Genomic DNA, 144,179 nt, shown 5'->3' on the forward strand with positions numbered 1-144,179 from the left:
ACACACACACACACACACACACACACACACACACACACACACACACACACACACACTTATATCACACAAACATTAAAAATGTTAACACTCTCACACAGACGCACAAAAACACTTATATATCACACATCACAAATTTTAACACTCACACACTCACATTTCTGTCTCACATGCCCGCACGCAGAAACACACACTCTCACACACAGTAACAAGTCACATGTGTTAACACACAGACTCACACACCACACACAAACATGCACAAACACATTTACAGTACTTGGCACACACAGACTGACACATCCACACATCACACACCTCTCTCCCTCACTCATATTTACCTTCACACACACACATACACACTAATGTACTCAACAAATATTTAAGGCCTAAACTGACATTAGCCCTGTATAGTGTGTCGTGTGCAAGTTGTGCGGGGTAACCCGATGGCTTTTTTGAGGTCTTATGGGTGACTTGGGCTCGTCATCGTTGCTTGCAACTGTATTCTCAATTAAAAATATAAAGCAAATCTCCTAAATTACTCAGGACTGTCCACAACCTCCATGGTTTATTCTCCTCAACATTTGCCTACATATTACCAGTTTGACTTTTATATGACTTTCACGCCTGTTAATTACACTAATTATAGGTCAGTCGCCAGCTCCGCCAGTCATGGTTAATTGATTTGCTAGTTATAGAAGGATGTGTGTTGGTCAAGCAAAATAGCTAAATAAACAAACCAAATTATAATCTGTTGATAATAAATGGGCAGCACGGTGGTTTCAATAGTTAGCACTGTCGCCTTGCACCTCCAGGGTCCGTGCACCTCCAGGCCCTAAGTTTCCTGGAATAGGCTCCAGGCTCCTTGTGAGCCTGCAGACAGGATGAAGCGGTATAGACGATTAATAAGTGATAATAAATGGCCTTTGTGGAAATGGTGTATGAAAGCAATATTACACTCAATGTCCTGCTGTTGTACTGAATATCAACACTTCCTCTTATGTCATATTGCTTAAATGTCAAACTGTTTTGGGCTCCACCACTACATTTTAGGAGAAGCCAGCTTCACGTGTAGTCTTAAAGCACATGTCTGGACTCGTTAAAAGTCTCATCTTTGTTCTTCCTAGCAAATTGAAGTATGTCTTTTCTGATTAGTCTCACGAACAATTGTTTTTTTCTTATGGTCTCAGCTGCTAGTCACAATCCTATAAGTTCTCCTAATATTGCATGTGTTTGTGGATGCTTTTCCTTTCGCTATTCACCATAGCTCTGATTTCTACTGTCAAGAGATGCAATGCCACCAAAGGAGTTGTTGCCAGGTGAAACATACTGTAATCCCTGCAAGTATGATTGCATCAAAGGCTCTTAAGTATTTAAAAAAAATTTTACCCAGGCTGTGCATTACTGTATTTGGGATCAAATACATTTTCTATGACCCCCATTACCTATGTTACAAATTGGATCCATTGCATCATACGCCACACTTTGCTTTCCTTTCTATATATTTAATCCCCACCAGGATGTCTGATGTTATTTTCCTGCTTAATGAGGCGTTGCACTTGTGCTAAGAGATTAACTGATAATAGTGTGAATTCAAACAGATGTGAGTAGCCTTAAGCTTGGAAAAGAAAATCAAAGGGACTGTATCTTTTAAGGTTTCAGTACATCTCTTACCAAAACACTTCCAGTAAAAAGCTGCAAGCCAAACAATGTTCTCTGTCGTGAGGTATTCAGAGCCAGAAAGGAAAAACCTTTAGGCTAAACTGGGACAGATTGAAGGCCTCATTACTGGGACTACAGTTAAGTGTGGCACCTGAGGCTGGATTTGCACCCTTATCGTCCGTGTTGTTCTTTTCGAAAGTTTTCAATCAAGTCTTGACATGCAGGAGAGAAAGAAGGAAAAAAAAAAAACAACAACTATAGACGTTTAAGAGCGGGTGTGCCTGCTAATACGCTATCTAAAGATCATAATCAGTGGAATTTTTCATTTGTGTAATATATAGCAGTTTACAACATGCAAAACCTTATTTGAACTGCTAATTTATGATCAGAAATAATATTGCAATCATTTTACGTCACATAATTATTAGGGCATTGCTGCATGATATGACCACACACAGCATGTGTGAATGTCTTTGTAGGTAAAATTGTATTCTGAACCACTACAAAAAGAATTTAAGATAACAATTATTTTGTACCTGTATTTTGTAAAGATTAAAAAGAATTTGCACATTTACATAGAAATAAGAGCTCATGCTGCACTGCTGAGTTACAGTGATTTTAATGGAGCATGACCCATACATTGATGTTAAACAAATTAAATTAAATTTCATTTCATTTAATATAATTTTTAACACTATTCCTTCAAAAAATAAGGACATGAGTTTGAATTGCCAGCTTTTCCTTTGGTCATGGCCATGGTGAAGGTCATGGAGATTAATGCTGGTAAAATAAATAGGACGTTATGAACCAGGAACAAACATTTTTACACCTAGGGGCAGTTTTACTTACAGTAACCAATTTACCTTCCTACATGCTTCTGTGAGGTGGAAGGAAAAGCAGAGAACTGGAAACCCAGAAAGAAAACTTCTCTCCAGGGAAAAACATCATTTGCAGACTGATATTCTGCAAAAGGTACTGGGATTGGGCTGTTGAGGACTGGAGGAAAGTCATTTTCTCTAATGAATCCCCTTTCTGATTGTTTGGGGCATCCAGAAAAAAAGCTTTCCCGAAGAAGTACTATAAAGGTGAGTGTTATCATCAGTCCTGTGTCACGCCAACAGTAAAGCATCCTGAGGCCATTCATGTATAGAGTTGATTCTCAGCCAAGAGTGTACACTTCAAGCACTGATTATCTAAGAATGGGCTACAGTCAGTCAGGATGTAGCCCAGAAGTTGATTGACAGCATGCCGAGCGAATTGCAGAGGTCTTGAAAAAGAAGGATCAACCCTGCAAATACTGATTCTTAATGTAATTCTCAATAAAGGTCTTTGGCACTTATCAAATTCTTGTAATTACAATTCAGTATACCATAGTAACATCTGACAAAAAGATTCATATTCAGATTGTATATATGCTTTGGTCATTTACTCTCCTTATCGTGAGGATGGAAAAGAGATCATCTGTAATGAATTGGACATATGTTTTTTTATTGGAACCATTATGGCAGACAAGCCAAAGGCATAGGCATTTCTCAGAATTGTGACACAAATAAATGGTGGGATGATCAGCGGACAGTGTTATCTAAAAGGTTTAATCAGATAATGTGAAACAGAACATGTTGTGGTCAAGTCATGATTCAGGACAGACAGTTAACAAGGGTTTGGGATAAACACTGTGTGGGAGGACGATTTTGGTAAGTAACACTGAAAGGTCTTATACAGAGTGACTTGTGACTTGCACTTGATGGTTCAATGACACAAAAATATTTCCAGTTTTAAACTTATATAAAACAACTTTCCTGGATTAAAATATTTAAAAATACGTAGATAATAAATAAAAAAATACATTTTTTGCAATGTTTTTTTTTCAATGTACTGCACAATGATGGATAATATTTTTTGCATGTTTTCCTTGAATCGCAAAGCTGTTAAAAACACAAATTGTGTTAAAACTGTTTGGGTCATTCAAGTGGGAACTTTTGCTTTGTTATGTTATAACTCCACCTCCCACAATTTTGTCGCAATGGTAAAATCAGCCTGCTGCTGTTTTTGTGGTTATTTAAAAATGCAGTTTGATATGAATAATAAGCTTTGATCATGAATTTGTTGTAAGTCAAAACAAAAAGTTTTGGCAGCAAATAAGATCAAGAAAACAAGTGCTGAGTTTTATTACACACAAAAACTTTTCAACTACAAAGATTATTGAAGATCATGAGAAATATTTATAAGCAATTCTTACTAGTTTTAACCTTACCAGTTTACTACATCACCAGCTTTCTACCAGTTTTAATTTCACTTTGGTACATGCCGACAGCTCCCTATTATATGCAGTAGATGTTTAGTATGCACTGTTTAACCAACACCTTCTCACACAGCGTGTGCATCTCATGTCTCTTGTACACACTTTGTATGTGCATATTTTAAGCTTTGTAACATTCTTTCTTTGCTTCACCACAGTCCTTACACTACAGAATCTCACATAACTTTGTTAAATACTGTATGAAATACATGTGATTTGGAACAACATCCAAATCACATGTATACTGTACCTGTCATCATTTACTGCACCGATTAAACATCCTTTTCTTGGCTTAAACATTCTCCAAAAACTCTTTAATCACATTTAAATCATTTGCAGTAGCTGCACCGTTTAACTGGTTGATCAGATGACAGAAAGAAGCAATGAAATTTGATTGCCACGGTGTGACCGTTTTTGCAGACAGCCATGTCTCATGGTTTGCTGAAGCTTGGAATTTTAAAGCTTGCAAAATAACATTTTAAAACATTTACTATTTTGTTATAGACAACCTTGTGTGTCAGAGAATAATAATTTGCTAAAATGAGTAAATATCTGAAAATGGAATTTATTGTGTTCCGCTTTCAACCTGTTCATATATTGTGTTTAAAACTGTTTATTCTATTTTATTTTATTTTATGGAAAGAATTTCCAGAAATTCTGTCACTGGTGGTGACTTGATGTAACAGAAGGTTCTGGGTAGAAGAGTCTATGGCAATTTTAGGTTTAAATACAAACACAGATAAATATATTTAAAGCATAAAAAAACATAGTGTATTTGCTTTGCATTGCTGGCTTGTATAGCAAACAATTTTAGTGAACAATTTCAGACAAAGAACCCATGTTATCCAAAGGCTTAACCAGTATTTTATAAGCTACAGTAGAACTCTGCATTGCTGTGAGCTCCTTAGCATACATCCTACTTTCTTTACATTTCACTTTGCCCCAGGGCGTGATTAATTTACTTTTTGCAACTGGCATACATCATACCTAAGATTTACTCTAAGGATTAACTCCTACGTCTCTCTAAGTGCATCTCAAATAACTGTCTTGTCATTTTTACAGCATTTCAGAGAGAGAGCATCTCTCTCTCTCTCTCTCTCTCTCTCTTTCTCTCTCTCAGGTCTAACACTGTTTTAATAGTATTTTTTTTTTCTGCAGATGTTTTGTATTTTAGATGCGTAATTTGCAAACTCGTGAGTCCATGAACTCATCCTCCTCTGGGATTAGAAGCCATTACAATATACACAAGTGGAAGATTAAATATGAAATGTTTTTTTCAGTTTCAGGTTTATTGAAAAATAAACCTCAGTTATTTGGAAAGTAATTTTACCTACGTAGGAAAATTTTATTTGTATGCCCAAACATACAATGTTCCCATCAAATTCATCTACCTCAATTACTACCTAGTACACTTTACTTAATAACTTTGTATTAAATGTTTTAAAATAAATTGTGTTGAGTAAAGTAAGTGTGTTCCAAACTGTACATTTTTGAGAACGGTTGCAGGTTAAATTTGGAGTCTGGAAAATATGGTGCAGTTAGTGAAATTTCTTACATTTTGTCGAAAATCTGTTTAATATGTCATCCTACTGATCATTCATGGAATTGAGAAATTTAAATCCTAAACACATTTTCATGGTGGTTACTTTGGTTGTCTCATTTTTGCTATCAATCTATGATACTGGTGAATTTATAGGGAAACTCTGGTGACAAAATGAAGCAGAGGGTTAGGAGGTTATGAACAAGGTGAACAGCAGAATTCAAAATGTTCTAGTAGTTATTTAAATACAATTTACACCTAGTTGTTGTTATTTACAGTGGTTGTTATTAGATCAGCAAAAAAAAACTGTAAAGAAAAATAATGCTTATAGAAGACGTTCCATCACATCCATCTGGGAAACTCTGTAGTTCAACTAGAGACCATGGAGGCCAATGGTGACAACTAGAGACTAAATGTGACTATTGTATTTATTCTTATTTGTATGACTGTGACAGGACCTCTGGTCGACACTTACATGATCATTTACACACGACGGACTATTAATTAATTGGCATAATAAATGCCAAGTGTGTCCCATTGAAGAAAACTTGCTGGACCCTTAGGGTGATGGTGCACACGTCCAGCAAGTTTTCTTTAATGGGATGTACTGAACAGTATTGTGAAATTTTAGATGATTGATGTTAATCTAGAAATAAATATCAGAAAAAAACAGTTGAAAAAGGAAAGACGTGTCATTACATTACAACTGTTAAGACTGTACTTGATTCAGTGGAGGAATCTTCTGTGACATAAACAACAAGAACTTCTTCATCTGAGAATGCAATGTTGAGTATTGCATAATTTTTTCTTCTTTTTTTTTTTGACTGTACATTTTGCTAATTGTTTGTTCTGCCAACCTGTAGCCTGGTTGTGATGAAGCACCAGACTCAAGATTGAGTAGTAGATTTTCGTATCGCTTCATCCTGTATGCATGACGAATCTCCACTGCCTGAGTGCAGCATCTGATTAATGAAGCCATGTGAATGTTCTTTATCTATACAGTACATCTTGAATTTACCGTTTAACCTTTGAATAGTGACACGTGATCTGTTTAGATTTGAATCATTGCTTATTACATTATTAAGGTTAGTTATGCAATAATGACTGTATCTGTTTAGAGCTTGAAATACCACATCTGCACCTGTTTCTCTCTGGTTCTTGCCTTAAGTTAGATGTTTTTGTGCTTGGGTGATTCATAGGTCACTGTGTGGGTTAAGAACAAAAATACTCAACTGAAACTGGTCAGGTATAGGGACTGGACTGAAACTAAAAATCTTTACAAAAATGAGAGCGAAAGAAGTCCTTAATGAAGCCTGGAGAACCATCCCTGAGACATTACAGAAAAAAAATACAGGAAAGTCTGGCGCTTTGGAAGCAAAATATGAATGAATGACGGAGACTTAAAACCTTCGCACTATACTGTAAGCCATGTGTGCTGTAGGCATTTTTTTTTTTACCTAAATGATATGCATAGTGCTCTGTAATAACAGTGTTTCAGGATATACAGTATATGATCACATTTGAGAACATAACGATATAATGACTAAATGCTCCTCAAATAGCCTAATCCTGATAAATGTAGATTTAAAACTGATATTAGTTCTTACAATTACACTTAAATAGTAGTGGCCTGAAGTTGTAACACCTGAACCGTAGAGATTTATCAGAGTTTGAACTTTTGCCAGCTCCCACATTCTTAGACTCCATTATGTCTGTGCATTTACTGCTGACCTGCGTGAGTTAGAGAGCTGGAGCAGAGTTGAACTGCGGCATGCTGCAGGCCCATACTGGCTCAACACACACTCTCCGCAGTGGAAAGTTGGCCCCGGGCGTAACAGGAATCCCGATCTACGTGGCTTTCTTTGCTCTCAAGCCTCCGTTGCTGCTGACGGAATGGAAGGACTTTCTTTCCAAGCTGTGCTGTTAAAATAAAGCGTGATCACAGGGCTTTTTTAAACAGCATATTAGGAATTATTTTGTAAAAAAAAAAAAAAACTATTAGCAGCCAGGGAATGCTTAAAGTAAATACAGTATACAGTCTAATCCTTTGCATCCCCTTTGGCTTCTAGATGAATAAAAAAAAAGATCATTATTTTACAATTTTTCTGCAGATAATTATGCATATAGTTGTTGATGTGATGTGGAACTATTTAAAATGGTCAACATGTTTGTTATTAAGTCTTGCGTTAGAAATGAAAAATTCAAACTGGCCCAAAGACTCAAGCAGCTCACTGGGAGCACTTCACGAGAACCATTGTATCATTGCATGTTGGCATTATTAGTATTTACAAATGGCGGCATATGAAGAACAATAACTAATGAAGGTCTGCATAAAGGAGGTTCGAGTCCTGTCTTGGGGTCTGTTTGTATGGAGTGTGTATGTTCTCCCCATGTTTGAGGGGTTTCCTTTAGTTACTCTGGTTTCTGCCCACAGTCCAAAGAGGCATCCAAGAGGCCTGGAATAGGCTCCAGGGCCCGTATTTGCAAAGATATTAAGATATTAAGGTTACAACAAACTTTGCATAAACCAGCCTGCATTCATGATTGTACAATTTCTTTATATACAAACATTATGATTTCACTGTCTATTCTATTATCATATATTCTATTTTCACAAAGAGCACATTTTAAGACCTTTACAGATTTTTTATCAACCAATCTGTAACAAGGACGGACTTACAGTACACGGGATGGTAAGTATAAGGATGAGCAATGTTTATTTTCAGATAGAGAGTTAACAGCATCAAGAGATGCAGTGTTATATACGGTAAAATTTTTTTCAAAAGTTACTTCTGCTGAGTGAATGATGTTGGTTGAGATTTTCTTTCCTGTTCCTTTGTGGAAACAAGAAGGAGTTTTTGCTGGAGATACCTGGGAGCGACGGTAGACACACACCATGGAGCAGCGGAGATGAAGAAGGGAAAAACAGACTTGGAATACTTCTGGGAAACAAAAAGTACAGGTAAGTAGCACGAAAAAGAGCGTTGTGTTTGGCTGGCATCGGAGCCTGACCCGACGGTGACACAATCACAGTCCTTAAATTGCTGCATCATCCCTAGCAACGGGGTAAACCACCCCTGAGGTGTGAGGCACTAAGAAGTTTCCTAAATCACATTTAGTCCAGGACTCTTTTTAAGCTAAAATAGGAGCTCTCTAAGGGAATTCTAAGAAGCTTTGTGAATACAGGCTCTTGTGACCCTGCACAGGATAAGCAGTATAAAGAATAAGTGGGAGAGCAAGTAAGCATAAGAGAGAAGGTAAATAAATACATGATTTTGAGGGAAAATCAATAAAATAATAAAAAAATAATAATAATAATTAACTTTATTTATTATTTTGTAAATAATTTAGAAATATCAAAAGTTAAGCAGGGATTTCTTTCACATCTGTCCTAGTATTCCCTGTTCAGTCTATTTCCAAAAATGTCATTTTTGTTCCAAAATTTTTTCATGGAAAATATTAAGCCTACACATCTTTAAGCTTACACAACTATCATGCCTCTATATTTATGAAAAACAGATTAAGCGGCTTAATACTAAATAGCTTGATACCAAAAAAAAAACTTTCTTACAGCTGGAGAAGCAGATAAAAACACTTCATAATGTTATTGTAGGGGACACCACTTCCAGCGTTTAAAACTCAGTGAATTGGAGAAACAGAGACAAAAACAAAGAGTCAAGAAAAATAACAGAAAAAACAGACCATTTGCTAAAATAATAACAATAAAAAAAAAAACAGAAGACCTGAAAATCTAATATAAAAGAATAAATTTAACTGAAAGATTTCAAAAGATACAAAAGAGGCTGGAGGGAGTAATAGTGTAAAGGCCAAGGGATGCAATACAAATAGCTAAGAAATATTTATATGACTGAGAGGTAAAAATGTAAACCGATCAAACTAACTGATAACACCCAATTTTTCCATTGTTAATACCCTATACCATCCACTATTTGATCATTTATCTATAAAATGGATTTTTAAAAGTTTTACATTATCCAACCAAACATACACAGAAACACGTGCTTTCCCATTACTAAGAGACAATGATACCACAACAAACACGGAGGACTCTGCTTTAAGACTCTGGCACTTGTAACCTTTTTCCTTTTCCATGAGGTAGTCAAGACTAAATTTATGTTCTACAGCCTTCTGCCACAAATTCATTGGCTTATCTTCTAATACAACACTTCTGCAACTGTAAATGCATGTCAGATTTTTCCTTATCTTTGTCCAATATTTACTATTTAAATCAATTTTAATTCACTTATCGTCTATACCACTTTGTCCTGTATACCATCACAGAGCGCGCACACACACACACACACACACACACACACACACACACACACACACACACACACACACACACACCTACTCAAACACCCATTCACACACTAAAGACCATTTAGGAATGCCAAGCAGAAATGAAGATGTTAAAGTTGACAGGAAGAAGAATGAGTCCATCAGAGCGACAAGGATGTGTAATGCTACATCTGTATCATAGCTTTATTTCAAGTTGACTATTTTTAATGTTCCAATTTAATAATTTAATAAATAACGACGTTGAGATCAGGGCACAGTGGGGGCTAAACTGTCATTTCCAGGACTCCTTGTTTTCCTCTAAGCTAAAGTTAGTTCTTTTCATCCAACTCTATTTCAACTTCGAGCTTGAAAGGAACCACCACCATGCTTTACTGTTGGTTGCAGACCCTCATTATTGTACCACTCCACAGCCCTTTCGCAAACAACCTGCCTCTTGCTACAGCCAAATATTTAAAATTTTGACTCTGTCCAAAGCACTCCTGTAATTTTTCTGCACCTTAGTTCCAATGTTTTTGTACATATGAGTTGCTTAGCCTTGTTTTCACTTCTGAAGACCATCTCTTCTGCCAGTTCTTTGATGATCTCTTGGATATCTTTCAGTGTCAAAATGGATGAATGCTTCTGTGAATGATGCAAGAAGAAGTAGCTGCTTATCCCCATTGAAATTTAAAAGTTTTTTTTTTATTTTACTATGTAATAATGTACAATTTGTTTCAAATATAGACTGTATTACCAATTTCATATTCCTAATTACTTTTTACTTACCCTGTACTTAGTTAATCCTCCATCAAACAATGTTTTAATATTAATCAGTGCTACATATGGGTGAAAATGTGAATTTGTGGTTGGTTTTTAAGCAAAGAAGATCAAGACGGGTATGAATCTAGTGTATTATTTTGTATGGAGGCGGAGTGGACACGTTTTCCATGAAGATGTAATCTATTACTAAGGGTTTCCAAGATGTAATATGCATGTTCATTGATTTCCAGTTCATGAGGATAGTTTTCCTGGCAATATTCAGCACCACGAGAAGTAATTTTCTGTTTGCGTTGTTTAAGTTGATTATAGACATGCCATATAGTATAAAGAGGGAGAGGGGCATAAGGAGGTGATACCTCATAACTACAGATAATGATTTATTATCCCAGATTTTGTTTAGTTTTTTTTAAAGGGTTGCATTGCCAGATAGTGTAAAGATAGGTGTTTGGGTTGTTTGGTTTTTAACGAGAACATACTTCTGAAGGGAATCCCATTTTAAACAATTTCTCTCCAGTGAGGTGAAGTCTATGGAGTACGTTATACAGTAAGAGTTGCAGGATGCATTTTTTTTATAAAGTTAATGTTTTTACCAGTTTGTAACCAGAAAGCAGCTTCAAGCGTAAAGCCTGATTCACAACAAGCACATGGTATGGTATTAGCAAATTGTAATATCATTCTGTATATGTTGAGAAAGAAATATTTATTAACTCCAAAGTTGAGAGGAAAGGTATGGGTTACTGGTCTGATTGCAGATTTTTGGTTGGATAAATGATCTAATTCCCCACATCAAGTGGGGATATGCGGTCAGATTATTGTGAAAGATGTGTTGAAGTTAAAGGGATTCTCTTTTGTGCCAATCTGCTGAAGTTCAGTGGTTTCTTGTCAACTGCGACATCTGGGTTATTCCAAATAGGGGTGTATTTGGATTGTGCAAAAAGGGGTGTTTGTGATTTGCTAAAATTTCCACCAGGCTTTCAGAGATGTTGCTATTGTTGGTGTTGGGAAACAGGGGTGTTTTTTGTGATTGTCTGGTTTATTGAAGCTGATTGGCCAGACAGTAGTGGTGGAAATGTGGTCCTCCTTGTGTTTTAAATTTCTATAGTTTGGTCAATTTAATTCTTGGGACTTTGTTTTTTCAGTGAAACTTGGTACTCGTTGAGCCCAGAGATTAAAACCATGTGCGTGTGTGTTCTTTAGCAAGCACTGGAGATCATTGTCTATTGTTTTGAGTAGTGGAATGAAGTCGAGTCCAAACAGTTCTGACAGCCTGGGGGAAACACTGATACCTAAATACAGTATGTAACATGATTGGTGCATAAAGGGATGGATGGTGTACTGTATGAGCTGTTACATCCCAGCTGTTTGTGTGTAATGGAAGAATGGAAGATTTATTTTATTTGATTGAACATACATAAATACTACAAGATGAATTTAAATAAGTTTACTTGTTTTTTTTTTGTTTTTTTTTTAAAGATACAGTAGTATATAATTCGAAATGTGAGTAATACAGTAATAAATCAGCTGTGTAAGAATGATTTTGTGGTGTATGCTTAGTGTTTGAACTTATTTAAAATGGGTGTTTGGATTAATGTTTGCTGGAAATAGTTTAATGGAAATGGTTAATAGTAAGGAGGAAAGTGGGCATCCTTTTAAAGAAATTTGGGTCCGGTTGATAAGTGACTCCCCAAAGCCAAACCTCTCTAATGTGGAAAACAGAACCCAAGCAAAATTTTTCTGCATTGAGCGTGACTAAAATGTTTTTTTTTTTTCTTGTTGAATTGAAGAACAGTACATTAAGTTAAACCATCTGCATGTGATGTGAGCATACCTTTTAATGAAACCAGTTTGGTCAGGTGGATTATAGATTAAAAGATTAAAGAGTTGGGACACTAGCTTGAAGGTAATGTTGGGTCTTTATTGGGTTTGAGGAGGAGTGAGATTGTGGTGGTGTTCATGTGAGCTGGGAATTTTTACATGTGTTTTAAATGACTTATCACCCTTAAGAAGAATAGTGATGAGATGGTCCAGAAATGTTCGTAGAACAGCAGAAAAACCATCAGGACCTGGTGTTTTGTTATTGTGAGTTTTAGATCAATGGGAATCAGTTTTAGATTAGTGGCATCAGTGGAAAGTTCATGCTGTGTTATTTGGTGATTCCATGTCCATGTTCCATGATGTTCACTGAGTTGTGGTAGGATAATACTGTTAAAGAATAAATTGATGTCTTTTTAAATTCGGATGTATTTCTGATCAATATAATTTACTGTAAAAAAAAATTGCTTTTTTTTTCCCCTTTTGAAATTGGTTGGCTTCCCTGCGGAGTCCTTAATAACCATGTTATTAAATGTTTTTTTTTTTTACATTAACAATGTTTATTTCTCTTGATTGCCTTTGAGTATCTTGCCAAGTATTTATGATCCAGCCTGTAAAAACTCAACTAAAGTAATAATTTTTTAATCACCATTTTCTACATAAAATCATTTTATATCCAATTTTATGAAAAAATCAGGGAAACACAAAACATTAATTGTTATGAAGGAGGTTTTCTTGTCGTAACCTATGTATCAGGAATCAGAAGTATATTTACTGATTCTTTCATTCAGTTTAAATGTATATTATTTTAATTTGATCTTTATTTCTTCTGTTGGGTTATCTATATAGCTGCTTTTGAATTTCTTTTTTCTAGCTATGCTTCTTGTTCCTTTTCCTTCTTTCTTTATTTGTAAATGGAAAATGACAAAATTTTTCCTCTTAGTACTGCTTTCCCTGTTTCCCACAGAAGAGACGGAGATGACTCGAAAAGTCATTCATTGTTAGAAATCATGCCAATTCTCTTCTAATATGAAAGGGCGCCATCTGGTATTGAGTTTGTGTGAATTGATTGTGTTCCATTTGGTTGTTACGGGAGCATAGTTGCTAATGATTAGTGAATAGATCTTTGAGACTTGATATAATGGAATTGCTGGTGAGAAAAAAAGTAAATTTGGGAACATGAGTGGTGGACTGATAGAATTTTTTTTTTTTTTAGCATTTCAGTAGTTGCCGATCATGGGCAACACAAAAATCAGATTTTTTTTTAACTATTTGGGCAAATTGCCATATTGCTTGAACTCATTGATTTCTTAATTACTGGACTGAGACCTATAATAAAGGCTCCTGCTATTATAAATTGAATGTTAGACAAGTCTACAATGGAGGAGCAAAATGGTTTGGAGAAAAAAAAAGTGCTTGAGATTACCATCTGTAATTGGGCTATTGTTAAATGAAATGTTCATGATAATGTCCTTCTGGGTCTCTAAGTATGGCGTTCTGAACGCATGAGATATCTACCCAAATTTACAAAACAATAGGTTATAAAACTTACATTTAGCATGTTTGATTTGAATGACACCAATAAAAATAAATAAATAGATTAAAAAAATAATGATAATAATTTATCTTGTTTGGTATTTAGATAAAAAAAACAGCATGAATGAAGAAGATAATGATGATCTTGAAATGCATTGCGGTTTAGGAAAAATTTTGCAGTTAAGTGTGTGTGTGTCATTAATAATTTGCCACGTACTACATTATGCCAGCAGTGAAATCTCGTGGGTTCTTGAATTTCTTAAACTTAACTGTTTCATTGTCAAGCTAATGATACACTGTCAGAAAAAAGGGTACGGTTGGGGTGCGTTTGTGACACTTAGGGTACAAATTGTGAAGTTGTACCCTCAATGGTTCATAGTCGCACCTTAGGGTACTTATATGTACCATTTAGGGGTGAAAAGGGTACAAATATGTTTTCAACTGTCTGAGGGTCCATTATTGGACCATTTAATCCCCAAATAAAGGTACAATCACTTGTGTGACAAAAGGAGTAGGCCAAAGTGTATAAAACAGTCACCTCAAATAGATTAAACAGAGAAGATAATCATTTTCATGGGTTGGTTATTTGGAAAAGATGCATAAAATAACCAAATATATTTATGAGCTCACATCTTCACTGAGTAGTTCTGAACAGTACACAAGCACATGACATTTTGATTATGCAGATCATCAAGATAATAACTTTTAAACATAAATCACATGCATTAAAGGCTGCATTTTTAATTGTAATTCTAAACTGATATGAGAGCTGTTTTAAGTTTTGCTTTTAGAGTTAAACAAATACATGTACTAATCTTTATTAGCAAAATCACAATGTATTTTACATTTTGTTTATTTAACATTACATGGTGAACTACTTTGCCTCAAAGTTTAAGTACGCATTTTCGCAGCCACTCTCCTTTAAATTTTTGTCGTCCAATTGAACCCCGCGCGGTGCATTTTATGCGCGCGAAGAAGTTGAGATTGTGCACGACGGTTATTCGACATCATGGCTGACTCACTGCTGATGCTGTCGACAGAGGATCTTTTTCAAAAATTGAAAGAAGCTGGAGTAAACGTCACTGAAGACGAAGCAAAGAAATTCAGAGGTAAGTTTTGCTTTAAGAACTGTGAAAAACCGTTGATTCAAGTTCACTTGACATTGCGTCTGTAGGCTTAACGTTACCTGGCGCGTGAGGGAAACCTTTCTTCAAAAACACTGTCTCCTAATTAGCCTGAAATACTATAATTTACGGATATAATCCGTGTTGATTAATATCAGTTTTATTTGCTATAGCGTTACGTTCTAAACATAAGAATAATTTGTCCTGTCACATCGAGGAGTTACGTCACGTCGGCATTGAGCCCTTTCAAGAGCAACAAGTGAAATGTGTTTAACGTTACCGTTATTTATCAAAACTGGTAAACTCGTGAGATAAGTTCTACGAGCTGCTTAATTAAATAATTTTGCTTCTAATCGGTTATTCTCAGGGGGAAAAATGCAGTTCTCTGTTAGTGTGTTAAGTGTACATATTGGTACCTTTCAGCTTTTGTACCTAAGGGTACTACCCAAATGACAGTTTTGTACTTTTTTCTGAGTGTAACATTATGCCAGAGGTTCTCAACTCTGGTTGGCGAGATGCATTTTCCTGCAGAGTTTAGCTCCTACCTTGATCAAGCTCACCTGCCTGTAACTTTTTAGTGATCCTAAAGACCTTAATTAACTTGTTCAGCTCCATATCCATATAATAACATTTAGACTGAAGAAAGACATAAACATCTTGGATGACAAGGGGGCAAGTACATCATCTGTAAATTTTAGTTCTAGAAGTGAACTTCTACTTTTTAAAAATATGTCTATAAAAATACTAGTCTAATGTACAGTAAAACATTTTCAAACCCAAAGTAGAAAAATAATAAATTTAAATAATAATAATTATTATAAATTAATAATTTAATTTAAGACACCACACTGTAACATGCAAGTGTATAACAGTGGAGACAATAGTCCAAATTTTAGTTATTGCCCACTCCTACTCTGATCAGCAGTTTATGGACCTTACTGAGCCTAACTATTTAAAATTTTAAATTAATGAATAAGATACAGGCTATTTATAATATAAAATGTTTGAAAAGTACTTAATTTATTTATTTTTACAATAGATTCTGACTTTCGTGCAGCACTGATCCTGCTGCCCCACATCTTTAAAGAGAAAGCTGAGAGCTTAATCACCTTGGGAGAGGTATGGAACTATTTGTTAAACTCTCACTTTGTAATAATCTGCTACAGGTCTGGTTATGTAATTGTGACAGATGTTGCGTTGTTTAGATGTTTAGATAGATATTTAACATTTTCTTTTCTTCTCACAGTGTGATGCTGATAATCCATACCCAACCATAAAGTTGGTAGAAACTGACTGGAAAATGGCTTTCTCCAAGAGGGTTCAAGTCCTTGTCAAAGCAGATGGTGTGGAGGTGTACAGGGGAATAGGAGATGAAGAAGGGATACTTGCAGCCTTTAGTGCTCACTATGTTTTCAACTTGGCTTATCTACCCTACATGAAGAATACACTGACCTTCCTGCAGCATGCCATAGCAAAGATTATTGAGGTGGGTGGCAAGCCCCTTCCAATAACTGTCAGCCGAGTACTTAATATCCTGTGCTAAATATGCCACAACCATATCGATGCACAAGGTGTAAAAGAAAAACCTTCACCTTAATGAAATTAGTTCAACATGTTGGTCTGGTTCACAACCATGATTAAATACATTTTAAATATCAACACTGTATGGTTTCTGTGCGGCAAGTGTTTAATACAATTGTTGTATGATTCGCACTTTCATGCTTGCACAGTTAAAGTTGACTTTGAATGGAGTGTAATAAAACCAGGGCAAGAGATGGACTTTCAGGCCCTTGATACGTAATTTGCTGATAATAAATTGTTTGTGATACTCAAGAATGTTTAAAAGATTCAAATGAAATGTGTAGTACTGTGTTTATGATCAAATGTTTTAAGGGTATAAAGTTACAATTAATGTGTAATGTGTACAAAAGATTGCTTTGTGAATTTACTTAACATGAGATCTAGTGCTGTTTTAAAAAAGTGAAATTACTATTCTTAATGTTACATGTTTTAATACAGGTTTTAAAAAGTTAATGTTTTTTTAAAAGGTTTTTTAATTTTTAAAAAGAGTATTAAAATTTTTTTCAATATGCATCCTTTTGACACATTGTGATAGAGATTAAAACATTAATCGTATGAAAAATGTGAGAATGTATTGAATGTTCAATAAATGTCATGAATAGCATTCTGGCCTTATTTAATATGTTGTATGGAGTACAGATTTGCCATCACAAGGTACAGAAGGCTTGTCACTGGGGCAGTACCCTAAAAGGACACATTTGCACTTTTTTTAAAGGTACACTGTGGTACCATAGCACTATAAGGTACAATTAAGTCAGCAGGAGGTACATATTTGCCTTTAAAAGGTACATACTGCAAGGGTACAGATATGTACCCATATAAAAGGGTACAACAGGTGTACCCTTGAGGGTACTGCCCCAGTGACAAGCCATTGTACCCCTGAAGGTACAAATTTTGCACATTTTTTTTTAACAGTGTAGACATACAGTAAGATAGCATCCTCCCATCTACACAACAATATGTACTGGGATAAATTAACAACCTACTACTGTATATTTATAGTATGTCCAACTCGAAACAAATGAACTCAATTTTATTAATTAAATTAATACCCAGAGGATTGGTGTATACGGATTCTAAGAATTTCAATGTGTAATGTCATGACTAGTAGTCACTGGTTATGTTTACACCTGGAATCAAAATAATTTCGGATGCAAAATAGAAGTCAAAAACGTTGGCCCTAATATTACGAAAGTTTTGCTGTTAGAATAGTTACAAAACTAGATTCCGCATGTCGTCCCTTATGGTAAGGTTATGCGGTAAACTTATGCCTCTGATGTTATATTGTTGTGAAATCTGAGGATATAGTTCAGATCACATAAACAAAAATCATTCAAGTTACTCCAGCTTTGCCTGCCCCTGAAAAACCAGAATATGTAAAGCACACATGACAAACATCTTAAGAAACAAAATCCCTACTATGGCACAGGACCTCCATAACATTTCAACAGTATAAACCTGAACGTGTAATACAAAGTCCATAAAAGTCTCAAAACTCGCATTGCATGTTTTGCTTATGTTGTAGAATTAATGCAACCTATATTTTAACGTAATGACACTCATAAAAACACAATAAAACCCTTTATATTCCAGAGGGTCATTCCAAAATCCCATAGGAATTCTCTATAAAAGGATGCATGCACTGTACGTTTTGTTCAGGATGCATTCTGTAATGCATTTTAGCTCACCTGCTCCATTTGGGATGTGATTAAGACATTCTTTTACTATATTTTGCACATTTATATACTGTAGCATTTCACAACACAATTCACTGGTGTGTCATTTTTTTTGACTCATGATTTAGAGTACGCGCTGACATACACTGCAGCTTTGCATGCTTTACAAGTAAACTGAACTTTCATTGCGAGTTCAAGAATGTGAGGGAAAATAACTTGTCCCCTTTTAACCAGCTGTGCTGGACATGTCTTGACTATTTATCAGCGTCTTTGGAGCCTTTTTTATGAGTAGTACCTAGTTGACAAATACTGTTTCTGTGAAAGGCTTTAAGAAGCTACGCATTTGTTTACTTGTAAGAAATGCATTTGCTTTTAACAAAAAATATCGAAATAAACTGTTTTCCAGCTGATTTGCTAATAATTCAATACGCAATCAATAATCAGCTGTTGGAGAGTGAGCCAGACTTGTCTTGTGTGTGGCTGAAAGTGAGGAAAATGTGGTAGTCTTCACTTAACTAAAAACTCTGTCCAATAAGTAGTCTGAGTATTTTCCAACCTTCTGCGTATACAATAATACTGTAGCATTGAAAGATCTTACATTTAACTTTATCTTTATCAAGTTTTCAAAGCACTCTCAAAGCATGTCTGTTAATGCTTCAACTGAAATATGTATCCATCAGCTGCCTTTTTTTAAACCTCAAAGTCAGTTTATTTCTCTCCTCCTTATTCAAACGTGCTGTTTCAGTGTCTATGTAAATAGGTTACTGCTGAGCTACGCCCGCTGTCAGGGCAACAACCCAGGGGATAGAAATGTTTCCTATTAGAAAAGTTTATTTGTTGAATAGGTTTCAGGTAAGGAAATTTCTTGTGATGAAATTTTTCACTAATGACATTTCCGTGATAAACATTTACAAACGTTTATAGCATGAGACTCTTTTGAATTGTCCAACTGTTGGACAACACTTACACTTGCAGTCAAAAGTTTGATTAAAAACTAATTCCATGGTCTTCCCTGATTTTTTATTTCTTTTTACATTGTAAAACAATGCTGAAGACAATATATGCTACAATCCCACTGCAGTCCCCATGCAGTAATTCCCATGAGCATTTCAGCAAGTGGAATGCCAGATTTTTAAAAATTGACAGATAACTTGCCAAAGAGATCGTTCTGTCTGTAAACTGTCCTTCACCAACCCCAATTGAACATTACAGAAACTCATCTGGGAGTTATTGCCACATCCTCTGTGCAATCCTGACCTTTCTCCAAGCCATTTCTACATGTTCGAGCCATTAAAGGAGTTCCTGGGAGGCCAGTGTTTTAGACATGAAGAAGGCAGTTTAGACATGTCTCTGGCTTATTGAGAAAACTTTCTACTTTGATGGTATCCAAGCACTAGTGAAACACTGGGATAAGTGCATTATTGACTCAGACTCAAATCAAAACAAATCAAAGCCTCCTCTTTGTTTTACTATTGTCTTTGTCTAAAACAGTGGCAGTAGTTGGGCTCTGGGACTGGGAGTCAGAAAGCTGACTTCATCACAGTTTTAGCTTTTCATTACACTCTCCACACTCCGCCACGAACTGAGACCCGGATAACTTCACATAACTGGGATACACTGGCTTCCCTGTTTAGGCTTTCTCTTATACTCGCCAATAAGTTCCCAGTGGTGATGGTACAGATTTGCTTTTCTCTCATACAGTATGTTGTGCCTCAACCTCTTCAACAGTCTCAGGTCACAATCTCATCTTTTTGACGTCCATGCAATTGCAGTTTTTCCTTTGATCAACCTTCTATTGATCAGATACCCCCCTCCTGAAACTCTAGGGGACTTTCTTGAAAATATAAACATGCTCCTTAGCATATTCCTTATAGACGTCACTTCAACATATTTAACAAGCTCCAGTTCTTTCTCTTGTACATTCCTCCTCCCTAATATTCAACAGCTGCAGGAAATGTCCATCAGTAGCCCCTCTCCAGCTGTAGACATACGCAAACCTATTCCATGACCACCAGCTTGCCTGCTGAAAACTTTGTGCCACTTGCTGGGCTTCCTGCGGCTCACCCTGCTACTGCTGCTACTGTGTCCCAATTATTTATCCAGGTTTACCCCAATCATACTTGTGTACAAACACTTTTTACTTGGAACACTCTGAAATAAACCAGTAAAGAAATTGGCCCTAAAATGACCCCCTGAATTCCCTCATATGTAACAACACCTGACGATTTTTCGCGAGAAATTTCCTGAAGTTGTGAAATGATTCCTGCTGTGGGAATTGGTGTTAAAAAAGAACTCTGCATAATTCTAAAAGTTAAATGATTAGCTATGCATTTATTGTGCATAACCTCTTCGTGGTACATTATGAGCTTTTACAACGTGGGTGGATCATGTTTTGCACAGATGAATGAAACAGAAGATACTGTAAATCTGAAGCTATCATTGTAGACAGCATAATCCTCTTTGGGCATGGGAGTGTCTGGATTTGTAGGATGTCTGGAAAATTTGTGCATTATTTGAGGAAAGTTCTTGTGATAGCCGTGTTACTCAGACAAGTTTTGAAGGACCCTTGATGAATGTTTATCCAGAGATTTGCCGATTCTGCCATTCCTGTTAAGCATCTGTTTGACTCTGCATTATTGCACTTTCCCTCTTGGATAGCACACTTGTAATGTGTATGACTAAGCGCAGAGACACATTCATTGAGCTTTGATGAATTTGCCAACAGCTGCACTAGCGTGCGAATATTGCATTTTTTAGACGATAATCAACAGATTATCTGTGTCTGCTTCATAATTAATCTCATGTTTATCTTGTAATTTGTACATATTCAATACTTGGATTCATTATTCTGTTTTTTTTTTTTCTTAAAATTTTCGCCCTAGTGTTTAGTATCCTATAGTTCTATATATTATATATAATGTGTGTGTGTGTGTGTGTGTGTGTGTGTGTATGCGTGTGTGTGTGTGTTTTTTTTATAATTATTTCAACATTGTATATCAACATTGAAGAAATCCAGACTATAAAAGAATATATATGAAATTATGTAGTAAACTAAAAAAATTAAACAACCGAGAATATGTTTTATTTTTTAGATTGTCCACACTGTAAAAAGTAATAAGTTGACTTCACTTAAAGCTGTGGAAACTGATTGCCTCAAAATTGTCATGCAAATTAGGTCATCATTTAGACTTGATACTGTTTACTACAACTTTGTAGAGTTAACACATGTATTTGTAAAGGTTACTGCAAACTCCAGTACAGGTTTCCCAACACAGTTCTCTTTAAAATTGTCTTCTAATAAAACTATTCTAAAAACAACTTCAACATTAAGTAAACTTGAAATTTTTTAAAACGTCCTTTTAAATATTGATATTTTCCTTTTACAACAATTATCAGAGTGAACAATTTTCTTTCGAGTTCTCTGAAAGACAGCTCTATGTACTCAAACTCAACTGATTTAAAGGTTAACTCAGGGGTAGTTCAGTGGTTAAGGCATTGGATTACAATTCGGAAGATCCCAGGTTTAAACCCCACAACCACCGAGTTGCCACTGTTGGGCCCTTGAGCAAGGCCCTTGACCCTCAACTGCTCAGATGTGTAATGAGATAAAAAAAAAAAAATTAAGTCGCTCTGGATAAAAGTGTCTGGTAAATGTTAACTAATGTTTAACCATGGAAGAAAAAAAAAAAACATTATCATGTATTCCTGTATCAGGTGCTTTTTTTATTATTATTTTTTTGTCATTGGATTTTTTTATTTTAGTGACTTGTGGCCAAGAGACAAAATCACTCTCTGTATTATATCAAAATTCCTTTTTAGAGGATAAATCAGTCCAAAGAGCAGACAGATTGCTTGTGGAAGATTTTATACTCCATTGCAAGCAGAGACAATAAATCAAATTGAAGGCCAGATATATAAATTAAAACCTACTCTAAAACTGATAATTTGATATTTAAAAAGTTATCAAAATACCTAACTGTACTTTTTTTTTTTTTACCTTTTTAACTGTTGCCCTTTATTCTTCCTGCCCTTCTAAATTTCTGTCTATTATTCCTGTTTATTGTTCTTCTTACTATTGTTTTTTTCTTTCTTTATGTGATATAAAATGTGTTTTCTTACTATCTTTTTTTCCTAATTTATCTTCATTTACTTTTTTTTTTTTTACTCCTTTTTTTTTCAGTTTACTGGCTGAAAATCAAAACTGTTTAAATAAGAATCACATCACAGATGAAACTACTTACAAAATAGGTCTTGTAAAAATTGTTGGTGTCCTCTCTGAGAAGAAATGGTAGTCCATGAAGATTGTTTGTCTGTTTGTTTGACATTGATGTTGGATTACTTCAAAGTTAGGAAAAACTATTATTTATTAGCACTCATGAAACTAACACAACACAGAGCAAAGAACAACAATGTGATGTGTGACTGAGGAGTGAATTTGTCCAGTTCTTAAAAGAAGTTCTTGCCAGATATGTGACTAATTTCTGTAAGAATCTAAAAATATATTTTTTAAGTGACAAACTGACATTAAGCAATTGCTTTTTACTTAAACGTGCACGTATGAATGAAACATTATTCTGAAAAATGGTTAAAGGGATAATTTACTCAAACTATAGTAGGAACTACTTGAGTGAATGACAATAAAAAATTTTGGGCGAAGTATTTCTTTAATGATTATAAAACCAATACAGACAGATACAAAAAACAAGCAAAACTTAATTCAGGCATCATGTTGTTCATTCCCGTGCAGATCAAACGTTCTAGTAAGAATGTTCATGAAGGTGTGTGAAACTGGTTCTCATGAGGACCGTCTCAGGAAAGGACACCCCAGAGCTGCCTCTGCTGCAGAGGAGAATAAGTTTATTAAAATGACCAGCCTCAGAAACCACTGATTTTACAGCACCTCAGATTAGAGGACGAAAAAATACTTCTTGAAATTTAAGCAGCGGACATATTTTAACATCCACTGTTCGGACGAGACTGCATGAGTCAGGGCTTCATGGGTCTACAGTAACTACCATGTATTCACTTGATGTGGACAGACTAAACAGATGGTCCCTGAACGTGTGGTTCCTACTGTAAAACATGAAGAAGGAAGTATGATGGTGTGGGAGTTGCTTTGCTGGTGACACTCTTGGTGACTTAATTGAAATTGGGGGCTCACTTAACCCATCTAGTTGTCTAGTTGTTTTATGATGTCATCCCATGTAGTTTGAACTTAGTGAGATAGATTTTCAATAATAATGACCTCAAACACAGCTCTAGGTTATGTAAGTCTTATTTGTCCTAAAGGAAAGTGATGAATGCTGCATTAAATGTCCCGGCATCTCCAATCAACTGACCTAAATCCAATTGAGAAGTTCTGAGATCAGATGGAAGGGAGAGTAAAGAAGAAGCAGCCAACAAGTACTCAACACCTCTGGGAACTGCTTCAATATTGTTGGGAAACCATTCCAGGTGACAACCTCATGAGGCTGACTGAGAGAATGCCAAGTGTGTGCAAAACTGTCATCAAAGCAAAAGGTGACTAGTTTGTAAAATAGAAAATATTTTAAAAATATTCTTTGTTACTTTACTTGTGTTAAATACTGGAGAAGAGAGGGTTAAGACCCCTGAAATCTGAAATCCCTTATAAGAAACTAAACCTGATGATCTAAAAAAAATATATATGTGAAATGCTTCCTGCAATGGGAATTGGTCTCCGCAGAGTTATTGAAATTTGAATGATTAAATATGCATTTATTGTGCAGAATGTCTTTGTCATACTTATTTAGCAGTTATTATAAATTATAGGGTATCATTGTGGACAGGACAATCCTCTTTGGGCATCTGGATTTGTAAGAGGTCTGGAAAGTATTAATTGAACTTTAATGAATTTGGTCAAGGGCACAACAGTAACTCATTGGTGAAGCTGGGGCTAGAACCACCAGCCTTCTGATCAGTAGCTCAGAGCCTTAACTTGCTAAGCTACCACTCCCCTTATTATAGTCGTGGGGGCCTGGAGCATTATTTCAGGAGACTTGGGGCACGAGGCAGGGTACACCTGGACAGGATGGAGGGTACACCTGGACAATCCATCACAGGGCACACACATACACACACATACAGGCACTCACTATAGGCAATTTGGGAACACATTATTTTAATCTGCTTTTCTTTGGACTGTGGGATTAAACCAGAGTACCCAGCATGGGAAAAACCTGCAATCTCAATGCACACAGACACCATGCAATCGAACCTGGTTGAGAATCAACCTGAAGTCCGGAGCTGGTAACTTTTAATTCTGGTAATGTGTTAAATAATCACAAAAATGTATTTTTTTGAAAAAAGTTTTGAAATTTAGAAATTCCAAGTGCGTCAAGAAGTGCACTATAAAGGTTAAACGCTGGATTAGATTTGATTGTAGACTTACTTTTTCTGAACATAGATCTCTGTATTCCAAACCCACATGTCAATATAAGGTTATTTTTAAAAATTGTTATTACTTCAAATTCAAATTTTGTCACATACACAGTCATACACAGTACAATACGCAGTGAAATGCTTATTCGACTGCCAGTGACCTTAAAAAATAATAAAAGCTCATACATACTGTAAGAAATAAATATGAATAAAAGAAATACAGTAAAAATAAAATTAACTAGTAAAATATGCTGTACAAAGTAAAATATACTGTGATAAAAGAAATACGTTAAAAAATAAGATTAACTAGTGAAATGTACTGTACAAAGTAAAATATACTTTACAAATAAAAACAAAATATCAATATAGGAACAAAATATCAATATAACAAATATAGAAATATTGGGAAAAAAAAGAAATAGAAATTTGTCAAAAACTGAAATTTTGAATTTTTAAAATGGCTGGGGTGGGCAAATATGCATAAAAAGTACTTTAGGTTTCTGCTTCAAAAAATTACAAAAGATTTTAAGTAATCTATTTTTTACTCTCTTTTCATTTGACATTTGTATTGATACATTAACCGGGCATTCATTGAAATTGGACATTGCATACATACTGTACACTGAAATCATTGATCTGTAGTAATGCTAGGCATTCTCTTAAAGATGCACACACACACACACACACACACACACACACACACACACACACACACACACACACTGTTATTTCAGAGTATGGTCATAGTTTCAGTGTAACCAATAAACTGTAGTTTAAAACAGGTGTTCATCTTTGATAGAAGGTTTCAAGGGAATCTCTTAGGCAAAAAAACAAATTTTTTTTCTGCCTTTACACAATGGAGTATCCCTTAAATTCATTTACCCGTCATCTGACATGATGATATCCAAATCTTGCTTCCATTTGTTTCATATTGTGGGATCTGTGTTTAATGCATCAATTGATTCATAGACATTAGAGGAGAGCCATCTCGGACTGTCTGAAAGTTTAGGACAGGACAAAGTGCTCAGGGAACCGGGTAAACTCGTTCTGTATGTTCTGTCTCAAAAGAGGTGGAAGTTGGAGGGATGGAATTTATCTGACCAACTGAGCAAAAGAGGAAAACATTGCCTTCCTATAAAGTCATGAGACTAGTGTCGATGGTGCAAATTAAGTTGATAATGTGGAGGAGTCAAGAATCAGAGTCTTGGATCCATACATTAATGGCATTTGAAATAGCTGGGGTTTTAAGATGATTTGAGAGCAGATCAATGAGTGGAGCTACTGTAATAAACTTAGTAGAATTAGTTCCAAGTAAAGCATTGTTTATTGTGAAAGGCTGGATTTAATCACTTTAGCCAATTTGTTCAACAGCCTTTATAAGGAGTTTTTACAAGCATTCCAGGAGTGACAGCTGTTCACATCAACACTAAACAAGAAATTTAGAATATTTTAGGACTAAATGATTATTTACAATATGATGACATTGTGGCATATTGACTAGCACCCCCACCTCCAGGGTTGAGGGTTTGATTCCTGCTCTAGGTACTCCGCTTTCCTCCCAAAGAACTTAACCACTGCTCTAGATTTTAATATCTCAACCACAGATAAAAATGTTTTGTTTCTTCCGAACCATGATGTACACAACCTGTACACAACCTGTACACAACCTCTTTGCAATCTAATTGTTGATCAAATTCAGCAATGTGGGAAGGGCTTCCTACTTAAAAGTAATGTCATATTTTAAACAAGTTATAATATTGATAGGATTGCCATTTTTGTTAAGGTGATATAGGACATTTGGAACCCCTTTATGAAATCATACTTGCATTTGTCCTATAATCTCAAGGTTTCACATGTTTGGAGAGTTTGCATGTTCTCTCCATGCTTGTTGGGTTTCCTCTAGGCACTCTATTTTCCTTTCACAATTCAAAGACTTCAGATTAGAATAATTGATATTTCCAAAATCCTTCATAGTGTAAGTGAGGGTGTGCTTGTGTGCCTCGCGTTATGTCCACTGGGATAGACTCCAGGCTTCCTGCGACTCCATACAGGATAAGCAGTAAAGAGAATGAGTGATTGAGTGTAAGAAAAGACTTGGCTATAGATTCCTCTGCATAGACAAAATCCTCTGTAGTCAATTTGTAACATGACAATTTCCATAATTGGTGTTAAAGATAGCTGAAATAAAAGTGGCAGGGTTGGAAATGTGAAGGTGGAGGTCATCTGCATACAGAGAGAGTTTATAGCCCAAATTGAGTAAATTTCTCTTCTGAACTATGAAGCCAGATACCCTGGGGCGCTAAAGAATGAGCAAATTATAAAGGTGAAGAAAGACCAGTCCTGTCTTGTTCTGCAGTGCAGTGGAGAAAACACTGACTGTATTCTGTTAGTCCAGATGTACTGTATGTAAAATTATATATTCAGGAAACAAAATTAGAACTAAAAAACAAATTTCTTAACATATAAAAATAAAATACTACCATTCTACCTTGTCAACAACCATTTCAGCAGCTACAGATGGCACCACGCTTGCTCTGGAGAGATTAAGTGTCACTGCCTGATATTAACATCGAGATAAGATCATAACATCAGTATTTAAGAGCGTGATCTTCATGTAGCTGCTACATTTTTCCTTTGTTAGTAGTATGGAATTTGATATATCCAGTATTGATGGGGATAGAGAACTTTCATGAAAATCACTGTTGCATAAACTGACAGTGAGGCCAGGGGAGTAGAAAACATTTTATGAAACATCACGAATCCTGCATGTCTCATTCATTTTCTGGGATTCTGGGATTTGATTCTTGGATATGATATTTAATTAAGAGGATTTGGGCCATCATATGCATGTGGAGAATATTCATCTGTGTTAAGTTTTAAGTGAAAGGTCAAGTTTATCTCATTCAGGTCTGAAACCACATCGCCTGACACTGATTGGAGTCTAGGGATTAGTCTAAGTCATTGAGGCTGTCCGGTGAGGCAGAGATTTTCCTGTTTTGTTCATAAAAGCACTGCTTGATAATTGAGATTTGTTCTGTTTGTATTTTACAAGTTGATCTGGTATGCATGTTCCAAATGGAGTTACAGTATAATAAGGGGAAGCTGAATACTGGCTAGCTTTCTCAGAAATGTTATTGATTCTGCCTTCTGCATCCAGTAGACACACACTCACTCTCACGCACTCATGATCTATACCGCTTTATCCTGTATTCAGGGTCGCGGAGACCTGGAGCCTATTCCAGGAGGCTTAGAGAATGAGGCAGGGTACACCCTGGTCAGGGTGCCAATCCATCGCAGAGCCCACACACATACACACTCACATACCCATTCACACATTACGGGCAATTTGGGAACACCAATTAGCCTAACCTGCATATCTTTGGACTGTGGGAGGAAACCAGAGTACCTGGAGGAAACCCACCAAAAATGGGGAGAACATGCTAACTCCATGCACACAGAGATGGGAATCGCACCTGGCCTTGACTATGAATTATCGCTGAGGTGTCATAAGTTTTGAATGTGATTTGATGATTATGGTATATTTGGACAATATTATGATACTCAAAGAAATTAATGTGTATGTGCATAGGGTGGTGTGATACCTTGCTAGGTTGCGATGGTGTCTATTTGGGCAATGCACAACCACTGTATCGAAAGTAAAGTAAAATGTGCATAACTTTTTTCCCCCTAACTGACATGGGTTATTGAAATTGTTGTTTTAGCTCATTTCAAGGCCATTATAGAGGATTTTTTAAAATGACTGGATTCTCCCTGCATCAAATTCAAAACAGATGTCACATCTGTCTAGTGTCAAAAGTGCAATAAAATCCATAATTACTTCAACCTGATATATTCTTTATAGACACAAACTAATCAGTAACTCTTAAGCATTCTGTCATGTTGTTTCTCTGGACTTTTGTGAGTGAGGAATTTTATCCAACCTGACCTGTACAGTTTGCAGTAACATAAAGAGTAATAAAGTAACACCTAAGGTAATCTTTGTAGCAGACCTAATCTTAACCCTAGCCTCAGCGCCCCCACTTTTTGTACTTGCCTTTTTGTTGGCCCCAAAAATCCTTACATAATCCTCATCACCCAAGGCGAACAAAAACTCTCCTGCCATGACATGTCAGTACAGGAAATCCCATAATGCCAAGCAGGAGGTGATGCGTACAATCCACCCCACAAGACACACAATGTATGTGTGTGTGTGTGTGGGTGTGTGTGGGTGTGTGTGTGGGTGGGGGTGTGTGTGTGGTGGGTGAGTATTTATCTGTGTATATTTGGAAAGCGGGTTAGGCTTTGTAAGAATGAACACAGACAGAAGATGGCCAGCTGCACGGAAACAGAACTAATACTTATCTGTGTTACTTTTGCTTCTGAGTTTTATGCTGGCATTATGTATCCTAATTATTAATTCTATTCATTTATCTAATCCATAAATAGGATTTTACACATGTTACAGTACATACAGTAGTTACCTTAAAGAGGGAGGACAGCGGTCATAAAAAGGTGTGTGTGTGTGTGTGTGTGTGTATATATATATATATATATATATATATATATATATATATATATATATATACACACACACACACTTGGTGAGACACAGTGTAGTGCTTTTTGGGAACTATCACAGCAGTGTGATTTGGCAAAGCGACCTCACATCACCTCACACCTGGATGGGAAGACAGCTTAAATAATAGGCTGTTCTTCTTTTTTTTAACCCATGCTCTTTCCTACCCCGAAACAAAATCCTTTTTTTTTTTTTTTACTTAATCGCATTCACATGTCATGCTGAATACAAACAAACTGATTCAGTGTGTTTGCAGGAGTGTTTACTAAGCGCCGCTCAGTTTGTGTACATTCATGGATAAAGTGATTCACTATTATGAACAATGGGTCGTTGCCCTTAAATTGTATACATGCTGATGAACTAAAGGAGTTTTATCTCAAACAGGTTACCTCCATACCTACAGTATCTGAAATAATTTCTTTGAAGTTTAAATAACTGATTGATTGGAAAACAAATCAATAAACAAAGTCAAAGACAAACATGGACTAGCCAGTCAGAGCAAAGTAACTGCATCTTATAAAATAAGGACTAGGCAAGATCTCCGTGTTTAAATGTTTGCGTAAAGTAGGAACCACCTTTCCAAGCTCAGTCTTACATGCAGATTTTATGTTTGTAAGAATGTCGTGCACAATTTAGGTAGTGCTATCAAAATTTACAACAAACTTCATGACTACTTTTTTTTTTTATTTAGGAAGAATTTTTATTCCAAAAACATTTATAAAAACCTAATTGAATTAATAATAAACAAGCTCCAGTTTTTTTTTACTGCAGTTTACTTTTTCTCATTAGTGTCTCCTTGAAAAAGAAGGTAGAGCAGGAAAAAAAAGTTTGATACCATCTAGTATGTCTGTCAGTGTCATCATTAAATATACTTTTATTTTATGGGGTTTGAAGTGAGCATGCACGCACTCTCTCTCTCTCACACACACACACACACACACTATAGTTTTATTGTTAAAATGATTGATTAAATACAAACTGTGATCATACATGTTACTCAGTTTGTTTTGAGTACACCTAAACCCAAAGTCTATGTACAGATCACTGTACCATGCTCAAGGCCAGTGGCATCATTTAACATCATAAATCAGAAAGTACAGTATTGTTTTTTTTAACTGATTGTTTATTTGCCAAGTAAAAAATGTTCTGTAAAATCTTGTAATTTAAAAAAGTTTTTACTCTCATGACTGTTCTGTCATTCTGTACAATCAAAAGTTTGACTAGAACACCATTTGTGTCTTATTTCAGACACATTATAATAAATGTCACTTCCATAACACTAGTTTTTATTAATGATATATTCTACTTCTAAATATTTTATTTGATGGTCTTTTTGCAGTAAATTATCTGTTTTATTAATTTTTTTAAATGCTTATTAATTTTTTAGATTTGTCCATGTTGCCCTCAAGAGATTACGCCCATGTTCCCATGTAGCTGGATATTTTTTTTTTTAATGGGGATTCTTCTCTCCGTTTAATTCAGATGCGAACACAGTTTTGGATCAGAAAAAAAAAACCTTCCAAAGTGAAGATTTTCCAAAACTTTGTTTTCAGTGGTGTTGTGTGGACGGGGGAAACAGAGATTTTGGCTTCACCTTCGGCTTCTGATTGGCCCCCTGTTGTTTAGGGATGATCCTGACAGCACTGAACAGGCCACTTTGCATTTTCATGCGGACAAAGATATTTTTAACACATAGATCATGTGAACAGAATTATACAAAAAAAAAAAAAAAAAAGAAGTTGACCATCAAGACATGGTCTACAAGATTCACAAAGTGACTCATTGCTTGTCCTGATTGTGTCTCAACTGTAAGACTTTCTCGAGCCAATGTGAGTGCAAACATCACATCCATAACACTGAAAATTGGCATAAAAAACACATTTGCTCTCATTTTGTTAGAAGGGTTTGCGCACTTAACTATACAAAATAAATGGATATAGTTTGGCTTCTTCTCTTCTCCTTTCACAGGTTCACCTTGTTCGTGTTCTCGATCATCATCTGCACCTGTCTCTCATGTGTTTCTTAATAAATAGTCTAATCATGGCTCAATTTTTCAAGGTAGAAATACCCCTTTGTGTCTACCCAATGGTTTCCATCTGCTTGGCTGTGTTTTAACCATTTATTTAACACAATTAATATGGAATTTTAATTTGTTTTCCTTTTCATGCTTTGTTTCTAAAACTCGAGCTGATTAGCTTCACGTTCCACAGCAGAGCAATTTCTCCATAATTTCTCCATATTGTGATCTCTTTCTAAAAATAGCTAAAGAAATAGACTATGAATTTATTTGCAAAATTATAATTAAGAAATGATATTATCCATGAAATGTGAAATGTCAGCTTCAGCATGCCCTAATGCTGTTTAATTTCATTGAAGATGAATTCAGATAATCATTAGCATATAATTTGATAGTCAGACCCAATAAAGTGCTGAATATGACCTTTTGTTTGAGTGTTTAAAGAGAAAAATGCAAATGTTTATTTTTGTAGTGTCCTAAAGACATAGATCACAAACAATAAAAATATTAAAAATTATCCAAAATTTTTTTTTTTTTTTTTTTTTTTTAAGTTTAGAATTATAAAAAGGTTTTATTTTTTGATTGTCTTTATTTTTTCACATTACAATGAAATTTGTTAAACACCTTTTCAATCAGGATTCTAACAAGTGTCTCTTTTAAACTTGACTTAGCAAATGTGTGTCTTTTGAAAAATCAAGGAAGAAAGTAGTTTATCAAAGGCACAGATTGAAAGATTCCCACTAGATCATTTAAAGTACAGTATAATAAAATATTTAATACCAGGTATGTATATATTTTTGTGTTCTTAAATCTGACTTTCTAGGTCTTTTATTTCCTTAATGCATGTAAGATTTGGTGACATTGCATTTGTGTGGAACAGCCGCCTTTAAGTGATGCACATGTTATACACCCCATGTGTGTGGTCGTATTTCTCAACAACATCGCACTGACAGCCAAAAACCCAAAACGACAAAATGAATCAGAGTGCACAGTTCACACAGTACGACAGGACTTCTCACTTTCTAAGTCATGAGATATGCGTAAACAAACCACTGCAGTTTTTTTTTCTTCCTTTCTTTTAAAAACTGCCAAGCTATTCGGTGATGAAGCGCTTAAAGACTTCTGCAGTTGGTGGCTACAAGTACAAGAGGTTTTTGTTTTGACAGTGAGATTAACACAGTATGTGTGCACATCAGTAAATACACACACGTTCTTGTCATAAAAATAGAAAGTACTTTTTCCATTTAGCTTCATGTTGTTTCATGAATGTTTCTATGTGTCTTCAATATGTCCCCTCCTCCATTTAACATCTAGCCAAAAATGTCCTTTGGTTACGCTCAAAGTGATTTTTTTATGGACAAGTAGGAATACTGTGGATAGTAATAAATGGTTGTTGTTGAAGAAAAATTCCATCCTCTACCACACGTGCATATTAATCCTTATAATTACCATGACCATCAGAGTTATGTAATGACCAAGATTTACAATGATTTTGTTTAAATCTCGTTCAACACCACATATGCAGTGTTTTACTTTTGGTCAAACAAACTGGGCAAAATGGGACTGAAGACACCTACTGGGAATATCTTCACAACCCATTAAAGCCCCATATAAACAAAATGATTTGCACAAACCTGTTCATTATTGAATTCAGGTGTTTCAATCAGGTCCCTTATCTCAGTAAAGGGGATCTTAATGCTTTAGTATACCAAGACATCTTGGACAACGCTATGCTTTCAAAATGTGGCAAACAATTTGGGGATGTCCCCTCCTCTTTTCCAGCATTACTGTGTCCCAGTGCACAAAGCAAGGACTATAATACATTGCCTGAACCCTATCAAACCCTATCACTTTTTGGATGAACTGGAACGGAGATTGGGAGCCAGGTCTTTTTATCCAACATCAGTGTCTGACCTCATAAACACTCCAAAATCTTGTTGACAGCCTTCCAAGAAGAGTGGAAGCTGTTGGAGTTGCAAATGGAGGACTGACTCCAAATTGAAGAGTTTGTATTTGGATTCAATCTCATTGCAGGTTTGGCTAAATACTTTTGTCCATATAGCATAGCACTATATACTATATTTCTTCATTATACAGATGACCGGAGGAGCTCTATAGACGATCTGATGGCTGATCTGCATGCCCACTGGGGTCCCTACATTACCCTCAGAGCAATTTAGAGACCTGCTTATATTTTTTTATGTCTACATGACAACATTAAAAAAGTAGTGCAGCGATGCTTCACTTTAGTGTACAGATAAGGCTGTGGGAGATCTGGACGAACAGCGATGCTTCATTTAGTTTGTCCAGATCTCTCACCTCCTTATCTGTACACATCAGCTGCCAAATCGTATCCAGTAGGGATTTTTGGTTGTCAAAATATTGTGTCAATGTTAGTTTTCCACTTTACTGATGTTGAGAGAGTGTTAGAATTTACCTTTGTGCTACTTTATTAAAATGACTTTGGACAACACTGCCTATACGTAGATTTACAAATGACCCCAATGTACAATGTTACAAATGCGACTTCAAAGGAACAGCATTTATGGTCACATGTTATGCTACAGTAGTTATGCTTATGACTTTATTTGACAACTGAAATACTTTTCTTTAACATTTAATATTGCTAAGAGTGGCTTTTTTTTATTTTCTTTTGGCAAGTACTTATTGTCTACAATATGTGAAGGGTGTTCAACTCATCCTTATTATTCTGTAATTCTGATTTTACAGAATATTGGAACCGAGTTATGAGATTTAAAAATTTATTATTTACTCTATATAATCCCCTGCTACACTTAGGCACTTATCCCAGCATTTTACTAGTGCTTGGATACCATAAAAGTAGAATGTTTTTTTTTTTCAGTTCGCCACTGCCTGCTTCAAGTCTGAAACACTGGCCTCCCAGGAACTCCTTTAATGGCCCAAACATGTGGAAATGGAGCAAAGTCAGGACTGTGCTGGATGTGACAATAACGTCCAGTCGAGTTCCTGTAATGTGCAAGTGGTGGTGGTGAATTAATGTTTGTACAGTTCCCACAGACAGAAGTTGTTTTTTCCACATTGGCTCGTTCAAATGTTGTCTCACCACTAAACAGTGCTCGATAGCTTCTGTAAATGTCAATCACTTTTACACCTTCATTCACAAGTAAGTCCAAGTTTGACTTGAATATATACAACAGTGTTTTTTAAACAGCAACTGCCACAAAACAACTCCTTTAAGTCAAAACATATTAAACAACCAGAATTTACTGAACCATTAAATCAGAAAGCAGCTGGAAGAGAAAAACTGCTCAATGTCTAAAATCTGTTCTGTGTAACTGAACATTATGAAGTTTGGATGTTGTCTGAGTACCATATTATAGAACGGTAATTTTGGAACTACTAATCATTTCATGAAAAGACTTTCGAAAAATAAATGAAGAAAAATTTAATATTTTTGTTCAATGAAATAAATTAAAGAAATGGTGGTTACACCACAAAAGAGAAATAACCAATATGAAGCGCTTGCATTCAACCCAATTTGTTTGAAACTTGGATCATTGATGTGTATGCCTGGATAAATGTTATAATATAAAGGTAGAAATTCTGTTGTTCTGAAGGTATTGTCCTGATTTTGTGTTTTAAGTGAAGAACAAAAACTAGAGGAAAACGGTAACCCAACGTTGGAGTTCCTAGGGTTACCCTAACATCTCAGTGACATTAAACTCCATCTCATAGATCGTTAACTACGTGAGCTGAATCTCTGCTGTATCGTAGCTGCTTTGATTTCTCATTTATATACCATTAAACCTGAATGAGAAACAAAGCTCTGACAGCAAACCCGGTCAGATACACGGTATCCCTGTCGTTGTTGTGGTTGTTAGTCTTTCGGCTGCTCCTGTCAAAGAACATCGATCCGCACGCAATTCTGGCACACCGGATGCCCTTCCTGACGCAACCCTTTCCATTTTACAACCTAGAGCCTTAGCCACCTGAGCTACCACTCCCTATATAAAGTATCCCTCTTTTTTATTCTCTTCACACATCATTGTAACCACCTCCCATGATGCTACACAGTTACCAGTAACTGTTTGCATGAACAATTTGAATTCAGCTCCAAATAAATTAGCGCCAATTCACAAATCACATCAGAAGTATTTTAATAAAAACTAACATTTATGTGTTTTTCTTTAAATGCCCCATTAGTAAGCTCGCCTCAAATGTGATGCACATAAAGATAATAACCTGCTGCTTTTAAAACAATGATTATGTTCAGCTACAGTTCCATAGTATATTACTCGGTATGTAGTGCCAAATAATAAAAAAAAGACCTTTTTAATTTGAGTATTATTATAGCAGTCTCATAATTCTTGTTTATCAGTTCACTGGTTCATTGCAAAAGTAGTTAGATCTGGCATAAAGTTCTTCTAAACGCTCTTAAAAACATAACAATAAACGCTAATGATATCCATATGATTATTATTATCATTAGTATAATACATCAAAGATACCCAAGCCCTGCAATTTTACGTTTCATTTTTATTGCATTTTAAAAAAAAATGCTACTAAACCAAAACTTAAAAAATGAACAGTTTTAAAGGTGTAAAATTACCCAACATACACAGACATCTGATATAAATTAAAGATAAATAATAAAAAAAGGATTTTTGTCTTTTAATATAATAACAAAATATATAGTTCTTAACATTCAGCTATAATAACTTGCTGTAACAAGAAGCATCTGTTCTCCTCTATAAGATCAAAATGACAAATGTCTGTGGATTCATACCGCATTAATGCATTCAAGACAGGCAAAGTATTCTTCCAAAGGAAAAACCAATGTCCTTCCAAGTAAGGATGAGCAAAACATACTCCAGAATACATGCTGTTATGAAAACTAACTTCCTTGTTTGGAGGTAGTTATTTAAAAAACAAAAAAAAGTCTGCTGTTAAATTTGGCACAAATAGAGCTTCTTATTTCGATGTACTGCAAATGAAAATGATTGTCTTTATGCAAAGCTGCCAATGCTTTGTGTGTCAACACAAAAAGGGATTTGTCACATTTGCCCTAGACAAGATCTTCAAAGGAACAGCATAAACAAGTCTTAGCTCAGATGCTAAATAAAAACCCCAGAGATGGATTCTATGACTTTTTAAAAAAAACATGTAATTAGTTGGTCAGCTCATCATGATGGTTATTAAATGAGAGCTCATGACCAACTAAACAGGAGCTTATCAGATTTTTAAAAGTCATCACAGCAATTAATCTAGGGTTATAAAAGTAATCTAGGTGTAAAAAAAAAAGATATATGGTTTTCTTATCTTTTGATCTCTGGTTTGCAACCTTTTAATAACCATGATGAGCGCATGATGATCTACAAAGCCCTGGCATCTCATTCAGGGTGTTTCCTGCCCTTGCACTCACTGTTCCCAGGAAATCCCCTGGCTATAATAATCCCTTAACAGGTTAGAAGCCTTTGGTTCTGATTTTTAAGGCACATTGGGCAATACATAATTAGTATAATTCATTTATAGTATAATTCTTATATGGCCAGGTTGCCTCATTGTATGCCTGATTGAGAGTGAAGGACCTTGCTCAAGAACCCTAAGGCTCAAACCAGGGACCCTCCGATCGGCAGTCCAGCAGGCTATCCCTGCGTCATATTTCTCTATATATCTTAAAATATACTGTATATAAATATCTTAAATTTAAACATTTCGGATATACATCATGTACAATTTCAAGTGACGTACTAATGATCCAATGATCCCTGGAAATGATGCCAATCCATCACAGGACACCATGCATAAACACATTTATACACTCACTTACATTCATCCCTAGGGGTAGTTTGGCATAGGCAGTCTACCAGCATGCATGTAGTTAGAGACAGGAGGATTCCGGAGAACTCTGGGGAAAAGAAAAAAAAACCTGCAAAGACAAGGTGCGAGTATGCAAAAACCTACACACTTTTACCCGAGGTCAGAATTGAATGATTGAACCTGTATTCTTTGAGTTGGCAAAGCTACCCCACTGTATTACCTTGCTGTCTACAACTAATAATTAGTTCAGGATGTTTTTTTTTTCTTTTTTTTTATGAACAACTAAAATAAATTTATGCTATTATGTAAGCATATTTTCATAGAAATCATACCAGCTTATTATTTTTCAGATCTTTTCTATATATTAAAGGCATGATACTTGTAAAAAAAAAATCAGGTACATTATTTTTATATAATTGTAGCAAAACACCATAAGCAATTTATCTAATCAAATCAGGTTGAACTTGGATATAATTTCACATCATATTTTCCTAAGGTTCTATTACCTGATGATAGAAATATAGCCCTAAAACAATCGCATGTGAATGTCATTTTTCCTCCGAGATTTTTTAGTTTTCTAACATTTATTATTCGATGAGTGTTGATCGAATGCATCATCATGCACATCTTGAGCTTCAGGACATACTTCCTGTCTTAGCAGGTTGTCAATGTGTAGAGGTCCCGAGATTAACCCATTAGGACATGTAAATCTGCTCTGATGATTTACATGGCTGTCCATTTGGCCAATCATTTAGAGACTTGGACCATGAAAGTGCGTGTCACTTCTTCAAGCAGAAATGCCTTGTCGATGAGAAAGTTCTGACTATTTAAAGCTTAAAGGAAGCTTATGGTAACTCGAATGACTACTCTTTAGAGTCATGATGAACAGAAAATAATCTTGGAAAAAACAAAATGCACCAAACCTTGAAGAACAAGGTCTACATCAGCAGAAGGTCACTCCTGTTAGCTAAGAAGCAGAATCTGAGGCTCGATGAGTGCAGTGCACAGGCTCGTCGAAACTCAGCAGTTGAAGATGGGAAAAGCATCTGGTCTTTTTTCCAATTTTCAGTTGTGCTATTTGTCACATTTTGCGTTCCTGTTTGGTGCCTAAATGGAAGGATAAACTGATGTATCGAGCCAGGAGAGGGGACAATGGATTGACAAATTGATGGATTGATTGATACATGACATGAAAAATAAATTGTTGAATTTTTTAATTAATGGACCTTAGACTACATAGAGCCTCTTTAAGGAAGAGAACAGATGGAACAACTTAATTGATTTGCTTCGAGTGGTTTAACACAAATTAATGATGTTTTTCCAACTCAATTTAACAAATTAGATCAACAAAAGGATTTGCTTGTTTTTATATTAGCAGTTTGAATTACTTACTCACTCATCATCTATATTGTTTTATCCTGTATTCAGGGTCACGGGGGCCCTGAATCCTATCCCAGAAGACACAGGGCACAAGGCGGTGTACAACCTGGACAGGGTGCCAATTTATCGCAGGGCACACACATACACAGTCAGTCTAATCTGCAGTGCTAACCACTATACTCCCAGTTTGAATTTCTCCAAATTATAAAAAAAAAAATTGAATTTTGAATTGTTTCCTCTTAATTATTTACACAAAAGCCCAATATTGCTAATTTACAAGATGCATGTATTTAGAAAAATTAACCTTTGCAGTGATATTTATATCTAATTTACGCTTGTCTACTCACTTTTTATCCTTTTGTCAGTACCGCTTGGGGCCTGTCGCCTATCCCTGGAGACTTGGGGTACCCTAGGTAAACCAATCCAGCACAGGGCACACACACATACACATGCTCAAACGCTCATTCACAAACTATGGACAATTTGGGAAGGCCAATTAGTCTAATCTGGACTGTAGGAGGACACAGAAGTACCTGGTGGAAACCGACCAAGCACAGGGAGAACCTGTAAAGCTAATGCATACAGCCCTAAGGGCAGAAATCAACCCTAGAACCTGAATGTACAAGGCAACAGTGCTAACTGCTAAACCACCGTGCTGTGCAACATTTGTCTAATTAAATTAAAATACTTTCTTGGCAATTCTAAATTGGTTGAAAAATTCCTTCTCAAATCTGACTTCATTATTTATTTACAGTTCCCAGAGTAATGTGTAAAGGTACATCAACTCCCAAATGCCCATAAAGGACAAATGAACTTTAGAAGTAGGTGGGTCTAGCATCACCTGCATGTTTTCACCAATTTCCCATTAACTTAAGGACCAAATTACTACACAGTTATTCTTTACAGATTTTTTGAGAAAAAAAAAATGTCAGGAATTTCCTGTTAGATCTGTCTCAGCCACGTGGCAGGGATGAGAGAATCATCTTTTGGCTCCGGCTCCTGTTGAAGAGAAAATAATTGTCATGAGTTACTCAAGACCAGATGGCTGACTTATTCCCTATAATCATAATGCAGATCAAACTGAGAAGACAGATGTTAGGCAGAACAATTTTTTTTTCTGTTGTCAGAAAACACTGATAAACAATACCAAGACTCTTACATCATTCATGTAAATAATCAATAGATGTTTTTCGGCTCAGAGACCCAACAGGATTACATATCTCATAAGTATGTTCCAGGAAGAAAAAAAGCTCTTGTTGTGCTGAAAATAACGCACAGTAGAAACCAACAAACAACATGAAGATATATTACTGCTGGGGTTTCCTGAATGAAGCTTGATGTGGCTGTATTAAGTGTTGGAGATCTAACAGTGATTGGTTAAATTTCTTTTATCCATTGATTCATCTTCTATTGTGCTTGTCTTGTACAGGCTCACAGTGGCCTAGAGGCTATTCTAGGAGACCTTAGGCAGGGTACATCCTGGACAGGGTGGCAGTCCATTACAGGAAACCCAGAGCCTGAATTGAACCCTCAACCTCGGAGGTGCGAGGCTCAGTGCTAACCACTGTGCCTCCTAGGGTGGGTTTCATTATTTTGTTTTTCTATTTTCCATATGATTTTTATTATCAAGGTAAATAAATTTGCATGGAAAAATAATTATATAGAAAACATGCTCCATGGATGCCAAATCATGAAATACCACACACTCTGACCCTGGGTTCTTTACAATCTGGAATATGCAATTCACTACACTTAAAACAGAATACACTGATCATCCATAAAATTACAAAGTAAAACATTTTGCAGAGTGTTGTTTAGGTTCCCTTTGTGCTGCCTGAAGAGTTCCGGCCCTTTGGGTCAGGACCCCACAAGACATCTGGGGGGTGGGCTGTGATGGCAGGTACAAGGACAGTGGCAGTGGATGCTTTGGGTGCTGTGAGTTGTGGGTTGTGGGCTAGGGCCTCAATGGATCGGACCTGTTTGTCCATGGATGTTTGATGACATTGGGATCTGGGGAAAATGGAGGCCGGCAGTCTTGGGCTTCTTCGTCTGCTGCAAGTTTACTAGCATATATTTGATAATAAATTTTAACGTTTAAATGGTTGTTATTGCTTATATACAGTATTATTATATAGGTTATATTGGATTGTGACAATTTAAGAAAAGCTGTTTTAACTTACTGTAAATAAACACTTTTTTACAACAGCAGCAACCTTGGTGATCCTTCAACCATTTCCAAAGGTGTCGGGACAAAAAAAGATCAGAAAGATAAACTGTCAAATCAAAGACATGGAAAAGCTATAATTTGTTGTAAGTACTGTAGAAATAAAAAGCACAGGCACCAAATGGCCCATTATGGAACCAGAGCCGGCGGTTATCGTTTGGCTAAAGCGCTTCCAGAAGTTTGATACAATGAATTTAGAATAATTACTTCTGTAATTTTGAGCACTGGTGGTTTGTACACGACTTCAGAAGTGTAATAAAGTCTGTAACCATTCTTGCTTACTGAAAATGAGCACCAGCTGTATTGTGTCTGAGCGACCAAAACCCAGAAAAGGTCTAAATAAGCAAATGATGAATAAAGTGCAAGCAAAGAAAGAAAAAAAGACGTTAGTCAGCAGAATGTAGTTCATTATCCATGAATGGGAGTGATTAACCACCCGTGGTATTAAATTTACAATCAGCTTCATTCGTTTACTTTTACGAATGAGAACTCTGATGTGAAATTTATTTAGAGCGCGGTGCTGGTAAATGAGGCGGCAGTAATTCCTGGTGTTTTTACCCAGAAGTTGTTAGAAAATTAGAAGTGTAGAAAGCTAACATAATCATGTCCTCACTCTTCACTTTTAGCCTTTTTGAATATCCAGGTTTATAAATATGCATGTCGGAAATACCCCAAAACCTACATGTGCCCACCCCCTTCCTCCTGATGCACAGTGTCCAAAAACGGTGGTGTCTTTCTTTGATTGTTTAGTACTTTGTGTTCATTTGCTTATTTATACTGTGATTTTTTTCTCTTTTTGCAAAGTCTGGTTGATTGTCCCTTTTGAAACTTGTTTGTTTTTGTTTTTTTCTCATGGTTTAATCGGTGTCTGTTTGGATGACTCACATTACTCATCTTACCCACTTGTGCTTTGACCCCAATTTGGGCCTAAGTGAACCCTGATTTGCTCTCAATAAAGTTTATAGAGAACAGGCCATTAGCACTTTCTTCTGCATCTGTTTATACATGAGCAACCTCCCGAAATCATGGGTTGGCTGGATTCCCTTGTGAGTCACCTCTTCACAGGAAGCACATACCGGATTTTATGATCCCTCACTGATAGCTGCCATGCAAAAAACAAAACTAGCATGAATAGGAATCAAGTTAAACTTGAGTAAACCCCCTAAAGAAAAAGGAATAAAGCAAGATATTGGCCTACAGCAACTATCACCAGCTTTATTGGTAAACTATCCAACATTACAAGCCACATCTGTAATCATGAAGCTAGTGCAGCTGTTCATAGGAGGTAAACTCTAACCACAAAAGCCATAGGTTAAATCCCAAACCACTCATTACTGGGGATGTGGTGTACTACATATGTTGTAAAGGCTAATAGTTTACTGCACCTCTGTTTAACAAGTGGAGAATTTGGTCTTTTGGAATCAAGCCAAAAAGGAAGCTTTTGTATTCATCAACTTACTCATGATCTCACAAATTATTAGTGTGATGAGTTGCATGAATACTGCCACGATTGACTTTTATTTTATGGTAAATAATAGTGTATACGGTCTCCTAAATGCAAAAGGAAAAACCATTGTAACAGTATATGCTTCATCCTGCTCATGGTCACGATGGCTCCAGAGCATGTTTCAGGAACCCTGGAAGTAAAGTTGGAATACAGTAACTTTAGATTCTGTCTTGATTTAGGGAGGTACCGTGGGAGGAGAACACACAAGAAGGCCTCCAACACATCACTGCAGGGGTTTATTAAATATGCAGAAGAATGGTAAAGAATAAATACACAACAGGGATGATGAAGACAGACCCAGGAAGATGATGCTAAAGATATTGCTTCTGCTATCACTAAGGCAAATGCTTATGCTAAGGCTAATGTTATACACACTTGGAGCAAATTGTTGGGACCCTTAATTAAAGGAATAAAAACCCACAATGTTTACTAAAATTACTTGAAACTGATATATGTAATGATAAATAAAATTAACTAAAAATAGGTTCAAAATCAGACATTTTCAATTGTGGTTCAAAAAAAGAATTTTAATAAAACTGGCCTAAACAAAAAAACTTGGTCTCAGTTGCAGGTCATGGGTCCTTCAACAGAATAAAGACTCAAAACACAAATCTAAACCAGCCAAGAATGGTTAAGGACAAAACAGTGGACTATTCTGAAGTGGCCTTCTGTGAGCGGACATCTGTGGCTCCCCTTTAAACCTGGGACAGCTGGAGCAGTTTGCTTTTAAGAATTGCTTCAAAAGATTGTGCAACAAAATATTAATTTAAGGATACCATAATTTTTATCCAGGCCAGTTACATTAGTTTTTATTTTAAATGTTTCTGTCGACCCACAATATAAAAGCAACTGTCAGTAAATTCACATTTAAAATTTAAATTTTTCAGTAAAAAGTTATTTCAATGACCACTGTGTTTTTTTACTTTTTAAATTAAAACCGTCTTCATATACAGTCTTGTGCAAAGGTAAATTAAGATTGAATTAAAGATTGAAAGTGCCTAAAGGCTCAATTTAAAAACTGGATGTTTATGTAACAACCTCAGCAGCGCCCTTATTTCCACTCTCGTCTATTCCAAGCATCACCAATATACTAAGCGTCAGCCTAATCACCTGTTATCATCTGCACCTATTTTTCACTGGTTTATGTCTCGAGTATGCTTAAATGATTTATTGGTCACTGTGTGGCTTAACAGACAAAAAGCATTCTTCTAATAAAAGTCCTTCAGGAAGCCTGGAGAACTATTCCTCAAGACTACATTAAAAATATAAGAAAGTCAGGCTCATTGGAAGCAAAATATGAAGAAATTGTGGATAGCACATGCATAGTATGTTTACCTACAGTTTACAAAGGTAAAATGTGGAGCTACTGGACAATATACATAAAGAATGGAAAGATAGAAAGGATCGTAGTTTAGGCCTCCTCTGGATGGGAGTCTTAAACTACAGTACTATTGAACAACCTAAACTTTTACCAAAACTACAGTACTACCCATCATTAACTCACACAGCATGTCACAACACAAAGTAATCTCCACCAGACAATTAAAATGGTCACACCTGATAGTGGCTGCTACTATAGTGGCTGTTATCAGACACAACCATGGATATTTGTTGAATGTCTTTGCCTAGTGGCTGATCAAAAGCGAGCAAAGCTTGTCAACTTCAATAATTACCAGCAGCTCAACGCCTAACTGTGCCAAAGAATAAAAACCGAGGGGAAACCTTACTGGAAATAAGGTGCTGAAGAGCTTAAAGATGCAGCATTTGCGCATGAGTATTATATGCTCTACTGACCCATGATTGAGTAGAAAGACCGAATCAACCAATGACAACATCAGGAAAGCAGATGGGACATTCGTGCGATCAGCAACCAAACACCTTCATCACTGGAAAAAATCCTTCAATGAACTGTATAACCATGAACCACAGCAAGGACCACCATCTGAACCACAGCTGATTAAACTGCCACAAGCAACAATGCGTGATGCAGAGCCCACCATCGATGAAGACAGGATGGCAATAAGATCACTGAAAAAATGGAAAATGCCTGGAGCAGATCAAATCACGGTTTATCTATCCTCATTTGGCAGTCAGAAGACATTCCATCTTTCTGGAAATGTGCCATCAGCATGCTGATTCATAAGACGGGAGACAACAAGATATGCAAGATCTATCGCGGAATCAGCCTTAAATAAATTGTTGGCAAGAGCTTCATGACAATCATTCAATCACGGCTCCAAAGACACCATGAGCAGACCAGCCGTGAAGAACAAGCAGGATTTCGACTAAGTGGGACCTGTTGCAACCAAGAAGAAACACATTTGGTGTGGTGTTATTGCCTCATGGATTTTAAGGCAGCATTTATCTGCATACATTGGCTGGTTGAGAAAACTCTTGAGAAAGAACACAAAAAACATAGTGAAACTCATCCAAACAACATACAAGCAGCTGCATCCGGATTCAAATTTAATCTGATGATTTTCCTGTTAAGACTACTGTCTGTCAAGAGGATGTTCTCTCTCCAATGCTCTTCAACAGTATTAAGATATTCCAAATGCAATGCCTAGGTCAGATCCCAAGAGTCACCATCTGTAACTGGTTTTTGCAATAAAGTCATTAGGGACACCAAATAATGGTCAAAGACCAAATCCAACTACAAAAGTTATGATGGTTTGGTCATGTTTGAATGCGTGCTGACTACCATGCAGTCTTCTACGGAAATATTGATCTACCCCGTGAAAAAACCAGTGAGTTGCAGTGAAATTCAAGGCAAACATGGCTAAAGCAAGAAGACCAGAAGAACCGACGAGGAATGTCACCACTGATCACCGAGAATGGAAGTGGTTAATGAATGTACTGTCCACAACATCCAAGCTCCAGTATCAGCCTGAGAGACAAGCCCAATACTCCAGGTTCTAGCTAAGGACCAAAAAACCCTCATTCAGCAAAATTACCAGTGTTGAATTAACACAGCATTTATTCTTTATAACACTATAATGCCAAACCTATTCCTGCGCTGCCTTCACATACATTTGAACTTGAGTAACATCCAGTGCAATCCAACTTATATCTCAATTTCTTCTACACCAGAACTGTTGGAATTGGTGTGGGGTTGTTTTTCAGGAGTTGGGCTCGGCCCCTTATTTACTAGTGAAAGGGACTTTTAATCTTTTAGCATACCAAGATATTTTAAATAATTTCATGTTCTCAACTTGGCCCCTTTCTGTTCCAACATTACTGTGCCTTATTGCATAAAGCCAAAGGTCCATAAACACATAAATAAGCAAGTTTGGTGAGGAAGAACTTGATTGGCCTGCACAGAGACCCGACCTTAACCCGATAGAACACCTTTGTGAGGAATTATTGCAGAGACTGCAAGTCAGGCCAATATCTGGTGTCAGGCCAATATACCCCTCTCGTCCAATATCAGTGTCTGACATCACAAATGCGCTCCTGGAAGAATGGTCAAAAATTTCCATAAACATACTCCTAAACCTTGTGAAAGCCTTCCCAGAAGAGTTAAAGCTGTTATAGTTGCAAAGGGTGGGCCAACATCATATTAATAATAATAGTAAACAATAATTCATTTTATTTATAATAAACCCTATGGATTAATAATTGGATGTAACTCAAGTTCATACAGTATGCTAGTAAAGGCAGGCATGTGAATACTTTTGGCAAATATGTGGCAATATACTGTAGTGTAGGTCGAGTGTTAAATCAACACTGGAGATTTAACTGTGCTGCTTAATTTTTATGAATGTTTGAACCCTACAGCATGGTCTCATCAAAAGCATCCACATAGGAACAAGTATTACAGTGTACTGTAGCTCCATGGCAGAAATATTCTCTTACAGTGCCAAGAGTTTTGCAGCTTCTTGTTGTTTTCCTTCAAGATATTGCGATGTTGTAATGCTTTTATCACCCAGTGAGTGATAAAAACGAAATGATCATCATAAACATCATCATCATCATTTCGCCTAGAGCCACGCTTACTTTCAACGCAGGCTGTCAATTTAGTAGGGAAAGATAAACATGGCAGGGATTTCAGATAAATAAAAAAGTCATAACATGGTCACACAATAGATGTGTATAAATAACTCCATATTATTTATTTATTAATTATAAATAAATATTTTTGCTTGTTCATCTGTTAAGTTTTTATTAATCACACGTTCCATTCATTAAATGTTTACGGGAACGACTGCAGTGAGTTCCAAGCCACCTCGGCCAGTATCATTACTCATTCATTTATACACCTTTAATCACTAGAGTGACAAGTTCTAGCTAGACTTAAACAATTATCATAGATTCAGAAAGAAATGTTTACATCTTTTAATAATGGAGAATGTTAATGTCCTCACAAATAACCGATCACATTTAAAATTATGTGCAAAAGTAATAATCACACACCATCATCTATAATAATCTATCATTTTTACTCTAATATAATATTTTAACAGTATTTCTGTAATTTTCTAATTTTCTCAAAACATGCAGCAAAATGTTGACCGACAAGATAAAAGTATAACATATACAGTATCCTGCCGAAACTAGATACCTTATCACCCAAAGAACAGACCCATGGTAGTGGCATCTAATTAATCATCTAATGCCATCTAATCATCTAATCAATCTGTTTTTATCAATATTGCCATCTAATCAATATGTTTTCCCCCTAAAGCATGTTAAGTGTGTTTTTCCCTTAAAGCATTTGTTTTCAATTAAATTGTGTTATCATTAAATTTATATAAATTAAAGAAAGGTTTTGTCTGTACACGCTCTTTCAATGATATCTTAATTTTTTATAAATTGGAGGACAAACGGTGGATGAATCTTGCATGGTACACTAGAATATAAGCTGCGATTTTTGAATCACCCGCTGGACAGCATTTGACGAAACCTTTGCAGTACATAGATATCTGCCTGAAGTTAAACATAAATAACAGTGCTGAAGTGGTATAAGTGAATTTTAGATATAAACCTAATATTTATCCGATGTACTTTGTCGTTTTCTCATCTGTGATTCACTCTCTGATCAATGAACACTAAGTGTATTTGCTTGATGATGAAGGCAAGAAATACTGTAATTTACTAAACCAAAGATTTTTTTTGTATTAATAAGTTAGACAGAGAGTTCTGTACTGAAAGTTAGGCAGACATGTACATGGGCTTTAACCTGAAATAATAATATCACTATTACCTTAAAGCTGATCAGATTATTTTTAGCTTTAAACATTTAACTATTTCTACGATCTCTTTACTCTCCAACGACGGGTACTTATACTAGTGTTCTATACACCTCCAAACAAAAGGAAGACTTTAAGTCTTCGAATGAAAAATTAAAAGCAAGGAGTCTTTTTTTATCAAAATTTTGCAAACTTTTATTTTTTAAAAAGAAACAAATATTGAACATGAGCACCATAAAATCTTTGGCCATGCAGAAGTAAACCTCAACCCAATAAAACCTGGATTCATGTTCCATCTCGGTTTTAGGAGTTAACAATACGCTCAGATATATTCTCTGAAACAGATTCACTTTCAGAACAAACTAAATACAATTTGACATTCTTCTTTCCTTTAAAACGTGTTAAAATAATAAAAAAAGAAAACTAAAAATAAAGAAAACACACAGATTTGTGTAAATCGCACATCCTGGCTTTGACATTTTTTGTTCACTGGACTAAGTGAATTTTCAGTTTGTTCCAAATGTAACATTGCACAAAATAAAAAATGATAAAAACAAACACCAAAAAAAAAAAAAAACTATTTAAAAAGATATGTACATACACAGGGACAATTTAATAGTGAATTTCCCTCTCTGGATTAACAAAGCAACAAAATCTGACTGCCAATATAATTTTGTTTGTCTTTGGTTTAAACCAAGGTTTAATCGGACTCATCCAAAAGTATCTTATTAAGAGAGGTCACCTTTTTTCTTTTAAAACAAAAGTGATTTGCTTAAAACCCTGATTACTTTGAAAGATTGAAGGGTCCATTTTTTCCCCCCGTCTTACTTAGTCTTGGGCTGGCTGGTCATCCTGGTTCTCCTCCGGGATCCAGCTGAAAAACACAGATAGAGGATAAACCTGTGCATTAACGTTACTCTGTGAAGACCCATTGTGGTTTGTATGTTATTAATGTGAAGTTTATGTCTCAACTTCCCACTCAAACAATTGCAATCAATGAAATCTTTAGCTGTGGTTCTGCCTAACAATCAAACTACACATATGAATTAATTTTTTTGTTCATGTTGTTTTTTTTTCTTCAGATTTTGCCTTTATTCGATTGTTCTTAATACTGTATCATGTTTAAGGATTTGACATCATGATTTAAGTCAATTGGGAAATATTCACTGGCCAGGCGTGGTCATGTGGGCATGTGGTCATATTTAACTCATTTTATTTTTAAAAAGGAATTTACATTTACAGAATTTTTTTAAAGGGGTAAAAACTACATTTGTAAAAAAAATAAAAATAAAAAATCAATTTATGTAAAAAGAAATCTATGTGATCAATAACCTACAGTACAACCTTGACCACATTTTCTAAACATTCATATCTCATTGATCTCCTTACCTGGTACACGCCTTCCTGGCACTCTTTTTCCCTCTGTAAATAAATTAATAAATCCAATATTAAGTCTTGACTCATAATGCATTCTGTATCAAAAATGTCAGTGCAGTTTAGAAGAATCTCACCATGAATGGTTTGGGTCAATTTCTCTGCATCTGCATCCAAATTAATGAACTCTGTCTGTGGTCCTGTATAGGAATAAATTAGAAATTGTAAATAATGGATAAACATTTTTGCAGGTTTTTAAAAGTCTAGGGGACTGGGGGGAAAAAAACTAAGAAAAGAAAGAAGAGAAAAATCTTGGTACACGGCACTGGGTCTTTTTTAAAGTTTAAAATCCCGATATAAATCAAGACCTTCACCAGGATTTCAATTCATAGGTATTTCAAGATCATGCTAGTTGTACCATCATTTAACACTTTTTTTTTACTTTTTTTTTTTTTAAAAGCCAAACAAATTCTGATCATTATTTTTTGTTGTAATGCCTATGAATTGTACACCAGATAGAGTTATAGGAGAAGAGCTAAAGAAAAATACAGAATTGTTAATCCTTTAAAGTCCCAGCTTATTATTCATGGGTTAAATTTATAGTACGCTATTTAATCCCACTCGAAATTTGGTAACTGCAGTAAAGCTAAGGAAAGTATGTAGTTATGAGAGGCAACATTGTAAATCTGCAAGCTGGGATTTTAAGAGGTTGTTGGTAAAGATTTTATAAGAGGAAACCAGTATTAAGAATAGCTTGAAAATGTTCTAGCTCGAGCTCCACTACAAGCATGCATTAGAGAAGGTTTGCGCAGGACTTCGCACTACCATTGTGCTCCATATCGGCAATGCTGCTGAATAAGATCTCAGGACCTGTTGGTGCAGAACATTTGAGCATGGTTATTTGCTTCCATTTTCCCAAAGCACCGCAGAAGCCCTCAATGCTGATGTAGCGAAAGTATAAACTCTTGCTTAATCTTGGTTGACCAAAGTAATTTTTTTCTCATCTACAGTTTCAGTGGTTTTATAGAACCATATAAACAATTTATAAAAGGTGGGATTATAGATTTAGCAATCAGTTACTCCAAATCTATAACCTGATTATACTGTACTACACATTATATGATTTAATATTCATTTATTCATTCATTCATTCATTCATTCATTTAACTACTGTTTAATTCTGATCAGAATAAACCAATCATCAGTAAATGAAAACAATAATACAAACAAATTCAGCTTGATCAGAAGTAATGGCACCCTACTGCATAAAAGTTTCAAGAGTTAGTATATCTACATGTGGATGACAAGCTGCAACGACAGAGCTGCATTAGTGGAAGATTTGTCCCGTCATATGTAGGAGGCACTTTAACAGTTTAGACAACATTTTGCCATTTTTAACTGTCTGTAAACTTTATCTTTTATGCAGATTTGTGAGTGTCAGTGATTGCCAAACAGCTGTGCCATTAACACGCTTTTAAAAAATGACAATTGATTAATTTGGCAAAAAAAATTATCTAATAAAAATGAAATTTTACCTTCAATAACTCTTGTGACTTTGGTAATAGATGGCGCCCCTTCAATCACCCTTGTAACCTTGGTAATGCTTGGTTCACCTTCGATGACCCTTGTAACCTTGGTGATACTTGGTTCACCTCCGATGACCCTTGTAACCTTGGTGAGGCTTGGTTCACCTTCAATGACCCTTGTAACCTTGGTAAGACTTGGTTCACCTCCAATGACCCTTGTAACCTTGGTGAGGCTTGGTTCACCTTCGATGACCCTTGTAACCTTGGTTAGGCTCGGCTCTCCATGGATGACTCGAGTTACTTTTGTGATTTCAGGACCTGCAAAGGAATGTGTATAAGTGACAAAAAAAAGAACTTGTCTTCTAACACATACTTCACTGTAATGCATGCTTCAGTGTTGACCACCAGCGTTCAATACCTGTGATGATTTTCCCTGAAAAAGAATAAAAATAAAGCATGTTCAATAAACACTTACTAACAAACATATTAACAAAGAGTTTAAATATAATGTTTCAAGTAATGAAATTTGAAATGTGTTTAAAAGAACTTACTCATAAATGTCAGTGGAATCTCCTGAAATCTGTAGCCTGGTTGATACTATGAATAAAAGAAAATTTTATATGCTGGAGTGATCTATCATAGACATTTCATACATGATTTAGAAATCATCAGCTCAATTATCAGAACAGTGATTTAATAAGAAAGCTTTTAGCTAATACCCACCTCACATGTTCAATCACAATATTGCTTCATAAAGTCATGTCATGCATGTAACTAAATAACTCAACATTTATACAAGAATGTATAAAATACTTCAAGATATTAGTATTTCACCAAACCTGTTAATTATTCAATTCAACTGTTTTAATCAGGCCTCTTATCCCCAGTGAAGGCCAATCTTAATGCTTCAGCATACCAAGACATCTTGGACAATGCTACGTTTTCAATTTTGTGGCAACAGTTTGGGGAAAACCATTTCCTATTCCAACATGACTGTGTCCCATTGCACAAACCACGGACTATAAAGACATGGTTTGATGAGTTTGGTGTGAAAGAACCAAAGAAGAGACTGGCCCGCACACAGAGCCCTGACCTCGACCCCATCCAGCACCTTTGGGATGAACTGGGCTGGAGACTCACTGGAATGCGAGCCAGGCCTTCTCATCCAACATCAGTACCTGACCTCATAAATGCTCTACAGACTCAATGGGCACGAATTCCCACAAAATACTCCAAAATTTAGTGGACAGCCTTCCAAGAAGAGTGGAAACTGTTATAGCTGCAAAAAGGGGACCAACTCCATATTGAAGTGTATGTACAGTATTTGCATTCAGTGTCATTGCAAGTTTGGCCAAATACTTTTGTACATATAGTGTATGAAAATTATATATTTCAATATTATATAATATGTTACAGTAAAAGTTCATGAACATTGTATTAAAATATCAGATTTGTACTGTATTTATACAAGGAATAAAGTATACTGTATATAGCCATTCCTGATGGCATGAAGTTTACTGTATTTTTGGAAGGAGTCTCCAGTGTTAGCATTTTGTAACAGTCAGAGCTAAAACTGAAACTTTAGGGGGGTGCTCTGACTCTAAGATGGTCTCTAAACCTTTGTAGGTTTTCACTAATGTAATAAGTTTGGATTTTTTGCATCAATAGAGACAGGGAGTTGTCTATTGCTGTTATTCCTGAGTGATAAAAGAAAAAATGACCAGATTTACAGACATTCCACAACATTAACATCATGTTTAAATAATCTTTGGAACACTGCTGTGGTGAAGGAGGAATAATAAAATTTAGTAGTTCAACTTCAGATTGATGACAGTTGGACCATATCTCACCATGCTTTTGGATGATTTATTTTTCCAACACTACAACCTAAATGCATTTTATTGCTTTTTATCGCAACAGACTTATATGAGACTTTTAAACATATGAATTCTGTTACCTGGATTTGGAAGTACGTGATGAACCTTCTCAGGAGTGAGAGTAAGTCCTGGCTTCCAACAGGAACATCTGTAAAGAGATTTGAAAATAAAATGAGGTGTAGTTGATGCTCGAAAGCTGCTGGAGCCTTTCTGTTTGTTTAAATGCTATTGTATTAAGATTTATGCATGGGGTGCGTGTACTGTTGCAGTCTATACCTTCAGGGAACAGAAGGCTCTTGGTGACGTGAATGACTCCATTTGAAGCCATGAGATCGGCAGAGGGAATCTGCACAGAGTTCACCTTCATGCCGTCCTTTTCCTGAAAGGAAGTATATATAAGTATATTTTAACTTTTAAGAGTTAAAAGCGGTTAAATCAAAATAAATTTAAACTTAAAAAAAAAGTCACAATTTTTAAATGACCTTTACCAGCTCACTTTACCAGTTCGTAAATATTTGAAGAGTTTCATTGTTTAAACTAGTGAGCCTTTATGCCTTGGTAAAAGGTTCCAACCTCATTATTCATGCCTATCAAACCTAAAAAAGGGATTAAAGGCTTTGCAAGTAGAAACAGTAGTCTACTGTAGTGTGCTGGGTGAAGTGGTTTTGGCATGCAAGGTCAAGCAATCCTCATCCACCCATAAAACACACCAACCTGTTAAACTTTTGAACCTCATTCATTGAAAATAAATCTATTCATTTGCTTTCCGTAAGGCCTGCAAAGGCAGTGATTTAAAATCTGTTTGACATTTGATATAATAGAGGGCTGTGGAACCAGTAAGCATGCTCAGAGTGTTTTTTAATACTTACAAGCAATACTTTGAGTTTACTGCCCTGGAGAGATTTGAGCAGATTGGTGACTCCGGCCTCCATGCCCCCACCGATGATGACGCCTTTGCTGAAGTGGTACAGCAGGATGGCTCTGAGGGCATTGGGATCGCCTGATTACAGAAAGGAGAGATGATAAGTATGTACAGTATATACCCTATCCTGAAGCATCTTTAGGTCAATCACTGAGAAGCACTGGAGTAAAGACAAGATGCAAGGGAGAGAGAGACCTACTCTTCAGAAGGCTGATGTCTCTCTCACTGAGTCCAGCAAGAGCCTCATCGCTTGGGGCAAACAGGGTGAAATCTCCCTCCTGCTTCAGTAAATCAGTCAGACCAGCTGCCTCAATCAGCGACAAAAAGATCCTGCAACCATAAAATCATCAATTTTAGGCATAGACGTCAATTCTCACTATTTATATTGTACTAACAGGCTTTTTTTTTAAATAACAATTATTTTAATAGATGTTATTTGAAACATCCAGTTTTAAAACTGTACAGCTCCCCCTAGTGCGACCATTAAAGACGCACCCGCCCAGAGTGATTTCTAAAATATATTCCCAATTGGAACTTTCTGGATTAACTGACAACATGACTGATGGCAAGTGTAGGCACCTCGTTTTCTCACATCATTTTTCCTCTGCCATTTTCACAGCCTGGGGCTCTATATACTGTGCTGTATACCAGTGATCTGACTCTTAGAAGATATTTTACTAAACCTGTCAATGGAAGAAGAACTGAAACAACTGACTGACATTAAACCCACTGGCCATGTCTTTAAAATATGAAACTTCTTGCACCACCTGCCATTTCTCACTGAGGTCATGTTTTTTTTTCTTCTGCTTCTTGAAAAGGAGAAGATGGATTGCCTGATGGATGTGCATACCAGGCATAATTTTGGACATGTCTGTTCATAAAATAGTTTTTTTTTTTTCTTTTTTATAGTACTATTTTAGAATCAACACTTTGTAACAGACTTGGCATCTCCTTAACCCACTTCACGAGGAGCTCCATTGAGGAAAGACTGACATTCTTCTAAAAATAAAGGCTTCAAAATTCACGTTTGAAATTGATTTAAAAAAAAAAAAAAATCTCTAATTTTACCAGTAACTGGTCTATTGTGTTAAAGGGAAATGTTAGATAAATTAAGATTCCATGCTAAGATATATATTTTATTTTAATAGAGTATATTTATTATTTCTTAGTTTCTAAATTAAGGTGTTAAAATATGTTGAACATAGTAATAATATATATATATATATATATATATATATATATATTTTATTTTATTTTTTTTTTTTCGCTCGGTGATGAAAAGTTTAAGCTCAAGTGTTTCTTAAATCCTCACGAAAATGAGTCGAGACTTGATTTAAAATATAAACATTAAAAAGGGGAGTTGCATTTTCTTTCTTTTTCTCAGCCTTTTCAAAAGTAAGTTCAATGCGGTGTGTGCACATTTCTTAGGATTATTAGTAGGTCACAATTTACATCCATTATCCACTCCATAATTACCCTCCAACCTCAGCAATATACACTAATCACAAGAGAAATCTTGTTCTTAACAGATACAATCTGTATTTTAAATTTAGTTTCTAATTCCTTGGACATAATTTGTTTCTTGAACCAGCTGTCCATGATTTTTCAACTACGTAGTCCAATAAAAGGCCACCCATGCATTTTCCATTTCCATCCTTGTACCAAGTCTAGCCTTGTTTAGCATAAAACGATTACCAGTGTTGCCATGGCTGTGTATTAAAAAAAAAAAAAACCTTTTCTGTTAGTGTGTCCAATCATTACAATGTAAATTCTAACTGAATAAAACACAGCATTGAATACATATTGCTCTTACCTGAAGCCGCCATGTTTTTTCAGCAATTGGAACATGTTGGATTCAGGTGGAGAGATCAGAATTTTCATGAGATGAAGAGCACCATTGAGTCCCTCTTTGCTTCCTCGAATCAAGCAGGAGTTCTCAATGCAGACAGCCTTTTAGGACACATAGGACATTTTAAAACTTTTTAACTGTAATATTGGCACTGGAATATCTGGCACATCTCTGGAATTTCTGTAATGCATTTAATATTATGCTATTTTTTATCATGCTTGTTTTGGTTGGCATTATTCCATTACTGAAGTTAATTTGTAATTGCAGATTAAATTGCAATTTATAATGACTTTAACTGTTTAATGAACTGTGGAATGAACATAAATCAGAATAAGCAAGTATGCTGACATGGAACATGCATGAGTTTGTTTCTGCAACCACTAATTGCATCGATTAATTACCCACAACCATCCAATGTAACCTCTCTTAAAACAAACAAAAGAAAGTAAGAGGCTTTCATTATTTCTTTCTCTGCTACTGTGCTGTGGTTCCTGCAGCTATAGAGACTTACTGTGCGGTAGAGGAACACCCGGAGGAACTTTCCTCCCAGAGTCTCCAGACGTTGGCCATTAAACAGCTGACTTAACACAATCTTGTTCTTTAGGATGTGGTTTTCCAGGATGACCCTCAGGAGACTCTGGTCCATGGACATGACCTCATCTGTGGCAAACATCAGCAATAAGAAGGACTAAGGTTAAGGAAATGTATGTCTCTGTATTGTGACAGTTTCATTTATGGCTTATTCAAATTAGTAATAATTTCGGTTTCTAAAAAAAAAAAAAATTAAATCAAAGTAGCAAGTGCACCATTTTTATGATTTAATTAGAAATAAATCTTTTTTTTTTTTTAAAACAAGGTAATCTAACCAATAACACACTTTTCTCTTTTATATGATATTCTTAATTGTGCATTATGATTTTCAGTTAAAATAAACTTAGTTGCCATGGAAACAGACACTATGTTTCTGACCTTTATCATCATATGGCGAGTTTAAATTTCACTGGCTAAAACTGTTTCCCATCTCATCCAGGAACAGTTCTTTATCCTACAAAAACTACAATAAATATAGCACTAAAATATATTTTACCTCTTCCACTTATTTTTCCATTTATTTATTTATTTATTTATTTATTTATTTATTATTTCTATTTATTGCTGCTTCCGGCTGCTTCATCTTTCTAAACTATCCACTTCATCAATAAAAATATAATACCCTTTGTGCACAAACAACAACTTTTCCACATACTCATAATAATTAATCCTGTACATTTATGAAGAAGAGTAAAAGTGGCCCCTTGGCTGTACCACTTGGGTGGTCTATGTGTTTGTGTTAAGAAAGGATGCAGTGAGTTCTAATATCTCACTATACATAACAAAATTTGTCATACTGGAAAGAGGCGGTTTTGTTTACTACAACATGTACACATCCGGATATAAATTCACAGTATGGAAAAGTTCTGACCCCTGCTTGTTTATTCACATTTTGCTTCCAAGGAGCCAGATTTTCTAGTTTTTAATGCCGTTTTAAGGAGTAGTTCTCCAGGCTTCCTGAAAGATTTTTGTCTCTCATTTTTAGTCCAGTCACAGAGCCTGTGATGCTGGATGACTGGAACAGACAAGAGGGGAAATAAGGTTGCTGCTGATGTTGTTACATAAACAACCGATTGTTAAATTGTATAATGTTCGCTCTTTGGCTCCTGTCACAGTAAAACATTTGTTCGCCTTTCTTAATTTCATTTTTAACATTTCATTTAATTTTGTATGAAGAAATAAGAGATTGCTCAAGATTTTTGCATAGTATTATACAATTGATAGAAGGCAGATCGTTATTTTTTTCTGCCACTTCATCACTATAAATCTCTTTAACAACATAAAACATCTATGGTAACGGAGCAATGTTTTTCCAAATCCATGCAGAAACAAATTTAACACACTCAAAGTTACATGAGCAACAGTAATGTGAGTAAAAATCGCGTGTGCCAAGAAAGAGAAAGTGAGATTGAATGAGAACATTAAACCAATAATTCTGTTAGAAAAGACAGATTCAAATCCTGCCAGAAGTGACTGTGACATCAGGAATTAATTTAGAGTAATATACCATTGAAGGCTACGTTGAGGGGAGCCAGCAGTGTGTACTCGGCCTTCGGTTTCATGGCCGCTGAGAGACCCAATTCTGATATCATATCACCAAAGGTGGCCTGTGACGAGCCAACGAGTTCCATCACCTGCTTAGCTTGTAGGAGAAAGTGACAGGTAGCATGTTTAGTATATAGTTTATTATACATTAACTTGTTTATTTTGCGATTATTTAAATAGTTAAAAATATATATTTATAACCAGATGCATAAAATGCCACTAACCTGAGTCTGGCATGAGCACCTTGTCGATCAGATGGATAACTCCATTACTGGTGACGATGTCCTTCTTGAGTACCATCTTGACACCATTAACAGTGAGGCTGTCTCCATCACAGCCAATTTCGATGTTGCTGCCCTCCAAAGTCTCATATGCGGTGCCACTCATAATGGCCTCTGAGCACTGCATGGAGTTTAAGAGGTGGTAATTGACCAGGGCTGTGGAAGAGAACAGACATGTGTTTGGGAACTCTGGTAGCTTTACTACTGAAGAACTGAAATCTTATATTCGAGTCACTTATATAATCTAATTACTAGTAAAATTAGGGATGTAAATGAATACAAATGGCATTCATCATGTGAATGAACAAATCATGAACTTAAAGAATATAGCTGAGGATGAAAAACTGTCTGAATGACACACAAATACTGACAGTGCTGACATTCTGCATTCATTAGATTTATTTGTAAGGACTATTTGCCACTCCCACTTTGTGTTTTGACTTCATCAATTCCAAATACACCCCTACTGGATATTGAACTTTAGTTGGTCATTTGTGTTTAAAAATGCAGAATTATGGATTGTTCTTATTGTTTTTATCTCTCCTGTAATATTTCCTTTCGGCTACCAACTCATTATGACGTATTTCAAACAGTGCCAGGTAGAGAACGCACCAAGTACTAAACCAGAGTCTCCCTAAAAGCCCTTGGACCCTGTGAGAATAGGCCTGCCAACAATTCTGGACCATTTGTCTTCAAGTGGAGGACACTTTCAAATGGCTGTCGAGGGACTGATGTGAGACTTTTTAAAATGTAAAAACCTAGACATTGCCAAGTTTTGATGGATAGTAAAACCGGCAGCTGTTTCCTGTTTCACAGCGCTTGGCACTGTGTAAAGATTGCGTTGCTCACTTTGCATTGTTTGATCCTTCTCTAAGCTTACATTGGAGCTATGTTGGGGGAAATAATGTACAGCCCTTGGGCTTGAACATTTCTTTGGACGCTCGCCCATTTCGAAGGCAATGTACCAAGGGAGAATATTTTTTTTTTACATGATTACCAGCTAAAGAAATAATCCTGAAGTCCAGGGCAAATAAGTAACGGTACTGTATATGAACATATTTTTCACCAAGGTGCTTGAATTAAAACAATAATTTAATCTAATCGTCACTGCAGTCTTAAATGTGGTTTGGCTGCTGTTCGCCAAATGCCTGCTCAGTACAGCTCAGTGTCACCATCTGTTTTGGATGGATGGGATGAAGAAAGATTATTGATGTACTGTAATAGCACTTCGGTTCACTCGGATCAGCAAACATGTCCCGTGGGAGTCATCACATTGTTTTCCTTGAACTTGTACTTCATTAAAAGGAAATGAAGTATCACATTGAGCGAAAGCTGCCACAACATTTTGTCTTTAGTTCTCTGACCTTTGTTTGGGAAATTATTTCCAAGGATGTTAAAAGACTTGAGACCTGGGTCACTAATTTACCTTGGAGGGCACCTTTGTTACCCATGAGCCTGTCCAATACTCCTTTCTCCAAGTCAGAGAAGGCATCATTGGTGGGAGCAAACAGAGTGAAATGTCCTGGCCTGCCCAATTTCTCCAACAGACCAGCATTGGAAACCGCAGTCTGAAACGAGCACAAAGACAAATTATATTTATTCCATTATACTCCTTTAGAAAAAAAAAGGAGAATCCCTTCTGACAGGTTTCATCAGTCTTTAATTGAATAGCTGAAGAAATTGTTAAGCAGTTTATTGTAAATGTTGTATGTACAGTAGAACATTGAGTGCATCTAAAGAACCCTTCTTTTTGAAGAGTGTATACAGTATATATATATATGTTTCTCCTGATTGGTATGAACAAACAGTCACTTACATTCAGAGAGGATAGATCATCGTCAACATCAAGCACATCCCGAATGGTGTTGCCCACAGCAGAGATAACACGATCGATGACATGGACCACTCCATTGGTGGCAATCTGGTTCCCATAAATTATCCTGGCACAGTTGACAGTGACCACCTGAACGAAAGAAGTGAAATACAGCGAATCATATGCCATGTACAGTGAGCAAATTGATTAATCTACTTAGTCACATCATTAAAAATGTTTAAACAACTCTGAGAAACACCTACCCCATTGGGATAGTGGTTGATGTGGAGAGTAAGGTCATTGTACATAGACTTGATGGTGAGTCCATCCTTCAGATCTTTGGTGAGGAAGCGTTTGTTAGCCATGTGGTAGTGCAGAGCATTGTACAACTCGATGTTGACATTGCTCACCAAAGCAGTCCTCATTTCCTGGAGAGCAAAATTGAAATAACTGTTAAGGAATCATACTAATATGAGTTCTTGTTTGTTGTTTTTGCTTTATGTGACTCTGCTTATCAGGAGATAGTAATGGTATAGTCATATTCTAGAAATATACCGAATCCAGAAGATCCCAAGCATCATTACTGGGGGCAAAGAAGGTGAAAGATCCTGGTCCTTCAATTTCCGCTTTAAGTTTAGACATTTCCGAGTACTGCTGTGTGGTGACTGCATCCACCAGGCCAAGTGTGCTGTACACAGTGTCAATGGCCAAAACTGTGGAAGAAAATTGATGTATAATATTATATCACAGTAACAGTTAATATTTCTTTAATGAAATGTCTTTGACAATTTCTTCATGAAACTTTTTTGGCGAGTTTCATGTATTTCATGGAAATATTGAAATCCTACAGAGTGCACTAATGCTTATGCATTATCTGGTTATCATTTCATGTTTATCATTTCATTTCACCAGCATGTCCTAAAGTGAATTATTTATCTTCAACCACAGAAATGTACGCTTCCATTGGATGATGGAGAGTATCTGCATGACAAGTTAGTATTTCTTCTATACAGTATAAACACTCACTCTTACTTATTCTCCATGCTGTAAATCCTGTAAAGGGTCATGGAAGGCCTACTAGAGTCTACTTACCTGCAGGACAGCCCTGCCTACCCTGCAGTCTCGTGTATCCTGGACAGCACTCATACACAACAGTACTACAAAAGAAGAAGAAAAGCAACTTACAGAAGTATAGAGTAACATACATCATGTAAGGGCAAAAGGCCCAGAATTGTGTTTAGGACAGTCTCTATTATTTAGGTGATTAATTTTTTTGGATGAGTTGGTATGTATCATGTTTCTAAATATATTATATAATTATATAACTATGACATGTGGCTTTGTGGTTTCAGCAAGTATGCCAAGCTAGCCTTTTATGCCCACAAGGAAAGTTATAGGGAAAATTTTAATAAAAATATAATATCATTCTTGCATAGAATTAGACTTCTGTAATGGTTTACACTGTATGATAGCATATAATCATATGATTCAACAATATATTACACATACAGTATAACATAATATATAAAAATAAAAATAAGGATAACAATACTTATGATAATAATAATAACACCCTATATAAAATATATTTATTATATTATTATATTAACCTTTATACAGGGTCACAAGGTCTTTGGGCAAGAGGTTGGATACCGTGCTAACCACTACGCCACCGTGACACCTCTACTTAAGCTACTTATTTAATTAAAAAGCATTATGCCATAGTACAAAGAAGAAACACACACACACACACACACACACACACACCAATAAATGTATTGGGAATATTAATAATCATTTAAAAATGATCAGACCACTTCATATAAACACTTATATATTTTTCTTTGTTAAATAACATGAATATTTATTTAATAATTCTTGTTTTTTAATTAGCCTTGAATTATTTTGAGGGTCCACTATATGAGTCCTTGTGAATGAGTTGTTACTCTGGAACATGTGAGAGCAAGTACATTAACAGAAACCTCTGGCATTTGTTACAGACGGAACTGTTCATGCCTTAGTTATAGTAAATTATTCCCTACGTTCCGATATAAGAGCTGCCTCGTAACTTTGCAGGAAGTAGTGTGTGTGTGTGTGTGTGTGTGTGTGTGTGTGTGTGTGCTCGTGCATGCATGGGAGAAGGAGGTGAAGGTTAGTAGGCTGCAGTTCTGGAAAGCCCCCACATCTGTAAATGGTTCCACATGTTTTCTCAGCCTGGCTGTTGATACACCTGGCTAGACGAAAGCATGCTCATCAACCTGAAAAAAACCTCCACTGATTGGCCTGTATCTAAGAGACAAAATGCAAGCCAAGGGTGCTTTCCTGAACAAAACCAATAATGAGCTGAGAAAAAGAAGAAAATTAGTGAGAAGTTCAAAGAGGACCCAGAGGCAGCAGACGGGAAATGAGCCAGTTTTTTTTTTTTTTTTTTAAATCCGGGAACAAGAGCACTGAGGTCGTGGCAGAGTACCAGCCTTCACTGTGGCAAGAGCTTTGATGCACAGAGTTCAGGAAGGAAGGAAAGAGGCAAAGGGATGAGATCACTGCAGTATCTGTTACGCTTCTAGGCGACTAGCCAAAAGAAAACAAGATTGTTTTAAACATCTCTCCCGTGCAAGGAGGAAGGCCAAAATCTGTTGTTTGGTAACATGAAGGATTCATGCCACAGCTACAGTTAAAAGTTTCCTAATGTATTTTATTAGATTTTTTTATTATTTTTATCCAGTAATGGAACAAGCGGTTATTCCTTATTTAATCATGGAAAACATTAAAGCAAATAATCTCCAGTTCGTATCAAATTTAGATGGTTTGGGTGTATTTTCTTGACTCATTGGAACCCACACTGTAATCCAGAGCTAGATGTATTAACTGTTTAAGAAGTGGAAGAAGCCTCGGTAAGAAGTTGGTTGGGGAACATTGCAGCACACAAAGGAAAATCTAAATACAAAATGTTTTAAAATTGAAAAAAAAAAAAATTTAGACATGGTCTTTTACTCCTTAATTTTTCAACAAACCCTTGTAGAACCTTGAAAAAAAAAATCCTGGATAAACTAATCAAATGTATTTATTTATTTATTTATTAATGTTTTGTTCACCCAGAAATTTAAAATCTAGCTAACCCTCTGTTGGACCTCGTGGCAGGAAGGTTTAATAGTTATTTAATGTTTCGTTTGATAGATAAGCGTTCACAGAATCCTAGAATCCTTTGTTGGAAAACAGTACTAAGGTTTTACATGGAACCTCAACTAAGTGGTTTTCAACTCTACTTCCTTTTAGTGTTTTCTGACCTTATTTAACTAATAACCTAATTAACAGTCTTGTCTCAATTAACATGGGTAAGGTAAAAAAAATATAAAGGATAAGGGTCCTTCAAAAATAACATTGAGAACCATTGCCTTAAAGGATACCCTGAGAGGGACAATCAAAGAACCCTTGAGGCATTCATTTTTAAAAAAAGATTTTGAGTGATGACCAAGATTCCTAACAGAGTGTACATTTTATCCTAAACATTTTAAAAGGTACTTTAAAGAGTTGAAGGATCTTGCTTTATAAACTCTCTACGAAATGTTTTACATTTCTTCACATGGATTTATCCGGCAGGGCAAAATGTTCTAATAGCGGTTACCAGTTGAAGTGGTGGAGAGGATTTTCTTCCAAATGTAGTAAAATAAGTTCCTTTAGTATTCTTTAAATAGGAAAAAAAGATATGTTGCAGGGTTCTACATTTATCCTATAAGTTAAGGTAAATGAATGACTTTTAAAGTGCTAAGTGGAATGTTTGTTTAAGTTCTCACCTTAAAATCTTTTCATTAAGATTCAACTAATTCGCTTTAAAATATAAGAAGAATATAATCAGCTTGATCAAATATGTTAAATTAGGGATGGAACTAATCTACAGGAACAAGAACCGTCTAGGGGATCCTGTCGCATTGCAAAAGCTAGCTGGAAGATGGACAGACCCAGTGTTGTGCACATAAGGAGAATATTCCTAATCGGCTCACGGACACAGATGTGGTTATTTTCCCTGTTAAAGGAGGAGTTGCTGAGTCTACAGAAAAAGACCAGCCTACAAGCTGTAGAACATCTGAAGCCGATGAGAACGTCTGGCCTGGCGGAGATCCATGTTTGAGGAGAGGCGCCGAGGCAAGACCAATAGCGCTGGGGGTGCGGGGGAGGGGGTGAAGTCACGGGTCTTTGTGGCCAGTTTGCTTTATAGCACGTGAGGCTGTCTTTCAGTAACCCATAACTCCCTCCACACACACACACACTCTTTTCCAACCATGGAAAAAGAAATGAAAACCAGAAGCATCCCGGACTCACCATGACCCAACATTTGTGGGCCGAAAAAATCCAGAACCAATCAGAAAATGACATGACGACTGGAACTTCGGTTTGCAATAATGGATTTGACCATGCATTTGATTTTCATCATTGCACAGTCGGTGTTTTCGTTTTTGGAGAGTTTGCCAATTAGCCGCATCAGCTTTCTCAGCTGTATTAGAGATGCTTCTCAAGCAACACCTACTCAGCTTCTTGAAGCCAACAATAATGTTAAATTCAACTCTAGCATCCAGATGTGTGCTTTGCCTATGGGCGGGAATTTAAGGTGAGCTGTTTAAACATAACTCCAGTGCTCCAAGCCAGTCGTGTGGTTTGTTTCAATCATTATATTCAAGTACTGTTCTCGTTACACATCACTTAAATCTAATTAAGACAAACACACAATTTAAAAATTAAATGATATTTCCTTTTTGTTGTTATTGTTGTTTAAAGTTTTGGTTCTTACTATTCATCAGGTCGTTAGGGTCATGAATACAACGTTTGCACACATGTACTGTAGTTCAATGAATGTTACAAGTGTGCGAAAATGACTAGTCTGCTGCAACCTTTAACCTCTGACCCCTGGGAAGTCCCAGCAGACACATTTAACAAGCACTAGGAGTTATAAAACGACCCACTTACGCTTTCTTTCCACAGATGGTTCCTTGGTACCAGTTACGGCAAGTACTGAAGTACTTCTTCTTGGTTCCCAACACATGCTGGAGTGCACACACGTTCGGACTGACACCAAGGAAATAAATAAATATTAAGTCAAACCGAAATAATGGATATACAGTGATATAGATGATGTCATGTTTTAACTTTGTAAGATACAGTGTTAAAATTATAGGAAATAAACAGCAACTGAATTCAGAACATTAAAATAAATAATAAATAAATAAATAATCTGTAGAAATTAACATTACTGTGTAAAACTAATTAAAATAAGTGCAAAATTATAAAGACAAATAAATGCAACTTATTCATGAACGTGCATGAAAACATAAAGCAACAACTTTGATTAAAACAAATTAACCATTCTGTGAAAATCACTGCATATATCTGATTATGGATATGTTTTTTTTTTTTTTATTTAAAAAAAAAACATAAAGTTTACAATAAATAAAAATATCATCTTACCCTTCTTTCTTTGCCCTTATGCGGCTGTGGCTTAATATTTTATCATATGCAGAGGAATCTACCTGGTCAAAGGTAGAAAGCGCAAAGAGCGCAAAGGCAGCTGCAAAGAGGAGCTTCATCCTGACACCTCCTTCAGAGGGAGCTCAGAGAGAAAAGTGCTTTCTGCAAGGAGAGGACACGCTTATATATGCTGGCTCACAGTGACTCCACCAGCCTCCCCTGTTCACCAGAGAGCCTTTTTCAGCTCACACTTACCTATGTCTTTAGAATATGTTGTGCCCTGAGGAGAGGGCTGACAAGAATGAACACAGGGTGGAGATTGTCACAACTTTTGATATGTTTTATCCAAGAAACTTTGTGCCTCGGGGAAGTAATGTTTTTCTTTTTTCTCTCATGTTAAGATGTTAAGATAAACTATATTTTAAACAAAACTAAATGAGATTAACATGCATAAAAACAACCACACACACAAAAAAAAAAACTTAGGTTTTTTTTGTGCAAGATTTGGACATCTTTTCATCCGAAGCCCCTTGGAAATGATTACTCATAATTAAAGAGGTTGATGTTCCTTCCAAGAAATGCAAATGGATATTCATAATAACATACTACGAGCTGTTTGTGTTCCATCAGTCTTTTTGTGGCCACTGCAAGAGTGTTTCTCTCGATCTGCCAGCTTGGCACTGTTTTCTTCGACACTGTCCATTTTTGCCAAGAAAATCAATGATTTTTTTTTTTTTTTTTGTGTGGAGGGGTTGTTTTCCCAAGTAAAAAGATATATGTTTGGTACTGTGTTTAAAACACTCCATGCAAGTTTAGAGCAGAAACGGAGTGAGTAAGTGCAAAGCTGCAGAGGTTGGGAACAAATCCTTGCATATGATAATAAAAAAAAATCTGCTTCCCAGATGTCAACATGTGATGGAGAGAGGAACTTAAAATCAGCTTGGATACTGAGATGCATGAGGATGAAGTGTTGTCGGTGAACTGAAAGGCTTAAACTTGCGGCTCCCTCTTGTGGCAAAGTTTTGGTAAGGGTTCAAGCCAGGAGCATCAGCGATGAGGTGAAGGATGACAAAAAAAAACAAAAAAAAACATGGTGATTAATTTAGGCAGTAAAACTGTCCATGCATGAAAAGTTATTTTAATTTTTTTATGAACTCTTTAAAGGTTTGTAACTGTAATTCTCTTGTTCGTTCCACATGAGGGCACATGCATCTTTTTGTATATGTTAAACTAATTATTTATTATATTCATTATTAATTTATTTTCAAATGCAAATGTTTATTTTTCACATATGATAGTTTAATGGTTACATTTTTTGATTTTATTAGTTTTATTTGTTTTCTTAAATAAATTATAAAGTGCATCATTTTTTTTTACATTAAACTTTTCACAAGATTTTTCTTTTCATATTTTTTTAATTATCTTATTCTTATTATTTTCTTCGTCTTCTTCTTATTATTATTATTATTATTGTTGTTGTTGTTGTTGTTTTAGATTTTTGGTAAGGAATTTGATAACCAAAATGAATTCCATTTTATGTTCTTGGTGTAAAATATAAAACCCTGTAATAAATCTATTACATATACAATGTACACTTACCCCAGTTTTTCACTAGTGCTTGGATACTATCAAGGTAGAAGGTTTTCTCATTACACCAGAGCCATAAGCAGACTGCCTACTTCACATCTGAAACCCTGGCCTCCCAGGAACCCCTTTAATGGACCACATATGTGGATACTTTGCTTGATATCTTCTGTAAATGTCAATCAGTTTTATGCCTCCATTCACAGTAAATTATATCACAAGGTTTAGCTTGAATGCCCCTCATATAAAGTGTGTACAGTATGTGTTGTTACCAAATTTTACTTGGGTATGTTGTTTTACCCAAGTTAACCTTTGGAGGAATGTCGCCAAGAAAAAAGTGCAGCTGTTTAAAGAATCATCATAAGAGAGAAAGTGTCTGACTTACACTTAAATCATAGGCTTAGGGAAATTGACACTGAATGTTTGTGGTTATGTGTCCCTTAGAAATGTATGCATATTTGAACACAAATGCACAGTACTTATCTTCATCTTCATCTATTCTTTTACCTTTGATTTTAGTCCATGTTGGGCAGAGTCCATAAAGGTCTAGGTAGTAAATATCTAAGTGAGATCTGCTAGATAAATTTAAGATCTTACAAAAGTTTGTAGTTTGACATGGATGAAAAACACACAAAGAACAAATGGAAGTAGGCTATAAATCCTGAAGTGTGTATTAAAAAAAGACACTGCATACAGTATGTTCTACTGCATAATGTTTTCAATCATACTTTTCCTGGCTGAACTGTGTGCAAAACTCAGAATGTGGATTTCTGAAACACTGTAAAAGGAGCATTGAACGTGGTACAGGTGCTCAACGTCTTCTTAGGAAAGCTTTGACATTCATGGCATCACAAATTCACGTCAAAAGAGGCTCATGCTCCAAACTGAGAATTTTATATGATGCTGATGAAGTGGTTTTAGTGGAAAATTTGTCAGAACTGGACTAGAAAATAACTGGACCACGAAAGAATTTGAAGAGCTAAAAATCTATGTTAAAGCTATGGATATGTTCTATATTGTTGAAAATACTAATTTCCATCACGAAAAAAAATTAATGTCTGACTATCTGATTATGGAATATCTGTTCGGATCTTTTGGGGACACTTGGCTAGTCAAAATTTCTGAAGAATTCTGAAGAAAGTTCTGAACAACTGCTAGATAAAGTTAAGATCTTACAAGAGTTTGTAGTTCGACAACACACAGAGAAAAAATGGAAGCATAAATCACAGTTTAAATTTTCTAAAGGACAGGGTGGAATCGTTCAAACCTTCTGAAAGAAAAGATGTTTCAAAATTAGACTATTTTCAGATACTTTCAGAAGGAGAGAACGAGATTGGTTGAACTTCCCGAAGGCAGGATTAGTAGAAATTCCAAAAAAAGAAGGTCGGATCAGTCGAACGTTCTGAAGAAAAGGGGGTGTGATTGTAGAGTTTCTGAGGAAGCAAGTGTGACTGCTCAGAATTCTGTCACGAATGGGCATGATTGGCTATTGGTCATTGGTGAGTTTTTTTGGGGGGTGGGGCAGCTGGAATTATAAAGAGTTCCTTCAGGAACATTCAAAGAATTGAGTGAGCTTGTTCGGAAGCGGTTGCTCAGAAATTCTTTGGATGTGAGTGGGATTAGTAAAACTTTATAAATGAGAATGGTTAAACTGTTTGATGGAGTATGTTCTGAATTTAAGTTAAGTTTTTTTTTACTTTAGGTTAAGCCTTTATAAGTCACATATACATTATTGCACAGTAAAATAATTCTTCAAATATCCCAGCATAACTGTCAGAGTCAGAGTGCAGGGTCAGCCATGATACAGCGCCCCTGGAGCAGATAGGATTAAGGGCCTTGCTCAAGGGCCCAACAGTGGCAACCTGGTGGAGCTGGGGCTCAAACCGACGACGTTCCGATCAGTAACTCAGAACCTTAACACACTGAAATAAATAGGGTTGTTTAAACTTTTTGAGGCAGTTGGCATGATTGGTCCAACTTTCTAAAAGAATGATCGGGCTTGTTTTAAATTTCTTTAGGAGCAGACTGAATTGGACATGTGTGGGATTGGTCAAATGATTTGAAAAGTTGGAAAGATGTGTCAAACTTTAAAAATGAGTTGTGGAAATGGTCAAAATTCTTTGTGGAGCCAGCAAGATTGGTCAGATTTTCTGAGGAAGCATGTGGGATAAGTCAATTATTTGCAAGAAGGGTCAAGATTCTTTCTTAGAATTTCTTTCAGAGTAAGCAAGTGAGGGGGTCTACATCAATAATTCCCATTTGGCATTCCATCCCTCCGTTACAGGAAAGCCCTATTTTTACAGCTTCCACCAGGTGGTAGTAAATCTATAGATTTAGAGCAAGCTGCACCATAGAGTAATGTACTGTATAGCTTATGTAAGTGGTAGAAAAAGCATATAATGTGTTTTCCAACTTGATAAAAAAAAAAATCAACAATAATAACAAAAACAGTGCAGTGCCTCCTTTTATAGTCTTAACAGTGTAAGTGTGTGGCACAATCTCTGCTTCTAGGTTCTTTTTTTTTTTTTTTTTTTTTTTGAAAGTACCAAAAAGTTTTAATAAAATACGCTTACAGGTTGTAGGCAGAATATAAATCACCTCAACTGGATAATTATTTAGAGTAACAAAGTGGTATGTGAAAACATCCTCACCTCAAATGTCACTGCAAAACCACATGTTTAAGCATGAAGATAAACTGTATAACATCTGGAGTACCTGCACGTTATTCATCCTAAAAAGGCAACAAGAGCTAAACTAACCCTGTTAAAACCTAGATCTTGGGGACTGTAAAAGGACCGCTACCAAATATGGATCTTTAGTATGTCTACAGTCTCACAGTAAGAGTCGAGATGTGTGTGTAAAACATGATCAGACATTAGACTGGAAAAAACAAATTAAAATATAATCACAAACCCATTTCTTGATCATATGATGCAATGTTTATTAGTTTTTATTGAGTATAATATGTAATGCATAACATACTAAACCCAGGTATAGTTCATAATGCTAAATGGATCGGTGTAGACTAACTTTCAGGTGTTATACAGTGCTACAGTTGCTTAGAGAATATGAGCATGATAATATAAGGGCACAAAAGATGAGCTTGATATATTCAGTGTAGATTAAATTAAATGCACGATTTTACACCGAGGCCTGTATTCAGAGTTAAGCCCATGTAGTGAGGATTTAATACTAAACCTGTGCACATCTGTACTCAGTCCTCAGTACATAGCTTCATTTCACTTGCATATAGCTATTCAAATCAACTTGTGCTGTTTGCATTAAAAGTTATAACTGCAATAAGGGCCGAAAGCTACATTGACTTTAAACAGCATTATATTCAATATAATGTAAAACTGCTTTTAAGAAATACACAATTATATGAATTATCCAAAATTATAAGAGCAGCTGCAACACTTTATTCAAAACCTTTCCAACGTTTTGGTGTTGTGTGCTTTACTGGACATCTAGTTCAACATGTAAGCTATTCATATTTTCTATATTATTCATTTATTAATTAAATATCTATGCCGCTTTATTCTGTGTACAGGGGTGTGTGGAGCCTGAATTCTATCCCAGAAGAATTAGGGCACGAGTTGGGGTACACTATGGTCAGGGTGCCAATCCATTACGGTACACACATAACGGGCAATTTGGAAACTCCAATTAAAACTAATCTGCATGGCTTTGGACTGCGGGAGGAAATCGGAATATCCGGAGGAAACCTGCCAAGCACGAACATGCAAACTCCATGCACACAGACCTAAGGCTGGAATCAAACCCTGATCCTGATGGTACAAGGCATTTCTCTTATTATTATTATTATTATTATTATTATTATTATTAATATTAAAATCTCTCAAATCTTGTTGTTCTTTTGGATGCTCTCCATCATAAGGAGGTCTCCACAGTGAATTGCCAGGTCTGCACAATACTAAATAAACCCAGCACTATGGCTACATTCAAATTTCCAGCTTAAAGTGACTTAATTCCAATTTTTTACTTTAAGGTGATATTGACCTTATTTTTGGAGGCTGTTTTTCGGGGTCACTTCCATATGTGGTTCTAGATAGGATATATACCTGACATTTGGTCATGTAACTTTAATGAGAATAGGTAAATCAGAAATACATGAGTTTAAGGTGCTTGGTGACGTTAGTCAGCACTGAGAGAGCAGGGACTTCATGGCAGTGCTAGCAACAGCTGATAAAACATCTAAAGCGAGGCGAGGCGTCTGGCTTTCTTCCTTCTTCTGCACCTCAACAAATACATCCAGCTAAGTGCTTGCAGTCCTCCAGAGCAAAATGCGTCCATTGTTTGAAATGAATGAGTGGTGACATAAACTCATGACATATTTTAACCCAGATGGGACGATCCAAAAATGTATCGACGAGAGCATGTGTGCCGTTTCAGGGGATAGATGCATCCACATTAGAGTCAGATAAAAGTCTGACTTTAAATGAAAATTATGAATGTGAATGTGACTAAAATAATCAGAATTGGACTGTAATGTGTACATTGTCTAAGATTGGCCTGCAACCCCAGTGGCCGGGTGTGGGGCATTGACTGGGACTCCACATGGCAGACAAGAAGCCTATTACACTGGGTGGGAACCAAATAGAGAATTTAAAACAAATTAGCAAAGATGGCAAACAAACATAATTATCCTAACTAGGACATGACAGTTAGGAACAGTCAACCTGAATGGATTCACAATTTGCTTGGCGGTCTGGGAAAATTGAGTTCCTGTTTCACTAATTTACTGTGACATTATACATACATACGTACATATAAAATGTGTACACAGTACATACTGATTACTGGGAAACTATCACATTTACTCTTTATGTTTATTTCTACTTCTTTATCTTCTTTATTTTTATTGTCTCTTTCTGTTCCACCGCAGTATATTTCAAAACCCATGATATCGCTTTTATCAGTTTTAAAGTGAAAGGAGTAGTCAAGAAACAACAGAAAAAAAAAATTTGCCTTAAAAGCTTGGCACAAGAACACCTGGCAACTTTCTCTGCGGTAATCTTTTAAAGTCAACTCTGAATACAGCTTTAAATATGCATTGACGTTGTTTAGTCTACATGGTTTATACATTGTATAAAGGTTACGGTGCAAAAAAAAAAAAAAAGCAGGTAGGTGGAGAACAAGTGGCTGTGATGAGCCAGTCTTAGGTGATGCTAAGCTGCATAATGTTACATAAGAAATGGTTAAAATTTTGTTTTCAAATGTTATTGCCTGAAAACATCTGCATCTGAATTTTTGGCAATGTTTACCCAGTCAACTATTCAAATGCTAGGAAGATGAAAAAATAAAATAATAATGACAGGAATAAAAAAAGGGGTTCTTTTATGTTTGTACATGCTAAAAAAAAGCATGAACAATAAGGCTTAATGAAAAGTACAGGGTATTGTTCCTGGATCAGGCAGCCTGCTTTAAATTTGCATGATTTACAAGCATTTTCTCACGAAGATGCACAGCATGTAATAGCATGGTGTTGGCCCTGAATTGTTGGATATTCACTCTTCATTCGTGTATATAGAACTGCTGAAGAAATAAATGCCACAGGCTTTGGCCTTTCCCTGAGACTTTAGATCAGAAGCACATCTATTTTCAGACGTATGCCAGTTCCACCTCATGGCCCGACTGTACCTCGGCATGCCTCGGCCCACCAGCATGAGAAGGGCCCTGATTCTGACCTTAAAAGGTGATCTCGCTCATCATCTCGCTCACATTATGTGTCTGTCGGTGAAGGAGAGCGGCTCTGATCTCCGGTCTCAGATGGAACTGGCTCTCGTTCCGCTCCTTCCTCAGACTTAGACACATTTCCATCATCTATAGGTCTCTGAGTCAGGGACTGTTCACATTTGTCCTCCTCTGTACAGTCAAATTGCTCAATCTCTGATTCCCAGTCTTCAAATACCGCATAGATGTTTGTGTTGGAACAGTGATTTGTCTTTCGCTTAGAGTTTTGGAACATACCGAAGTCAGTGGAAATGTCACTCCTGTGCTTCGCTTTGGAAGATGTTTCAGGCAAGGACATGACCGAGCCGTTGAGGAGGCTGCTCCGAGGATCCAGCACAGGTTCAGAGCTTACCTCGCATGGAACTGGCTTGATTTTGAACTGGTGTAAACAGCCCGGATGTGAAGATGCTGATGTTCCTGAAAGCATTTTGCGTCCACGCAGAGACATTCGACTGCCCTTTAGCATTCCCAGAACCTCAAAGCGGAAACTGGAGATATCCTGCTTCAACTCCTGCAGAGGAAACAAAGATTGAGTTGTGATCATTATGGGGCGGGTTTAATTTTTCTTAGTGATTTATCTTACTGAGCCCCTTAGGGGACATATGAAAAAAATATATTTTAGTCTAAACCATGTATAATTAACTTATCTATAAATAATGAAAATAATTATCGAGATAATCATAAAGGACTAATGCAAACCTGTGTGAGTTTGCAAAAAGCTTGTGTGAAGTTAACAACGTCTGTCTTCTGTATTATTATTGGTTACATGAATTATTCTTATTCTTTAATATTTATCATTAATTATGATGTTAATGTTTATTAATTTTTATTCATTATTATAAAAAATAGAGGATGAAAGAAGAACTTACTGTAAATTACCTCTATTAGTGATTATCTTTATTATTTGTAAAGATCTGGAAGTATATGTTGTTGCCAGATCTTGCAATACTGTCCCCTTAGTGGTTTAGTATTTTCCACAAGTGCTTATACTCACAAACAAATTTCCCATAGGAAATAATGTAAATGCAGATAATCTGTTTCAGCCACCCTGACATATAACCAGTATCACCTACTGTACTTCCAACACCATAATCATATTAGTACATTATAAAAAAAAACAATCAAAACATTTAGAAAAGATACAGTAATGAAGTGAAATATAAAAACAAATAAACATTAAACCTCACTTAATTTATGATTCCTCTTTAAAGGAATCTTTAAAGAATTCCTCTCCATTTAAAAACTGAAAGCGGCTCCCTTTTCCTCCTGCTACCGTCCTACATAGTTAACATTCTTGGGACTCATAGTGCTACGTCTTCACTTACTTCACTCGTTTGTATGCCAAAACTAATTTCTTGCAAAATTTCAGTTCTTAAAGCAAAAACTCCCAAATTTAAATCACTTTATGCTTTTTATTGAAGATCGCTCCTAAAAAGCGTTATTTTACTACCTTGAAGTTTTCTTCGGTGAGCCCCTCTTCTTTCTTGGCATCTCTGATCATAGCTGCTACATACCTCTTCACCAGGTTTCTCAGAACTTCCTGTTGAAATAACGACAGAAAAGCCAACAAAAAAAGTCATCCACTTCCAGATCAATATCAACAGCTACTGTTCTAATAGAAATGGTTTTAACGAACCTGATATTGGTGACTCAGTCGTACTTTTTCAGCAGCCCTCCTCTAAACGAAAATAAAAACTTGTAGTTATTTGCGCACATGTTTTCCATCTCTTATGGTGTGAAAATTGAATGGTGTAGTCTTTATTAGAAGGTGTTTCATCACTCCTGACAGGAACTGACAACTGGTTATTTACAAGCAGCTCGCACCCGCAGTTTTCTCATAAAGAGGAGTCACAGTCTAGCTGTCCAACCATTTTTCAGTTTGAAACATCTGATTAAACCCTGATTTGCCTGGCGTTTGTCATTTTTCGAACATACAAATGTGGATATGCAAATACAAGAACTCTGTTCATATATTACTTATTTTCCTCTGCATCCAATTACGATACCAGGATTATGATACAAATTATAAATAATGTAATAATAATGTTTTTTTTAAATCTCTAGAGTAAATATTCAGCTTACCCCCAACGCTCCAAACGTTTCTGTACTCCTCAACTTCCTTCCGAAAATATGAATTTTAACCCAGTTAATGAGGTACCACACGGATTTGGGGCTGGGGATAATGTTGAAAGGTGGTGGCAGTGTACCTCCTTCTTCGAAGTAGCTCATCCACAACTTAGTCCTGGCAAATTTCCACTCAATGTCAGCATGATCCTATAGCAAATAAGGACTTTGGTAAATCATCCTGGCGAACAGTCATCCTGTTCGAACTCAGCTCATTCAATAGAAGCAGGCAATAAGTCAAGGCAATAAAATGCATCTTGAGATAGGGCTTGCAATAGGACTTACTGCAATGTGCTGATACGAGTTGTTCATCATGGCGATGAGCATGTTGAGAAGCACCACCAGGGAGATGATGTTATACGTGCCAAACATTGTGGCTCCTACGAATTCTGTGAACTTGTGGTCAGGTTCAACGTTGGTCACGTACAAACTGATGAGACCGAAGATGGACCAGAACAAAGACTGCAATGTTTCAAACAACCTATAAGCAGAGAAATGAGTTAGAAGCAACCAACTCTGTAACTCTTTATTTTAAGGAACACATGATGTTTATAATTGTTTGGTAAAGTGTAATTTCTACCTCACCATCGTAGCCCCGTTGGAGGTGAGGTATGGTGGAGAGTGGCTATCTGGGCACTGGAGATTCTGTGATATGAAGCCTTTAATAAATATTCATGGATCATATCACTGTCTGCTAAGTAGTAATTCATATGTGGGAATTTCAACCACATCAGGCCCTTACGCAAAGAAAATATATTTCTCTATCAGAGTTGGGTATAATGCGTTACCGTGTAATTGCCTATGCAGGGAGCCTATGGAGTGAGCCTATGCAGGGAGCCTATGGAGTGAGCGAGGAGTGAAAACAGGTTGAGCCGCACGCCCATCAGAGACGCATGCCGTGACAGATGTTAATATTACTCGTTGCTACACTAACTGATACTAACTAATAATTAATTAGTTAAAAAAGATATTCATATTTAAAAATATATTCACAATATACAGAATAATATATTGTATTAATAGAAGACAATATCTTGAAAAATACATAAGGAATTGCTGCTTTTCATAATTTGATAAATATATTAAAATATATTAAATTATATTCCATTTGTTTATATATTTTTTACAATATGCTTATATGTTAATTTAGTTCGAGCAAAATGGACTTTATAGGCATTAATCAGAGCACGCCGACAAAGTAAAAGTGTGTGTATAATTCTTAAATATGCATAAAGCTTTAATAATGTTTTAATAGAACAATTATAAGTATAAATATAATGTTTTTTGTCTTTATTGCGCTATATATATATATATATATATATATGTAGTATATCCATACATGGTCCATTCATATATTGCAAAATATTAATAAATATAAGCACTAGTTTGTTACATATGTAAATGTATTATTTAATATATTGCATTAGATTTTACAATATATCGCCAATTTTTTTTTTATCTGTAAGGAAGCATATACTTTATACTAAACCATGATTCAATGAGACAACAGCTTAATGCATTATTAATCTAAATCTGACTTGTCATCAATAAGCCATGTAAAAGTCAGATTTGGACTTGATTTAGAACATGTAACTCTTAATGTGTTCCTTAAAATAAAGTGTTACCACCAACTTTAATTTATGCATTTGTTATTTTTGAGTTACAAACAGATAGATAGACGAACGTTGAAAAAGCATTGTTCTGATCTTTGCAGCGGATGCCCGTGCAGGTATGGTTTGTAGTCTCGTAGTAGAAATAGAGCTGGTTGAGTCCGTTGGCGAATGCCACAAGCACTAGGCAGTAGATGAAAAGGAACTTGAGGATGTCTAACAGCATTCGGCCCAGTGAGATCTGCAGCGGGCCTAGGTGGGAATTGGCGGTAAAGAGAGAGATGAGGCGTAGAGAGCTGAAGATGTTAGCGATGGCGAACACAGCCTCGGCCACCAGCGTGGGGTGCCACATTTCCCAATCGTCCCTGGACCTTGAGCCCTCATTGCACTGTCATGGGACAGAAAGGCTCGTGAATAGTATTATCATTTCTACCATTATTAGTATTAGTAATAAAGAAAGAAAGTAAATAGGTTATAATTGATTATATTCCTCACTCTTAAAATTTACTTTGGAAACATTGCTTGAGTATAAATATTTATAAGTTTTCAGTATACCGGAAATGTCATAAATATATATTATTATTATTATTATTATTATTATTATTATTATTATCAAAAGTACTACTCTAGTATCATCAGTATTAGTATAAATATATTATATTTAATATGATATAAATATCAATATCAGTTCTGACGCATACCTTATACAAACATTAGTTAATGTAATGCAGTTCCTCATTATTTGGTTATTAGATTTGTTCTGCAATGTAATTATTTTGTTATTGTTAATGTTGAGGATTGCCCATTGGTTACACCAACCAATAAGTTAAATATTATCAGTTAAGGGAACTGTGATGTAAATTGTTCCCAATGTAAAATCTGTGCTCCAATGTTTGCTTCACATACAGCAGTTTAAATTTGGCCAAAAGCAGTCCTGTTGACTGTTCTGGTCTATTTCATGCAGACTAAGCTGTGGTCGCGTCCTGGCATCTCGATTCTAATGAGCTCATGGCCGTATGTGGGCCAGATGAATGTGGTAAGTTTTGGGCCTCCACTGGGTCATCACTTATTCGCTATCTGGGTCACTAGCCTGCCAAGCGTTGACTCTGATTATTGTAACACAACATACCTTTATATATGCGACTAACTTCAGTGAAATGGTGGCCAAGTAAAGAGAGTTCATAACAAAATCCATAAGGTTCCACCAGTCGTGGATGTAATCCTGTAATCCACCGTCCCACATCTGTTTGATTTCTGTCCATATGAAACCTATTAGAAGAGCCAAAAGATTTACTGAATTAGAACCTGAACCCCTTTTAAAGACATTTTTATATAATAAGGCTTAAAACAACAAGATAAAGGGTTTTTATCTTGGGTGCGAGATACATGACAGTGTCAAAAGTATAACCTGAAGTTGATGAACTGTCAGATCCAGGGTTATAATGCAATGACTTATAAAAATTTACACAAGAGAAAAATTAAGCCTTAGGGATATTTTTTTTTTGTAAAAGTACTACAAATAAAAAAAAAATTAAAGGTTGATCCATTGTAGCGTATAAAATATGTGTGACAGAAATGGATTAAGAATTTATGAAAATAAAGGGAACTAATGAAATGATGGAACTGTTTTGTCTTTACTGTATTTATTGCTTTTATTTATGTAATTTGTATTCTTTTACAATTACCATGAATGCATTATTATTACAATTAAAAGGAAAATGTATATGTAAAAAAATGAAAAAATTGTGGCAATAAATTATGCAAAGAAATGTTTTCAGTAAATCCATGCTTCTATTATTATTTAAGAATTATTAACACTTCTCAAATAGCTTCCTGACAGCTTTACCTATGAGAAGTTCTATAAGAAAACTACTTATACTTATTGAAAACGATTCATCTTAAAATTAATTTTAAGCTAAACTTATTTATACTTATTTATTTTGTGACATACATAATAACAGCAATAATTGAAAATGATTTCATGTTGATTTAAAAAATACAACAACAGTGCTCTTTTATTTGTTTATGACCACAGTTAATATTTAAAAAAACAAAACAACAGTTAATTCTTGTTTTTCCTTAAATTTTATTGGCTAGAACTTATTCTCTCACCAAGTTGTTTCTTTTTATTTATTTTCGTAAGTAGAGGTAGAAGGTAGCACTTAAGGCGGTAGTACCAGCCACCTGCTGACTATTATACTACTGTATGGAACAGTGATTTTGCCACTCTGTAAAACACTCTTCAAATCAAATTCAAATTTTATTTGTCACGTACACAGTCATACACAGTACGATATGCAGTGAAATGCTTTTTCGACTACCAGTGACCTTAAAATAAAATAAAAGCTTAAACATAAGAAATAGATATGAATAAAGTTAACTGGTAAAATATACTGTACAAGTAAAAATAAAGATATATTGCAGTAAAATAAATATGCTAGAAAAATGAAATTACCTAGTAAAATATACTGTGCAAAGTAAAATAAAATAAAAATATACTGTACAAATGAGAACTGTACAAATAATACCTTTTAAAGGCTACAGTGAGCTCATACAAGCTCAGTACTTTTAATTAGTTAAAAACTTTAACTTTTAAATTTAAAGTTAAGTACTTTTGTACATTTTCTTACGTTTTTTTTCTACAATACCTGTACTTTTACTCAAGGACAGAATTTGTGTCCACCACTGCTTGTCAATGTTATTTATAAACCACAAAACTCTCCTAGCTGAAAAATCTAACAAAAAAATGTGCAAAAAAAATAGAAAAGTAAAAAAAAAAAAATTTTCATCTAAATGAGATTATGCCTGCTTTGGTCGTTCTAGATAATAAGGATAAAGCCTTACCTATAATCCATGGGAGGATCATCCACTCGACAGGGGTGGGCTTGGGACCTTGGTGGTCAGTATCCAGAGGAACGATGTGCCGCGAGGCCAGCAGGAGGAGGAAGAGGAAGGTCAGGTAAGATGCCGTATGACAGATGAACTTGAAGAACGGCTTGCGGATGAAGAGGCCGATACGGCTTTTGGGCGCCACCAGGTAGCAGATGGTGAAGAGGGGGAAGAGAAGACCGATGAAGATGCATGTGATGAATTTGCCAGCCCAGTGGCGCCTTCTCCAGCCGGGGAACTCATCGTACCATCGTGAAGCAAGGAGCTGCTGACAGTTCGGCTGAGCCACAAACTGATCAACACACAAGGAGAAGAAATGGGTAGCGTACTGATTTACATGTACACTCCATGATTTACTGCTGTGGTAAGGATGGAGAAGCACTTTAACCGGCAGTAACTCTGTAACTATAAAGTGTAGGTTTACCTCAAGGGTAACTAAGGTATCTTAGGGTTCTAGTTGGAGGGTTTTAGAATAATAGACTTGTTCTTTTTTATGGCTGCATGGTATTACAGATTGATAAAAAAAAATTGTCAAATTCATGAATTATAGAATTATACATTATTTCTTCCTTATTTACACCATAACATTAAACTGCACAACATTAAGCCCGATATCGTGCAACATTTTTTAGGCATAACAGCAGTTAAGCTATAATATGCCTGTGATTCATGTTGTCCATGTTAAATTCAACATCAAATTTAATTTGCTGCATACACAACCATACACGTAAGACGCCCCTGACCTTGTCTCTGGGTAAAGAATGGCTTGACACAAAGGAATGTGACACTTTGCATATATCGGTATGACGGAAGCAGTATGATTGAAACAAGGAGTATGAAATATTGAAAGATGTGTCAGTAGGAGTGTGATTGTCCATGCACAATGCATCTTTGCTAAATATGCATACTGTTAAGCTTCAAATTATAGAGTCTTGGCACAAGCTGGTGTCTGGGCTGAAGAGCTGCCTTCAGCTAAACAATTGACATGAATGCATGTGACTAGATAATGAAGAATCTGCTACAGAAACCAAACTGAGACTTCAGATGCTTAGAGAACTGAAAGTTGCTGATATCAAGTTATTTTTAATGTATTTATTAGCTATTCTATATTGTACAACAGACACTACTAGTCCACTAATATGATTGATCAAGTGGAGTTCCAAGAGTGCTTATATAGGAAAAACTTACATGTGATTGTAATGTAAATTTTCACTTCCTAGCTTGAAATGATTGCTAGAGTAGTTTTAGATGGATAGAATATTAACCCTGAAGAACATTCCAAATGTCCAGAAAAAATAAGGACAGTGATTACGCACTGTAGGGCTCATGTATAGTCAGTTGATATGAGTCACAAACAGTTGCAATGTAAACCAAAAGAATATTTACATGTTTATAGTAAGTGTGTGTATGTTTATATAAAAATCTAAATGAAAGTATGGGTCACTGGTACCAATATGGTAAAATAAGATTTAAAAAGAATAATAAGATAAAGGAAATAAATAGCAGGAATATAATATAAAATGAAATGCAGTACACTCATTGATATGTACTGTAATTCTACGAGGGTGAATCAAAAATTATCCGCACGCTGGCTGCAGAACTTATTTTAATTACCTTTTAGAAAAGACAAGTACTTATTTTTTTGATATAATGTCCTTGGTTTTTAATACACATTGTCCATCTGTCAACAAGCTTTCAGGGGGCCAAACAGGTGAAAGTCAGATGGAGAAAAATCGGGACTATAGGGAGGATGCTTTAACACCTCCAAAAGCAGAGACTTGACAGAAGTGTGCGGATGTGCATCTTCATGCAAGATCATGACGCCCTTGGTTATCTCGAAGTTTAGACTTCAGATCTTTAATAAGCGTCTCACTGTAACGAGCACCGTTAATTGTTGAGCCTTTTTCCTGCTAATGTTCCATTACCGGACCTTGAGAATCCCAGAAAACTGTAAGCACTGACAAATTTTCCATGTGATAGTTTATTTTTTATTAAACTTTTTGTGTTTAAGTACCAGTCAAGTCCTCCGGGGACAGTAGCCTTGAACAGAAAGCGCTGATAGGACAGTGCGGCAGATGTTTTAATATAACCAGAGTGCGGATATTTTTTGACTCACCCTTGTATTAATGACTAAATGTAAAGTGCAAATAATAACTGTGCAAAAACTGCAGTAAAAGTGACTGGGTCTATTGGCAAACTGTGTAAACCAGGTACTGTAGCTTTAGACACCTAAAGCTAAAGGATGAGAGAGTTATGTGGGTAGCACTGGGATGTACAGTATGTCACAGAGCCTTAAGCCTAGAACTCCTAATCCGTGTCCCCATGCCTCTGTTTTGAGGTGTTGAAAAGTTGAATTACCCTGAGGACAAAGGATTTTCTGTCTGTTAGTTAAGCAGCTTCGTGACAGAAGTCTTCCACTAAACACACACTTGATGACATCAACAGCAACTACGGCAGAGGATTCTTTTCAGGAATACCACTTCTGACTTAAACTAAAAAAGCTTATTAGATGACAATAAAAAGGACAATGTGGTTCAATTCTACCAGAAACATTATTAACCAAAAATTAGTCACCCTACGCCTTCAAGCCTACACTAGTTTGCATTATAAGCACCTACTTGCCTTGTAGAATACTACTTTATTTTATTACTGTACTGCCGTTATTACACATTGTTGACGAGAAAGGAGTTTTTCGAAAAAGTTCAAAGGTTAAAGCTAAAAATACGCTGATCAGCTTTAATGTAATCAATGATATTATTATTTCAGGTTGAAGCGCAAGTACATGTATATAAAACCTTGGATTGCGAGCATAATACATTCTTAAAATGTATTTGTAATCCAAAGTACTCATAAACAGGGAATTCCCCCATAATAAATAACAGAACCTCAGATGATTCATTCCACAATTTTTTTTTTTTAACTAATTAGCCTAACTGAATCTCTTTGGGCTGTGGGAGGAAACCGGAGGAAACCCACCAAGCATGGGGAGAACATGCAAACTCCATGCACACAGAGATGGGAATCGAGTCGAAACCAAACCCGGACCTGGAGGTGCAAAGCGACAGTGCTAACCACTACACCATAGTGCAAAAATTAACTAATCCTAGTAAAAATAATCAGTTTAACTTTTGTAATTAATATCTATTTGTGCAGGTGTGTGTTAACATTGAGCAGGTAGCTTATTAGTAGCTTATTTAAAAGTAGATTTTTAAACCCTGGCACATAAACAGTGGTGTCAAACGTATTTACATTTATTACTTGATTTGAAGTATAGATACTAGGGTTTAAAAAGACTTTAAAAGTTGAATTATCAACTCAAGCTTTTTACTCAAGTAAAATTACTGGTTTCAAAACTACTTAAAGTATAGAAGTAAAAGTAACGTAAGGGGGAAAAAAGCATTAAGGATAAAAGCTTAGGCTGTGCCACGGGCCTATATACTGCACTAACACCTCATAAAAAAAAAGAAAAATGTGTTGTTTTTTTTGTTGTATTTTTTAATGGCCATAGTGATTTTGGATACTGTATATGGCAATTAAAAAAGAATGCATTTTAGTACAATGCAAATACATTAAAGAACCATATATGTGTACTACTGAGCATTAACATGTTTTATGGAGAAGAAGATATGAGAACTACAGTAGTTGCCTATAAGTATTGTAATGGTGCAAAAAGTCAAACTTCAGAGGCATGTCATCAGTAACCTTTATTGGAATGTACAGTAAATGTTCATCCAAGCTTAGCTGCAAAAATTAGTATACCCAGGGCAGGCTTAATAACAATTACCCTTGTATGGTTGTCTACAATAAACATTAGTGCTGTCAGAATTAATGATTAATCCAAGTGATTAATAAAAAAAAAAAAAAAGGATTTTATCACTTATCACAGGACTTATCACAACCTTATCAACCGAAAATGCTATTTTATTTAAACGTCCTTGCTGGAGTGTGTGACGTGACGTGACGTCATGTGCAGGTGCGATGGATCGTGTACCAACCAATAGGGTGTCGGAAAATGGTATGTTTATACTTCTCATCCAACCACAATCAAATACGCTCCATCCGGATGGCGTGATTTATTTGGATGTTTTTTTTTTTTGTTGTTGTTTTTTGAATGACAAGCTAAATAAAATAGGAGTAATAAGGCTATTTTTGTAGAAAGTGGGAGTAGAAAGTACAGATAATTGCATGAAAATGTAAGGAGTGGAAGTAAAAAGTCGGCTGAAAAATAATTACTCCAGTAAAGTATAGGTACCCAAAATTTCTACTTATTTGTACTTCGTTACTTGACATCTCTGCACATAAATGTTCATAACATGAACTGTTCATAGCATTTTGATTTCACTTACTGTACAGTGCAGGTTAAACTTTAGGCAGATATCTAAGTACTGCAAAAGTTTCATTAAATTCTGTCCATCCAGTTTCGGGTGATGCTGTGACATATTCTGTCACATATACCTTCTTACACCTTCACTTCTACTCAACCTTTTGATTTTAGCGCATAACACTGGACTCTCAGTCTGGGTATTTTACACGCCCTGGTCTCAGACTGCGGCAGATATGTTTGCTCTGGCGACCCCTGTTTTATCTCATAGTTGCGCTCCCACATTGCTGCTTTTTCTTAGCACCACATTTTTTTAACATATTCATTCAAGACAAACTGGCTTTAATCTTTCCACAGAAAGAGTAAGCATACATTGATCTGTCCATTCATCTTTGAAGGTCCAATTTTCATAGTCTACTTGCCTTTTTTTGGAGTAAGCCTGCTGTGTTGCACGTTTGTTTGTGTTTCATGATGATTTTCATGGCTTGGAGGTGCATTATGGTCGTTTCTGTGTCTTCTGCATGTCTATACATGAAAAACTTGTGTTCATTGGCTTTGTTGAGTGACTATATTTGTCCAAAAATCTCTAAACGCTGTGACGTAACCAGACACATTCATGCTCATAACTTCACTTCTACTTAACATTTTGATTTTATTCATGGTGCAGATTTAACTTCAGGCACATGCAGAACTACTGCCAATGTTTCATTAAATTCTGTCTAGCCAGTTTTGTGACAGACAGACAGACATCAAATTTTCTGAGACTGGCTTCGGCTCCTCCAATGAAAAGTAATGATATCATTGAAAGAGTAATTTCTGACCCATGAAACCATTCCTTTATTCATATAGATTTCATTAGTTCAGAAACTCAGCTGGCCTGCATCAGGACTGGAATCCACCAGTTGAAGAACCCTGATCTTGTTTATCACTTTTATCAGCCACAGATATGATATCCAATTGAAACCAAGGAGGCAGAGCTGTTGTCTATTTGGTCAGAATAAAATAAATAAATAAAAACAGAAGCTGCTCATTATTAACTCGCGTTACACAAGACTTTTACCTGGAATCTTGTGATAAAATTGTTTTTTCGCTCTCAAACATGAGTGTTCAGGAACAGCGTGGCCGTATGCATAATAATGTTAGATAAGACTAGTGATGAAGTGGTAATGGACTGGTAGGCAGGAGGTCTGTCTGTCTGCTTCAATTCTGCACTGATTCATTTTGCCCTTCCACCCCGCCGTGCCTCTGCGATTACGGCTGACATTCTGCTTTAGCCGCCTTGCCCTCTTACTTCCATCATCAAATGCCATTTTAAAGGAGCGAGCATTTAACATGCACTTCTAAAATAGAAATTGTTGTTTTGTTTGTTTTTTTTCTTTTTCTGAAGTTGGCTTCATCTTTGAAAAAAGAAATGTAAAGATCTCCTCCACCTCTTCCTCTTTTTATATCACTTCCCCCTTGAGATTCGTCTCTACTCATTAACTAAGCTGCTGCTCAGCAGGAGAAGTGAATTGAGCCCTAAATAAATTACATCGAATGATTCCTCGTTAGACCCGAGCCAGTTCTTCTCTGGGTAATGGGGTCAAACCTAACATGCTTTTAAGTGTTCTGTATCAGTTCTGATTACCGCACGGTGACGTTGGCCTGGTCTCATGAGTCGGACTCAGAAATAAACACTTCCTTACGTCACCTCAGCCACTTCCTCTAAAAGAGACGGCACAGATTTTTTTTTCCATTTAAATTTTTTGATAAGTGCTAGTTAAAATGACGCCATTATATCATTGTTTAGGTACGGTTGTTTATGACTGCGTAATGGATTTGCAGCATGAAAGTTTGATAAGGATCAGAAAATTCTAATTATAAGCTCCTTTTCAGCCAAGAGCTCTTTGAAACCATTCGACAAATCCTTTGTGCTTAATTTATGCAGCTGGATAAGAATGAATTGATTCGCAAATCATTTGCTAGAGCTTTTAAACAATAACTGTGGTATTCGTGGAAATCTGGTTAGTTGGAGAAAAGCATTCATTTCGTATAAAACCCTCTGAGTTTGTGTAAATTCATGTACAGTACAATCACTTACTGGAATCATACAGTACAAGTGTCACAATGAAGTGCAGTTTTATATACGGATGATGGTGACGAGTTTTAATCACTTTGTTAAATATTTCCATTATTGCACCAAAGATACAGTAGAACTTCTATGTTTTATATTTATGATTCGAAAGAAACAGTAATCCATAATAAAAGACAACTTAGACAAGTCAGTGAATTAGATCAAAAGTAATAGCACAAAGAATGAACAAAGAATGAATCAGCAGATGTGTTTACTGTACATGAACGCTTATATTCCACTAATAATTGGAATAATAATCCAGTCAGAATAAAAATGCATCATAGAACCACCTCAGTTGAAACCGACCTGACCCGACCCAACCAAAATTAACTTTCAAATAAAAATTGAGGGTTGGTGTCAACCATTGACAGTCTGTTCAATAAATAAATATTAGTCATAGAAACACTTCCAATCATTTCTCTTTTGCTGGAATATATATATTATTTTTCCGCATGTTTTCTGACACATGAAAGGAAAAAAAAACTTGTTAATTGCTTGCCTGATAAGTAAACTCTGGACAATCTGGAGAACAACTCTCTTGTACCAGGCTTTGCTTCGGACTTTAAACCACTGGGTCTTTGGCAGAGGAAAGACTGATTGTCTCACATTTTACATGTGAAAAAGCAACTAACTTCCTTTAATATATTTCTGGCAGATTAAACACTTCAACCTCAAGCAAAACCTTTTCGTCCAAGACAATATTGTATATTTTGTCTATTCTGATTAAATGCTTTGATCTTGTAAACGCACATCTTATTGGATCAGTGTGTATGTAAACTGTTAAGTTGGAATCTCTATTTAGAATAATTTCCATCTGATTGAAGAAATTTTGCATTGAGTTAAATTTAACTAGTGCATGTATGTATATGGGAGTCAATGTGCTGCAATGGCTGAGCTGTATTACTAGAAGATTTAGCAAACTTTCAACACACACACACACACACACACACATACATATATATATATATATATATATATATATATATATATATATATATATATATATATACACACACACACATGTACTGTATGCACATATGCATACATGCATACATGCATACTGTAAGTCTTCTAGCTAAGAGGCATGTTTTTTCTATAATCTGTTAAATATACTATAAACCAACCAACCAACAAACAAACAAACCCTAAAGTATCTTTAAGGTAACTATCAAAATCATATTATTATATTATATTATTTAAACCTACTAGTGAGTAATTTTTTTTTTCAGATTTTTGATGGTGATGGTTTAAAAGTGCTTTCACATGGACTCGGGCCCAAACTGGACCACACTTCGTGGTCGGGCCCAAACTGGACCACACGCCTCGTGTAGTGACTTGAATTTGAACTTGAACTTGACCCAAAGTTCTCTATGTTTAATTAATCTGAGCTCTCCACACTGTGCCTGGGCACGGATCAGTGAACCATGCTTGAGTCTACAGAAAGTCTGGAGCATAGTACGGTGTACTCTGGCATGGCGCAAAGCATATATGAAGGTCAACCATATCAGATCACAGAAGTGGATTTCTGTTTACAGTGTGAAATTATCAGTGCCATTTGTGTCCTTTGAAATCCTAAGTTTGTAAAGTTTTGTAAAGTACAAAAGCATGGCAGAACATAGGTGTTGAATTATTTTTCTGAAATATCACTAATATAAGACATATTGACCCTTCTTGTTCTTTTCTTTCTCTTTGTGTTTATTTGTTATTCACAAAAAAAAAATAGGTGGATACTGCTACATTCTGAGAACATACTCGAGTAAGTGTACCGAAGTATGGACGATAATAATAATGTGAAAGCTGACCAGTGGTAGAGGGGGAGGGGGAGGGGTTGTGGTAGAAGTTTAGAAATCAACTTTATATTATATACAGTATAAGGTAAGAAATCCACTAAGAAGGAAGAAGTCTACTGCTCATTGCTCCGTAAATGGGCACTAAATAGTGCTTAGAGATCTTTTTTTTTATTGATTTGGCGAAAAATAAACTTCACTTCCCATAAAAAAAAAACATGCAATAATATGTGGGAAAACAGCATTCACAATTAAAGACTGTAAACATTCTTTTTCGTAGCTAAAAAGTCTATGGAATACCTTTAGTTCATATACTGACGTATAAGTTTTTAAAAATAAAAAATAGCTTATATATATATATATATATATATGCTGTATATACTGTATATGGTCATATATATAATTTATAAACTTTTTAAAAATATATATATTTTGTATGATCACATATATATATGATCAGTAGCGGGTGCTACACGCAGTTCTGCCAGGTCACATGGGGGTGGTACGATCATCCAGTCTCTGCTTCAACTGGTCCCAGACGTGCTCTATGGGGTTCACGTCAGGAGACATTGACGGCCATACCATATGAGGCACTCCAACTTCCTGAAGTCGAGCTGTGACAATTCTGCCACGATGTGGTGGAGCATTATTATCCATGAACAGAAAGTTGGGGGTGTGCTGGCAGAATTGGGGGGTGATGATGGGTTCTATGATGTCTCTAAGGTAAGAACGTGCAGTGCCTGAGCCATGTACAATAACCAAATCTGTTTTGTGCTGACTGGTGATGCCTGCCCAGACTGTTGCACCTCTTCCACCAAAGCAAACCCTGGGGATCATGGTGACCTCAGATGATGGAGGCCACTGTGCTTATTGGGACCTTCAAAGCAGCAGAAATGTTTCTGTAACCTTCCCTAGATTTGTGCCTCGAGACAATCCTGTCTCGGAGGTCTACAGACAAGTCCTTTGACTTCATGCTTGTTTATATAGACAGGTGTGTGCCTTTTCAAATCATGTCCAATCAACTGAATTTACCAGAAGGGGACTCCTATTAAGCTGTAGAAACATCTCAAGGATGATCAGGGGAAACAGGATAATCAGGGGAAACAGGATGCACCTGAGCTCAATTTTGCAAAGGCTGTGAATACTTATGTACATGTGCTTTCTCAATTTTTTATTTTTATAAATCTCAAGTAAACTTTTTTCATGTTGTCATTATGGGGTGTTGTGTGTAGAATTCAGAGAAAAAAAATATTTAATCAATTTTTGAATAACCCTGTGACATAACAAAATGTGGAAACAGTGATGCGCTATGAATACTTTCCGGATGCACTGTACATACAGTTATGATAATTCCTAAAATCAGCCCCTTTTTGTTGATTGAGCATTCTGCATGTACAGTATTTGACTTTTACTGTCTTTGCCTTTTAGTTTTGGCTTATATTAAATATAAATCTAGAGAAACATTTCATAAAGGATTTTGTTTCAAGTTTCAATGTTTCAAGTCATTCTAAATGAGTCACTATGGTGAATGAATCAGTACTGATCACTAAATCTTTTTTTTCTGCTGGGATTCTCAATTGAAATAGACAAAAACTGAAAAGTGTAAATATGTACTGTATATGTATAGTATGTGTGTGTACTACTGTGAATGTGTCTGTTTGTTGCATCTCGCACTGTGCGGTTCTGTCCTTAGACAGGAATAACATCTTCTGCTGACGCAATTTTATAAAACCCTGATTTCATGCAACATCCGTTAGGCTCCAACAAGCGAGGACGATTTTGTTTGGATCCCATATCTGTTTGTCCATCTGCCCATTCAAATACGGAATATATTACCGAGTCAGTTACAATCTTGAGAGCTACAGTAACAGGCCGAGCATAAAATCTACAGCATTCACTCCATAGCGTGTGTACAAAATGCATAGACGTGTCAATAATATCATGATAGTGACTGGATCCAAAAAAATGATCTCCTTTTAATCTAATAGGAGTTGCAAAATCTTATTTAAGGCAGCATCATTAGGGCTGCTAATCTCAGAATCTAATTAACACTTGGAGTGGGAGATGGGTTCTACAAAGCCCGATGAAACTGAGCTCTACAAGTCCAAGAACATTTCTCAAGTGAATAACAATTACGATAATAAGATCAATGCTAATACAGAGAATGAGACTGTGTGACTTTAACGAGTGATAAAGGCTTTATCATCTCAATTTCCTGTGTCTGTATACAGAATTTAATTCATTTACATCCATTTCTGGTAACATTTACAGCACATCAGTGTCAAAACAACATTGGATGATGTCTATTAAACTACAGATTTAGTGTTTATAGGTTTATTATTATTATTTGCTAAAACTGCTTTTAACATTACAAGCGAGTCTACAATTAAAACAGTGAACGTCTTAATAGAGAGAATATCTGATTTGAATATCTGTCTTGAAAAACGTATAGTTTCATGTAGTTTAAGCTCCTTCATATTCTTAAGTTTGCACACTGATTGGACTGCTGACTTTTACAGTACATCATTCGCAGTTGGTCACAAACCTACAGATAAAACATCGATTTTGTCTTCCTATAACCATAGGAGGCTGTAACCTCTTGGGATTCCAGTGTTGGGTTAATACAGTGTAACTTGCTTTTGGTAAAATTTATGCTGCTGTTCATTTTCACAAAAGTCTCAAGGCCGCCACCTACGAAGCCAAAGCAATATTGATCCACCGCCATGTTTAACCTTCAGATGTCAGAGCTTTTCATTGTGTAGAGTTTCTAATTATGCTGATGAGATATGGGTATCATCTGACCATGAAACACTGTTGTGGACAAGCCGGAGATTTTATGTGTTGTTTCCGAGAAAGGAAGACTGTTATGCAACTTTAACAACATATCTCTATGGATTTGAACTAAAAAAAGGAAAACTCAAGTACTACACTGACTTTATCACAACATCATCTATGGCACAACAACAAAGAGCTAAGATGAAATACCAGACAGTGATAAAGGTCCATCTGATCCACAGTGCCGTTGCCCTGATAGAAAATGCATCATTACTGCAAGATTGTTTGGGAATCACACTGATCGACTGAATCCATTTCAAGGTTAATGGATAAAGATGATGCCATTACAACAGCTGCTTTTCACTGCCTCTTCCTTTGAATCTATTCTTTTAAACACATGTTCACAACATTTGAACCAACTTAGGATGTACGGGAGAATTTGTGGGACACTTCTGCTTGGAAAAACAAATTCAGTGCAATGCTGATGTAAAAAGAAATGAGCATGACACGCTCCTTCCTGCAAAAATTCTTCCTTCCAAAATTAACTGGACATTTATGGACACTATGGACACATTCATGCACACCTACACTTACATATTTATCTTTTCATTTCTGGACCATTGCACAAAACACTTGAATAAGACACTTTTTATGCATCCCTGCACACTCCCAGTCATTTTTTCAATTTTTTCTTCTATATTTTGTTATATTGTTAATGCCCTTATTTGTACAGTATATTTTATTTTTATTCTAGTTAAGTAGATTTTTTATCGTATCTCTTTTTATTCATATTTATTTCTTATCTACTGTATAAGCTTTTACTTTTTATACAGGTCACTGGCGGTCGTATAAGCATTTCCCTGCATATCGTACCGTATATGACTTTGAATGTGACAAATAAAATTTGAATTTTGAAATTTGAATTTAAAAAACACTAGTGTATGTATGAAATCTAATCACCAATGGTCACTGAAGGTGCTTCCAGAATGAAGGTGTAAATGGCTTCTTAATCCACTGGTGTTGAGACCATTTAAGATACAAATTAGTTTAATACCAGTTAGGTATAATCAGAAAAGAACACATTATTCCATAACATTAGTAAAAAAAAAAAAAAACATGAAAAAAGCATGAGCGACAAAACATAATTTTATATATAAGTTCTTTTACATATCAGGTTATGAAGACAGATTTTTGGTATTATTTTGCAAAACACTATAAATCCACTTCTCACAGGTTTGTCTAAAAGCATAAATCTGACTGCAATTATTGTGCCCAAATACAGTATATATGCATTTAGTAGAAATAATAGGTTGGTTGTATGTATGTTTTAATAAAAAATATTGAAAAGTCATGCTTTGATTGGTTGTGTTTGTCAAACTGGCAACAAATTAGAACAAGGAAACGTTTTGAGATTTGTGAGATTTGTGAAGTCCCTGTTTATAACTAAGATATTTAAAGATTATGAAAACCATAAAAAAGCAAAAATGTGTATACAGTAGCTTACAATGTATTATTATTATTGATGACACGGACATGGACTATGAACTTTCGTTTCCTTGACTCCAAAAATTCCATTAAACACATTTAAACCATTTACAGCAGCCCTAGATTTCCCAGCAGGAGGTTTTCACTGATCATGCAACAGAAACCAGTGAAATTATCTTTTTTTTTTTTTTTTCATTGCATTTTGTCAGATCGAAGTGCTGCAGTCTCAAAGAAAATAGTTTGGTTATAATTTACTTTGTCTTCTTGGAGAAAAAATATTCCAGATAGAGATGTCTGAAAAATGTAATAATATAGAGCCATTATTAATTTAAGAATACAGCTTATTGTATGATCACCTATACTGTAGGACTAAAGAGTGATAAAAAAATCTTGACATTATTTGCTTTAGTAACTTATTTAAATAAAATGAGGGGTTTGCTTTACAATATCTAACGATAATTAGTTTGGTGATTTACAGTATATACCATATGTCAGCACAGTAACCAGCTAAAATGCATGTGTAGTTCCCCAGAAAGCCCTGTTTATTCCGTTACTAAGAACACTATCTGAGCTGTCCTATTTTTAGCCACCTTTGCCTCTTGCACCAGAGTTCCTTCCATGCGTGTTGACAATTTTAAGTTTGGCATTTTTAAAACATTCACATGGGCAATACTACCTTGGAGCTCATTGGGTTGAATTTGCAACTAGGATATGCCTCAGCATTGCACATCTGGATTTATTTATTTATTTATTTATTTATTTACCATTCTTACAATACTTTAAGATTGTTAGTGAATATTGTATTGTAATATTTCAGTGTGGTTGTGATTTAGGTTGAGGATACACTACACATTCTTAAAAAATGACTGTATACACTAACCAACAGGCTTCTGCAGATTTGACATCATATGACATCATAACCAAATTGGATACACTAAATGACGAGGGATCATAGACTACAGGACTACTAAGTCACTTAAACTGAGGCCAAATGAATGCACCAAGTTCTCGGACAAAATGAAAGCAAGAGTACAGTTTAAAGAAGAAGAATAAGAAAGAAACAAACATGGATCCAAGCTAGGCAGCAGCAGTGTCCCCATCTGTTTATCTGTTCGCCATTTTTAATTTTCTTCTATTTCTTGTATTTTGCTCATGGTCCCACCACCCTCTATATTCATTGGCTATTAAGACTGCACGCTCCCCACTTAGGTTGGTGACCACTGCATTCAAAGTCTGTACCCCATACACTCACGCCAACTGGCAGAAACTTTTGCTGACTGATGCGGACAACTTTCACTTCCCCAAGAATCAGAAGTCAATGATAAGAAAGAAATCTTGGTGCATATTCAGAGAGATTCTGGCCATCTCAAACATAGTGGCGCTAAGGTTCATGGCTCAGTCCATTAGAGTTCTTACATAGCAAACCATGTCTTTATTGGTACTTTGTGTATACTGTGTTTTTGTTTTTTTGTTTATTGACTGTTCTCTTCATTTTAGCATCATGTATTATTTTTTCCAAAATCTTAACATAATCCTGATTAAACTAGATTCAGTTCCATATTGTAACACTAAGGCAAGAGCGTTAATACTTGAGCAATTTATCATAAGTACATAATGTTCATATTTTTATTTAGATTATGTATTCATTCCAGTGTGTGCAATTGGGCTGGAGTGACTTTGTATTATATTTACTGTACAGTTAAGGTTAGACATGGTAATTTCGAATAGTAGATGTTCTATTCACAATAACAGCAACAGCACAACACCAACAAAAGACAATAATTAATATAAAACAATAAAAATACAGTTTCTGTTAAGCTCTATAAAGGGTTCAGCATTATCAACTCAATGGTCCAAAATGTGGCACTGAGAGTAATGCAGCACAAATGGATTTTATCATTTCCTATATTGGGCAGTAGTGTAGCTTCTGGCAATTCCATTGCTGATTCATAATGTGATAACGTGAGAGGGTGTGTCCTCATGCGGAAACGAGGAAAAATTACTATCCTGGCTTCAGGGTCATTTCTGCACTGCTTCACAGCTACATTTATAGTCGATTACCACCTGACAGTGATTTAAAAAGCTTACATCATATAACTCCAAAGGTCCTACAGTATAATGCCTTGTGCGTTAACGCTATTGATTGTTGTGTCAAAAATAATTTCAGGCAGGACTGTCATTGCATTTTGCCCTGAAAATGAAATGATGAATTTTTCATTCAAGCCTATTTATTTCTCATAGATGTTGATGTGGCAAATATTTGGTTACTGAGAGGAGCTACTGTATAGGAGTTTAATGCTTTATCATTGGGTCATAGTGCAAAAATGCTTGTTTTAGTAATTTTACAAGATGTTTTTCTTGGAGACCAGACAGAAAACATGGCTGTTCTTAGGTGGTGTAAAATCTGACTTCATGTTATTTTGCTTTTTAATAATAATAATAATAATAATAATAATAATATTTGATTAAAATGATTGAGAACATTTTCTCTGATTTTTATCTATTAATTTATTTATGTATTTATTCATATTCTTTCAATTTAATGAATATACATAAATTAATTTGTGGGATTGACACCCCATCCTTGTGCCTAAAGTCCTCTGGGGTAGACTGCAGGTGCCCCCCTCCCCCCACCTCTGTAAGTTGTATAGAAAATGGATAAATGAGTGCATGAATGGATGTATGTGGCTATTGTGACTTTAAATGAAGATAACATTACTCCTTTTATTTTTCAAAGCTAAAGTCGTTTAGGTGTTTAAGTCCCACCATTTTTTCTTAAAGTCCTTAAGTAAACCACCATCTTTATTCAATGGGGCATTGGTTCAGTGGTTTATTCTTTACTTCTACCTGCACCCTAAAGTGGCATTTCACCAGCAGAGCATACGGCTTATTCCAGGGATCATCAATTCCCGGCCTAGTTTGTTGATTTTTTGCTTCAAGACAAACCGTAGAAAGGCACTGGAGATAATGAGCCCTGACCTGGAAGAAAGTTAAAAACTTCTGCAGTGTATATATATATATATATATATATATATATATATATATATATATATTTTTTTTTTTTTTTTTTTTTTTCATATAATATAATATAATATAATATATTTTTGTAACAAAACTAACATTTACCGTATTTATATTAATTATTAAATATAATATATTATATAATATATATTACTGAACTGTTTTACTGCTTCACTAAAACTATTCATATTTACTCACTTTATTACATGCCATTAGATTTGCTTTTTGGGTGTGCGGGGAGGGGTTGTTGGGTGTTACAGTATTTAATTATTTAGTTAGATTTTTTTTATTTATTTAGTATTACTATTTTATTGGGGGGGAGCAGTGTTGGCTATACTTGGTTTAATGCCTTTATTCATTAGAAATTTTACACCTCTCATATATTGTTTTATTATTCTATAGTATAACTATATATCTATTATATTTATTAAAATTAAATCCATGATTAACCATCATAACATATAATATTGTAAAGAGATAACAGCTGCATACCTTTATCTTTTTTCTACTTTTCTTTCCTTTTTTTCTTAAATGTGGTCCTAATGGCTTTGATTTATTTATTTATTTATTTGTATGTTTGTTTATTCGAATTTGACAAGCATCAGGAAATTACACACTCTCAATTAAGAGCCAAGACAAAATCATTTTTCCTCGGGTGTGTGTAGATGGTTATATTATTCTTAGCAATTCCACACAGAATAGAAGAATGAATATGCCCGTGAAACTGTGCAGTACACTACATTATATACTCAGAGTATTATGAATGATCTGTGGTTTAATGCATTGCTGTATAAAGTTAGATGCGTGTTTTTTGTTTTTTTTTTCGTCCCTGCTTCCCCTGCAGGCGCCGTGAGGTGATCATTACCAGCCCGTTCCTTCCCCATGTCGTATTTCTAAGTGAGACACTTTTCCAGTAAGTCTTCTGCCTTGCTCACAAACTATAGTGGTACTTCCACATACGAACACCATGGGAATTTGCACCTTGATTGAAATTTTGCAAAAAAAATTGGGTTAGCATTTTTGGCATATGACCGAAAGAAACAAGCTAAACCAAAACCCAGCTATGTACCTCCAGGAGCCTTTTATATCTTGTTTGCATTTTGTGCAAGATTTAGTAAAGACATAGAACCATGAACCAAGAATATTATCAAAGATAATTGTATTCATTTTCAAAGATGTCTATTTTATCATATATTACTTCATGTACATGTCTTTTCTAAATATTTTAATTGTTTTTATGTGCAAAAATATGATTATATTGTTGAAAATTATCTGCATGTTGGATTATCTGCATTTTAATTATTTCCTACGGAAAAATATAATCTTAGTATGAAATTTTGCCTTAAGAACTCACCTCCAGAACTGATTAAATTCTTATGCCGAGGGATAAATAATCAACCCATGCATTGACATGAAAAAATGCGATGTGCAAATAGGCGATAGAAAACTGATTGTGATTATCATTTTAAACCTGGGCATTTACCCCCCAAATACACATGCTCAATGCTGCCTCTGGCTCAATACTGCCCTGGGTTGTGAGTCCTAACTGAAGAGAAGCACACTCTGCGTTCTCTGTTTCAGTAGAGATCATGCCAGACAGGCTGAGGTAGAGGATGGTTTCCTTATATGCAACTGTTCCTGCCTCAGACAAATCACCCTGTCTTAGTAGTCGAACCTGTAATATTTATCACTGTAGAATTCTTAAAACTATGGAGCACAGAGCGGTTAGTTTTTAAAATACGGGATGATTCCATATTTTACAGGATGGATGAACATTAACCTTAACAAATCTTTTACGAAGCATTAAATCTGCCATGGGAAAAATCATTGTTGCAAAAAGCGCAATTAGCTAAATTTAAAAGTCAGTCAATATTTTTACTTATTTATTACACAAGAGTACATTTTATAGTACTTTAAGGTGAAGTGCATTTTGTATTTTCACTGTTTTGTTCTTTCTTTCTTTATGCCATGGGGCTGCAGGCCACACAACAGGTCTTATAAAGAGAGTGAGGTTGGATATAAAGCCCTGCCCACTAAGAAAAGTGATTGGATCACTTAGCTCAAAAAGATACACACACAATCTACCTATTTATCTATATTTAAAAATAAATATATTTTAGGCATATGATTCTGACTATGATTTGCGGGCATCCGGGAGCTGCTGTCAATATACAGGAGACTCTTGGAACTTCCGGAAGTAGTGGGATACCTGTACCTTCTTAGGTAATAGGTTTTTTTATTATGAAAAAGTATTTATTTATTATTTTACGCACACACACTGAGACCGAGTATGAGAGACGATTACCTACAATTTCACCGCACCATTGGCTCAGTTGTGATCACATGACGCTCGGCAGATAAATTGCTGAAAAAAAAATAAAAACTGAAAAAAAATAATAACAAAATTTTGCTCGTCTTGCAAAATGCTCGCAGACCAAGTTACATGCAAACAAAAAATATTTTTGTTTGGTTACAGTACAATTATCTGGCTTCACTGGAAACTAACTGGTTTTCCTCTGTTGAGAGGGTGGGAGAGTAGAAGGGCAGTAGTTAGTGTTGATAAAATGACTGACAATAGGGCGCACGTAAACATGAACAAGCTTTACAGCCCATAATGCAATTTTTTTAAATAGATTTCCTTAACTACATAATACACTTGTGCTCATGTTGTTGCTTAAGCCGTGTTGTTTTGTTTTTATCATATTCCACATACTGTAAGTACTAGGTCATTCGGTATACTGTAATAAGGAATTTAAAAAAAGATTACTGCTTCCGTTATACAGATGATAGACAGAGAAAAAAAAATCATCATAGTTCCTTAAACAGTTGAACAATATAATCTATATAAAGGTGGGTTATAAAATCTAAAATAAAACTGAAAAAAGGCTTCAAAAATGATGTAAAAGAGGAAATAAAGTAGCGTCTATGAAAGCCTCTGATACGTCCTGGATGGATTCAGACCTACAGCGAGGTCACTTTTCATAGCAATAAATCATACAGCAATAACTCAGAACAAAATAAAGAGAACAACTTTCCATTATGTGACCCTCTATATCTAAGCCAATTTAAGACCACACTGTTGATGAAGAAAATTTCTGTGTGCATTACTCACACTTTCCCATTGCTTTATATATATTCATATTGCTTTTTTTTTTTTTGCGGTTTGAAAAAGCTGCAAGAGATTGTGCTTTTATTATACTGGTACTTTATATAGGGCATATAGTCACAGACCAAATCACGGACACTATATATCTGCATTACATTAAGAAAAAAAAAAAAGGTTAAAATGACCTCTGATAGGAAATATTCCTTTGCAGAATTCTACACAGATCATTTAGCAGTTTCCTCAGAGGGTGACTTAATGGTCACTTTCTTACTGTAAAGTTATTAGACATTCGAGTCATTTGGAATTGATTCGTTTTACTACCTGGAGACATCTGAACTGGACTTACGAACATTCAAGTTACAAATTTCCGCAGATATGAACAGATCACGGTTCTACGAACATTTGTAGATGCAAACAAATCACGAAATTATCACACATTTACTGTACAAAAAACTAGTGCAGCAGATACTAATATTTACAATTATATAAAATATTTTCAGTGTGTAATATAATATAAGTATAATGTCCAAAGTCCGGGATATTGTATGTGTGTGCGTGTGAGGGTTCAGGAGAAATTAGTCGGCCTCACTGGTTTTCATCGATCAGTCCGGAAGCACGATTATAGAAAATGGTTGTATGGAAAGCTGTCCTTATGGTGAATAATTCTAATTTCAGAAAACCGAGGCGCTAATAAAAAGCAGCAATGCAAAGCGCCACTATGAGATAAAACACGGGTCGTTAGAGCAAACCAATCTGCAGTGGTTCGAGGTGACCAGACTCCTTTTACAGTCATTTACAACCCAGTCGCGTGCAAACGAAGATTCACTAAAGACTGAATAAAGATTGTTGTTTGTATTCAAATGTACAAGGAAATATACTGAGCCATCAAAGTTCAAACTGTCCGCATGTTTATCATACTGTAGTTACAGTACTAAAAAACTGGCAATGAATATTATGAAAATGCTACGGATCTCATTTTACATAGACGAACAGTACATTATATTGAGATCTGAATCCCAACAGAAACATAAAAAATCAGCTTAAAGAAAATGTTGTTCATCAGACCTTCTTAAAGTTCAACGCGCCTTACCTCTTTCTGTCGATATTTGATGGCCAGTTTAAGCCGAGCTAAGTCATTATTGCCCTCCTCATCCAAGAGGCTAAGATCGTCACGGAAGTTGAGGATAAGCTCCAGTTCACGTGAGGAACGTGTCTGGTCCAGCAGGTCCTTTGCAAAGCGATTACACTGATAAGACAGCTCCTCGTATTCTGTCTTGAACTCGTTCTCCACCTTGCTAAGCTCTTGGAGCTCCCAGCTGAGCTGGAAGGCGGTCAGGAAGGGGTCCTCGCTAGACAGTGCGATGAGTGACGGACTTGCCAGGGCCCTGTAGATGTTAAGGCGTGAGCGTGAGTGTCGGAGACTGTCCACATCTGAGCTGGATATGCACTCGGAACAGTTGCAGCGCACCTCATGAGGCTGAGGCACTGACACACCTTTCTGCACCAGCATCTTAATAATTTCATAATTGTTTGTGTGGGCAGCGAGGATGATGGGAGTAATGTCGGGGGTGAACTCCGAGAACTGTTTGTCCAGCAGGATAGGTGGAACCTGGTTGGAAATGAGAAAGACATGCATTATATGAAACAAAGGGAGAATGAAACTGGTCATTTTATACATACAAGGTCTGTCTGGAAAAGTCCAGCCATTGTTAATATAACAAGAATGTTTTGTGCGACATTGATGTAACCTGGCAGCCACGGAGAGTGGAATAGAATGTGCATGCATGAACAATGACAACTTCACTGTACTAGTCACTAGGGCGCTAGACAGCGCTAAGTGAGCATGGGTACTGTGCGGCTGTCACGTTTAAAATGACTGAGCAAGTAGAGCAACAAATCTGCATAAAAGTTTGCGTTTAGGTTTAGTATTTCTCCGCGGAAACAATTTGGAAGGCTTTTGGGGACAAAGCAACGAATTCAGAATCTGTTGAAAGTAAGACACATTCTGGAAGGCCCGCAAGAAGCAGAACAACTGAGAATGTTTAACATGTATATACAGTACCTGTAGCGCTATAGCTTACGGGTTGCAATCAACAAAGATCAGCTGTAGTTCCTAATATGAACATTTTGTAGAATAGAAGACGATTCCGCAGAAGATGAACTTTTTAAGATGAATTACTGTTGAAATTCAAATTAATCTGATTTCTTTACAGTAAAGAAACATGCTACACTCATAACCTAATGCGAAATATACTTCGAAGTTGTTTTTAGACATTGAACTGCGTCTCCAATGTGCAGATACTCAAAAAAGAAGAAAAAAACCCTGTTTTTTTGTTTCCTTTTTCCATTTTTGCATTGAATAGTGCTTAAATACATCAGTTAGATTTTCCCCCTAATGTGACCCCTTATAAGAGTTCAGTTCAGTTCCGAAAGTCCAATAAACATTTTCTAGGTACTCGGGTATTAACACAACATATACGATATAAATCTAAGTTGCTCCATGATCTTGTCCTTGTTCTTTAGAATCGTGCCAATAGTTGAATGATTCATGTGAAAAGAACAAGCAATGTCTGGGATCTTTTCACCTCGCTTCATTCTCTTTTAATCATTTTCACTTTTATCTTCACGCATGTTCATATCTTCAAAAGTTTGTAACTCTAATGTCATATGTAGGGGACTTACTGCATTATTTTTGGCCACCTTTATAATGTTAAACTCAATGTTTGATTCATGCTAGGATCTAGCTAGCTGGAAGACAAGCATTTCATAAAGTATGTTCTAAAGATCATCACAATAAACCAGATTTTATAAATATTTTTTATTGATCCAGATGATTTAAGCAAAACCACCAAGAAGTCTATAAAATGGTGGTGGAGCTCACACACCCACACACTTAAAACACAAATGAGGTCTGCAGTGAGCTAGTAAAGTTAAAAAGTACATGGATTTTAAATATTACTGCACCCTCCAGCGTGAGCTATCCATCCTTTCTATCCTGAAGGTTTCCCAGAAAAAATGTCATAAATATGCACACAACGTGGTTTGGAATGCTTCTCAGAAAAGTTAAAGGTTTGCAGGCCAATCTTTAGAAGCATGACATTGACACAAAGTCATGCTGAAGTGCTCTCACTTAGCTACACTTTGAAGTGATGGAGCCTGAATATGAGAACAAGTTTCTAAGATATCACACTCAGCCATTGAAGGGAAGTAACAGTTGAGCCAAACCCTGTCATTTAAACCATATTCCGAAAAAGTGTAATAATATTGGTAGTTCTGGATAGTGGAAAGCCATGCATGTCCATGTGTACAATAGAGCATAGCTGTCCCTGCTTTTCACATGGAAAGATTGGCTAATGCTGTCTCGCCACTCCATTAGAAATATACTAGTCAATCACAAACATCATCACTGGCTGTTCATGATACTTGAAATGAAACAATCTCTAAAAGATGCATTGGCTGTTTTATTGCTTCTTGGAGAAAGGTCTGACCCTCTACATTGATAGTTATGGAAAGCAGAATCTCAGTGGTAACGGCTCAGAGCTACTACTCAGAAGGTTATGAGTTCAAATCCCAGTATATACAGTACATACTGTACATGCATGTGTATACTGTCACAAATTGTGAGTCACTCTGGATAGACGCATCAGCCAATTGAACAAATGTTACGTGATGGCACAGACCCAGCCAGTAAGTGGGGTTGACACTGAATAAATTGGCCGAAAGTTCGAACAGGGAGCGCAAGCCCTGCTAAAACATTCTAGAAACAGTACAATAAGCATTCTGTAGAAGTCTGAAAAATTGGCTCCATTCTCTAAGATACAGTAATATATTGAGGGCGTATTCATCTACAAAGTCCGCAGAAGCAGTGCAGAATGTGACGCCATGCACCAGGTTTTTAGATTAAATGAACCAGTTTTCTGTGTTTGACAAGGATTTATGGATTTTAAATAAACTTTGAATGAGTAAGAAAGGCATTTTTGCCTTCCTACAGTATACATAAAATTCTGAATTTAAAATATTAAAAAATTCAAGTAATCATTGCTAAAAAAGTAATAGACAAGGGTAAAGCAAAGGTGATGGAGTTCAATAAACCTATCAGAACAGAACACCTGGAAACAAAAATGAAGAAGACTGATAAACAGAATAGGTTGGGGAGTATAAGGGGAGAAATGTTATTAATCCAGGTGCTTGGCAAAACCCCCAAGAGTGCACGACTCGACTGTGAATTTGAGAGACAAGTGGTGATTAGAGTACGGGAGTGATGAGCAAATCTCTCCTGCAATATCCATCCAAAACGCCTAAGCTTTGCAACTCCCAGAGAGGACAAGCTAGCAGAGAAAAGTTACACAAGATAAGGATGACTCTTTCCAGAGCGTGCCGGGAAATCCAGAACGATCCACAGACCAGGTCTAAAACCAAGTACTTTTCGAGGTTGGATGGTAGTGGCATTGTAATGACAGTGACATGTAGGCCAACAAATATGTGATATTTAAAATGAAATAACTGAGCAAACAATTATCCACCAGGGAATGACATTTTATTTTTATTTTACCTGGTTTTACCTTAACAATGGATAAGAAACTTAAAAACAATGAAAAAATTACTTTGAATAAACTTTGAAATGTATGGTAACATTTTGCGTTGTTGCTACATCAACGGAGCAACAATAGAACAGAGTGCTCACAACGACCTCTTCAAGCCTGTGCTTTGACCACGGTAGGTGCATGCCACATTGTCGAGGACCGCCATAAGTTTATATTACGTTCTTCTGATGCTTAAAACATTAATTTTCTAGATAAGGGCATCTTCCAAAAGAAAATGATTGACCAACACGTGTTTAAAATTTTACTAGTTTCCTTTTTTAAAGTCATTAAGGGTTCTACTGTAGTATTGGCTACCTTACGTTGGAGCTGCCACATTTTTTTCTGGACATGTTCAAAAACAAAAGTCAAAAGAAAACGTAGTTGAAGCAAAACATAGGACAAATAAAATAAGGTTGTAGTAACAACAGGTTTGACCATCTGTTTGACCATTTAATGGCATACTGCAAGCATGGTGAAATAGGAAAGACTGGATGGTGCTTTGATTGAAATGTCATTGGGACGTCACTGTGTTGTTGCGACATCAATGGAGTTCTCACAATGACCTCTTTAGGCTTATGCAATGAGCATGGTAGGTCTATGCCATGTTTTAGAACGCCACATTACATTCATCTGGCACACATGCAACAGGTTATCAGTGCATCTCTAGGTCACATTTAGTGACTCTAGTATAAATTCTGGATCCAATTCATCACTTTGTATTGCAGAACATCAAAAGCACCATGGTATTTACAGTATTCTAAGCGCCAGCAGCAATGATAGTGTAATAAGAACATCATTAGTGTCTAGTAAGCGTGTGGTGCAATCAACTAGGACTTACTGTAGATTTAAGTAAATTAGTGACAACTAATAGACGCATTAAGAACCTGACAGGGACAGGGACGTGGCTGTGAAGTTGTACAAACTTTATAAACATTACATTTACATTAGAAATATACATTTTTCCATTTTGACACTATTCCCGGTATGTTCTTCAAACTTTTTTGAATGCAGTGGGAACTTGATCATGATCTTCATTGGGCCCTACATGACATAAAGTTAATGGATTTTAAGCAAGGAGGAATTTTCCAGAAAATTAAAGTCCATGTGATGCAAGACAAACAAAAATAACGTTATGCAGATTGTCCACACTAAACTGATTAAGTACTGTTAGTTACTGGGAAGTACTGTTACTACTTGGGTGAGAAGCAGATCCAAATCCCGCACGCTATTTAGTTAGTTTAGTTACAATATACACGGCCTTTTAATGGAAATTATTGCAAAATGTAGAAATAGTAAAGGGATCAATAGTTTACAGGTGTGTAGTCAGTGTTTACCAGCATGAAAGTTTGTTGTTGGATTGATGGTTAGGTCAAGAAATACTGTATGTAACCTAAATTCACAGCCACATAATGAAACATTACTTCACACCTGACAATGAGTACATTAATCAGTATCTGCACACTACTAAAAAAAAATGGAAGGAAAAAACCCCTCCTCCCATCTACCGATTCGCCTGTTTGTGATTTATAGACATGTTAATGATGGTGATTTGCATATCAAAAGGTCACAAGAATAGCAGTGGGATAGGGATCCGATTGAGACACAGAGCTAGAGAACCACAGTCTGCATCACATCTGCAGTCTTTCGAAATCGCCAGCGGTTCGGTGGTCCTCCCTTCCTTCCTGTCGTTTTTATAAGAATCACCCACTCGGCTCTCGTCTAACCTCCAGAGGAGTCAAACCCAATCAGCTGTGAATGATAATGGCAGGAATTAAGCTCGGAAAAACAATGCTTCCGGACCTGCTGTACATCCCTGATGCATTCCGCTTTCGTTTCATCTTTTAATCTGAGGCTTGAGAGTGCACTGAGAGATACTCGGTAAAGAAACGGACACATTTGGTACTTCAGATACCAGATAGTGTTGGAGGTCACTGGCAAATTGTACTAACTGACAGAAAAGATCATAGTGCTTTTGGGGTTATATGTCAAAAGACATAATTACAGCATTTGAGAGTTCTTAAAGTCACCACACAGCCCAAACATTTACTTAAATATATTTACAGCACTATAGAATATTAATATTTAAACAATAATCCTCTATCTGGAAACAGAAAAAGAAATCAACAGCACAGTTTTGTTTAATAGCAAAAATAAGCGAATTTCCATAAGCAAAAGGTTCGGCTTTGGAGCGATAGGAAAAGGTCATATGGCCTGACCCTACAACAGAGTCATGAGTGCATCAGGGTAAGAAAGGAAGCGTCCTGTCCTTAATAAAGTAACATTATGTGGCAATAAAATTAAGTCAGCTGATGACCTGAAGGTACTGAATATCACATCTGATCTGATACGATGATCAAAGTATTCTAAAAAATACAGATTTTCTGAGATGTGCAAATTTGTATTTATCTGAAGTGTAGAATCTGCCAGACTTATGATAGAAGAAGAAGAAGAAGAAGCTTTATCTGCAATGTTGACATTTGGTTAGGCTTCTTATCTTTTATGCTGATTCTTGTCTTTTGTGTTATGATTGGTTACAAAAACTCAGTCTGATCTATGATTGGTTGAATGCTTTACCACATGAAAACATGCGAGCCAGTCAGTGCCCCTTCCTCAGCCCAGTAGATGGAAGTCTGGAGTAAAGGCAGGTGTGAGAGAGCTGTTTGCTATCATGGAGAAAACACTCACAGAAAGTATGTATTTCTTCTAACAAGAGAGACCCCATGAGCTCAACTGTTTACATGACTATTTGACATGATATGTTTACATATTTAATGGATTATTAAAAGTTGATATACCACCCCTTTAATTCTGATAATTCATTCTGATCAGACTGGATCAGGTCAAACGGATCCAACATACTGCAGGTGTTTATATGATGCATTTTTATTCCAATTGGACTATTAGCAAAATATTTGGTCCATTTAAATGCATGCAAACATTGTGTAAAACATTTACATATTTTCCATTTCTGACATTTACAACATCTTTACCGAGAGATTCTTATTTATAAATTTAGACAGATTAAGGGCCCTGCTCGGTGCCTCAGCATGCAGAGCCTGGCACCTCTGCAATTTGTGGGGAAATTTAAAATAAATGGACACCTGCAAAGTTTTCTTTTCATTAACTTTAACATGCTGAGAACTGTTTTAAACTAAGAAAAAACTAAAAACTAACTTTTTTTCTCATGAGGTTACATGTTGGAAAATTTATGATTTAATTAACAGTCCTATGAAACACCTGCCATCATGAATTCCCAGAGGTTCTAGAACCTCTGATTGAAGACTGTTATGACATGTTTGGTAAACCTCAACTGCATGCATACAGAAACTTATTAATGAAGATTTTACTGCATAATTAAATATCTGATTAAATATCATTTAAAACAAAACATTACAATTATGACCAGGTGTCATTACTAACTTTTATTAAACACCTGCATGGCATTTAAAACTTAATAATATTTTTGAAATTGTTACACTAATTTTAAGTAGTTTTAATCAATAGAACACTTTTTCAGAAAAAAAAAAATACACCAACAGAAACATGACAAGGTAGCCTCCAATTTTGGTCTGGAAGGTGTAATAACATCACCTGTCCTTAAAATTTAATTATGTGCCTGAGTTGAATGTAACCAGATATTATTTTAAACCCTCTTTTTCCTGATTGTGCAAATCTTACATAATAATCTCTTTATTATAGCAGTTTCTTACTGTGTATTCGAATACAAACTGTGTAAAAGCCTATCCTACTACAAAATTTCGCCAATGTTGTACCAGGTGAACTAACATTCCTAATGACCTTAGGCATGCTCATGGCTTTTATATGCTACACTGTAAAGTGACATAACATAGCAGTAACTATTGTGTATACTACTACTGGTATGATGAAATATGTTCAGTTAAAGCGTTGATTAATCTGGTTACATTGACTGCACTGGTGTGGGACAGAAAGTGGTAATGTTTACGCATTACACTAATGTTCCATCATGGTACAGACCTTGAGTGGCCCTTAGGGTTTCATTTGTTAGTTTTAATGGGGATTATATGTTACACAATATCCTCAATTAGTGGTTATTAGTGTAGTTTATTAAGCTATCGCATGTTGTGTAATATATTATTTCCTCATTAAAAGGAGGGACTACAAGTTAATTAATTCATATGAGATGTTGTGTAGCCTACTACAATACCCTTTCAGAAATAAAGGTACCAGCGTGGGCTTTATCATGTCTCTATCAACAATATGTTGGTGTCTATTGTATAGTGGTACAGGTTTTGGACTTTTAGAATACAAGGCAGCCTACGAGCCTGAATCCACAGGCAAGCATTAATCAAATGCTGTAAAGTTCAACAGCAGTGTTTCTGGCTGTCTTGCAAATGAGTTTTGTTCAATCTTTTATTCTAGTGTTTGGATAAGTGCAGGAAGAGTGCATTTTAGCATCTTAATGCTTCAATGATAATAATAATAAGAAGAGGTAAAAGTTTAAATGTAAAAAGTGCATTGTTTATTGATAGACTGCTATCTACACTCTTAGAAATCAGGGTACTAAAATAAGCAATGCTACAATATTATTATTATTATTATTATTAAGTTTAAAAGCTAAAGAGTACTGTTTATTGAGACACTGCTATATACATTCCTAAAAATCAAGGTAATAAAATGAACAATGCTTTAATAATAATAATAATAATAATAAGTTAAAAAGTAAAGGAGTATTGTTTATTGGCACACTGCCAGCTACACTAAGAAATCAAGGTACTAAAATGAGCAATGCTCCAATATTATTATTATTATTATTATTATTATTATTATTATTATTATTATGTTTAAAAATAAAGGAGTACTGTTTATAGAGAGACTGCTATATACATTCTCAGAAATCAAGGTAAAAAAATTAACAATGTGCCAATAATAATAATAATAATAATAATAATAATAATAATAATAATAAGTTTAAAAGTTAAGGAGTATTGTTCATTGGCACACTGCCAGCTACACTCTCAGAAATCAAGGTACTTAAATGAGCAGTGCTTCAATATTATTATTATTATTATTATTATGTTTAATATGTCTACTATTACTAATATATATATATATATATATATATATATATATATATGTATATATATATATATAATATTATGTCTACTACTATCACTACTACTACTACTAATATTAATAATAATAAGTTTAAAAGTAAAGGAGTATTGTTTATTAGCACACTGCCAGCTACACTCTCACAAATCAAGGTATTATAATGAGCAATGTTCCAAAAAAAAAAAAAAAAAAAAAAGTTTAAAAGTAAATCAGTCAGGTGAGTTGAAGTGGAGCTCCTGACCTGTTTCTCTCCGCTGGGTTTCTTGTGGTTGAGCAGCAGCTCCACGGCTCCCACCACCTCCTTGCGGATGGCGTGGAGCAGCGCGTCCCCGACATGCACGTCGTGCGCCAGCAGGAGCTCCACCATCTCCAGGTTCTCGTTCTCGATGGCGATGAGCAGCGCGGTTCGCCCCAGCGGGTCCACGCAGTTCACGTTGATCTTGAAGTAGATCTCGGCCTCGCGCAGCGCGCGCTTCACGCTGCCGTAGTCGCCCTTCTCCACGGCGCTCAGGTACGCCTTCTCCTCCGCCGACAGCTCGGGCTCGGCGCGCACCACGCGCAACCGGATGCGGTCGCGGCGCGACGCGGACCCGCTGCCTCCGCCGCCGCGGCCGGTCCCCCCGCCGCCGCCGCCGTAGTAGAGCTGCGCCATCGCACCCGGTCAGCTCGGTATCCTGAGCATTTGAGAGGCGCACAGGATTAGAAAGAGGAGGAGGAGGAGGAAAAGGAGAAGTGGTGGTGGTGGTGGAGCTCTGCTCATATAAACACCCGATTAGTGGAGCTGAAAACGCAGACGCGCGTAACAGCCACCCGTTCGGTTTAAACGCACTTACGCAGAGTGGAGACTTGTTGGCGCATCGTGTCTCATCGTGTCAGAATGATGGCAAAAAAAAAGCAAAAAAATTCAAACTCTAAGAAGATCATAATAAACCCTGATAAATTAATCCAACATCAAACATTACTCTGTAAAAGTGTTAAATTAAATTAATGAGTTAAAAGGCTACTACCATGCGTGACCTCGGAAAAGCCAATTATACACAAGGACCAAAATTGCCATGGAAACGCGTCTCAGTGGCTGTGTTTAAATAAACATAAAAGGGTGTATCTATCAGGCAGCAGGGTGGATTAGTGGTCCAGGGTCAGGGGTGTGATTTCTGCCTCTGGGTCTGTGTGCGTGGAGTTTGCATGTTCTCCCCCGGGCTTGGCGGGTTTCCTCCAAGTGCTCCGGTTTCCTCCCGCAGTCCAAAGCCATGCAGATTAGGCTAATTGGTGTTTACAGATTGCCTGTAGTCTGTGAATTGTTAATGAGCACGTAAGTGTGTGTGTGTTTGTCCATGTGGTTGATTGGTACCTCGTCTAGTCTCCTTCTCTAGCCTCCTCTAGTCTCCTGGGATAGGCTCCAGGTCCCCAAAGACCCTCTATATAGGTTCAGCGCTATAGACGCTGAGTGAGTGAGTGAGTGAATGAGTAATGTACAGTAATTAGCCTACTGTAGTTAATAAAACGTCCTATCAAGCATACACCTTATGAACACACTAATTAATTTTAATTTATTTCACTGCTTCCACAAAATGCCCATACTCACAGGGAGAAAATGTACTTTCCTGTACCATATCAATGTGGTTCAACCATTAACCACTATATTTATTTTATTTTTTTCCTACCTGGAAAGGTGAAAAAAATTGTTATACTTAAATCAGTATTGCTTCATATCTGTATCTATATCTGTGCATTGGTCAAAACTTGCTCTTTCAATGATATCTTTATGTTTCATACATTGGAGGACCCAAAACCAGTCTCAGAAAATTGTTTGTCTGTCTGTTTCTGTCCAGCCAGATTTTGTTACAGCATCACGCGAAACTGGCTGTGCAGATTTTATTGAAACTTTGCCAGTCATTCTGTATTTGCCTGAAGTTACACCTGCACCATAAATAAAATCAAAATGTTAAGGTGAAGTTAATATGAGCAGTTATATGTCAAAACTTGTCACATGTCAAACTGTGTAAAAAGTCAATTTTAACACACTGGAGACAATTTTAAGGCAAAACTTTATCCAAGCTTCTTTTTCGACTTCTCAGTTGTGATTCACTCTCCGGTTACCGAACAGGGAGTGTATTTGACTGATGACAAAAGAAGTACAACTTAACATAAACAAGGCGTAAGATACTCAAGCTTATGACATTTTATTTCTTTCTGTTAATAAGTTAGACAGAGAGTTCTTACTGATTACATTAAAACAAATCAGGTTATTTTTAGCTTTGATCTTTTCCCTTTAACAGAGCTAAGAGGCAAAATAAAAACCTGTTCCAGCACAAAAATGATTAAAGTGAGCCCCATGAAGACATGAGGTACTGTATTAACCCCACTGAACACCTTTGCATGACCTGAGGCACCAGCTGCACCCCAGGTTTCCTCACCCAACATTAGTGCCTGACTTTGCCTGTAGTATAGTACTGTATATATCACATCTGATAAAAAATTAACCATGTGTATTACACATTGAAAATAAAATAAAATCTGATGAATGGTATGTGAAAATGAAAAAAAAATATTACATGCAAACCATGTGATTTTTCACAGGTGATGTTCTGTAAGGGTTTTGGCATCAGACACTGTGTAAAAATGCAGACGTTACAAAACTGAGTAACCTGATTGGATGAGAAGCATTCTGGTCAAACTCCAAAGCTGCAGTTAATATAAGGCTTACATTATTTTTTTAAATTTCAGCACTTTAGGCTGACGGGTAGAATATATCAACTCAAACAAACCAGAAAAGTGGAAGAACATGACCTTCTATGCTTCAGTTGGACAATAATGATGCTATGTCAGTGTTTCCAATGGGTCATCTCTCTGTTTTTTTTTTCTTTCTTCTAGATATGGATTGATCGATTGTAGAGTTATAATGGCAGAAACCATTATACTGTTTTTTTATTTATTTACTATTGATGTCCAATTGTGTAAATCAACTTTAGTCCAAACCACAATAACTCAAAAACCTGTACATTTTTAAAATCTGGACAATGTGTGTGTAAAGTTCTGGAAAAGAAAGTCTTATGGCTCTAAAGAATAAACGAAAAGCATATTATGCACATATAAATAATGCTTCTAAATAAGTCCATTTCCTAAGACCATGACACCATGCTTACATAACAGAGGCTAGAATTTTATCGTCTGTAACTTGCCATGCAGTCTGATATATTTCTAGGTAATCAAGTTGTGCTATAATCAAATTGGAAAGTTCATTACTGGAACAGCCTGGCTGACTTACATTAGACCTATGTCAGTGTTTAGGGCTGAATGGAAGCAGTGTTCCTTAGCCCTAATTTAAGCACTAAAACACATCCATGTTTAGTTTATTGTGCCATACAGTATATGCTGCCAAACAGTATAGTCAACGTTTCTGCTTTTGGAAAACCTGTCAATGTGGCCTTAACATTTTTCAAACATGCTTAATCATTGTGTTTATTGAAATTAATCAAAGTGGGTTCCACATAGACCTAATATTAAGTAAGGACAATATGTAAGATTTTTAAATTTATCCAATGAGCCATGGATGGACAGGACAATAACTTTAACGAATGTACTTATCAAAGATTAGAATGGGGGGAAGGGGGGGGGGGGATCAGGACACATCTCAGTGTCTCCTGGTGCCAGACGTTCTTGTCCGATTTCAAAACCGTCTGGTTTGCACACATCAAACTCTCTAGAGCTTTTATACAGAACGATACACCACACAAAACATCTGGTAATTGACAGTTCTGTGGGTGGAAATGTGGTGTTGGTCAGAGAGGTCGGACTGCTTTAAGCTGACAGTAAGTAACATGATCACACTTTAAAACCATGGTAAGCAGAAAAGTTCAACAAAACAGGCAACATGCAAAACTTTAAATCGGACGAGCTACAGTACAGCAGAAAAGGACTACATCAGGAGCTGGTCAGAAGATCAGCGATCCTGGGCAGCTGAAAATTAGAAATCAATTACCTGCTTAGTTTCGGTTCATGCATGGCTAACTGCATGAGTGGGTATGTGTTTATTTTAAAGTGTCTGATGAGTGTATACACTTGCTCGAATGAATAATTGAGATGAATGAATAAAAACATATTCATTCTCAATTCTGCTCATACACAATGACATCATCAAGATCACAAATGTCTGTTTTGTATCTGCTAATAATTTCTTTAAAAAGAAGGAAAAAAAGACTGAATGCTAGTCACTTTTTACTTTGACCATTGGATTGAGAATTCAGCAGCACTGTGATATAGGAATCGTTAACAGAATGCACTTTACAGTAAATGGTGTGATAACATGTTGAACAGTGTATTGAGAATACCAATGTTGTCGTTTGTTTTGTGATGACATGCATTATACAAAGGTTAGGTATTTTTTTAAATGACTAATAATAAAATGCAAAACATTTTGCCCAGTATTGTGTAGGTTCCCCTTGTGCCACCCGGGTAGCTCTGGTCCCTTTGGCCATGACTCCACAGGACTGCTGTGGTGTCTGGTACCAGGACTTTAGCATCTGATCCTGTGGGTGCTGTGGGGCTTCAACGGATCAAATTTGTTTGTCTGGCATACCACAAGGGTGCTCAGTCAGATTGGGATCTGGAGAGTTTGTTGGCTGGGTCAGCAGTCTTCACCTGCTTGGCCCAGTACACAACAAGCTGTGGTACACTGGGTGGGACGTTTATAATTTGTGATGCATTTACTTTTCTGAATTGAGCTGGTTCTTGGTCCTTGTGGGCATGCGTGAGCCTTGGGTGCCCATGATCCTTTCACCAGTTTACTGGTACAAAATGGTACATCATTGTTTTTATCCTTTTTTTTTTTTTGGTTGATGGTTTTAATTTTATGGCTGATTTAGATTTCGAGGTAAAAATAACACAAATGGGTGTCTGATGTTCATTACTCTACAACAGCTTGTCATCACAGCTTGTATTCTTCTTATACCATTTTAACTTACTGTACCAATGCTTACAATTATCTATTTGTTAAAAAATATGTCCTATGTCTTAAACTTAGTGAAACATTCACAAATCAAGTTACTTCCTATAATTGTACAGTTATTTGTTTGTCTTTTCTGTGCCAATAAGGATGTGATGTTACAGAGAAACATCATTTTCAGCATTGAAGAGGACAGCACACTGGCATTCATTAAAATTTTATATTAAAAAAAAAATTATACCAATAGCATAATAATAATGGTACAGTTTACCCAAGTTTCCAAATTATTTATTTTTTAGTATTTACTGTATTTTGTCAGAATGTTATAGGGCTATTAAAGGATGCTGTAGGTAAGCGCGCTGGCTTCTTTCCTCTGAATGTTTTTCCTGCTAATGAATGAGTTCCTCTTCATTGATTTTTTTTTTCCTAAGGTACAACACTACAGCAAAAAATAGAAGCAGGGCATCCATCAGGATCAGGAGCAGCACATGTCGCTGTTGCTGTTGTTGTCAGTGTTGCTGGCTCATTGAGCATGCTGTAAGGACAAGGAGCAACCGTGTCAAGATGTCAAGGCTTCTCTTATAGATCTGTTTCAAGTGTTTTTTTTTTTTGTTTTGTTTGTTTTGTTTTTTCATCCATTCTGTTTTTAATTGCTTCTACAAGTAAAATTTGGGCAATTTACAATTTGGTTTGTCATTGCTGCAATTTCGTTCTATTGCAAAGTCTTTAAAAGTATACCATGTATCTTCTCAGATTTCACAGTAAGAAGCAAGAGAAAGAAGAACACACGTCACTCCCGTGCTACAAACGCGGCTGACTCATGAAATTACACCAAGCAATTGTTACTGCTTGAGGAATGCACAATTACAGCTTCAGAAACTCGAATAACGACTTAAATTGCTTTAGCATCAATGCAGAGGGTGATGTGTAGGCACATTAGAAAAGTCTTAATTTGCATAGAAAATGCTGAATGAATTAAAACATCCAGCTAGATGTGGCAAAATGCTTTGAATATCTTCTGTTGCCTAGACTACTCTTGTTCTTGGTATAAGGAACAATTTTTCTCGAAACGAACAGGTGGCAGCTGTAGAAAACGACACTAGTGCTGGAGCCTCAGGTGTAAGAGTTTATTTTTTTCATGATCTGTCCTGATCAAAGAGAAGAGACCATATAAAATTGTGCTTTAAGAGCATTTGACGGATGGTTGATTCTCTATTAAATTCATTCGTTCATTCTTTTATCTTCGGCGCTGCTTCATCCTGGTCATGGGGACTGTGGATCTGCAGTGCATTCTGGGAAAACATGGTATGATGTGCAAACACATTTATATAGCAAAGCAAGGTGGATCGGCATAGAAAAGTCATCTACGGGTTAAGAAAGCACAAGGGAACTGGAGTACTTGAAGTAAATCTGCATGGACACAAAGAAAACATGCAATAATAATAATAAATTGCTTCTATACAAAAAAAAACTCAATAACTGCTCAATTCTGTATCACTTCATCTCTATGATATGCAACCTGGCTTCACAATTATAAATGTGTACCAATTCATATAACTAGCTAGCATTCATTATGGGTTAATCTACTGTATGCTTACAATGGCAAGTGATGAAGTGGCAAGTGACTATTCATCTCCTAATTAGTGTATGTGCGAAACATGCATCTGCTATTTCTGGAAAGCTGCATGTGGATCGAGATTTTTCAGTTCTATGCAAATTGAGCGTAACGTGCTATGAGACAAAACAGAGTGTTCAGCAAGATGAAGGTTGGAGCCTGGAGGTTTTGATGTCAGCTGCCACTTTTTGTTCTAATGCGCTCTTTTAGTTTATAGACACACACACACACACACACATGCACACAGGATGCTGGGCTTTGGTTTTGCTCTCTCACTCTCTCTTGTTTGCTCATCCTGCTCATTGTTTCTTGGCTAAGTGCAACAGACAGACACTAATTAGACCCGTTCTCATCAGGTGTGCATTCCTTTCCATTCATATGACTCTTGCTTCATTACAAAGCGATCCTTGATCACAACCCTGCCACAACAATGTTGGCTTGGTTGATCCCTCTGCAAAATCCAGTAAATCATTTGGTCTGACGTTTATGCAGTTCCGCACTTAAAAGATTTGTTCCTATTATCATGCATATGATTTGCAACATGCATGGGGCAAGGTTGCTCAATGGTTAAGGCATTGGGCTACAGTCTGGAAGATCCCAGGTTTAAACTCTACCAAGTGTTAGGCTCTTGAGCAAGGCCTTCAACCCTCAAATGTATGATGAGGGTGAAGTTTAAAAAACAATTCGATCTGGAAAAAGGTGTCTATAATGCTTAATCCTGTAAACAGGGTTGTGGGGGGCCTATCCCAGGAAGTTTAGGGCATGAGGCAGGGTACATCTTAGATAGGGTATTTTGAGAACTTCAATTAGCCTAATCTGCATGTCTTTGAACCGTATGCGGAACGAGGAGAACATCCAAACTCCACGCACACAGAGGCGGGAATCGAACCTGGACAGGAATCGAACTTAGACCCTATACGTGCAAGGCGACAATGCTAACCACTAAGCCACCGTGCCACCTCTGCCAAATTCTTTTAATGTCAAAAGCTTATATATCATTATTATATATTATCCTCTCATATTAACTTCTAATTCAATGTGTATAGTAGCAATAGTTAAGCTTGGGAGGAAGTAGCAGAGATTATTGGTGTCCCTTGTGAGTGTATACAGCTAGTTTAGTTAGTTTGCTTTGTTAATCTGTCTAAAGACATGTAAATCAGTGCATGGTTTTAACTTAGAGTAATGATTTATTTCCAATTTGTATTTCCATCATGTCTCTGGTAGCTTTGCTTTAATTAAGGAGCGCAGCCAGACATTTGTTTCTTTAGTCTTCCAGTAAAGTCATAGTGCTGATCTAACATTAGCTCAGGTGTTTGTTTCCATTATTAGGTATTTTCTTTCTTTAATAAATGTTTATGTTTATCATATCGATTGTATATGTATACGGACGAAAAGAATCTATGCATTAGTAGTGTTCTTGCATACACTGATCAGCCATAACATTAACCCCACCACCAGGTGAATTGAATAACATTGATTTTACTGTACATGGATCATGAGACCCAAGGCCAATATACACCCATGCGGACCAAAGGCCAGCCCTCCCAGACTGATCTCACAGAAAAGCACAATGTACTGAAAAGAACAAAGCAGAATGTAGCACAATGTGGCGAAAAAATCTCAGTGCTGGCCATGAAAGAAACGCATCAGAACACCCAGTGCATTAAACCCTACTGTGACTGAGGCTTAGCAGGAAAAGACTTCAAGGTTGTTGACCGGGCCTCCAAACTCCCCAGATCCCTATCTAATCAAGCATCCATCCATGGAATGTGCCAGACAAATTAAATTCAGATAAGTTCTATTTAAATTATACAGCATTTTTAACTCATATAGCACTTTTAAATTTATAGTATCAACAACTTTGAGAGGAACCAGGTTTATAACTTAAGTTATATGGAGTTCACTTCCATTATTAAAGGCTCAGGAATAAAACTGTGGGACTCTCAGTCCTAAACCTATCCGATTCATAGAGTCCCATCCCACAATCCACAGCACCCACTGTTAATGTCTCTGTGCCAGACCCCAGCATACCAATGGACGTCTTGTGGAGTCATACCCTGAGAGGTTAGATCTGCCCAGGTGGCACAAGGGGAACCAAACACCTAAAGGAGGTGGTTAATGTCAATGGTTAAAAGTTATGGCTAATTGGTGTAGTGTATATAATTAACTGTGCTAATATTAATTTTGGAGACATATTTATTTTCATTAATCTGTGTTTAATCGCTTTTAAAACCTTTCGGCCACTGCACAGTGCATACATAAACAAAATTCTCATGAGATCAGAACGATGATTCTCGTTTTTGAAGAACCCTCACAAGCTTCTGTGAAAAGCTGAATCAGTTTGTCTTATGTGTGCACGTCCCATCTGGAGAGTTTTACACACAAATGCCACTTGCAGAAAAGCAGGTCTAGTCACTGTTAGTTTGCGCTGTGTGTCCCTGCTCCTGTTATGACTCTCTGTAAAGAACAGCTTGGGCTCTGAAGAAGCATGTGCTTGTTGTTTGCCCGAGCTGAACCGCATGGCAGCAGTACAAGTGAAATACATGAAACTGTGAGGCTGCGATGCTACCCACTGTGCCATTGTGCTGCGTCTGTTCATTTTGATTCATGTCACTCTATTCATTTTTACGTGTTAACAGTATTGTCAGAAAGCAGCTTTTTCGCAAATCCCTAACGGACAAAACGAAAGACGCAAAAGATGACACAAAGGTAAAAATCTTGAGAGGAACCAGATTCTATCCTGATGTATAACGTGCGACGTGTAAATCGGCTAATAATCCTTAACGACCAGCTTCCTGTGTTGTTTGCAGATGTGATTTTGTGGTCTGACTCGTGTTCTCATCTTTCAGCCACCAGCTTCTGCAGTCATGGATCATTATGACGTAAAGTACTAGAGGAGGCTACTGCGTTGTCAAATGTGGTTGGGAAAATATATCTCTGACCTTTTAAAGTGGCTTATAAATGTTTGAATAACATCCTGGATGCTATACACTGATCCAGCTGTTTATTAGGGCAAATATCTAATCAGCCGAGGTCTGAGTATTTATGAAACTAATGATCTACTGGAATTTCACACATAACCATCTCTAGGTTTACAGATAATGATCTAAAAAAGAAAAATATTGAGTGGCCAGTAGTTTGTGGGTGTGTTTGCACTTGTAGGTTGGAAGAGGGTTGAGTCCTCAGCAATATCACTTCTCCTTAAGGCCAAGGAACATTGGTGTGAAGTGATTTTAGTTTGGCTTGTAAGATTAGCAATAATCTGGTCTGGTGTGTGTTTGGTCACAATATTAAATGGGAGAACTAACTTGTGCCCTACGATGGATTGGCACCCTGTCCAGGGTGTACCCTACCTCGTGCCCTAAGTTGCCTGGGCTAGGCTCCAGGCCACCCTGCAACCCTGTATACAAAGGTATAAACGGATGATGATGATGATGATGATGATGATTATTATTATTTGAGCATTGGAGGGCACTGGTGGTAGGTGTTTCCCCTGCCATGCGGAAGGCCCGGGTCCAATTACCGGCAAGTGTCCAAACCTCAGCTAGTGCCGGTCCCAAGCCTGGATAAAATGGAAGGGGTTGCATCAGGAAGGGCATCTGGCCTAAAACCTGTGGCAAGCTTGTATAAAATTATTAAGCGTGCACACAAACACACTCAACAGACTGCTAGGCAACAACATTCTGGGTTGCTGTTAGTTTACAGATTCTATAATCATGCCAAGTAGGAAGATTATGAAAGGCAAAACAAACTAAATCCCTGCTAGTCCATTTATAGCAACATGCCCTAAGGATTAGCTTTTATATTTTGACTAATTGCTTTGTTACTATAGCGTAGTAGCACACACTCCGACCCACAGTTGTGTCAACGTGTAGCCTGAGTGTGTGTGTGTGTGTGTGTGTTCTTTGTATAAATCTGTCAGATCTCAGTCCTGCAGCTCTTTTAATCACAGTTAGCTTATTAAGCAGCTGGATGGAATTCAGCCCCCTTTGGAAATTGGGTGAAATCTTTAGTAAATGAGGATATTTAAATGCAAAATGGAATATTGATTTAATTCCCATCAGGATCAAATGAAAATGGAAAAGGATATGAGTATCCAGTGAAAAATTATCGATCGATTTTTGGAAGGAGGATGTGTATAATTTCCCTAGACTAGTTTTGTTAAATGTGTAACGTTTCATTTCTGTTCCATCTCCAAAGCACATCTCCAAAGCTCCAAAGTACTTACAGTATCTTACTGTACAGGGGGGGAAGGAAAATGAACATGAAGGTGAATATTATTATCAGAGAACTATTTTTTGTTGTTCGATTTATACTATCATGATTTCCCCTGTTGGATCTTCATGAGCTTAATACCATTTTGTAATATCCGAATATTTTTCAGAAGTCTCGGGTGTCATTCTTATGACTATCACAAAGATCTGACGTGGTGTTTATGACATGGCTTGTGGTGGATAGGTCCTGACAAGGTAGCATAAGAACATAAGAAACTAGGGAAAATGAAGTTTTGTAAAGAAAACCATCAAATAATCACAATGAGAAAAAAAGTTTATGGCGTGTTTTACTCTTCATTTTTGATTTATTTGTTTGATAAGATAAAAAAAACAAAAAAAAACATTGTTACCACATTTTATAGCTATGTACTAAATTTAACTCAGATTGTACGTTTTTGGTCTTTCGGCTGCTCTCGGCAAGGGGGCGCCAGAGCGGAATATCCAGTTCGCACATACATCTTGGCACAGGTTTTACCCCGGATGCCCTTCCTGAATCAACCCTCCTATTTCATCCGGGCTTGGGAACGGCACTGCATCCAGTGGCTGGGAGGTTGGGCACTGGCTGGGAATCGAGCCCGAGCCTTCTGCATGGCAGGCGAAACACCTACCACTGAGCCACCAGTGCCCCCTTTACTCAGATTGCACCTGTGATGAAATATTCCGCATCTGCAAATTGGAATACCTGGAGGAAAGCAACCAAGTACAGGGAGAACATGCACACAGACACTGGATGGGGATCGAACCTGGACACTGGAGGTGTGAGGTGACAGTGTTAATTGCTAAGCCACCATGGCCTTTCTGCCTTTTTGTATAATTATGCAAACTAAGTATCTGACCTGGACTCTACTATTGTGTACGTTCGGCACACGAATTCTATCAAACAGCCTTTATCTAAGGAGCATACAGGGATACACAATGCATTTGGGAGGATTCATCATCAAGCAAGGCAATCACCTGCTTGGGGCCCCAGGCCAGTAGAAGGCCCCTGTGGGTTGACAAAATTATTTATTATTTATAAGATAATGGTGATGAACGCTGGCTGGAGCGGCCCTCTGCAAATTTTTGCTTAGGGCTCCAACTGACTCTTGAATCACCTCTGTTTGAGAGAAAATGTCATGTCCTCATGTGAGGACATTCAGCTCTCAATAGATTAAAAATGAAATGCTTGTTATATGACTGAGAAACCAGAAAACACAAACATCTCTGTCCTGAAAACTCGTCAATTTTTTAAAACATGCTAACTATTCCAAGTGGACACTTCTTCCATAAATGTGGAATAGCAGTGATCTTGTTATCGGAAACCAAAGGTTCATGCTAATGGTGTTCATTGCGTTTGAGGTCGGAGCCATTTGCAGACCACTTCATTGTTTTCACTCCAACCTCCCATGTCTTTGCCTTAGCTCTTACCTCCAGTGATACTAATGTATTCTATATAACACTTTAAAAAAGAACCATACATGGGTATGATGGTAAGATGTTTACATACTTTTGGTCCTATACCACATTGTACAGTATATGGAATAAACTACATAGAAATCTTTTTGCTTAGCTGAAAATACCTGAACCCATCTAAACTGACTCGGGTAAAGGCCATCTTGGTCTTTAATAATCTTCGCCTCTCGCTATTAATATATTTTTTGTCACTGTTAATGAAAATGAACAAGCATCCTGGGAAGGAGCTTGTGACCACCCCCAACCGCAGAGGGAAAAAAAGCAAGCTTTATTTTATTTTGTTTACTGCACAGAGTCAGTGTCTTTGAAAAGTCCAGAGTTACTTAGCAACTAAAATCTGTTAATTGATAAGTGCAATGCTTGGAGGTTAGACAGTATTAGCCTTGGAACCCTTACGGTCTCTAACAAGCTGAGAGCTCAGCCAGTTGTTTAAAAAAAATATACAGTCCAAAGGGCTCTCTCGTTAATTTATAATCAATTACATTTCACGCACAAATATTCAAAGCCGTTGTTTTTTCTGCTTCCTCTTCCTTCTGGCATTGTTTGATGACCCGTTATTGCTGAATTCATAGCGTCAAGCATGTCAAATTGAAGTTTCTTATTTCAAATCATTCATTCCACAGTCAGCTCTTGACCACATGAATCTTAAACAGATTGAGACAACACTACATTCACAAATAAGACTTTCTATACAACATAAACATTACAATGGTGTAATAGTGCTTCATATATTGTAACAAGTAATAACTTGCACTGAAGTGGCAATTTGTATTCTAATAAAATATTTATTAAGTATTTAGCTCAGTGGCCTGATACCTCTAGGGTCCAGGTTCGATTTCTGCCTCAAGCCTGCATGGAGTGCATAAGTGTGCATTAAGTTTGCATTTTCGTTCCATGTTTAGTGGGTGTCTTTCAGGTGCTTCAGTTTACTCTCTAATCTACAAAGACTTGTAAACTTCTAGATGAAAGTGCTAGATGTTTCTAAGCTTTCATTGATGCACTGCTTGAAGGAAGTTTCACCTTCTATATTATGAAAGAGCTGATGACACTATGCAGTAAGTAGTCAGACAGTAAATTACAGCACATAAAAAAACAACAATTAGACATAAGTGACTTTCCAGACATCCTTTAACATCATCAGCCACAGACTGTTGTGTATTTTGTAATTTCTTCACGCTGCTTAGGTTTATTAGCGCCTGACTTCTTTAAGGAGTTTGGGAAAGGAATAAAACCCAACAAAACAAAACCAATTTGTGTGACCATGGTAGGACCTCTGATCAACAGACATATGCACATTCACACACTACAGGCAATTTGAGAACCCCATTCATTGCTTTGGCCTGTGAAAAAGACCGGGAGAACCCAGAGGAAACCCACCAAGCATGTGGAGAACATGCACTTCATGGCCACCTACCCCAAGGTGGGAATCGAACCTGGACCCTGAAGTTGCAAGGTGACAGTGCTAACCACTAAGCCACCATATGAGGGCCATATAAGGATATACAGTTGCAAGTAAAAGTATGTGAACCCTTTGAGATTACGTGGAGTTTTGCATGAATGGGTCATAAAATGTGCTCTGATCTTCATCTACAGTAAGTCACAACAATAGAAAAACACAGTCTGCTTAAAATAATAAACATTAAATTTACAGTGCAGGGTGGAAAAAGTATGTGAACTTTGGGACTTAATAACTGGTTGACCCTCGTTTGGCAGCAATAACCGCAACCAACTGTTTCCTGTAGTTGCAGATCAGACCTGCACAATGATCTGGAGTGATTTTGGACCACTTCACAAAATTGTTTCAGTGTAGCAATGTTTTTGGGATGTCTGGTGTGAAGGTGCGTTTGTTTTGTTGAAGTCGTTCTTTTGTTGAATTACTTTGGGTCATTGTCTTATTGCGTCACCCATCCTTTTGCGGAACTTCAGTTGGCGGACAGATGGTCTTACGTTTTTCTGCAAAATGTCTTGATAAACCCTGGAATTCATTTTTCCAATTCCATATCAATCTGTCCAAACCAAAGCAGCCCCAAACCATGATGCTCCCTTCGCCATGTTTTTCCCTTGGGAATGAGGTTTTGATGTTGGTGTGCTGTGCCTTTTTTTTCCTCCACACATAGTGTTGTGTTTCTTTCGAACAACTTAATTTTGGTTTCATCTGTCCACAGAATATTTTGTGCTGTGGAACATCCAGGTGCTCTTTTGCAAACTTCAAACGTGCTGCAATATTTTTTGCACTGTTAATGTTAATAACTGTTATGTTCAATAAAAACATATAATGTTTGTGTAGTATTATTTTAAGCAGACTGTGTTTTTCTATTGTTGTGACTTAGATGAAGATCAGAGCACATTTTATGACCAATTCATACAAAATTCCACATAATCACATACTTTTTCTTGCAACGGTACTGTATAGCCAATGTAGTTGATAAAACATATCAGGTTCTGATATGATGAAATTTGAGTCTCAAGAGGTTTAAAATCTAGAGTATATACAGTATCATTTCATGAGGGTCTTCTTTATAGGCTTTTTAGATTCCTGAAGGAGTTCTCATTGAAATTATGGCTTTCACATACTACACGAGCCATTACATCTCCCATAATAGCAGTTCAATCATGTGGTTATTCTTTTGCAACAGAATTTCTGGCTTTGCCACACAGAATGAATGTAACTTGATGTAAGAGATGACTAAAATGACTTGTTGTACTTTAGAAGAAAAGAAACAACACATCATCATGGTCAACAAAACATACTGTGATGCTTATAGAGTCACTATAAGCATCACTGCAGTAAATTGATTTCACATAAACGGATTTCTGGATTCCTTATATACTGTAAATTTATCTCATGGACAACTGATATTTCTATTCTCCAGAGCCACAAAATATTCAAGTGCACAGATGGCTATTTACATCAGCATGTACTAAAGATGCCAGTAAAATATATATATATATATATATATATATATATATATATATATATATATATATATATATAGAGAGAGAGAGAGAGAGAGAGAGAGAGAGAGAGAGAGAGACTGACAATGGCAGCCACATTGTGAATTGTTCCCTGACCATCATCGTGCACAAGTTGCATAATGGTTCAACATTTTCGGCGGTTTAGCTCGTTGAAGGTCTTCCTGATCTTTTGTTATCTTCCAGTGATCTGTGCCAGATTTGCCCACTTTAATGCAGAATTACTGTACCTGTTCTAACATGCTGTCCATGATGAAATTGCAGACCCGCTATTTCATTTGGTCAGAGTAGCACCAGTTGCACAGCTCCCGATGTACATACAATAATGTCTTTTGGCACACTGACTTATTCCCAACTCAGGGTTTGTGTGCATGGAGTTTGCATGTTCTACCCATGCTTGGTGGCTTTCTTCCAGGTACTCTAGTTATCTCCCACAGTCCAAAGACATGCTAATTAAGTTAATAGGTAAATTGTTTGTAGTGTGTGAATGACAAAAGAAATAAAATTGGAATAAAAACAATGGTAACCACCAATGGCCGCCATGGTCCCTATTGGACTACAGAGGTTCCTAGATGGATGGATGGATTAACTGTGGGTAAATGGTAAATGTTAAATGTTAATTGTTAATGTTAAAGACATTTGTCTTTGGAATACATGAACATGAATATTCTTAATGGAGCTCACACAATAACATTGATTTACTCAGCCCTGTATGATCCTTAAAATACCACTGAGTTACACATTATCAAGTTAAAGAAAAAACACAGATTACTTTTACCATAGTGTTGTACCATAATTCTATTATATGCTTTAGTAGAAATAAATTAACAGTGAAGAATAATTTAAATAATAATTGATAAGAAAATGCCACACGTGAACTTCAGAATTTCCATTTAAGAACTGTTCGAGTGAGATTTTCTTTTTTGATGCTCTGACTCATGATGCTTAGAGATACAGTAGTCTGTGAGACTTGTTTAAACCAGTGCGCAATGCTTTATGTAAACTATGATGACATGGATAATATTTCCACGGTAACCCTTATTAGAGTGCTGCAGGTTAGCGGATATGGACTTGATGAGTGTTTGATGTTTTTTTTTACTCTCTAGAGATCAATACAGTGATCATGGGAAGAACATAGTGACTTCAGGCTATGTCTGTGCTTTTCTCCCTCCTATACGAAAAAAAAAAAAAAGACTGTGAAAAGCTGTCATTTCAACTTCTAGTCTGGCCAAGATGCTGAAAAAAAGAGGATGACTTAATTGGAGCTGTGAATAAACGGTAAAACATGTTTTCAGGAATCGTTTCCCCTGAATTTAACACAAAACATAGAGCAACTGGATTATCGTGATTACAGACTTCTTGCCTTGGAGGCAAAAAAAGGATCTAGGGAAATAATAAACAGAGGCAAGGCTTTATAAACCAGACTGAGACTATGTGTATGTGTACAGTACAGTATGTGTGTATAGAGAGAGAGAAAGAAGGTAAGGCAAAGCCAGGACATACGTATGATGTCAGTATTGAAAAAGTGTTTCCAAATTACACTTATAAAAAATAAACACATTGATCAACCCATGTCCTGAGCAATGTCTCCTCCCCTTAGAGCACGGTCTGCTGGAGTGACATCATAGATCTTGGCAGCCAACAATGACTGTTTAACCTTTTATATGCACCAGTCAGACACAACACTAACACTACCACCGTGTGAACTGAATAACATTGATTATCAATTACAGTATAAACAAGTGAATTGGTGACAGAATCATGGGCACCCAAGGCCCATGATTCTTGGGAGCAAAGGCGAACCCATCCAGACCAACCCCTCAGAGAAGCCAATGTAGCACAAAAAAACTGCACCACCGCCTGCCATGGATAAGCAGGCAAAGAGTTCAAGGTTGTTGACCTGTCTTCCAAATTCCTCAGATCTCAAGCCGACTGAGTATGCATGGAATGCACCGAACAAACAACCCAAAGTGCTCAAAGGATCCACTGCTAATGTCTGGTGCAAGACACCACAGCAAACTCCCCGAGATGTCTTGTGGGGTCATGACCCAAGGGTGCCAGCCTCAAGGAGAAACTGCACAAGGGGAACCCAATATGAATAAATGGAATTTAAATGAATAGGCTTGAGATTCTTTAAATCACATAACATAACTATTGTATAATGCATCCTGTTACTTTCACACGCACATAGTACCTGTAATGTAAAGAGCGTTGGCAGCTGTATGTATGATTTTAGTATAGTTTTAAGCATTTTGTGCAAGTTGGTAAAGGTTTATTGGGTTCATGTCTTGTTTCCCCTTAACACCAAACATGGTTCTGTTTGATTTGTTTAATCTGTTTCATAGAAATGACTCCATTTCTAAAAAAAAAAAATAAAAATAAAAAAAGCATGCACTCACTTAATTTCTCACTTACTCACTTTTTCATAACTAGACAGTGGATCTGGAGCACATCAAAGGGACACTAGACGTGCGGTGAGAGCACAGCCTTATAAACCACTGTGTACAGACAATAAAGCTTTTGTACCTGTTTTTAAAAAGTAGGAGGAAACCTACATGGCAGTTTCTATTCAAGTAAAATTAAAAGTTGAAATAAATAAATTAATAAATAAAAGATAAAAAAAAGTTTATGTTAAACTTATTAAATAGAATTAAGTATGTTTACAAACATTTTATTTTATTTCAGTAGAAGTGACATAACAGCAGTATTACATGAAGTTTTACACAAAGTTTTACAAGAACAAAAAAATGAGTGTGCTTTCTACTTCTTTCCAAAGGAAAAAAAAAATCTTCTCCCTACTTTTTCAAAAATTATTTCTTTCCTCTATAATATTAGATTTGTAAACCATAACATTAGATAGCTTTGAGGAAACAATTTAAATTGCTAATCTAAACTTTAACAGATGCAACTGCATGCATAAGAGCTAATCCTATAATCTATTCATGGCACTTGTTTATCACAGCAGTTCATATTGGACAGCTTAGATTCAGAATTAGCCTTGGTTAATAGTGGTTCCCTGTTGTAAAAGTTATAATTTTAATGACTGACGTTGTTGTTAGTCCTTAGGCTGCAACTGTGGAGGGGTCGGCACAGCAGACCATCTGATCCACACACAACTTTTATGCCGGATGCCCTTTCTGACGCAACCCTCCCATCTGTGCTTGGAACCATGACTGCATCCAGTGGGAGGGGTTTGAACCCAGGTCTCCTGCATGGCAGGCAAGAAACCTACCACAGACCCACCAGTGCCCTATTATTAACTTAATTACTGATATAAATTAAAATCAGTATGTGGTTTTGCTTTTGTGGATCCTTTCTATTATAACACAAGTGAAGAATTTTAACTTGTACTTTTCAACTTTTTACGTGTTTAGTGGAATTACACTTTCGTTCCTCAAGTACAAATTTTTGACTCCTTTTACCACATCTGGACAACACTTACCATAGTGTTGTATTGGTGTTAAGATCATGACAACATTGATGTGTGCATATTTAAAACGTACATAACTTCATTTCCCGGAGGAATTCTATTTCAGAACTGTTTAGGTCTTGCTTTCCTTCCCGATGCAGTGATTCATGGTGCTGACAGATACTCTGTGAGGATAAAACTCCCAAGCTCATGTTGTATAAGCAAAACCAATGCGCAATGCTTTATATAAACCTTGGTATGGATAATATTTACACAGTGACCGGAATCAGAGCGCAGCAGGTTTGTGAATCTGGCAAAGGCGAGAAGTGTCCGTAATCCACTCTGACATTTGTAATAAATCTACTTAGGTTACTACAAAGGTTAGCTCGGTTTTCTTCAATCACAACACACCACTTAGCACATGTGCCACACACAAATTATCACACTAGTAGTAAAAATTTAAGCCAGGGGAAGGTTTACCTATTGTGCACCTCTCTGTTTCATATCAGTTGTCATGCCACTGTGCAAAACGTGGAATAATTGAAATTCTCCCTCAGCCCACATTTGCATATTCGCTCATGGGAAGCCTGTGCTTTGCTTTCTCATTGCAGATGGGATGGGACTCAGTCCAGACAACAGACTGAGCTGTTTTCAATGCTGATAGGGATAGAAAGAGTCCCAAAATAAGAATGATCTTGTTGCAACTGAAAAGCAATGCAATGTCGAATGCATTTTATGATATTGCAGTTTAATGTGCATGTGTTATATGAACAGAATACAGTCACGTATATTTAAGAATAATTGCATTTTAAAGAGCTCCGCAATTCAATTCCACAGTTTGTGTCATTGTTTTTTAATTAGTGAATAAAAAAGGTGTATAAGGATAGGTAAACACCATATACGTAATACACCCCCTGGCCAGAAAAAAGGTGCACACTCTAATATTTTGTTCAATCGCTTTAAGCCTTGATTATGGCAATGTGGTGGCCAATTCATATTTAAAAATTATTCCTCATGATCCTGGAACCACTCTTTCACAATTTGAGCCCGGTAATATGCTAATGGCGTTAGGAAAGAAAAATGCATAGATGTGATAACCTGGTCATAACATGACCTGAACTACAGAAGCAACACCAGATCATAACGCAGCCTCCACAAGCTTGTACAATAGCCAATATGCAAGTCAGGTCACATGATATATATATATTTTTTTTTATATGTTTGTTTTTTAAAACAACAGCAGGTTTTTGCAAAGTTTAAAAAAAATCAAATAATACAGTACATAAACAAAACATATAGAGCAAACTGCTATAAAAGTTAATAAACAACAGTCGTCAGGGTAAAAAAAAACTATTTATAAAAATAGATTTAAAAAATATTAAATTAACAACTAATTTTCAATTAGATGAAATATACAGTAAGTTGTCAAAAATTAAAAATATATTAAAAGAACAAAGATCAAACTAGACTTTACAGGAGATCTTAGACTAAACTAGAAGCAACTGAGAAAAGATGGGCCCTTATCTTTGATTTAAAACTGTCAATAATGGGACTATTCGGAATATTTGGAAATCTAGGCGCAAAAGCTGCAAGTGCCCTATTAACCCTGGTCTTTAAGCAAGGAATTAAAACAAGCTGTTTAGATTTCGATCTAAGTGTTCTTTCAGATGTTTTAAGGTGCTAGACCATAGAGGGTTTTCAAAACCAATGGTACATTTTTTTTTTTATAAATTATATTTTTAATGGGTCACAGTGCAGGTGAGCCAAGACAGGGTGATGTGCTGCCTTTTCCTTCTTCCAGTTAAGAGTCTGCCTGCTGCGTTCTGAACTGGTAGAATATGGAAACCCCACATACAGTACAGGGAGTTACTGTAGTCAATCCACAAAGTGACAAATGCACAAACAACTGTTTTCAAGTCCTTTTGTGATAAAATAGGCTTTAGACTTGCGATCGACCTACAGTAAGTTGATATAAGCTGCCTCTCACTGCACTACTGACTTGTTGATTCAAATTTAAAGAAGTATCAAGAAATACGCAAAGATTTTTAATCTCATTGTGCAAATATGAAAACAGTATCAAGCTAATTAACTAGATAGATAGAGCTGGGGGACCAAATATAATTACTTCAGTTTTGTTTTTGTTTAGCTGCAAAAATGTCGCCGCCATCCAACATTGCATATCATTTTCAAGTCAAATTTATTTAAGCAAACAAAAGTGCCAGAAAAAAAGAAAAGAAAGAAATAAAAATAGTATAACCAATATGGTAAATAAATAAAATCAATAAACAAAATAAATCAATAAACACCAATCAATATGGGTTTAAGTCTAGATTTAAAGCCTGTTAGTGATGATGCAGCCTTAATGTGGAGGCGTCTATTCTAGGATTCTGGAGTTATCATAACAAGACAGTTAAATAGGCTAGTCTAGTGCATATGCGTTAACAGGATGGTAAATTGTGTGTCGTCCGCATAACTCAAAGATGAAGCCAAAGGGGAAGTATACTGTATATAGTAAAAATAACAGGGGTCCTAAAATTGAGCCTTGGTGTATATCATTGTTCACAGAAGCATTGGATGAAGAATATTCTCCTATTCATATTGAGAAAGTTCTATTGCTTAGAACTGTGCTTAAAAAAAAAACTTTAACCTCTAAACACTTTATAACAATGCAAGTTTCTTTAGTACATTAAGTGTTGCACTGTCACATTTTAAACCATCAGTTATCTGTCCATCATGCATTGCTTGATGCATTTCCCTTCTTACCCTGAAGCAGTCATCACTCTGCATTAGGGTCATTCTGGACTCATCACAAGTGGTTTTCTTATGGCCTGAATCATGTGAGTTCTCCTCACATTGTGTGCAGATGGGAAGGCACTTAATTTCAGTATTGAAAATATCAATGATTTCTGTTGTGGATATTTTACAGGCTTCACTAAGCATTTAAGTATTTCTCTGATCAGGTTTTAGTGCTTTCCTTCCAGATTTTAAAAACGTGATGGACAATTTCTAACCCCTATTTCAGTCATTTGATCATTTTTTGGGCAATTTTCTAGGTGGGCTGATAGATTATTCAACCCTTCTAAAATGCTGACTTCTGTTTTTGTTTGGCCACCATGATGCGAGGAACTACCATGGTTTGAACTTCTGTGTTCTTACAGCGACACTAAAGTCCAAACCGTGGTAGTTTCCTACACTATATACTGTACATCTGAACCATATCAACACAAATGGAGATCCAATCCAGGTCTTTATATTCAATAAAAAGGTAACATTTGTAACTACATAAATCTATGGTTTGGGCTAGAATGAAATAAGCTCCTGCCTAGACTTCTTAAAACTGCTAGTGCTGTTTTTACGCTTTTAAGCTTGTTAAATTATTCCAACGTGCCTGCTTAAAAAGAAACAATAAACTGCATTTTAATCTTCGAAAGACAGCAAGGCTTAGCCATGCTGGATTAATTATCACAGTTATCCCTGTTTAGTGCATCATTTTCACATTTTTGTATTTTAAACATGATCGATGGTTGCTTAAAGCTTTCATAATCCACCTGAATACATTCCACCATGATAGGTAATAACCTAAGCTTTTCAGGTCTTTGTAAGAAATGTCCCAATCTTTATAATATTTAATAATCTGGTCAAAATATGTCAAAAGCCAAAGACATGAAAAGCTGCGTCTGTCTGCCTGGCCAGTCCAGCTCTATTTTTAGACCCTGATACATTATTTTCAGGGGTAGGCTGGAGCTTACCTGTCCACCTCCTGCAGACGTGACTGCCTCTAAATCAAATTCCACAGCCTTCCTTCCATAGACAATGTAGGTGGCTGTCATTGGGAGTACTTGATGAGTAGATTAGCATTTTTTACAGTGGTGGTAAGCAGCTTTTTTCCAACCCAAAGGAACCTTTGCTTTGGTGGAAAAAAAAATTGGTAAAATACCCCTGCTTTGGACATGCATTCAGAGATGTTATTGTCTACTGATTATAGGTTTAAACATAAAAAAAAATCCATAAACTATAATGTAATCGTGTCGTAAAATGTATGCATATGAGTTATGATGTAATTACTTAAGCAAAGTTGCTAAAAAAAAAAAAAAAAAAAGGTTGCTACTGCAAGCTTATTTTGAACAAATATTAAGGATGGAGAAATTAGTACTCCGGACACTGGACACAAACAAATTTTAAGTTCTGAGTATTACTCAGTGGACAAGTAGGATCAATAACCAGAGAAAGAAAATGTTCTTTACTTAAACTTTCTTTTGATCTGTGCAAAGAAAATCTTATTCTCAGGGGGTAGAGCATTTGTCTGCAGATCAAGAGGTCTCTGGTTCAAAATCTGGTGCCCCCTTTTTGTTAAAAACAAGTTGGGGCAGGGGTGGCCCAATCGGTTAAGGCTGTATGTTACTGATTAGTTGCCACTGTTCAGCCCTTGAGCTTGGCCCTTAACCCTATCTGCTCCAGGTGCACTGTACAGTATACTCTCTGACCCTGTGCTCTGGCCTCAGCTTCCTAACAGGGATAAGAAAAAGAAATTATAATAATTTCACTTGTGACAAACAATTATATAATTATTTATTATATGTCATGGTCATGTGATAAACAATAGTGCTGTGTGTGTGTGTGTGTGTGTGTATATATATATATATATATATATATATATATATATATATATATTCTGCTTTATGATTGTTGGAGCTGACTCCCTGTGCTGAACTGGACTTCACATGCACACATGATGTTATTTTTATCTGTTTCACCCAAATGAGGATGGGTTCCCTGTTGAGTCTGGTTCCTCTCAAGGTTTCTTCCTATTGCCATCTCAGGGAGTTTTTCCTTGCCACCGTCGCCGTCAGCCTTGGCTTGCTCAACAGAGACATTTCATTCATCATTCATTCATCTCATTATTATCTAGACACAATTTTTTCACACATACACACTTCCAAATATTTTCTTTTCTAAAAAATTCTTTCATTTTTGTGAAACTGCTTTGAGACAATGACCATTGTTAAATGCTCTATATAAATAAAATTTTATTAAATGCAATATATACAGTGTGTATATATATATATATATATATATACACACTACCGTTCAAAAGTTTTAGAACACTTTCTAACTCCATGATCGTTTCAGATTTTTAATTCTTTCTACATTGTAAAGGAATGCTGAAGGCGTCTAAAAATGCATTAATGCAGATGTTTCTGCTACTTCTGCTCTGTAAAGACTTCATAACGCCGCTAATCCGAGGTGCTGTTAATTGGTCATTTTTTAGGCTGATAACTCTAAATGAACTTCTCGTCTGCGGCAGAGGTAGGTTTTGGTCTCGCCCTCCTGGGATGGCCTTCATGAGAGCCAGTTTCATTATGGTGCTTGACGGATTTTGCAAATGCACTTGACAATACTGTTCTTGCAAGAACTATTACAGAAAGGCTGACCTCTGTGTCTTAAAATAACAACTAACTGTTGTTTTTTGTTGTTGTTACGTAATTACTTAATTCCATATGTGTTATTTTATAGTTTTGAAATTCCCAGTATTGTTGTAGAATGTAGAAAATAAATCACTAAACAAAAACAAAGACATTTGCAAGTGACCCCAAACTCTTAAACGGTAGTGTGTATACAGTATACTACTCCCAAAGCCTGTCACACAACAAACACAGTGTCTGAGGCATGATTCCAACCACTTAGGATTTGGGTTTCCATTTTCCCTTTGGGACATGGCTCTGTAGGGCCTTTGGACATGTGCTGTTGTGTTGTGCTAAATAGGATTTTCTGTGGCATTGGACCAGATGGCTGGCCTTTGGTCCATGTGGGGATGAGTGAGCCTTGGGTGCACATGATCCGGCCACCATTTTACTGTTTATGTGTGTGTGTGTGTGTGTGTGTGTGTGTGTGTGTGTGTGTGTGTGTGTGTGTGTGTGTGTGTGAGAATCTTTGCAACAAAGTGTTTTTATAATAAATACATGGACAGTATTTCTTCAATCTGAAATCATTTTGATTAGAGAGTCTTATTAACTGTTTACATGGACGCTTATCTGATAAGATGTTCATTTAAATACCCAAAGCATTCAATCAGAATATACAGTATACATATTTTTAACATGTTAGGCATGGCTTGTGGGAAAATTGTTCTCGTGGCATTCACTGATCATAAATGGAAGCAAAATGTTCCTACTGGAAACTCATTACATCACCTACATAGTATAGTTAACCCCATGTGGGACAAGCATGTGCAAAAGGAATATATTTATTCTAACAACATTATTAGATTAAGGCTTTACATGGATAATGTTTATACTATCGGTTAAGAATATAATTCCACTGGGCTATAAAAAGGTAAGTGTGACAAATAATTGAATCGTACCTTACATGACGCATTTTTATTCAGACTAGATTATTATTACCATGATTAATGGAATATTAGACTCCATGTAACTGCATCTACAGTGGTTTATGATTGATTTTCCCTACAAACAACCTGTTTATTCACCGAACAGCTTCTGTAACCATTCTTCACGTCTGTTCGTGTGTCCCAGTGAAGCCCTGCAACCTTGATGTGTGTCTCGATGATTTAAGAGTGGCATATCATCATCCAGAGACATCCTTTCCACATAAAAAGAAATAAACATTTAAATAACATTTAATTGACAGGCTGTAAATTTATTCTTGTATGTGAAGGGTGTGTTACAAAAAGTGGTCTTGTGATGAATTATGATGATTAGTATGATTGTACGCATTGTGTATGCATTTGCATTGTAGCTGTAAGGCTCGATATGATATATATGATAGTTTAATATAGGGTTTCTACCATCATTTTCATTTAATACATTTTACAAGAAACTAACTTCCAAAGGGTTATTATGAAATGCTTTCAAAAATAAGTGACTAAGCTTATATTAAAACCAGATCATGTTTATAGTGTGTGGAAAAGAGATATACTTTGTTAGGAATTTAGTAGGAATGTTTTTTAAGACAAGTCATGTAGTGAGTTCACCAGACCACTAAACTCACTACTGAGTGAGTAACAAAAACACACACGCCTCCATTTGTATTCCCATGATAAGGAAAGCTGATGAGAACAAATAGATAACCTTATAGGGAGAAATTGTCTCATGGTGTACCGATTCTGCTGCAGATTCCCATGAGGAATGAATTCCACTGTTGGTGATGGTATTGTGGTGAAATGCTCCTCGTTCCCAGTTTCGTAACTCTTTTCAGCTGATGAAACCACTAGATAGGGTTTGACAGGAGCTGGTGGAAAATGACATTTTGATCAGATGGTAAACACTGTGCAAATCCAGATTACTGTTCATTTTGGCTCGGCGCCAGATAGCAAATGTGAGGGACAGCAATATTTACTTGCTGTAATGAATCTTTAAAAGTCAAAAGTATTAAAGCTACAGTATGAACACTTTTGTGGATGACGTAGTCACTGGTGAGTATACTGGTGACTGATTAGACTGAAGTTATATTTAACGAAATAAGGATTTTAATTATATGCTTTCCACAATAAAAAAGATGTATTTCAAAGCATGAAGCAATACCTAATCAAGAAAAACACAAGTACTCTATAAATGTTTTAATATGTGACCCTTTTTTCAATATGCGGCCATTTATTGAAATGGCATTATGAACCAATTAAAGTACAAAATGTTATACCAAAAATATATTGTTAATTGTTTGAAATTGTTTAAGAATTTTTTTATGCAGTTTTAAAACCACAAAAATTTCCCTGTCATCGTTCTCATCATCTACTGTAGTATTAAAGAAGGTAATATACAGTACATCTATCATGGGTGTTTTTTCCAATTGTGCAATGAATATAGATTCTATAAGAAAGTTTTGCTGTAAGAGCTACAATTTCAGGCATGTACAGTACTGTGCAAAAGTCTTGACCCCCCTCATTTCTTTTAATTTTGCTTCCAAAGAGCCAGACTTTCTCATATTCTAATGTAGTCTTGAGAAATAGTTCTCCAGGCTTCCTGAAGGCACTTTTTGGCTCTCACATTTAGTCCAGTCCCTGTACCTGAGCAGTTCCAGAGGAATGCTGTTTGTTTGTTAAGCCACATAGTGACCTATGAATCATTCAAGCATGCAAACATTCAACTTAAAACATAAACCAGTGAGAAACAGGTGCAGATGATGGCAGATGATCAGGCCAGTGATTAGTATACTAGTTATCCTGAATGGTTGGAACAGACAAGAGGGGAAATGAGGTTGCCGATGAGGTTGTTACATTAACAACAGATTTTTTTTAAATTGCATCTGTAAGCATTTGCAGCCTGTCACAGTAAACAATTGTTCTTACTTCTTTATTTCAATCTACCTTAATTAATGGAATTTAATATGAAGAACTGATGGGGGCTCAAGACTTTTGCACAGTACTGTATACTAGCCTACTTGGTCAAACAATTGTGGATACAGTATGTGCCTGTCACACCCATGTACCTGTTGAACATCCTATTCAGATTTAATTGCCTTCATAGTAACCTCCGCTCTTCTGGAAATGCTTTTGACTAGATTTTGAAGCATGAATGTGGGAATTCAAATGCAAATTCAAAATTTATTCGTCACATACTGTACACAACCATACACAGTATGATATGCAGTGAAATGCTTACTGTATATGATTATCTGTGGCCCAAAAATAGGGACAAAAAACCCCTACAAAGAAAATACAATTAAACTAAGGATGGAATTTAAAGATAGGATTTGGGTTCATTTAGGTACAAGATCATTAGTGAGGACAAGCCAGGGATATCAGGTGTGAAGGAACAGAATGTAGTCAGTGTTCCAGCGAACGCCAAAGGCGTTCAGTGAGTTTTTCCACTCTAAAGGAGAGAGACAGAGAGAGAGAGAGAGAGAGAGAGAGCACAGGTAATCAGTGTCAGACTAGGAACATGCTCCTGAATGTGTCCGTGCCAAAATACTGTATATCTAGAGGCAACAGAAAACAAGGGTGAGGACGTTCAACGTAACAGACTCAAAACCAGTTATTTTCAGCATCTAAATTTATCTTGCTTAACACATGCTGGCAGCACTTGTAATTATAACCACTGTCCAGCTGTGCCTTGAGCATTTGGTTAAGAAAAAAAAATTGTAGACAATTGTAATTTTTATTGTCTAGAGAAGCACAAGACCGCCTGTCACAACATTTGCACATCACAACATTGCTACATCTGGAAGAGAGGCTGTAATTTCCATATACTGTAGAAAACTCTGAACTGTAAATTATTCCTGAAAATGCCATGATATGAGCATGATGCCAGAAAACATGACAGCTCATTCCCAACAACATTTTTCATCCATATTGCGGGTCTTAATAAACTGAAGAAAAAAGAGAAATGAAATAATGAAACTGAAAACAGCTGGATAAACGAAAATAAACAATAATAAGCATACAGGTAATGTATGGTCTAGTTTTATACTGCATCACAGTTCAATTCTTGAATAAAAAAAAAGTGCAAAATATAGATAGATAAATAATATAATAGAGAAAAATTATATATATATATATATGTTGGTATGATGAAGTTTCCTGAGAATAGTCATTTATTCTGCAGTTCTGTTGTAGGGATAAAACACATCACACCACCTTGTTGTTGTATACAGTATATATATATATATATATATATATATTTTTTTTTTTTCCCTACCACAGGATGCTCCCTCCTGTTTAGTTCCTAATAATAAGTTCAATATCATGCAGCATGTATAGCATGTATGGTGCACTTTATATTCTGCAGAATAACAGCTTTGACTTAATAGGACTGCACTGGAAATGAACAATTTTCTTATCTGGCTAAGTTTCGGTTACTTGGAACACAAATCCTTGGGGGACAAAAAAAAAACACAATCTAAAACAGAAAAACAACATTCCCATCGAGATGCTATCTTAAATTCAGTTACTTAGGATGATGTGAGAGAGAAGACATTTTTACTGTGCTAATTACTGTAAGTCCATGTTTGGGACCAATATAATTTTTTGCATAATTTTAAGTCTATTTTTACAGTTTCAGTTACAATTGATATAAAGTAATAAAAAAAAAAAAATCGCTTTGCAAAAATTCAATTCCAATCTGTTTGCAGGATGCTGACCAAAATCTATGCCCAAAAAGTTTTTTTTTTTTTTTTTTTTTTTTTACAAAATTGCCTCTATATTTACTCATTTATCAGATTCCTTTGTCTATTTTTAAAAATCACATGAATGGGACAGGACAAGATTTTCCCTGCATGCAAAGTACGCACTCACACATCGAGACTAACCCACATTTGGGACTGTTGTGTTGTCCCCTATGTCCCCTAGTTGCATCATTACACAAAGGACAACTGCGGGAATGCAAAGAGGCAAGGGAGTAAAAGAACATATCTGCTTTTACTCCACACAATGTTCTAATCCATTATGTGTGAACTAGTGAGTAGCTGTTTGAACTGACATTTCCTGTTAGATCAACCAAATGGCGGTGAATATGGGAAGTCACTGATGAGCTCCAGAGCAGAGCTGACTACGGATAAAAAGGGAGATCTGAGGCTGGGTTAAAAAAAAAAAAATCGTTGTTATATTTAAACAAGCACTGCAAGAATAAAACCACTTGGATGTACAAAGATAATAGTTTCCAGAAAACTTTGATGTTATTTTTTTCTTCTTCATATTTGCATTCCAACATGCACTTCCAATCGTTGAAACAGAGCCTGAACCACAGAGATTCCCACTTCCCGTTTACATGGTGTAAAACAGGATAGTGTCTCGAGAATTATTTCCGACAACCTCATACTGTGATTCATTTAAAAGGCTCAGTTTGCTAAGAATTAATACATTAATAAAAAAATAAAAAAAAACAGTAAGCATTACCATAACAGGTGGCACATACTGACCTCTCAGCAGCAGCCGTTCATTAATAAAGGCCATCCAATAACGTCAGTGGCTCCTGGATCTAAACTGCTCATGTCTAGAAGAGCAGTGTAAAGGTTCAGGATAACTAATCACGCCACAAATCTCAGCTACAGGCTATGGGTTAATTTTTTTTTTCTCCCTTAAGTAAATGTCAGAAATTTATCTTTACCAAATTGTATTTACCAAACACGATTACTCATGAATTAGTTAGGTGATAAAAGATCACTTGTTTGCAGCGGTGGAGAAATTTAGCTTAGCGGTGGTGTAGAGAATGTGCTAAATCCAGTGCAGCTGAAAGCACAATGTACTTAAAGTCAAAATGGTGCTACTTAAGTGTTATGGTGTAAAAGGGAAAAAAAAAAGGAATTAGGCTAATTAAATGATTAATCACTGGTGGTTACATCAAAGAACATGACTGGATGCGGTAAAGTAAACAATCAATTAAAAATACATATAAAATGTATCAAAGAATATTTGATTGATTTGTCAGAAACTGGGCTCTTTAGCAATCTGCAAGAAACTCCAGCAGATGTTCTATCAATCAGTGGTGTCCAGTCTTCTTTATCTATGCTGTAGTGTGTTGGTGAGGAAACTTGAAATGCAACGAATCTGTGGTAGACTTGATATCCATTATGTCCAACACCAGTTACCCTCTGTACTCAACTTTTGCCAAGCAGAAAAGCATGTTCAGTGGCGGACTTCTTCCACAGAGCTGCTCTACTGAGCTGCTCTACTGATTTATTTATTTATTTATTTATCTAATCATTATGTACCCTTATCTGCATTGACTTGCACCACCTCAGTTTTGCACCATTCACTTTGCTGTCATTCTCAATGGGTATAACTCATTAAACATCCACTAATATTCATCCTCAGTCAGTGATATTAGCACATATTCATTTAATTCTCTTCAATTCATATATTTATATATAAAGTCCATATAAGGTTCCAACATCCATTAAAACCAACAGGAAATGTAGATCAGATCAAAAGATCGTCAATCATGTATTGTATAGTGCTATACATGATTGACGATCTGTAATTGCTTCTACATTTACTGTTATACAATGTATCTATCTATCTATCTATCTATCTATCTATCTATCTATCTATGTATCTATTATCAAACAACAACAATAATAATAATAATAATAATAATAATAATAATAATAATAATAATTGAGTTATATTCCAGGTTATATTTTTATTCTGTAATTTTCTACACACTTTCCGCATTAACGACTCTTTTGGTCATAAGAGTTATTCTTTCTTCTCTGCATGATAAATCGTTGCTTTACTCTGCTGTTTGCATGTACGACAGAGAAATATGGCCAAAGGAAGAACAGCCATAATCTCCAGCCTTTTAGTGCTTTTCCAGTAATAACATTGATCCATCAACACTAATGATGCAGTACTCACTAGGGAAAGTGGCATTGGAAATGAGTTACACTGAGGTTGGGTGGATCTCCTCACAGCCCAGTCTCAGACTTATTATGCTTCATAGTCTGCTACTACAGATGTTTATCAGGTCGCGTGAATTAAACGCGACAGATAACGTTCATATTTCATATTATGCAGCGAAATACTTATTATGCTTTATAGTCTACTACTACAGATGTTTATCAGGTCGCGTGAATTTAATGCGACAGATACTGTAACGTTCATATTTCATATAATGCACCAATTGACCGCAATGGAATAACTCAGCAATGGACTGGAGTCCCATTCTAGGATGTAGTCCAGTCTTGTTGAATACATAAGTTTAGGTTAGACTTTTCAAACCAAAACTAATGTAGGCAACATAACTGGAATACATCCTGGAATGGGACTTCAGTTCATTGCTGAGCATCATGTGCACACGTGAGAACAACATACTGTAGAGTCATGAATAGGCCTACACCTGCCATGTGTTCGGAAAAATCCAGAGAATTCTGGGGAAACCCCCATGTAGAACATAAAGTTACTGTACTGTATATGCTTGCTCTGCTCACTTTTGATAAGCTCAAGGCGTTCAGACTTGTGAACGCTCCAACCATTCAAGCACCAAGACTTGAAATCCATAGATGTGATCTTAAATAATGCACTTATAAGATTGATCCAATCCTCTACAACATGCATCTTATACATGTGTTAACAAATCTCTGAATGATCCAATTGCTTAAACCATGCTTATTGTCCTCATTAACTTGGACAAAGAGGATGTATGAACTTTGTCAAATGGCTGTTTATTAATTGTACCATCACCAAGTTTTTCATGCTTCAGACCTAGACACCCCTCTGTGCAATTTAATATTAACATTTCTGACTGGCTAAGAATAAACCATGGGGGTGTTGAACAGTCCTGTAAATCTAGCAAGTTTTTCTTTATATTTTCACTTATTCCACTTTGGAATATCAGCTCTGCTAACTTCAGGGTTCCAGGCTTAAATCCTAATTAGCATTAAATGGGAAGGTCCCTTCCACACATCAAGTAGTGTTCTTTCGCAGTTAGGAATGACTTTAAAGAAATTACTTACACCCACACTGTGACTGATAGTTAGCGTAATTAATGCTTATTAAAATACAGTACCTGCATGTGCCTAAGAGTGATACATATAGTTAAACATAACAGTGCTGTTCTTTACCACCACTCATCCTCTCATGGAATGCTTCTTGTCCAATCAGATTACTCGGTTGGAACTAATTGTTGCATCCATCCATCCATCCATCCATCCATCTAGGAACCTTTATAATCTAACTAAGGACACTAAGGAATCTCCCTAAAATTAGTTTTTTGCAGTTTGGGATTGTCACGACACAATGTGCACTCAGCCACTATTTTAATCACAACTCTGTCACCAAGAAAAACCCAAATTCTATTTTTTTTCCTTTGCAGATTTGCTGATGGCACTTCCAGCCTAGGCCTCATCACCAAGAGAGAGAGAGAGAGAGAGAGAGAGAGAGAAACAGACAGAGAGATAACATCACCAAGAGAGAGAGAGAGAGAGAAACAGACAGAGAGATAACATCACCAAGAGAGATAACCAACAGGGGTGAGATCAGAGTGGTCCTCTGACAACAAATTTCTTTCCTAATGTTAGCAAAACTGATGAGATTTGAGGAAAATGCAAAAAGTAAATGTGTACTCCTTCATCCATTAATAGAGTCCCCGAAGACTGGATCACAAGATCCACCTGGCAGAGACTTTAGTTCCGAAGAATGCTCAAGTAAGTTGGTCTGGCATGTAACATCCCCATAAATGTCTACCACAGCGTCCCAAGTGGCAGCATTACTGTCAGGTTTGGCAGCTCCACTGACATCAGTTGCAATGCAGTGAATAACAGGCAGGGCATTCAAGGAACTTTAAAGGACATCTTACAGACACCCTGCCAGAGGACGGCTCTCAATGTTATGGTGTATTAAAGCTCAGATCCAGCTTACAACTTGTTCATCAGGTTACCATCTGGTTTGTGCTTTCTAAGCTCTACGATTAAGCCTGAGGAACAGTTTTTATTTTCAGGCCATTAGACTTTTAAATAACTGCATGTCACTTGGAAGCCTGTTTCAATGTCACATTAGCCATTTTAATTTTATAGGGCGTTTAACACTGTGTCACTTTATTCTCTGTTACTGTGTAGTGTTCTTGAATAAATATTGCAACCATAATCTTATTGTGTGCTAGGATTAGGGTATGCTATTCGTCCTATGTGTATTTATTAAAAATTATTGTCTAGTCACTTCCCTAGAAGGTGTCAACGTTCTTTTTAGACCCTTACCTCATGCATTTCTGTGTACAGTTGACTCTGACATTCTGGGAATATGACACATACACAGACTTCGACTTTGGTTTGCATGATTGATCTGGGAACTCTGGAGCACTTGAGGAGCAATTATTTTGGAAAATAATCAATAACTGGGTGGTGCGGTATGGCCTGATATGAAGCGGAGACCATTATCAACCACAGCAACTTGTCAGCGCTAACATTTTTCATGAATGACATCATAATATTTATCCATTAAATCTGTTAAATGGAATGATGCATCTGCCAAACAAGGTCTTGTTATCAGTTATGCTATAAACACTCTATTCCCCCACTATTTCTCTCTCACATACTCTCCCTCTGTCTCTTTCTTTCTCTAATGCAAACTCTTCTGTTCTGAAGACTTTCCCTTGTTAGGAAACGTAAAGTTACAGCTTTATCTCAGACTGCTTCAACAATCTGACACTGGAGACTCCTTCCAAATATTCAAATTAAAGATATAAGGGGGTCTCAAAAAGTTTCAAGACAAGTTTTGTAACACACCAGAAGTTGGAACCACAAGGCTGCATGCACAGTCACGGGCAACACAAAGCTTCATAAGTCAGTGTGCCAAAAGACATTGTCCTGTGTACATCGGGAGCTGTGCAACTGGTGCTATTTTGACCATGTGAGATACCAAGTCAACTTTTTTATTATGGACAGCAAGTTAGAACAAAGACCAAATGTGAAATTTAGTGTGAAACTGGGCAGATATGTTTGACATGAATTGAAGTTCACGGAGATGCTGCGATGAGTCATTTGAGGTGTTTTAAATAGCACACACGCTTCAAGAGCAGAGGAACATCACTGGAAGATGACGAGAGATCAGGAAGACTTTGTCCGGGAATTCCTCACATCTCATGTGATGATGCATCGTGTTGGATGCCAAGTTTGTCCCCAGGCTGCTGACCCAGGACCTGACTCTCATGTTGAGGGTCATTAATGGTGACTAAACTTGTATGGGTATGAGTGTATGGGTACGACCCTGAGCTGTATCAACAGTCTTCACAGTGGAAGAGTCCATCATACCCATGACCGAAAAAGACGAGGCAGGTCCGCAGCTCAACCAAGTGCTTGCTCATCATCTTTTTCAACATTTGCAGGATTGTGCTTTAAAAATTCGTCCCCATGGGCCAGATCGTCAGTAGCGAATTCTACTCACAGGTATTAAGGTGTCTAAAGTTGGACGTACAACGAAAACAACGGGATCAGTGGGACGCAAATCTCAAACCAACTTTTTGATAGTACCTTGTGGAAGGGGAAAAGCATTAGAAGAGGCATATTCATTTAAATATGCAGCTGCCTTACTGTCATGGCTGCTTTTATGGAAAATTAATCAACACTTTCTGACCAATCGTATTTGAAATATACAATGGATAATGATTCATTGTAAATTCATTATTATATGAGTTAATTAATAGAAAATGAATCTGTAGGGACAAATACATTTAAATTACTACAGTAATAAAAACAATTATTGCATTATGAAGGCACAGTAAAAGTCATAAAGAAGTTTATATATATCTTTACTTTTTCAGTTCTTAACACTGAATTTGTCACCCACTCCTTATTTATGTCTTGGTTTCTCATTTGCTTTTAGTTATGAATTACAGTATTTGAAAAATGCAAGTTTTATTAATACATTAATATTCTGTTTTATTACTTTTTTCTGATTCCTGTTGTATAAACATCTACTGTTTCCCATTGAGCTGTCAAGCTTTTTTGTCGGTTAAATAAGACCAAACAAATAAAACTCATTAATAGTTTAATAGCTTTCAAATACAGTATATGAACTAGAGAGCGGCAACAGGAATGCAACCTTTAGAGATTATTTCCTTATTTACTAATTTCCTATATTAGTAAAAAAAAAACTATTTTTACTAATGTTACTGACTGTATGGATTAATCAAAGTTATGTCTCATTTAAAATAAATTTTGTCATTGTATTGCCATCTAGTGGTCGTGTACTAATAGTGCACACGCCTAAGCTGATGATGTTTCCTAAAAGCACGAGACAACCACAGAAAGTGAATATCAATTTAGCCATAATAAAATGTGCAGATGCAAACCTGCATACTTGTTTTTTTTTTTTTTTAAGATTTTGTGAAGTACGATTAAATATTTACTAAGCATAACCAAACAAAAAAACTTCATCATAAAGTATCTCCCTGTAATCGAATGGCTTTTGTGTGTCTGAAAAAAAGCCTATAATTAAGACCTCCTACAGATTTCTTAAATATTTCACTATTTATCAAAAATGGCATGTTTTGGAGCCCAATTTTTTTATAATGGTCAATTTAGCTGCTTAAAAATGTGAGTAAAGCAAATATGAAGACTTAGATGAAGATTAGATAATTTTTAATAACATGATTTTAATGATTCTGGGAAAAGAAATCCCAGATCCAAGTTTTCTGCAATTCACTCCAGAAAACTTCATCAAGTCATCAAGAGGAAGATGGATGATCACAAACCATCAAGCAAAGCTGAGCTGTTTGCTTTTTTTTGCAAAAAGAGTGACCCACAGCAATGTGAAAAACTGGTGAGGATCATTCCAAGACAGCTGTAATGCGGTTTGCAAATGAGGGTTATGTGATTATTATTATTTAAACTGAGTTATTATTATTTAAACTGAGTTATTAAACTGGCTAATCTACATAATCTTGGTTTATTTTGATGTGTTGCGATGTCATTTGATTTAAATATACACTCTAAATAACGATACAGTAGTTATAGTTTGAAATCAGGGGAAATATTGTCAGCAGCTCACAAAAAATTCAACAAAACTGTTCATCTCACCAATACATACAGGTGTAAGAAAAAAAATTAGAAACTGATTATTTTGCAGTTGTCTTTTCTTCTTTTTTTTTCGAGCTGTAAAAAGCCTGTTACATTTTTGAAAAGCTGCACTTAGCCATGCACTTTCACATTTTTTTACAACACTGATGATTTATATAAACCCATAATACTGTAAATCAGAGTGATAATTAAGATAAATATAGCACAATTTTTTATTTAAACTTAAACATAGATGGTAAAATAAAACAAGTGTGTAATGTGAAAGGTTAATATTAATGTACAAAAATGTCAAAATGTTAATAGTAAATGGATATTAGGTAGTACAGCATTACAAATGTAATATTTATCCCTAAATTGACTACATTTTATCCTAGTTGGATTATAAAAATATGCTGTGTAGACTAGTTATATGCTGTATCATTATTGTTATAAATTATATAAATTGCAATTATATATACTGTACTATAAAGCCTGTATTTACTGGTTAGAGGTGTCTAAAATAAAGCTTAAACCTGCATTGCCCTAGTTGAACCTTTTTTTTTTTTAAAGATTAACACTCTGTGTAACAAATTGATTTTATTCTATGTTGTACTTTTTATGCTTGTATTATTATTATTATTATTATTATTATGTTAAATAAAGTAAATACTGTGTTAGGAATAGGACACTTTTTGGTGCTGTTGTTGGAAAGTAATCAAAGATGGGATTGGGCTTAATGTAAAGCAGAGTTATTGAACTGATTCATTCCTAGTCATTAAAATTAATTTTCATTCATTAAATAACTTTTTTCTGTTTATAGTTGCACTTAATCGATGACAAAATGTCAGAAATATTTCAAAAATTATGGCAGCTATAAATAGTTGTTTTCTCACCAACCTTGCTTGTTTCTTTCTGTTGAATGTCTTTTTCTATACTCATGGCTCTAACATGAGGCTAACAGGGCTCACTTGCAAAAGAGACTACTGTCTCAACGTGAATACCCTGGTAAAACAAAGGAAACATGAAAAAATAAATAAAAATAAACATGACAAAATGTTACAGTTTCACTTTTCACAGATTTTTTTTTCTTTTAAAACTTTATATATTAAATTATAGAAGTGTAAGAATATATCTATTCTTTATCTAACTCTATTTAGGTATATATATTTTTCTTTTTCTTCT

The 144,179-nt window shown here is 36.2% G+C and overlaps 2 protein-coding genes across 3 annotated transcripts; both read right to left on the reverse strand.

Moving 5' to 3' along the window:
* Nucleotides 1-47,972: 47,972 nt before the first annotated feature.
* postnb (periostin, osteoblast specific factor b) lies at nucleotides 47,973-64,818 on the reverse strand. Of its 2 annotated transcripts, XM_053507402.1 has the most exons (22): nucleotides 64,639-64,818; nucleotides 64,141-64,239; nucleotides 60,271-60,335; nucleotides 59,734-59,891; nucleotides 59,442-59,606; nucleotides 59,182-59,328; nucleotides 58,792-58,933; nucleotides 57,309-57,521; nucleotides 57,047-57,181; nucleotides 55,460-55,608; nucleotides 54,913-55,049; nucleotides 53,299-53,429; nucleotides 53,047-53,177; nucleotides 52,454-52,556; nucleotides 52,258-52,325; nucleotides 50,852-50,897; nucleotides 50,719-50,733; nucleotides 50,310-50,618; nucleotides 49,600-49,644; nucleotides 48,912-48,974; nucleotides 48,790-48,822; nucleotides 47,973-48,274 (listed from the first exon to the last, which is right to left on the reverse strand). In XM_053507402.1, the coding sequence occupies exons 1-22, from the start codon at nucleotides 64,755-64,757 to the stop codon at nucleotides 48,225-48,227; spliced, it is 2,523 nt and encodes an 840-aa protein (XP_053363377.1). In that variant the 5' UTR covers nucleotides 64,758-64,818; the 3' UTR covers nucleotides 47,973-48,224. The 2 variants fall into 2 exon arrangements, with proteins under 2 accessions (XP_053363377.1, XP_053363378.1); XM_053507403.1 differs by lacking the exon at nucleotides 49,600-49,644.
* A 4,348-nt stretch (nucleotides 64,819-69,166) lies between these two features.
* Nucleotides 69,167-107,536, reverse strand: trpc4b (transient receptor potential cation channel, subfamily C, member 4b). The gene is made up of 10 exons (XM_053507922.1): nucleotides 107,126-107,536; nucleotides 98,298-98,816; nucleotides 78,555-78,891; nucleotides 76,840-76,979; nucleotides 75,785-76,098; nucleotides 74,386-74,581; nucleotides 74,059-74,250; nucleotides 73,613-73,654; nucleotides 73,427-73,516; nucleotides 69,167-72,487 (listed from the first exon to the last, which is right to left on the reverse strand). The coding sequence occupies exons 1-10, from the start codon at nucleotides 107,534-107,536 to the stop codon at nucleotides 71,966-71,968; spliced, it is 2,763 nt and encodes a 920-aa protein (XP_053363897.1). The 3' UTR covers nucleotides 69,167-71,965.
* Nucleotides 107,537-144,179: the final 36,643 nt, after the last annotated feature.

This window comes from Clarias gariepinus, chromosome 11 (assembly GCF_024256425.1).
Source record: "Clarias gariepinus isolate MV-2021 ecotype Netherlands chromosome 11, CGAR_prim_01v2, whole genome shotgun sequence".
Taxonomy (NCBI): domain Eukaryota; kingdom Metazoa; phylum Chordata; class Actinopteri; order Siluriformes; family Clariidae; genus Clarias; species Clarias gariepinus.

Coding starts and splice junctions, on each gene's coding strand:
- postnb (XM_053507402.1), bottom strand. CDS start 64,757: ATGAAGCTCCTCTTTGCAGCTGCCTTTGCGCTCTTTGCGCTTTCTACC. Junction 58,934..59,181: donor ATGATCTATCCTCTCTGAAT/GTAAGTGACTGT, acceptor TGCTCGTTTCAG/ACTGCGGTTTCCAATGCTGG. Junction 48,823..48,911: donor ATTGACCCAAACCATTCATG/GTGAGATTCTTC, acceptor ATTTATTTACAG/AGGGAAAAAGAGTGCCAGGA.
- trpc4b (XM_053507922.1), bottom strand. CDS start 107,536: ATGGCGCAGCTCTACTACGGCGGCGGCGGCGGGGGGACCGGCCGCGGC. Junction 74,582..75,784: donor CAGAACAATGCTTTTTCAAC/GTTCGTCTATCT, acceptor CTCTGCTTATAG/GTTGTTTGAAACATTGCAGT. Junction 73,655..74,058: donor AAACGTTTGGAGCGTTGGGG/GTAAGCTGAATA, acceptor ATTTTCGTTTAG/AGGAGGGCTGCTGAAAAAGT.